Here is a 115363-nt window from a genome sequence, read left to right on the forward strand (position 1 = left end):
GGGGGGGGGGGGGGGGGCATAAAGTAGGATTTCCCTCTATAATTTATGTGTGAAAAGTCAGCACTGTAACGTATTGGGAGCATTAAAGTCAATAAAAAGCATGGCTTTCCGTTTTACTTTTTTAACAGGTGTATTTAGAACTGATATTTTTAGAGAATATATTCTTTATTTCTTTTCATAGTTCTTTGTTTCTCCTAACTCCCGTCTAGTTTCTCCTTCCGTGTCCACGTTGTTGGTTACCCTAAACAAAACTTATTTATTCTATGGACAGGCAAAGAGTTATTGGGAATGCCAAACTGTCAAAAGACTGCTGTCGAGTCCTGCCTTCATCCCGTTTCACCGTGATCATGGCGACCGAGTCCAAGGATGAAATGACACGCTCACTTTTGAATCGCTGATATACAGCAGCATCACAGAGTAGCCCAAATGGCAGCATTGTAGCGGACTCTGGTACTGCTCTAGAATTTCGCATACATATTGTGTACGGTAGTCGACCAAACGCTTATAATCAAACATAGAACGCTTTAATCCAAGTGCTTCAACAATATTAGCCAAGATAACGATATCCTTGTCACATAGATGTAGGGGCTTCATCTTCACCCCACATGCAAAATGGAACTACTGTTTGGCCTGATTTCATCGGATTAAAGGACAATCCGTTGGTATTACTCACTGTGTTTATTGGTAGGTCTCTTACTGCTGGTTAGCAGCACAAGGTCATCGGCGCATAAAAAGAGCACACGTTCGTCAATAATCATTAATGAGGCTAACAAACAGTCCTGCAGAAATAGTCTGTACACAACATTTAGCATCCCTAAATCGGAACTATTGCGAGAGACAAACGGCCAGGTATTTGTCGTAGGTTGTCTTGACTACAGGTTTAATGCTTCACTCTTTTCTGAATTTCTACATACGATGTACACTCGAAGTCATCGACGATATATCTAGTGTATGGTCCGTTTTTCTATGGAAGCCGAACTTCTTTTCACTAGCTACGTTTTAATTTTCTTATAAAGACAATTTCCAATAAAATATTTCCATCCGTGTTCCTGCGACGTCCATCACAGTATCAATGGTATATTACTTTTCATCTCGCCACGTTCTACAACAGCTTCACAGTGTTTAAAGTTCCCATTTAATTACTAGCTTCAGTATCGTACCACTACTAGCCAGCGTTTTTCTTTATGATTTTGTACGGGAACTTCTCTCACTATATTCCAAGTAAACTCCATATTTTTCGAGAAAGCTTTTAAATTAAAAATACTTATTTAGTTCACTCAATGCACTCAAATTGTAAGCGGGAACAAACGTTTGGATTCACCCTGTGTATTCATTTATCTTATCTCGACTTCTAACACTTTGGCTCTGTTGTATAGGTTAAAATACGTGTGAGTATCTCGGAATCATTTTTATGCCTTGGCGCGGCGTCCGGCGTCCGTCCGTCCGTCCGTCCGTCCGTCCGGCGTCCGGCGTCAATATTTTACTTTAAACGACTTCTTCTTAATAACCGAAAGGCCTAGGGTGTCGATATTTGGCCAGAAGCAAACTGTGATGAAGGGCTACAAAGTTTGTTCAAATTAGTGACCTTCACCCATTTTCAAGGTCACAGGGGTCAAATATGTTAAAAACTTTAAACATCTTCTTGTTGATAACCAAACTTCCCAGGGAGATAATATTTGGCCAGTAGCATGCTTGGTTGAAGGGATACCAAGTTTGTTCAAATGAATGACCTTCAATTATATTCAAGGTCACAGGGGTCAATTGTCTTAAAAAACCTTTAAACAACTTCTTCTGAATAACCGAAATGCCCATGGTTATTATATTTGTCCAGTAGCATGCTGGGGTAAGGGGCTGCCAAGTTTGTTCGAATGTATGACCTTCCCTTATATTCAAGGTCACAGGGGTCAAAAATGTTAAATACTTTAAACAACTTCTTCTGAATAACCGAAATGCCCATGGTTATTATATTTGGCCAGTAGCATGCTGAGATGAAGGGCTACAAAGTTTGTTCAAATTAATGACCTTCACCCATTTTCAAGGTCACAGGGGTCAAATATGGTAAAAACTTTAAACAACTTCTTCTGAATAACCAAAATGCCCAGGGTGATGATATTTGGCCCGTAGCATGCTGAGATGAAGGGCTACAAAGTTTGTTCAAATTAATGACCTTCATCCATTTTCAAGGTCACAGGGGTCAAATATGTGAAAACCATTAAATAACTTCTTCTGAATAGCCAAAATGCACAGGGTGATGATATTTGGCCAGTAGCATGCTGAGATGAAGGGCTACAAAGTTTGTTCAAATGAATGACCTTCAACCATATTCAAGGTCACAGGGGTCAATTGTCTTAAAAAACCTTTAAACAACTTCTTCTGAATAACCAAAATGCCCAGGGTGATGATATTTGGCCAGTAGCATGCTGAGATGAAGGGCTACAAAGTTTGTTCAAATGAATGACCTTCACCCGTATTCAAGGTCACAGGGGTCAAATATGTTTAAAACTTCAAACAACTTCTTCTGAATAACCAAAATGCCCAGGGTGATGATATTTGGCCCGTAGCATGCTGAGATGAAGGGCTACAAAGTTTGTTCAAATAAATGACCTTCAATTATATTCAAGGTCACAGGGGTCAATTGTCTTAAAAAAACTTTAAACAACTTCTTCTGAATAACCGAAATGCCCATGGTTATTATATTTGGCCAGTAGCATGCTGGGGTAAGGGGCTGTCAAGTTTGTTCGAATGTATGACCTTCACTTATATTCAAGGTCACAGGGGTCAAATTTGTTTAAAATCTTTAAACGACCTCTTCTGAATAACCATGGGTCCCAGGATGTTGATACTTTGCAAGTTGCATACTGAGATGAAAGGCTATACAATTTGTTCAACATAATGACTTTGTTCGACTTTCAAAGTAACAAGGGTGAAATGTTTTAAAATCTTTTAACAGGTTCTTTTGAATGACTTTAATCAAAAATACTGATATTTTGCCTGTAGCTTTATTTTAGATCACTTTTAAGGTTGCAAGTGTGAGAATTTAACCAGGTGAGCGATGCAGGCCCATTGGGCCTCTTGTTTTAAATAACAAGAGACATTATAAGGTAAACGAATATTTGTCATCTCCTGTGGCCAAAAACAAATAATCGCCAAGAGGTGTGTGAAAAGAGATTTATATAATAAAACAAGTAGGCAATCGTAAAAGCCATACACATAACTATCAAATCTTATAATTTGTTTTCTCGACACATTCTGTCACACTTAATAAGGATTCCTAACCAAAGAAACTGGAAAGCCAGAGAAACACTGGATCCTTAGACTTCTGAAAAATAACAAAAATGAGTAAATATAATTTTTGATAAATGAAATTGCCATAAATAATTTTCAAATATCTAAGTATAGAAATGGCGTTATGCATTGTAATACACTCATTTACTTTGTTACTTTTGATGTTTTAATAAGGAAAACATTATTCATTTATCAGAAATACATTAAGCTCACCTCGGATATCTGCTTTGAACAGTTCGGCGGAGGTGTAAAAACAGATGGATCTGAGATGCCTTCCTTAATGTCCAGCACGTCGGCACCCCCCGCTCCAGCACCGTCACTGCCTGGCCAGTTGTTAACGATGGCTAGATAGAGCGGCATACAGTGCGCACCGTCTGTCAAGGTCAAGGTTATTTTAGCAAACGCCTGCAAGGGTCAAGGTTACTGAAGATGTTATATATCAGGAAAGGTCAAAACTTGAGATTTTGGTTTTCTGAAAAGTGACACCCAGAACAAAAAGCGTCAATGCAGAGATATGCTCTGTCGAATGTGCCTTATTTTCTTATTATCATAACTACAGATGATGAAGATATCAATGATTTTCGAATATAAACAGTATTACATCTGTATAGTAGCTGTCCAGCGAGTTCTGGTCCTCGTACTAAAGGATTGCATACGAAAGAGAACAGACAATATAGATAGAATTTTAAGAAGAAAGGCAGACACAGTTTCAATTAAGGGAATTGCTTTAAACACTTGTCTTTATTACATAAAAACACGATAACTTAACCACCAGTTATAAACCGGTTGTAGCATTGTACAAATATTTTTAAAATTCAGACCATGTACAAAAAATTGCCAAAATAATTGAAATTTTATTAATACGAGAAAAAACACAAATTTCCCGATTAATCGTATTAAATGAAGAAAGCACTAACATATTAAGTAAAGAAAGACATATTTGCCTGTTGTTGGTTTACCTTGGTATGTCGTTGTGTAGATACTGGAGAAGAATGAGCCAGGAAGAACCTCTATATTGGTTACTGGGGTTGCTCCTACGATACGCCCCATCGGAAAGTTGTCGTTTTTAAGGAAATCTAAAACGAAAATAGATCATCAAATTAAGTATAAATTAACGTTAGTAAATAACAGGAACGTACTGACTTCGCTTTTGATGGTCATTTAGTAAATTTATATCTTCTGTAGGTAAACAGGGATTTATATATATATATATATATTAAACCTACGTCGTTAAGATATCATATTTGAAGCATAATCGCGAAAGTAAAGTGATTGAAGTATGGGATATTTCTGTGAAAGTTTTCATCACATTATTTGTGGTTTATCATGACAGGACTATACTATAGCTGAATATGAAAAATACCTGAGGCACAATATACGGTCATATTGTCAGTCAACTGGGACCTCTCACATGTTCCATTTTCGTAAACCAGATACTGAAATTTCTAGGAAAGTAGACAAAAAACACGTGTATATGTACTACATACTATGTACAAAATAAGGATACAACCCTTCAACATATTATATTCTGTATTTGTGCTTGAGTAATATCCATAGCATTACAAATCACAGCTGCTTTGTTTTAAATAATACACAGAGCTGCCTGCTTACCGTTTTGTAATTGGTGATGAGGCTACCTCGCGATCGTTCTGGGGGAGACTGTACAGACCTTGTGTACCTGTCGAAGCCTATATATGTCAGACCATTGTCCTGGTCATATGACACGTGGACTGTCCCGTTTGTTATATATAAATCTGTCTTGTCAGAACCAGGTATCCCTGAGCTATTTTGCTTATCCACTGCACCAATGCCAAAGTAAACCAAACCCTCCCATTTGTTAAGCATGCAGCACTTCGGTTCGGACGATGCAGGAGAGATGATTGTTAACAGGAATACCAACACAGCCACAAACCTAGTCATTTTGATGAGTGTAATGAAGCTACTTGTATCTATACACATCTATGTAGCCACATACTTAGGTAATACTTATTCAAATACTGCAGTAACAACCCGCTCACTGATAGTGTCTGTGTGTGTGCGCTACGATAAGATAAAAAGGTCACTTCGATATTTACTGTACATAGCGTATAAAATCGATGTGAATCGGTCCGATTTTCTAGGGAAGCAATAATTTGTTTAGTATCTTGTACAAACACTTGATGTAGCTCCATACCAAAAAGACTGCAGCTCACTGTTTATCAAGAGACGTTTTATCTCTGAATTCCCGATGCATATTATTGATTAGATTGCCAAATCCGGTTTTCTCGTAGAAGTATTATTTTCTAGTTTCTGGTATAAAAAACTGAACGTAGCTCCATAGCTCCACTATTTATAAATCAACATTTTACTCAGATTTTTCACAAATATCAGTTGTGAACTGCAAATTGTTAGAATAGGAAAGAAAGTAGCCAAAAGCATCCATTCATAGACCGTCTAACAGAAGGATCGTTTTAAGGCTAATGGCGGATAAGCATTTTTAAAGTGATATCTGCCGTGGCATGATTTCTACTCAGCAATGTGCTTCCCTTTGCAAGAAAAGAGTTGGTAGCGTGGCACTTATAATCTTGTTCGACCAGCAATAACTCAAAATTTTATGAATTTCAACAACGTTTTGCAATTTATTAAAACAATGGTTTGTTCTAATACAGGTGACACTCTGGTAACATTTCTTTACTGGAAGGTCACTAAACCTCACGCAGTTTCATTACTTCTTGTTTTTACGAAATAGGATTTTATATAGATTAATAACATTTTCACCGACAGAACATGCTTGACTTATCATATAGAATGCTACTTGATCTTGAGAAGTGCTGCACTAAAGTAGGTACCAACGGTTTTGCAGGCAATGGTTTGCATAAATATCTAGCTAGATGATGGTCCAGGATGACGGATACGGGTATCACTGCAATGTTGACAATCTAATGTTATAGTTTTATCAACTTAAAGCCATACAAGATATAGGAGGAATACGATGTTATGGTTATTTTGTTCATTCATTCGTCTGTTTGCTTCGTTTCACAACATTAATTTCTGACCCTTCAACATGATCTGCTGAAATGTGATAAAAGTTCGTACCATGACTAGATGGCGTGTCGCATAACAATAAATGTTTCAGTTCACAACACAAGATTAAACGAAAAATCAAATTAAAAAAATGGGGACGACGATTGAGAACTTAAAGCTGTTTTTTTATTAAACAGACTTGAGAGTCCTAAGAACCACGAATCATCCTCTTTCTGAAAAACGAGAAACAGAAAAACATGTGTTAGTATATGTTATCAATACATTTCTGGTATTCAGTGTAAAATATGGAAAACTATACCACTGTTACAGGAAATAGATTATTTGAATGCCTATGACGCTAAATGGTCGATAGAAATGCGGAGTGAGCAAGCAACAATTTTAATAATTCGATGCAGAAGGATAAGTCGAGCAAAGTAAACAATTCCTATAAAGAAAAGTTGTGTTACAGATAGAGCAACTGGGAAAACACCCCCTGACATTTGTTCTGGGCAGTAAGATGGAGGCGTAAACACACCCCTGACATTTGTTCTGGGCAGTAAGATGGAGGCGTAAACACACCCCTGACATTTGTTCTGGGCAGTAAGATGGAGGTGTAAACACACCCCTGACATTTGTTCTGGGCAGTGAGATGGAGGCGTAAACACCCCCCTGACATTTGTTCTGGGCAGTGAGATGGAGGCGTAAACACCCCCCTGACATTTGTTCTGGTCATTAATATGGAGGCGTAAACACACCCCTGACATTTGTTCTGGGCAGTAAGATGGAGGCGTAAATACAGAAGGGTCTCTGATCCCTTCTTCTAGGTCCAGGAAATCAGCACCGGCCGCTATTCCCAGCCCTGGAGCCCTCAGTAGGCCCCATGCAAATAACGGCATACAGTTGGAAGCGTCTGAAACAGAAATCAAATAAATGGATTTCCGAAACATCAATGCTGTAATGCACAACAAAGAAACAAGACAATATAATTACCAGCATATGTGTCATTCATGTCCTGTATGTTAGTTAGTTATAAGATATTTAGCTTCTAGCCCAATACATGAGAAGTGAATATCATGAGTTTTACGTTTTAATTGGACAAATTTCAAAAGTGAAAACGAATCTAGCCTATGGTATACAAAACGGAGGTTCTACTATAAGATTATGTACAACCTTGGTATATTGTAGAGTAGATTGTTTCCTCGAGAATGTCTACATTCGTCACCGCCATCGATCCCCCGATACGTCCTCGCGGATGACCTCCGCTGTCGTGAAATTCTGTTAAATGTTAAGAAAATAAAAGGATGTCGTACATCACTTATAATGTTTTTATCAACTTAACGATAACACAAAACACGCCTCCCAGCGTTCTCTCGATCACTGCGTGATCTTTATATATTTGCTATTATGAAGCTGAATTTTAACATTTAATAAAAAGACAATATTGCTCTAATATGTCATCATCGTTTCCCAAATACCACGTAAAGTGACATGAGAAGTGTAAAACATAAATATTGTAAAAGGCTCGTACAGAAATGACAGAGTCAAGGCACACGTTCGCATTCAGTCATACTAACTGCTTTATATCTATGCTACTTTGTTAAATATTTTACCTGCTATTCATTCAGAATGTTTTTGTGTTATTATTCTACATGCTAGTAATCTTATGTACTTAACAATTTTGTCATACTTATTATTTAGTTACGGTAGTTTATGCGTTTATTGTTGTTATCACATTATGGAAATAATATTATTTAGGATCAACTCATTGAAAGCCTAACAGGATTAAAGACATTACGACTCCTTCTTCTCGTGTATGTCCTAATATATGAAATTCGAAACTAAGTCTGAATGCAAAGAAATTCGATATGAATACCTGATGAGTAAACACAAAAAAATGTCTCTCAAAATCTACATTTTGAAAATTTGCAGCAACGACTTAATAAGCTGACAAGGCTTTGAACAATTTGGTGCCTATGTAATTAGTTACCTGATGCACAATACGTTGTCATGTTTGTTGTTGAAAGTGAACCTTTCTCACATGTCCGATTCTTGGTGGATATCGTATACTTGACACCCTGTAAGCATAATTGGTATACACTGTACATATAAACCCTCTTTATTCTCTTTTTCAAAATCCAATTCAGTAAATCCGCATTATATCATTTAACATATACTTCTGAAAATCATTTCATGATATTATGGCTAGATTTAGCCACTTACTGACAAGATATATAAAATTTTATGAATTGGAATTAACATTAGAATAGTGTAACCACCAGCTAACTCCTTGTATTACCGTTTTGAAGTGAGAAATGAAGACAGCACTTGTTCGAGAAACCGGCGACGATGCTGACCTTTGGTAAATCTCAAAGCTGACAAACGTCTTGGCGTTGACCAGGTCGTAAGATACTCGGGCAGTTCCATTACTAAACAACAAGTCATTGCCAGCCGATCCGAACCCAAAGAACAACACGCCCTCCCACTGGTCGTACATACAGCATCTTGGCGTGGGAGACGCTGGGGTGAGTACGAAGAATGAAGACAATAAAAAGTATAGCAGCATAGCCATACTATAAACGTTAGCGGCACTGAGATATTTAGATTACTCGTGTTTATACAGGTACATTGTTAATTTACTTACCACGATAAACACTGGGTAGTCGGGGCTGATAAACACAATGATCGTATCAACTAGCGATATGGACTGTCTCTATACCATATTTTACAACCGCCTTTTTAATATTTCGAAACCACAGAGACATGTTAGTTATGAATTACAAGGAAATGCCATTACCTTGGTCTCATCATTAATGATTCAAGTTATATGATATTGGATAATGTAACCTTAGAGACTTTCAATATCTTCTTTTCTTAAGTTGTTCATATGTAACACATAAGCTCTTACATCACGTTTTCTGTATTAATATTTTAACATATTAGTGTTAAAATTAATACAACATATTTTAATTATTTACACATATCGTGCTAATGCTTATAAAAAATATTCATTTTTATCTAATTTTAATTACGCTACTCGCATCATGTTTGTTTAAACAAAAAATCACCATGACCCTAAATGACCATAGTTGTCGATGGGCCGTTAAACAAAAACAAACAAATCGACCATTTCTGCAAATTAAGGACTAATATGGATAATAAGGAAGTACATATTTGATAAGTCGCTGCAAACAAATAAAATAATTACTTTTACTACACAATACGGACATTTCGCAAATTAAAGACACACAAGTGGTACTAAGGGTCAAAAGTCTAAAGTGTTCCCAATTAAGGTAGGAAATAGCAGAAGAAGAAACGATGCTAATGAAATCCTTCATAACGTTTCAACTTAACGACACGTTCGGTTCGAGAGATTGTCTACATCAGTTATGGTTAGCCAATGCTCACGTCATGACTTTTACACTCCTATTTGTCATATCATTATACACATAAATGATTACAGTGTAGCTGGTACTTACAAGCTTCCTGATTTATTTTGTCCAAGGTCAAAAATGTCATGAATTTGAAAATTCTTATAGATCTTATACGTCTCAAGAACTATGCTTGCACATGGTAAAATCTGGAGAAGTTAAAGAGGATATCCTTTCCAAATGAGATTAATCCATTAGGTATCTGGTACATATATTTCACTATATAAGCTTAGAATACATTCACGAAAAGAATGGAGGCATACAAGCTAGCATTAGCATTGTCTGTAATTATTGCTAAGCAGACTGTCTACGAAAATAGCTGAACTATCAGAGACCATGATAAATACTGGATCACAAGGCCCATGTAAAGAGTCCATATACTCTACATCCTAACCACCATACTAACCGCAATTAAGTGGACTATAGATATATAGTGTGATAATGTTTTTTCACGTGAAGCAATTAATGTAGAACTTAACGAAACTGTAATTATCCATCTTTGTGAAAATTGCCTCTAATCTTGTTGCTCTATCAAGTCCGCCGTTCTTAGTTCCATCCAATTAGGGTTGTAGTGCTAATGTGGGTTTATGACGATGAGTTAATGTAATGTTGATTTCGAACTCAAAGGTATTCTGATCAATCACAATTTCTTTAAAATGTTTCTTCTATATCGAGACATTTGAAATTTCCACTCTGTTTCCTGCCATATCTCATATGAAAATGGCAAAATAAGGTGCCTAGTTTAGAAAAATATATGCAAACACATATTAGAAAGGGAAGTAACTTGTAAAGTCAGAAGATAACTCTGCAGTAATACAACCTACTTTTTTATTTAGTCAGAAATGCATCCGTTTGATTATAAAATCTTCAAAATACGCTTATGCACATGTGACGATGTGTTTTTTATGTTATACATGTAATTGTGCACGTAAAAGTTGGAGATATTAAATCAATTATTACTAAAATAAAACATCGCATACAAAACAACAGAAAACATAAACGCACTAATGTAAGAAGGACAACTCTCACCACCTACTAGGAATCTGGTTTGTATAGCAAGCAATGTGTCCTTGTTTATGAGTATTTCATAAGCCTGCTACCTAAAGTTGTTGTTGATAATTTTGATTTGTTATTTTGATTATCATCATTATTTTATTTATTTTCACTTTTTTAAATCATGGTTTATCTTTAGTTTTTCCGATGGCAGTTTTTCAAATATGGTAATGTTGACGAGAATCAGCTTAAACCCATCTTTACATATATTTCGGGATTTAGTCAACTACTCGGTTTTCTAGGTCTTTCACAATATCAGCAATTTGCAAAAAGAAAGTTTAATATATCGTCGATACTGTTAAAGGTATAACCTGGCATGAAGTATGTTTTGGTGTTGTATTGTGTCACAATAAAATATACAAAATACATCTTCCACACCGGCAAGTAAGTTAATACATATTCGACATCTGAGGGAACTTAACTTTTAAACAGTGGCTTTATGAATGACTTTATTGTGTCATTTATCAAATGCGTTGTTGTCATGGTGATACTGTTTTCATTAAATAAATATATTAGCAAAACATTAAATAAAATTCATCTTAAATAGTTCAATATCCGCCTACTGAATGTGTTGTCGTAGTGATGTCCTTAATATGTGTATGCAGCATTTATGCAATAGGTGTATGTGCCACGTCGTGAAACGCACACATGAAGTGTTATGTGTTGCAGGGATTTCAGTTGGATAGACAAGTGTTGTAAAATCTTCATTCATTAACTCGAATATTGTGATCCTATTTTCTCTCTATTTCATAGAAATACGATGTGATGCAGACGACCTTAGTGTGCAGTCATTGTCCTAGGGTGACGTGCACTGACTCCACTGACACATCATCCAGGAAATGAGATCGCAGTGACGTTAATGTACAATGGAAGGGTCCATGTGCAAGACTTGCGTACATTAAGATGAGACACAGTTTCATAATCGAGAACTCAAAACTCAAACTCTCCCTCAGGAAAGTCTTTTCTTGCCTCCATTATTGCTTTCCTGTGGAACATAATGAAAATAGCCTTTCCCTCAAGTTAGGAAACGTCCGTGAATGTTTATGAAGATGTTCACAAAGCGTTACGTGCTTAAGTACGTACGTTTCCTTGCTAATATATGCTACATGTTGACATGACGTGTTCATGTATACAACACGTCATACATCATCTCGATTCGGGAGATAGTACAGTATGTACAGGTAACGTGCTGGATAGGTATAATGGCACATGTGTCGTGTTGTAAGAGTTAAGAGTCAGACGAACCTGAGTGAGCTGTGTGTAGAAAACAAGATATGCGGGAACATTTAAGACACGGTGTCATGTAGTATATACGGAAGTAAAATGGCTGAATAAGTCCCACTTACAATGTAACTGATATGTCAACGAAATTCTGTTTATCTCAAAAGGTTAAAAATAAAAATAATAAAAAAATTATCTAACACCAACTTAGCTTCAGATAGCTTAGTTAAAGATAATTTCCTACACCCTCTCTGTCACCATGCTACATGATCTATACAGCATCATATCTATTAGTTTATTTGTTCGTTAAACACTGTAATACAAGATCAATATTGATGAATTGTTATTTATATCTATTTTTATAGTTTAGTTGAAAATATATATTGCCTGAAATAAAATATCTAACTCCACACCTTACCGATACCCTATGTTTGCATTAAAAAAGTAACCACCAAATTTATTATATCAACCTTATTTTTATTGTTTCTGTTCGACATCCTACAATAAAAACAAATGACAAACATTGAAATTTAACATCACCTGACCAAACCAATTCTCAGTCAATCGATCAAGTATTCCCCTATACAGTAATTACACGTCGCTGACTGTTATATCAATTCATTTTGTCAGTATAACTGCGCATCGCTCACTGCGATATAACAAATTCATTTTGCGATACTTTAATTACACATGGCTCACTACAAAACAGAAATTTGCATACACTTTCAATTGCATATCACTCACAGCGATATAGTTAAACCAGAATATTTAACATACACGTACAACAAATAATTTTATATTTGATATTGAGAAGGATTGGCAGATGAAACCTTTCTGTTTGCCAGGAGTATGTCTCGGTATAGGGTATATGTGCACTTTTGGTGTCGGTACTTAGCCTTAAACACCTGATTTGATATCATCAAAAAATATCTTGCTACTAACACACTCCGTCAGTGGGTACTATGTAAAACAAAAACAATACAAATAGAAGTAAGGAAGCAACTTTTTAAACCCAAGTTAATCGATATAGAAGTTAACATAATACAGCACGATATGGCCATGTCGTCAATAAAGGTTTCATCAATGGTACTAGTATAAAATAGAACGATATTAATCAAGCACCTGTAACGCCTATCACGAGAATATATGAAAATTGTACTTAATTTCAAGCATCATTAAATCAAAAGACAACCTGCGTATATATCTTCACGTTTTTGTTCGTTTGATCATTATGGGAAGCTACCGGATTCAATGACGCTTGAACACAACCTCTGTGTTGAGGAATGAACGTTACCTTGTGAGTCAGCGATCTATTTAACCTTCTTCTCTGTAAAGGCAGTGTTCCCAAGGTTGTCAAGGACGGAATTTTTATTAGAACAAATTATACAATATTCATGCCGCCTCGCCAAGTTGAATCACTACTGCTGTTTTTCCACAAAGTTTGAACATTCATGGATGGTTATCTTGTTTAAAAGATATCTTCCTCCGTTATTTTTTGATATGATAGCATGTTAGTATTAGCCATGGAAATACAGTATTATATTATGCTGCATAATGTTATTTGGACAAAAATTACATTCTAAATATGCATTATTTTATTACTTTACCGTACTTAATGAAAAAGATCAAAATATCAAATTGTCATGCAATAGCACGAATTGTATTAATGAACGCGATATTTTGTTGTAGCAGGTAGCCTGAATCAATAGCCTGTTGTTCGGCAGTATGTATAGCAGTAGGTTTAGGGAGTAATCTACCTGGTGTCAAAGGTCAGACTGACTTTAACATATCATTTACGTGACATTTTCCCACTCCAGAACGTTCTTCACTGTCATCCACTACACCGCCTTAGTGTACTACGTTATAATATGTGAAACAATACCGTCTACATTATAACATATGTATTGCTGAACAAGTGTTTTATGAATAAAGTGTGGGACAATATTAATGAATCTTTCACTGCCTATGAATATTCGTGAATTACATTAAAACAGCCAACAGCTTGTACATTAGACAGTAGTATAATGTGTAGTATATGATGACACGTACACTGTAACAGTACAGTATTATAATTTATCACATAATGTACTGTGTTATCCAGTGAATAAACCCATGTCATATTTTTTTGCGTATTAACCCATTTAATATGACCTATCAGCTCTGTGATTGGTTGTAAGTTTCAATTGTTTCAATTGTTACGTCACGCCTAGGACAAGTACATGACGTCACAGACCTACGCATTGGGGTCAAAATGGCGGCTTTTTTAAATTTCAAGGTTGCCTGAAAATTGTCGTTTAATACGAATAAATGTCACAAATCTTGATTATGTGATAAAAAGGATCTTACACTCGTCTTCATTTCATATGCAGTTTATGAAACTCGTCACGAATTTTTCATTTTAGCTCGCCAGAGGCTCGCTAAATTGAAAAATTCTTAGACTCGTTTCATAAATCTCATATGAAATGGGAACACATGTAAGATCCTATATGTATGAACTACAAGGATTGTGTTTGGTTCAATTACCCTGATAAAATGAAGGACCACACTAAAACGTAGCCTAACAGTGGTATATGCTATGACAAAACATGATACTGTGGTGTGCGAGGTTATTTTGTATTGTTTCATGTATTTCCTTTGCCATTAGTGTCTCCTCAGTTCCTGTTGTTGCCTTTCCTTTTATTTTTGTCTCTCCTCAGTTCCTGTTGTTGCATTTCCTGTTATTTTTGTCTCTCCTCAGTTCCTGTTGTTGCCTTTCCTTTTATTATTGTCTCTCCTCAGTTCCTGTTGTTGCCTTTCCTTATGTTTTTCTGTCTCCTCAGTTCCTGGTGTTGCCTTTCCTTTTATTTTTGAGTCTCCTCAGTTCCGGTTGTTGCCTTTCCTTTTATTTTTGTGTCTCCTCAGTTCCTGTTGTTGTCTTTTGTTTTTGTGTCTCCTAAGTTCCTGTTGTTGTCTTTTGTTTTTGTGTCTTCTCAGTTCCTGTTGTTGTCTTTCATTTTGTTTTTGTGTCTCTTCATTTCCTGTTGTTGCCTTTTGTTTTTGTGTCTCCTCAGTTCCTGTTTGTTTTTGTGTCTCCTCAGTTCCTTTTGTTGCCTTTCCTTATGTTTTTGTGTCTCCTCAGTTCCTGTTTTTGTATATTGTTTTTGTGTCTCCTCAGTTCCTGTTGTTGTCTTTTGTTTTTGTCTCTCCTCAGTTCCTGTTGGTGGCCTTCCTTATGTTTTTGTGTCTCCTCAGTTCCTGTGGTTGCCTTTTGTTTTTGTTCCCCTCAGTTCCTGTTGTTGTCTTTCCTTATGTTTTTGTGTCTCCTCAGTTCCTGTTGTTGCCTTTACTTATGTTTTTGTGTTTCTTCATTTCCTGTTCTTGCCTTTTGTTTTTGTGTCTCCTCTGTTCCTGTTGTTGCCTTTTGTTTTTGTCTCTCCTCAGTTCCTGTTGTTGCCTTTCCTTTTATTTTTGTGTCTCTTCTGTTCCTGTTGTTGCCTTTCCTTTTGTTTTTGTGTCTCCTCAGTTCCTGTTGTTGCCTTTCCTTATGTTTTTGTGTCTCCTCAGTTCCTGTTGTTGCCCCATTTGTTTTTGTGTCTCCTCAGTTCCTGTTGTTGCCTTTCCTTTTGTTTTTGTGTCTCCTCAGTTCCTGTTGTTGTCTTTCCTTATGTTTTTGTGACTCCTCAGTTCCTGTTGTTGCCTTTTGTTTTTGTGTCTCCTCAGTTCCTGTTGTTGCCTTTCCTTATGTTTTTGTGTCTCCTCAGTTCCTGTTGTTGCCCCATTTGTTTTTGTGTCTCCTCAGTTCCTGTTGTTGCCTTTCCTTTTGTTTTTGTGTCTCCTCAGTTCCTGTTGTTGTCTTTCCTTATGTTTTTGTGACTCCTCAGTTCCTGTTGTTGCATTTTGTTTTTGTGTCTCCTCAGTTCCTGTTGTTGCCTTTCCTTTTATTTTTGTGTCTCCTCAGATCCTTTTGTTGCCTTTCCTTTTATTTTTGTGTCTCCTCAGTTCCTGTCGTTGCCTTTCCTTATGTTTTTGTGTCTCCTCAGTTCCTGCTGTTGCCTTTCCTTTTGGTTTTTTTGTCTCATCATTTCCTGATGTTGTCGTTTTGTATTGACACAAAGTATTAACACTTTTTGACACTTTATTTTATATTTCTCTTTTTTGTTTGATAATTTTATGTAAAGCAGTATGTCAAAACTCAATCAAACCTTATTATTTTACAATAATCATGAAATAGCTTTTACGAACTATTATCTCATTAATCATTTTTGTTGGCACGGAAAGTAACGCGCAGGGTTCTCAGTGTGATAGGAAACTGGAATACCAGGAGTAAACCAACGTGTTACTCCATACATTTTCACATATGTAATCTTGCGTATTATGCAATTTCCTATATGAAAAATAGTGAAAGATACATGGCACAAAACCAAAATCAATGGTTATTTAAAGACACCAAGAACAGATAGGACACCTAAAAAATCGAAAACCTTGCAAATTACCTTCCACAAAGACACGTACGCATAACTAAACGTTTCGAAAGAGAAGCGTTTTTGGTACCTCGTTTGGCACCCGTCATGATGTCTCGTGTCAAATCAAGTAAAGCACGCCGGTGGGCATTGATACAGTATATTGTGAATAAGTGTGTAGGACGGTCATTATTTCCTGTCATGCCAATGTGTATATTCCTTTAATTGATATGCCATTAACATCAGTAGTATCCTACACCGTATACCTCCCTACTTCAGATAAAAAAAAGGATCCAAAACTTTTTCTACGGTTCTTTGTACCATTACTTTAGGATTGCATTCGTATTGTGAGACTGCATACTCCAAAATTCAAATTAATGGGATTGTGAAATTTTGATAACTCAGAAGATCTTTTGAGCAATCTTTAGCAATATCTACTCAAAACGTTATTGTTTTTTATATCGTAACACTGCACTTTTCCTCTCTTAAACTTTCATGCCTCGTTCCCAGCTAAATGAACGCCTTCGTTCTCGATAATATGAGCTTTCGTTATGAAGAAAATGTATAAATGTTTATGGTTGTAGCCTCTTTTGAGCATTTCGTTAATCAGAACGAAGGCGAAGATGACATTTAATGATTATAATATCGTGAGAATTAGGAACTTTCTGTTGAAGATATCTTTGTTGAGGTTGATGGCACAATTTTCCAGGAGAGTGCGGGCATATCACTGTGGGAACAAATTAGTCTTTTATCCGAGTTTATATTATCATATGTTTTTCATTATGAGGCTAAATATTTAGAAACTTGGTCCTCCAATTTCAGTTTCAGATTCACCGACAATATGATGTTTTTAAATTACAGAAAATTATTGACGCTGCACGTCGATTGTATTTACCCTCCTAAACTTGAAATGAAGGACACCGCAGACTTTTCTGCATTTGCCGTTTTCCTCGGTCTTTAATTATGATCTGACAACAGGGACGACTTAATACTAAGCCGTCAGATAAGCATGATGAATTCGATTTTACGATCCGGATGTTTACCTTTCTTGATAGTAACATCTCTGCTTCCCCATCCGGTGTAAACATGTCACAGTTTAATCAGTATATAAGAGCTTGCTTCCACTTTTTTTGATTTTTGTTTTTGTCGACTGACGGACAAACTTACAAATCATATTTCGAGAGATGCTGGTTGATAAAGATAAAACGTTTTACGGTCGCCATCATGCTATCAATTTAAATATTCCATTTCCTTGCCGGGTATGAAGTTCATAATGCAGTGTGTTTAGTTGCTTTATTGTTATTACCCTGGATGTCGTTTTGCTGCGAAGACAAATCTTTTATTTAACCTAGATGTACATTGCGGGTGTAGTCGGCGTTGCAGAAGACTCGTCTAGAACATCTGGTCTCGAAGATTTACATGTTTATGTCTCCTTTATTTTAACTAATCTTAGTTATACCGACTATGAGATTGAATTATGGTTTTATTGACACTTGATTAATCTCTTCTTCTTTGATACAGTTAAAGATAAAGCTGTATGTCATCAGAGTTTGGAAGCTGTAAGTATTGTCCATATGTAAAATCTAAAATGTTTTTTCTTTAAAGTCCAAGAGCACTTTTTGTAGCATAAGACTATTTCAGAAACATTTTCTATGATTTATGATTCATTATCAATAGAAATTAACAATAATCCTAAATTTATTTCAAATTGACATCACACTCTATTTGATTTTTTTGTGACTATTTGGATATTGCTCTCACTGAAACTGAAAAGGTTAATAATGTCTAGAAGTAATGTGTCCAATTAATTTGCATACATCCCACTCCTTATTTTCTCGAGACCCATCGTCACCAATATCAGTGAAAGATTTTCCATATATTTTCTTGTTTGGTTTCGGCTTTTATAAAAACAATCTTCAACTTTACCACAGTAAGATATATTCCTTTATGTTTAAAGTAAATAATATCTGAATGAGTGATATAGATATTTGCTTCACCTGAGCATTTCTGTGTTTGATATAATGTCGGTTTTAAACTTGTCAAATTTTAGATAAGATATACTACCATCGACAAATCATGTTAAGTGCGTTCATTGATCTCCTTTCAACTCCACATTCCAATTGATGGTGATGTCACGAAGGGAGTGAGAAAACCTACCTTCCCCAGCATCAGGTCACCTAGCTTACCAGATGTTTAGCAATATTGTTCGTCTTTAATTGGGGGAAATGATTCACGTGATAGAGTATACCGTTTATCGCAGTGGTATTTGATTTTGTTATAAAGGATGTGTTCTTAACCTCTCTATAAAAAAGTTTAATCATGCAGATGTTTTGTTATTTCAAAGGTAAACATGTTTACATGAACCGAGAAGGATGACACCCATTATCATCAGTATCAATCCCTCGTTAAAGATAAAGGACTGTATACAGATCAGATGATCATGGTCGTGATCGGGCGGTTATCGGCGGTTATCGGCGATCCTATGTTATCGCCAAGGTTAGTATGATAACACCTGGAATAAAGTTAGAGTGCTGTAAGACTAACTGTAATGGTGTTATTGACCTACAAAATCGAACGAGGCGTTTAGATATTTCATATTTGATCAGGTGATTGTAAGCCATTGTTACGCCTGTTATGGGTCTTTTTAAAATATAAAGCGTGTTGTTATTTCAAAAAGTTTTCGATTTTGTGTATTCGTCTTTAAATATGGATCTCTTTTCAGTATTTCAAACATTTTAATCATGTATTTTTCTTCTAATACGAATACAAAAAAAAAAAAAAATCAAACACGAGATCAAGGGTTTTTATCATTCTGGCCCTTATCTTCTGAATATATATTTCACGCATGGTCTTTATTGACAGTGAAGAAATTCGTTGACCAAGGAAAACAATAATGTTGTATGTCTTCCTAAAAAATCGGTATGGAACCCATCTTTAACTGAAACACCAGAAATAAATGGCCATAAAGTCTTCGGTAACATATTAAGACCAGTAAAAGGACATGGAAAGACAATATGTGATCAACAAGGTTGACAATAAAAACCGTATCTACTTTACAAACCTAATCTCACTGATGGGATGATAGGTTGGAGCCCGGATAAGATACCAAAGCACATTATCTTGCACAGTTCGTTCTAGATTCAACCAGTTATACTATCTTATAGTGGAGTATGAAAATGAACGAATGTTTTAAACCAAGCTATAAGTGTTACTAAATAATTATCAGAAGAAGGACATTTCTATTATGAAAACTTTCGTAACCTTTTTTAGGTAATGATTTTTTTTATGAAAAAATTTCTCCGAAAACAAGTTCAAAATAAATAATATTTCCAGTATTAAGTTCAGGTTATTATACCTGTCTATTGCAAGACTCCCAAGATTTATTCGTGGGAAATATGTATTTATTCTTATTAATTTTTATATATAACTATGTGTGTTGTCTAAGTGTGCAACTGAAGCTATCCCCTCTGGTACCTCTTTATTGGCTTGTAGCTGAGATACCTGTGTGACATTCACTTGTGACCGTTTACATCCCCGCAGGTGTATATTAACCTTGGATGACCACTCCGTACGCACTAAAACCTCACCTCTGTCATTGATAACCGACTTGTATCATAGTCAACTGACCAAATTTCATATATAACATATTTAAAAATATCTTTTAACATATTGCGAAACATATTTTTAAAATGGCTTGCTTAACAACATATACAATTGATGACTTAGTATAAACAGATTACATTGAATTCGCCTGTTGTTGCTGTGTGTGACAAGTGTATAGAGTAGCTGAACACGTGAAACCGACATGTCGGCTGTAATGTAAAGCATAAATTTATTACAAGTCTATATATAGCCAAAGACAGGTATTGTATTTAAGGTCTGACTTGTAAATCTTTAAAAGGATGTAATATACCTTCCCAGTGTCCTATACTTGACTGTATCAGACAGAATCACTTTGAATATGCTCACTGAATACGTTTTAAGAGAGAGAGAGAGAAAAAGAACATATAAAAGTACAATGTATTTTAAGAAATGATAATATATGATTTATTTTGAATATTATCTACAAACCTATCGTAGTGGTGTATGGTATGTTTGGGATCAGTATCTTGAAACACTTGTTGACCTACATATACCTCCATTGCTCAATGACTTGTCAACCAATGTCATTATATGCACCTAACATTTGATGCAGCTTAAATACAACATGTAAGCTACGTAATCGTTTGCGGATATACACGAGCTTAGTCATAAATCAAATAGTGTACGGCATGTATGGCCGATATGGAAACTAATGTAGTCAACTTCTTAGTAATATACGGTAACTTCTAACGAAAAACCCTGTATTATAAGTCATACTTAAAGAGTTTGTAATATATTAACATGTGTTTAATATTTTTTCTTATTTGAATATTACACCGAACCTGTATAGAACAACTCATAGTGGAATTTAAGTACTGCACGACATTCAACGGAATCAATAGCATTTCTACCTGGTCAGTTAGCAAGCTTATCTTCATTTCTTCCGAAAATGCAAATTGCATACATTTGTTTTTACGTATTTTCATTAAAACATTGGTAACAATAGGTAATTGCTTTCTTAGTTTAACAAGCTGGAAAGTGTTCGTTGATTGAACTGGATTGATAAATCACATTTTATTTTTTGTTCAGTAGTGTGCTGTACTACATTAGCATTTGATAGTGTATCGTTTTCTACAGGTATTCGTTGATTATCCGTTCAATCGACGTGCGAGTCATTGAAGTATTCAATAACTTTGTTATACAGTTTTCTTCCTCGTCTTAACTTTAAAATATTAGCAATCAACCCTTAAAAATGGCATCCGTCTGTTTACCTTGTAATATATATTTACATTGTAATATAATATTTACAGTGTATATTGTAATATATAAGGAGAACAACAATGGAGAATGGAATGCAAGGTGGAAGAAGAAAGGTCTTTAGGAATATGGAATAAGGAGAAAAAACCGTGGTTAGAAGAATATGCAGAACACTACGGCAATGAAATATTAATGCCCGTGTGCAAATCGATTACGACTCCGATGAGATCTAGCATTAGCCCTTACACGCCCGCGTCGCAAACTAGAGAAAATGCGCCAGCTAGAGATACTGGACGTAAATTACAACCTACGACATCATACGCTGAAAGTGTTAAAACACCTGTCTACTCTGTGAAGAAGTCAACAACAGCAACTAAACACTACAGCGTCACTCGTCCGAAACTTCATAGAGTCGCGAAAGAAAAAGCTTACAGCAGGCAAGACGACATTTCAGGAACACATGGAATCTATCGGAAATCGGCGACGACATATATAGGCCAAAGTGTAAACAACCATTTTGTTTAGGACATTGTCCAACTGTAAACAAAGGCGGAGGAACAAAAAGAAGGAGCTACGACACCCAAGAGACAAATTAAAACAAATATGGTAGAGGGAGCTAGTTCTCCCTAAGGTAATTAATTTATCTAAAAGAAAATTAACAAAAGATGAAATTGATTTGCTATCGAAGGGTCTAAAATTTTGTCCAACACCAGATAAAAATGATAATGAAGAACTCCAGGGGGACATTCCAAAATTCTGCAGGAGACTTCGTCTATGCCATAAGTTTTGTGACGAAGACGGTGAAAGCAAACCGTTGGAAACAACGGCGTTAGTCCATAACAATTCGCAATGGAACCCACCAAGAAGTTCGGACAAACATTTAGAAGACGTCATTGATAGTTTAAAAAAAGATTCCTTTACATAATGATAATCATAAACAAGTAAAAAGTAATCTGTCTTACAGACAGAAATGTGCTTTGGATTCTTTAAGAAATGATACCTCTATCATTATCAAAGAGGCTGATAAAGGCAATGCAGTAGTGGTCATGAATAGAGATTTCTATGTCACGTGATACTTACAGTTGAATTTGTCAGTCTCACAATCCATCTCTATAGTATCTTGCATATGAATGACTATCCAACATATTTGAAACATTCATCAGTTGTAATGTACGCTGACGACACATCACAGGGTGTAAAGGGTGATGCAGTTGATGATGTCGAAGAAAAGTTAATAGTTGACCTTGAATTAGCAAGTGAGTGGATGACCAATAATAAAATGAGTCTAAATCTAACAAAAACCCAATGCATGCTTATTGGCTCATCACAAAAATTATCAAAACACAGACAGATGAGTGTCAAAGTGGGTGATATAATTATTGAAACTGTACACAATGCCAAACTGCTGGGAGTTTTTATTGACAGCTGTTTATCATGGAATGTACATATTGAATATGTATGTAAGAAAATTGGAGTGTTAAAACGAATCAGAAAATTCATATTCCTAGAAATATCCAAAATGGTGTATACGACTACCGTTTTACCTCATTTTATGTACTGTTCTTCAGTATGGAGCAATCCTACAAATGTGTTCCTTAAGGAAAGAATATATAAACTTTAAAAGAGAGCAGCAATAGTAATTCTAAATATAAGAGAAATTCGTACACCAACTTCGTTACTTTTAAAAGCTTTAAACTGGATGCCTATTCAAGATTTTTATACTTTTAGAAAATGTGTTCTAACTTATAAAATCCTTAACGACCAGGCTCCAGGATTTTTCAAACAAAATTTATTTACCTATGTTACCCAGATTTCCACAAGAACCACAAGACCTTCTGCAATGAACCAGCTCTATATCCCCAAGTGTATAACAAGTTTTTACAAAAATTCCTTTAGATACACTTGTACTATTGTATGGAATACTTTGGAAGAAACCATACGAACCACAACAAATGTTCTGGCTTTTAAAAAGGCATATCTGGCCAATTATTTTAAAAATATTAGATCATGAATACCATGTGTTACCGGCGGACCAAGTAGGTATGGGATTCCCAATCACTGGGAAACCGAGTACTATATGGTATATACTATATGTATATTTTAAAGTACAATATTTGAAATTATCCCTATGGTTCTGTTTATTATAATTTCCTGAGATAATCCTTATATTACCCTGTGATAGATAAATATATGTATGTATTGACTTGTAATATGCTGTGATATTTTCTAATGTTCTAAATGCAAATCTGTGATATTTAGTGATACAATATAATAGGTTGTCTTAATAATGTATTGTACTATTTAACTACTTTTTCTATTTTATTGTATGTCATATGTCTCTGTATGCGTGATGTGCTGTTGTTTTATGTATGTATATATAATGTGTTTTACAGGGCCATATTGTAAACTAGATGAAAATCTAGATATGTTACCCTGTCCAAATAAAAGAATGTATTATTATTATTATATCAATTCATCCATATTCATTAAATAGTAGGAGATTGTGCGGGTAGGTCAGCTGGGGAATATTCATCCTATTGAACAGAACTAACATGTCTAGCAAGTGGGGGATATAAATTACACGAATTTGCTTATAGTATGTATATGTTGTTCCAATTCTGATCAAACCCTATATTCGTAAGTATTTTGTGCAGTAACATCATTGTTTTTTTTATAGGATATACGTTTACAAAATGTTCTCTTCTTAAGAGCAGTGGAACGCAAAGAGCACCCAAAACCCTTTACCAATATAGGCCTACATGTTAATTAGTAAGGTGTTTGCTCTGTGTCACTTATATTGTGACAGTGTCCATGTAACAGGTGCATTATCCTATAGTGTTTAAATGCATGACATTATTAAATCAAATTTATATCGTCTTGCTTTTTCGTCAATGAACCCATTGCAATATTTGGTATCTTGATATTTCTCTCTATACTTCTAACTACCTTTTATACCTTACTTTTAGCTTTGATGTTGAGCGTTCGCCCTGTCCCCAGGCCTGGATATGCTAAAGTCCTTAAAATTGGTAGTTGTTTTTCCCTGCCTAACAAATTGTCAATTGATGTATAACTACAATTATATATATCATAAATTATGTCATTTTTCTTAATGCGTTACTGTAACTATTCTTTTATTGAAGAAACCGTATCGTTTGACATTCCTTTTGTAACAATCCGCAAGTTGATATTATTTCACATGAAAATCCTTATCCAACTTTTGTGATGATTTTATTGTTGTATTTTTTTCATAGCTGCAGATATTGACCATGGAAAAATTAGGGTTCTCTTATCATGTGTGAGAAAACCCGACTGTACTAGTGTGTATCCATAGTAATGTATGACCTGTATACAAGATAATGTTATTTTGATTTGCGTATCAGATAGATACAATAGCATGACCTTGACCTATTCAGTATTTTGACATAACCTTAGATTACCATTCCCTTTATTTGTAAACTATTTATAAACCTATGTACTAGTAGATGGTATAACGCGATATATAACATCAGATAGTCATATGTTTCCAACATCATTATTTTTGATTGGATGTTCCTATCGGGATAACATCGTACTATTTTCATCCAAGATATCGTATGTTAATTCACAACTTGAAATCACGTGAAGTTTGTTTTATACAAAGTAACCAAGCCTTGTCATATTTGACATTCGACCCTTGAACCCTTTAAATAGTATTGTATTAGGGAGAGAGAGAGAGAAGACAGAATAATAATCACTGACTTATAGGATAAATGATATAAAAAAAATAAGCATACTGGTCCCGCTGTTTGTGTGTTAACATCCATGCCCCACCCTGTACAGTAACCTCCCCTTAATAACCAGGTGGCTCATCTTGTTAGAGCAACAGTTATAACACCTGGGCACGTGTTCATGAAACCATTCCCATGCTCAAGCCCTAATTTCTTGACTAACCGTGATGAAGATATATAATGCTTTACGTTTTGACAATAATTAGGAAGACTTCTGGAGAGGCTTGAAGCAGACCTTCGTTCTTAGGGTTTACATCTCAGTGTTTACCATGTCATTTGATTTAAGTGAGCTACATGAAAGTTGGTTTGAGTAAAAAAAATCAAACAAAATCGTAATTTGGCAATGATTGGAAAACAATGAACATTGCAAAACCTTAAAACCGAACGTTGTTTTCGATGTTTATATTTCACTTTTTGATCGTTTGACATGATTTTAGTGAGGTAGAATAAAAGCGGATCTCGCACGGTTTGTAATTCCTTCATTGTTAATGTGTGCTTCTATTTATATGTCCTGTTTGCACTGTATCGTACACTAATGAGCTGTAAAGCTCAAAGTAAAAAGAACTTGAACTAGAACTTGTTTTCTTTTTTGTTTATCCAGGGATGTGTATATGTCCACTACACATCCCTGGTTTATCGTTATAAGTTTTTTTCCCAATCTGATTAAAATCATATCCTACATTCGCTACGTATAACGTGATACGTAGAGAATATAGGATACGATTTTAATCAGATATTTTTTTCCATAAAACTCACGCAGTGTACGGTATTGATAAAAGAAATAGTCCAGTAATTAATTGAGCCTATTGCACGAAAAAAAATGCACAATTTCTCTAATGAAATAAATAAAGAGAATATATATATATATATATATTTTTTGACAGAATTTCAGACTCCCTTGCGACTATCATGACGGAGAGGGGGATTTTTTAGGTCCTGTATTGGATTCCAAGTTTTGTCGTTGTAAAGTTAAGTACTTAAAAGTTGCATCTATAACGAAAATTAGTGATTTATGTTAAGTTATATCGGAAAGAAATAAAGTTTATACGAAAAGTTTTATTTCACAACCGTGAACATTTTGTAATGTAACTGAAATCAATTATTATTTTGAAATACGTTCTACGAAACGGATGGATGAAGGAGTTGTGAAACCCCCGTTCACATTATTAATTATAAACGGCCTACAGTATATCTTCTGGTTCTAGATAACACTGAATTATCGGCCCTGCATATTATATTGCGAAATCGACATCCCCTTTCTGGCCTCTTTGACGTCATATCATTATTACGCATGCGTAGAGTCCTAATTACTTTGGCTGCCAGAAGATCCGCTGTTAGGTCGTGAGAAGCTCCGGTTGACAAAATGAAGAGTTTACTAGCTGCTGCGTTTGCGATTATCACACTGTACTTTATATTTGACAGTGGTAAGTATATTTTTCTGTTGAAGTGTGTGTATTATTTCTTTTCTGATAATATTTCAATGACATTTCACCGGCGCCATGTTGCATGTGTTCAGTAGGCTTTAGCAGTAAGCGCATCGTTTCGCACTGTTTCGTGTGGCATTTCGCGAAATATCTGTGCGTTCTTGTGATTAAATACGATTGTTTTCGTTTTAATTCGATGGTTGTAGATATTTGATCAAATAGTTCATGTATTGGTCGTCTGAACATTGTGCAAATGTAAAAAGTTTAGCGTTGGTACATATCTATCCTTTTGACCTTGATGACGCTACCTGGGCTTGGAGGCCGCTTAGGCACACTGGTCTTACCCATTCACTATATTTACCTGTGTGTTCAAGTTAAAAAGTTCAGATCTTTGACTAGTCCTTTAAAACCTCGAAATTTGTCATCGCTTATATTTGTTATAAGTAATAGCTTATCAGGTCCTTTACTTACTTCTCTATGTCATCAATTTAAAGCAACCTTCCAAATCAGATAGTTAAGTGTATTTTACCTGTGGTTACAGGTATATGGTTCGGTGTGCACTGTATACGTGTTTAACAGGTCCAGTACACTCTGTCGATTGAGCTATTTTCACCTATAAAATAAAGCTGTATTGAGCTATATTTTCTCAGATTTCAATTTTCATTAAATTAAAGCAAAGTGATTTTAAGTCGCATAAAACTATAAAGATTATGGTAATGTTGACTACAAAAAAGCATACATTTAGATGTTTATTTTCATTTTTTATCAATGTTAAATTTTCGGTTTTTTACATCATTATTTTTAAAAAAAGAATACATATCTAATACCTATTTCAGATAGGTCAATGGAGCTATTATAGGTCTTTACAGCATTATAGCTCAATCGGCAGAGTGCACTGGACCTGTTTAATGAAGTTCACATATTTTTTTTTGCTTTTGCTTTTTGTCTTTCATGTGTTAATTGAAGTCCAGCTGATAAGTCTTGGTATTATCAGGTAACATGTATCCAATCTTTTGCCATAAAAAGTACGGAAAAGGGTAAAACGGATCTGTTAAACAGTAAGGCAAGTAGTGTTATGTAATATGATATAAGCAGTCAGCTTTCCAAACAACACTACATGGAAAAAACCCTGGAGTGGTGACTTTATTGTCCTCTAAATCAGCTGTATGTGCCTGAACCAACCTAAGTCTACAGTACTACAATGCCTTCATGTGCAGATATCCCCAGGCACTGTCTGTCATTGGTGTCTTTCCCATAAATTAAATCCCAGACCACAAAGTGACATTTGAGGCATGCCAAGGTAGACAACAGAACAGAAAATGGGTCTCAATGAGCAAGTTATTTTATACAATTCACTTGTTAAATCCAAACAAAAATATATATCATTTTATCCTAGAGTGATACAGTTTGTATGAACAGATATTTCAATCATCCTTATGGAAAATACAATGTATTCAATCTCTTTATCTTAACACACATTTCATATGAATCTGTCTGTCGGGCAAATAAGAAAAAATCAGGGTAGGCACAAAAATACAGGGTTTCAGAAACACCAGATTTTTTTATTTGTCCTCATTATGTTTTTCATCACAATTTTTTCCCTTTCATTTTATACAAGAATACTTGTATTGAAAAAATATACTTAAAAACTATGAGAGTAAGATGCAAATCTTATAAAAAAAATAAGTTCCTATTTACCTCATGACAACTTTAATTTTGCCTCTTCTTAGTACTAAGAGAAACTACTGTTATTATTAAAAACACTGGAAGGTGCTTTATTTTAAATTTGTTTCCAAATCTTTGCTGTAAATTGATTACCTTACAGTTTTCTTGATCAATAATGATTGATACCGTTTGTAAAGCTTTTGATATTTTATTGAATTTAAATCATTTAAAAAAACTTGTGATTGATAAAACCCATATTTTTTAATTCTGATATCAGGAACACACTTAAATCGAGTAAAAAGGAATTAGTTGTTCATTCGTTTCAACGCTGAAAAATTAGCAGAAATCGCGGTTTATAGTGTATATTTTTTACAAGGAAATGATTTTTGGAACAGGTCAGGCAACATCTGGATTCATATAACATTGAATGAATGTTGAGCGTTTAATACTTTATTTATAATTAGTATGCACTTTTTGTTTCTTGTCTTAGTTGATATTTTAACTGCAATATGTTAATAAATTTGCCAAAGAAATGAGAGGTTGATTGAAATCGAACTTGGTGTATTTGGACTAGATGTTTATACTGTTATATTTCAGGATCAGTTTTAAACTTATGATGGTCATTTAACAGTACCAGTAACTGATAGAAAGCGTTTTCTGATTGTGATAATGACTTTCTTTGGTAGTCAGATTTTTATTTTAAAAGCTTACTGATGAAATTTATTACTAAACTAATATACCGTAATAAGGAACAGCAACTGCTTCAAGTGTCTACAAGTTGAAAATACATCGACTTTATTCAAGTTCATTGTTTAATTATTACAGTTGTAAATTGATGATTTAACATCTATGTTTATGACAATTAAAGTTATCGATGGAAACAATATTTACGTTGTTAACAAAAAAAAACCTCATATCGTCCTAACATTGTTTGTGAAAGGCCGAGTTTGAATCTTTCTGTCAATGACAAGTTTACAGTACTGATCTTATATTTTTGGACAACCAAACTAATCTTTTTAGTGCACTGAAGACATACAGTGTGTACTTAATGGCTAGTTTGGAAGGAAGTTAAAACAGGGCCTATCCACATTTATATTTGTCGCACATTTCTATACATTGTTGTGCATGAAATTGGTTCATTGTTTTGGGAAACTGCAGTCATTGTTAATTTTTCAATATTAACTGTAACTGTCAGACTTTAGGAAGATATTGTTCAGGTCAAAAAAATACTTGTTTATCGGCTATCCAATATCCTAAAAACAAATAGGTGTTTGCAGGTAGGCATTTTATTTTATTTTGGAAGATGTTTTTACTATGCTTATATAGAGCGGGAGTCTTTACTTTAACGGTGCATATCACTAAATCCTAATGCAATATACAAATTAGGGCAGGAACAAAAATCTAGTGTAAGTAGGTGTAGCTGAAACACAAGATTTGTTTTACTTGGCCAAGTGTGATGGTTGACTGATAAAAAGTCCACACCTCGTAACAAAATAAAAACATCACAAAAAAGTGCAAACTGGGGTTAATATAATCAAATAATTTAACACATTTAAATAAAAAATCATGATCATTAATATTATCATCATTATCACTGCATATTACACTTGAAGAAATACCTTAACAGAGAATTTTTTGACATGTATCTATGATTAACCAGATTGCATTGGGATACAAGCATTTTTTTGCACACCCATATTTCTTAGACTTTCTATTTTTGAATATGTTATGTATCGCGACCAAATACTGCGAGACCTATCCTGCATTCAATAGCATATTTGTACACCTCTAGCCACTGTCTACGATTCTAGCATCATGAAAATTAACAATTGTTAGTTTATGTAGAAATAATTGTTACAATGACATGGATAATATAAAACAGGATATTTTGATATTTGTTATTATGATTTTTTGGATCCACTATATTATATTTTTTTTCTTTTTCTTTATTTTCAGGTAGCGCGATTAAGTGCTATGAATGCAACTCCTTCTTTCAATCAGATTGTGCAGATTGGTTTGACAACAAAACACACAACTTAGTTGATTGCGGAGATGAAGTCAAAATGTGCCGAAAAATTGTACAGGAAGGTATGTTCAACTAATGCATATAAACTGTATTCATATCCTTCAGCTACATAAATTCATCCTGTTTCGTATAAAAGTGTTGAATTTTGTAATAATTAGGATCCCGTTTAAGTAAATATCCATTGTCAATTTAAATAAAAGTTTTTATAACATTCAATTTTGAATGTAAGTGAGGAGGAAATGAATTCTAACATTAATGACATTTTTTTTGGCAGGAAATAACATATTGTTGCCTTAAAAGCTTCGGCTAACAAAAATGTGCATTTCCTTATTTTTTGCTTGAAAAAGATTTAGAGAAGGTGATATTTGTTTCTTCTAAATATTTCAAAATATTTCACTTTACAAATGGGGATTTAAACTTGGGAGGGGAAGAGAAAAGTTTAAATAAAAGTGTCGCATTGGTCATTTACCAGTGTCTGTTGCACTTATTGTGTCAAATAATGATTCTTGTTGAAATACACATTTTCTATGCTTAATGTTTTCTAATTTCATACAAGTAGTTGTTTGTATTGTCAGAAACACTTTTATAATTGATTTTCATGTTTCTTGCAGTTTACTACAACGATGACTGGGATGTGAGGTACATAAGGCAATGTGCCGCGAGTGGAGAAGTTGGAGATAATGAAGGCCGTAGTTGCAAGGACAGGACAGGCACATATCGTGTCAAAGTCCGATACTGTCACTGTAACAACCAAGAGGGATGTAACGGTGCCAGCAACATCAAAGTTCCTGCCCTTCTTCTTGCCGTGCCACTTCTCACATCAATAGGACTGTTCTTTTCAAAATATTTATGAAATTAAAAATAACTTAGAACTCTTTTTAAACAAATTATCTCAGGGTTTTCACTTAGAAATTCAAAAGACCAGAGATTTAACTGGCAGCTGTAACTGAATTGCTTTTATGTGAGATTCTGTTATCAAGCTGTCAGTTAATGCAGAGAGTGAAAACAGGAGACCAACCACATTTGCATTTTGGGATTCAGAATACTTTGATTAGGACCATAAAAAAACCAAACACAATTCTCTGGCATTTCATCTTTGGGCCAAAACGTGATCATGAAGACATGAGTTCAAGATTTGAAAACCCTGATCTGTTTTGTGGGATAATGGTAATTTTATCTTCTTTGACAGTATATGAAAAGATTCTTTTAAAATACTTTCCTTTCTGTATTGGATTCACTCATTTTGCTTTAGAATAAGATATATATTTGAGCCCTTGCTCAACCAAAAGCTTTAGTTGATGACTCAAAATAAAGCAATAATGTCATTACGGAATAAGGAATCTGAAATGTAAATAAATGTACTTTTTATCTGCAGCTTTTTATTATGGTTGGGGAGAGCAGATTATCATTTTGTTCTGTCCCAATAAATTTATTGTAAATAACTCAAATGGATAATAGCTAGAGCTGTTAATTAGTCTGGATTTTTTTCTTCTGGTTTATATTTTTGTACCATTGATTTTTAATGATAACTGAATTTCCTGTCTGTTGTTAGGGAATTGTTATTAATTTTTTCCTTCAAAAATTATGATTATGTGTATATGCAGTTCTTGATCACCTACGCATACAATTAATCATAAATTATACCTGCATTTTTCTTCTTAGAACTTTTCACAGGTTCGTATTTCAATAAAACAGAATATAGCTAAAATGATATTAAACTGACTAAATCAAGATTCTTTTTGTTCAAAAATTGGCCTGTTTTTTTTTCATTCTATTTTGTTAAAACTGTACATAATATAGGTTCCTATACAGATATTTGTAGACAAATGTTGAAATCTTGAGAGGTGATATAGGAGAACAATATAAACATTTTAACATTATTAATATTACAAAATGCAAATATGTTGTTAACGACTAGCGTCAGATTATTTTAAATTGTTTTAGGATTGGATGAATGCGACTAGTTTAAATATTTGTACTTCACATTGACCTTTTTGTACAATAGATATTGTAAACAGTACCATAAGTTTGTGTTATTTTTAAAATTAAGTAGGAATAATGAAGAAGAACTGTATGGAATTTTTTACTCTTAAGAAAAGCTAATAAACAGCAAAATTTAGCAAAGCCTTGAAAGCTACCAGTATTCCATGTTTAGTGGTATGCCTGTTATCAAAGCTATGTGAAACTGGAAAAAATCTTATAAACTGATGAGAAGAATGTGATATGAATGATTATAGACTTGAATGATATGCACTTAATTGAACTATATATAAAGTTGCAAGGATGAAGGAAGGTAAATTGAACATGTTATGAAGCTGTGAGCAATTTTCCTGTTCGTCTTTTGTGTAGTAATGTGCAAATACTAATTGCTTATTAGTGTACAGTTTTTCCATTCTTTCACAAAAAAACGTTTTTTTATATTGAAAGCATAATATGTATCCTGAAAAATCTTCACTTGATTAATGTGCCATTAGAAATTTTAGCATAGAAATTTATGATGTTGATATTGCCAACAAATTTTATACTTTTAGCATAACCTGAACTGCATCCAAATATAAGATTTAATATCAATAAATTCAGTAATACAGATTAAATTTTGTTGAATAGATATAGAAGTTTCAGCTTCCTTTTGGTTTTATTGTAAAGATTTGTATCACAAATTTCATGTGTTTGGTGTCAGTGGTGCATTTTTTTCCCCTGTACCCTAAGATTTTTCTCCAGTATTCGTCTACTTTGAAAAAGGAATGATTCAGGACATTGTTTGGAAATTTTTACATAAAAGCGTCTTTTTCCAAACAATAGCAGTCATGTTTGACTGGTTTTATTTTTGTTTTTTTGTAAATTGTTTGTGTCATATTTTTTAAAAGAAGAGTATTGATTGTGATCACATGTCATTATTTCCTGAGTGATGTGTTGGGCCGATTTTTTTTTTAAATAGATCTATATTCGGTATGTTTATCTATTCAGAATGAATTGAAGGAGATTGTTACTTTAGATTGTTCATTTGATAGATACATAACACTTTTAAATTGTTGTTTTTTGGAATGCATGATGACTTTTTAGTTGCCGTATAAGGTAACTGTAGTAACACTGGTCACAAGTGCCTAGGGCACTTCGTTGTGTTGATGCAAAATGATTCGTATTAGCTGTGTAGTAGGTTGTGCATACCTTTGTGAGCTTTTAAATTCTCATTGAATGAAATATGTCTAAAGCTGAGAACTCTTTTGTAAGTAATTCAACAACCCTTTATTAGATATAGTCTTTAGCAAAGTACTTCAATAATTACTAAGGTTATGGTTATTCTGGTGTTAAAGATGCGAGACCAGCTTTAGAGATGACACAAAATTAAAAGTGATTAGAACCAATATATTAAACAGTATCATTGATTCTTATTTCATTAAAAAAGGCATTTATATATTAACAATGGAAGTGAATAGTAGAACATAACTTTTTTATTATCTTTGTTGGCATTGTCATAGATAACCATGTGCAATATCATTGTGTGTCATCTTGTATTAAACACGCATACTCAAATTATATCTCAGCACACTAATAACCTAAAATGCTACTGTATACAATGAATTTATACCTCCACCGTTTTAATTCCACGGTCCTCTGATAATGGCTTCTGTAGAAAAGCAAATAAGGTAGCCATCTCTATTTCATATCCAACCCTTGGCCCAAAAATCTGTTTCTTTTGAAACATCTTTTACAAGTTCATAATTATAAATAGAAACATTATCAATTAAGTGTTAATGTACCTTAATAATCAAAGTAGACCAAATTTCTTGAGATGCAATTGTATACATATCAATATCATTCATCAGTATACATGTGTGACATACAAAACTAATATTAATTTCAAAAACTACTTATTTGCTTTTCTGACAAGTCTTCTTGGAGGAGCTAAATTTTTAAAGTGAAATTGCACATTGTAAGGCCGGTTTTATCTGAGCGAGTGTCGTAGAATGTGTGCGAGCAGTGTCCTTACATTCCCGTGTAACTGTTAGGATGTGATCAGGATCTTTTGTGTTAATAAATGATACCATTTCAGTTTATTTGTTTAGTCTCTTTGTGAATTCATAGACAAGTGAATATCCAGAATATCTCACAAATTGCTTTACTATAAAGACGTATTGTTGTGGTCACATGGTCATTATGAATGTGTAAAGTCCAATACACTATATGCCTGGTCTTGGGAGCTAAATATTTCTTTGTAAATTACAGTCTTAATCTAATGAAACGATCCCATTTACAAAAATGTCACAACATGTGTACTATTTCGGTACACCTGTGAAGACATTTTGACTTTGGTTTGTATGTGTTCAGGACAATTTGACTTGTTTATCTGATTAATATTACTGACTGCTGAAAATAATTTAACTGACTATTGAAATTAATTTGTCTAGTACATACTAAGAAATTGACGACATGTACCTGGTTTGCTATATGTATACACTGAACATTTTGAACCAAATACGACATGAGGATACGCTGATGATAATTATGTATTGAATTTACAAAATGCAAGCAGTTAACAATAATATTGTGTTGGAAGGACAGAGGTGAAGATGATATCCTCATTTATTGACCGTTCAAAGCACACATCATCCCTTGGAACAAGAACCATTATTATAACAAAGTGTTGTGTTATGCCAATTAACATGTTTCCTTGGTGTACAGATAACACTAGTATATCACATTCGTGTATAACTGCAGATAATGCTTTAATTATAAACTACGTCTGCGGGGATGTTGCATTCTATAACTATTTAAAAGCCTAATAGTGTCATCTCCATAACATGCATGCAGTTGCTATTTAGTTCGCAAATTCAAGGGCAGATACTGTCTTTCAGTGTGAACGTGGGGAAACTTCCATTAGATGCAGTATGTGTGTTGGCATACTGATGTCTGTTAACCATCCCTGGTTATGTCAAAGTCAGGCAGGTTCCCATGAGTGAATAGTTAAAACAGACCCTATCTAAAATAATACTTCATTTTTTTTTTCAAAACCCCAAAAAGCGGAGTTTTATTCCTATAACTTGTTCTGCATATCAACAAAAAATCATTATTTGTGACACCTACCCTGTGTCCCCATATAAAAGGATTCAAATACATGAAATCGTATTGAAATACATGTAGCTTCTTCCCCTTATACCCCATGACCTTAATGTATGGTGCTATAGCGACAAGCACTGTGCACGCTCGCTGATGTACAGACTGTGACGTAAAGCACTGCACGCTCGCTGATGTACAACCTGTGACGTACATTCATTCTGATGTCTGAACATGTAGTACACATGCCGTGAGGCTGTAGTGCACGACCGACTCCTTCAGCAGCTGTTCCAAATCTTACTGTCATCTTGTTCATCACAACAAGGAGCCAGATGTGCGTTTGTCTATGCTTTCACATTTACCATTACAATCAAGTCTACAGGCTGGTATCTTATTTTTCACCGTCCCAAATGGTTGTTGCAAATTTGCGGTAACATGTTTTTAGGCGCACGTTATAATCCTCAGATGAACCGTGACTTGTATGACAATTAATAACTGAGTGATATTTTGGACACCATATTCAGAAACCTGTTTATAGTATTGCACTATTTCGTATTTGATTTTTAAAACGCCTCTGATATATCCGAACTGAACTCGTAACTTTACAAAAATCTCGTCTTTTTAGTGGAATTTGCTTCTTTTACCAAGTAAATCTTGTCGTAAGGACGTTGACTATACTATATTATCACCAAGGAAACAATTTCATGATTTTGCCATATATGACCTGCTGAAATTATGGTAGGAATTCATTATTCTAAAAAATGCATTAGACATGTCTGAAAAATCGTCTGTATCAGAATCAAGGAGAAAAAGAAATCAATTTTGGACAAGTGCTCTATATTTATAATAAACCCGAACAGATTAAAGTGTTAATTAGATTAGGTGTATGTCAATGTTATCGGAATTCTAATAGATAGTTGGTACACATTTATATTACTACTGAATGACGATACATCTTACATATCGGTCAAATCGGTACACCAGTGGGTTCGCCTAACAAAGGTTTAAATAACTATCAAAAACAATGCCCTATTAATGTCCGGCTCTTTAAAAGGCATTTAAATCATAGATTGTCTTTGATATATCTGAAAGGCTCCCAATGGGGTTAATTTAACGGACATTTATGAATGCATGAATTCAGAGACGTACATTTGTATATATATATGTCTGTGATTAATTGTAATGTAATCACCACAGGATTACCATGGATGGCGACGATTTATTTGAAACGTTACTTGTACTCAAGTATCATTATGGGACGTGTTTCTTATGTTTAATTAAGTCTAGTAGCAGAGCTAGATAATTCAATATACATATATAACAGTATAAATTCTATATATACACGATAAGATATTATATTTAGCTGGTTTAGTTACATGTTCTCGTAAACAGGATACAAAATTATAGGTATACCATGTTATACTGAAGTTTACTTGTTATAAGTATTGTTATGTCAAGTAAAGTAAATGAATTCCGATCTAGAACAGTATGCAGTTTCTGGTATAGCCTAGTATAATTATCCATTGATATATACTGGTATAGTCTAGTATAATTATCCATCGATATTTATATACTGGTATAGACTAGTATAATTATCCATTGATATATATTGGTATAGCCTAGTATAATTATCCATTGATATATACTGGTATAGTCTAGTATAATTATCCATCGATATTTATATACTGGTATAGCCTAGTATAATTATCCATTGATATATATTGGTATAGCCTAGTATAATTATCCATTGATATTTATATACTGGTATAGCCTAGTATAATTATCCATTGATATATACTGGTATAGCATAGTATAATTATACATTGATGTATACTGGTATAGCCTAGTATAATTATAAATTGATATATACTGGTATAGCATAGTATAATTATACATTGATATATACTGCTATAGCCTAGTATAATTATCCATTGATATATACTGGTATAGCCTAAAATTATTATCCATTGATATATACTGGTATAGGCTAGTATAAATATCCATTGATATATACTGGTATAATTATCCATTGATATATACTTGTATAGCCTAGTATAATTATCCATCGATATATACTGGTATAGCCTAATATAATTATCCATTGATATATACTGGTTTAGCCTAGTATAATCATCCATTGGTATATACTCGTCAAATCCTTATACCATGGAGGGAGACTCGTAAATGTTCATAATGTATTATTTCATCGTATAATGCCGCAAACGAACGGGGCACTAGTTATCACAACAATACCAAGGTCCCCTCTCCAAAATACATTATCCGAAGAGCGGCAAATACGGGTCGATCACGATATGCAGATTTAAAGCATCAGTGATTGAAAGTAGATTCCTACTTCAAAATGGGATGAATCCTCACAAGAATTTCCATATGAATGAAGAATTCCCATCAAGATTCACTCTTAAGAGGTCAAAATTTAAGGACTTACATTTATACCTTAACTTCGTATGTTAAATATTCAGTTTCCTTTCTCCAAAAATAGAAATGATGCACCCATCACGTAATTAGCATGAATTCATAGATCGATGAAATAAAGGCAGTAAAAAAAATAATTTCCATTGTTTCTACCTTTAAAACGATTATTTAAGAGAGATGTTAAACTGGTTTTTACTTACTACCTAATATTTACCAATTGAATCAAACCGGTTTTCATTTTATTTTATTACTACGGTCTAATCTAATTCCGTGATATTACGTAATACTTAAATTACAACTCTGATTATGATATAAAGTTTTATAAATAAAGTAAACGCCTTTGGTTAAAATAAATTATACAAATTGATTCACTGTAACACATATGATCATGGAGTCATTGTAAATAGTTTTAAGTTTTCTGCAAACAAGTTTCCTTGAAAATTTAAGTTAAAAAAACACCAACTGGTTAAAAGTATGCATAAAAGATATACTGCTATTAATTGGTATTCAACACATAATAACAAAAATATAGCAAAAAGTGTATGATTCCGCGACCTCATCAAAGTCGCTAGCAATATTCATATTTACCGCTCAACCGAAGGTATAGAGGAAACCGCGCCCTTCAACAGGTGAGTTAACATAGTATGCAAATGAGCACTCGAAGCGCCACCTGTAACACAAAGACACACAGACGCCATGATGGCCAGACTCAAGATGACCTGGCTTCTGATATGCGGCCTTATGTACCTATTTGATACAGGTAATTGTCAAAATTTAATGTAAAATCTTAAACGACTTTGTTCAAATGCAGGCACGTGCATTTATGTATATCGTACACCCCTATTTTGATCGATCCAAGTAAATTATTACACCTGAGGGAAGGTGTCATTGCCAAAGAATGTTTACAAAAGGTGGCCTTCACTTCCGGATAACCAATTCAGTTGTATGTGAAAACATTACTGTTATTTCCCTGAAAACTGTTTCGTAAGGACAAAAAAAAAATGCCAAGCTTACATATGAAACTGTCGTACTCAATTAATTTACACCTGTAGGCTGTACCGACTGTTTACAACACCTGTATATTTTGGATTATTATCTCCCTTTAATACCTGGCACAAATAAGTAAATAATATCAGTAATAGTTTTGGACCCCGAAATATGTGTCTATTCTTTTCGATGCTGAACTATCTTTAATCATTTGACTTTTGGTTGGAAGATAAGTAAACTTATATTGCTCAAATCTGCTTTATTTTACCATTCAATTGTCCCTAGCTTAAATTTTAAATTATGATATCTTGCAACTGCATGCTGTTAAAAAGACCATGTGGTTTAAATATTATTTCATATACAAGAATTATGTCGCATGATAACAAAATTGATATCAAGCCTAAAGTAATAGATAAGTTTTTGATAGATACAATTTCAAAATGGACTCAAAATCATGTTATCTCAGCTAAAGTTATATCTATTTTTTTAAACACAATAACTTATCTGTCTTGGGTCAGGTGCTGCCTTTTTCTCTGTTGCAAAGAACTCCCTGCTAATTATTGACACTGTTATACCGAAATATAGTGATCTAGAGACAAGGTGGATTCATTGTTGACCAATTGTCATTATCAAATATATAACGTGGGAGTGATACCGGCATTATTAATTGGTGTAATTGTAGTAGATAGCAATGTCATTTGAGCAGTTTTTCTAATTTAATTCCTGTTTACATTAAATTAATATAGAGTAAATGCTAGTATTTGAAATGAAGTATTAAATAAATGCAATCTGAAAAATCTGACTATTTGAATATTACTGGAGGATGTAATGGTTTTGGGGTAACAAATATGTTCTACATTAGACAGGTTAACTGCTTGTCACTGTGTTATAATTGTCATTGTTATGTTTTGACAGGTTTAGTTCAAACTGTGTGTCAGTTTGTTTTGTTTGGACAGGTTTCTGTATGTGTTTCTCGACAGGTTTAATTATGTGTCACTTTTTTCTTTAGAATAGACAGGTTAACTGTAACTGTTCTCTTCAGACAGGTTAAACTAACTGTTCCCTTCAGACAGGTTTAACTAACTGTTCTCTTTAAACAGGTTTAACTCTCTGTTCCCTTTAGACAGGTTTAACTCTCTGTTCCCTTTAGCCAGGTTTAACTCTCTATTCCCTTTAGACAGTTTTAACTCCCTATTCCCTTAAGACAGTTTTAACTCTTTGTTCCCTTTAGACAGGTTTAACTCACTTTTCCCTTTGGACAGGTTCAACTGTCTGTTCCCTTTAGACAATTTTAAATCTCTGTTCACTTTAGACGGGTTTAACTCTAAGTTCCCTTTAGACAGGTTTAACTCTCTGTTCCTTTTAGACAGGTTCAACTCTGTTGACTTTAGACAGGTGTAACTCTCTGTTTTCTTTAGACAGGTTTAACACTATTCTCTTTTGACAGGTCAAACTCTGTTCCCTTTAGACAGGTTTACCTCTGCCTTAGACAGGTTCAACTATCTGTTGCATTAAGACAGGTTCAACTTGCAGATGTTCCTTCAAACAAGTAAATGTGTTCTGTTTTTACAGGTTTTATTGTATACATGAGTTCTGTTTAGCAAGGTTTAATTAAATGTAAGAAAATGCAAGTGTCCTTAAAGACAATATTAATGTAGTAACACATATATACTTAAACCTTTCTTTTAGGAACACCTGTATTTTCACTTGTCTAAAGAAAACGTTTAATTAACCTGTCTAGTAAAACAAAACACACCAATGGAGTATGCATAGTTAGCACACCAATGGAACATGCATAGTTAGCACACCAATGGAACATGCATAGTTAACACACCAATGGAACATGCATAGTTAACACACCAATAAAACATGCATAGTTAACACACTAATGGAACTTGCATAGTTAACACACCAATGGAACATGCATAGTTAAAACACCAATGGAACATGCATAGTTAACACACCAATGGAACATGCATAGTTAGCCTGTCTTAACAGAACAGACCTTGTGAACTTTGTGTGTTTCAATGGTGTCTTCTGTTTTAAAAAGTGTAGCTATTTTGATTTGTGGATAATTGTTCAAGTATGGTAGACTTTAAATAAAATCCATTCCTTAGATCAAATGTGTTTAATTTGGGCTTGATTTGTTGTTGTCCAGGTGAGGCCATTCAGTGCTATCAATGTGACAGTAACGAGGATTCCTCCTGCCCTACTGGACACTTCTTTGACACAGAGGTTAATGCACCTATTGACTGCAACAGTTTTGAAGCAAAAACTCCTGGGCAGTTTTGTATGAAAATAACACAAGAAAGTCCTGGATGTAAGTCACACAAACTTGTTATGTACACTCCAATGTTTTTATATAAAATAATTTTCAGAGAAGATACAAAAGATACTATAAGTAGTACATGTATGATAATCTGTGTTGTGATAATAATAAATTATGCAAACCATCTTGGCTCTCAGTTGCCTGAAGGAATCACTTAATCCTTTTGTATGAAACTTGATTCTGATCATGATCAGTAAACAGTTTTTTTTTTACGACATTTCTCTAAACAAACACTCTCATGTCCAAAACCCTGGATCTGTGTTAAGTTGTATTTGTGTTTTTGTTCTGACAGGGGGCGGCTGGAAAAAAATCACAAGACGCTGTGGATCCAGGACTGATTCTGGTGAGTTAGTTACGTTTTCAATGATCAAATGTTACTTATGCAATTATAATTTATTTTGTTATGTAAAATGGAAATATTTTTTTCAGTTTCCTTTAAATCAATGATTTAAGATAAAGTATTAGTAATTTCATGTATTCTTCACAAAATAATTGCTTTCAAATCTAATTACCTCCTGAGTATGGATTAGGATGGTGGACTTGAAACCCACTAAATTGGCCTGCTACAAATCAGTTTGATACAAATCATACACATTTCTGAGCTAACGAAAGTTAACTAAACTGTATGCACAATACAATAGTTTAAAAGATGTCTTATACTTGTGTTGCAGGTGTGGCATGGGGGTGCAGATGGTCCTGGGACCAAGTGGGTGTGTTCAAGGAGATCTGCTACTGCGAGTATGATTCTTGTAATGGAGCCACACGGTCTAGTCTTCAACTATTTCTAGGCATGGGAATCGCCGTCCTTGCATACATCACTAAACTAATACTGTGATGATCATTTTCCTCATTATCTCATCATCATACCATTTATACAGAAATTTAATATGCGGGGGAAAAAAGAAAAAAAAATACATACTGGTACATTGTACATGTATAAGGAAAAGTTTATGATATGAAACTGTAATGATGTGGAATTCAATATGTGTAAAAAGAAGATTTTAGGAAGATACATGCTTTGAGTATATTTACGAAATAACCATGTACTGAAATAAAGTCAAACAATAATTCTGGTTATACCTTATAATTTAATTCAATAAGTAAGGCAACCCTTTTTAATTGAGAGTTTGTGATATTTTTTCATTTCTGATAAAAACTTAATACTTTTTCACAAAACACAACATTGCCCATTACCAGTGATTTCTTCGCCAAGCAACTTCAACCAATCAGAAGTTAGAATTACAAATGCTGCGCCAAACATTGCGGTATACGATGTCATCACTTTTCGTGTTGTCTGTGTTTTAGGGTATAAGAATATAACCTGAAAAAATTACCATTGGGAGAATAGCCAAAATGAAAATATAACCATCATGCGATTATTTGCCTATAATCAGAAATTGGAGAGAATCTCTGAGAAAAGTGTAAATTTGTATGATGTCAAATGAAATGCATCTTTCTAATTTTTGAAGGTTTCCTTTTTAATTTGACAATTAATGTTTGGAATAAATGTAACTTCTTATTTTATGATGCATGATTACAACTGTACAAACGGTTCAATCTGCCATAAGGTATCACTGCATTAAGACATGTGCTTATTTCATTACAAATTCTCCTGTGAAAATATAAGTCATTGTGTGGAATTCTAATTGGTAATTATAACCTCATCCATATTGAAGTTTAGTCTTCATTTTGTGTTCTAGTTGAGATGATGCAATACAGACTGTATAGTGATACCAAACATGTTTAATTATACCCACATCACAATCTAATTATAGTTTCATCTTAGAACAGTGTGCGTAGGATACAAATTTATTTTTATAGGGAAAGAAAATATCAAAAAATTCATGAAGATAAAATATTTCCTATTTTTTTTTAAAGGATCCGGACACAAGTTTCTTCTCTGTGGATCGAAATCCTAATTTAGAATTTCTCTCCCAAGTATGAATAACATGGTGCAATTACACGGCTGTCAGAAGTCTTGAGCCAAGACCATTTATAGTACTTTGATTGGTTTAACATCTGGTCGTTCTAGTTTAGGATTTGATGCACAGATTTGGGACATATGTCACTTCTGTGGTGCAGACAGGTGCCATGGTCACTTTTGTCTATGCAAGATTGTATATGCCTAGTTAGATACCATAATGGGAAGGTTTATTCACTCACAGCTTTCCATTCTATATAGCACATTCCAAACGATTATAACACACAGATTCAATGCAATTCCACAATTGATATCTTATGCATTTTCTTAACTTGAACGAAATGTTGAAGTCTTTGCTTAGTAATTAAATATTTTCATTGCAATGATAATATATAATGTCATAATGTTACATTTGTATCTGCTATTTCCCTTATTATACAAAAATTTTGCAACATGCGAAATATTAATTGAAACTCAAGGTAAGTAATGTATGTATTTTTTAAAAACAAGGTTGCAGTAGATAGCATTGATAATAACCATTGTTAGTATAGAATGTTTTTTGCAAAATAAAATATGTGATACTTTTTTTCTTTTCAATGTTATTAAATATTCAAATGGCTTAGTAACATTGTCCATTTAATGTTACTCTGATTGGTTGACACTAAAAGTTCAGTCTAAATATATAAAAAAAAAAATTATGGGAATCCCTGTTTTTTGCATTACCTGGGTAGTTAAATAGAATTTGGTGCTGGGAATGTATTGCGTCCTACATTGAGAAGACATTATTTTACCTAAATGTTTTTCAAATGATGGGATTTGTCACAGATTAGGATGAATTTGTCTAGAAACGTGTTCAAATTAGAAGAACAGGTCATTAGATAAGTAGGAAATAATGCAGTAATGATTGAACATTGTATGTCGAGGACCTCCAGATGTCAACAAGGTGAATTCCTCATAATACCTAGGTCCATCTCGTTTTTATAATATAATATATGTGACTCGTCCATGTAATGTTTTGTTAATTGAATGTCAAGCCATGTTGGCTGTTTTGTGTGTCAAATACATGTAGTTAAATATTTTGGTTGCTTTATCGATATGAAAAGCACCACCATATCAAAACATATCAGACATGTATTATATTTTAGAGTACTTTTTATTAGTTTTACATGTAAATAATGATTTTTTAGACTTGTATATTTCATTGTAGATAATTTTATAATTGATGTACACATACATAACATTCCACGATGTATCCTAGATTAAGGTAATGAGTGTAAATAATTTGTAATCCAGACATTGATCAAATGCTATGTAACTTGCCTTTTGATCAGATATCTTCAAACTTATAAGCAAAATGAAACACACATTTGAACCTCGCTAATTCAAGCCTCACTAAGCTTAAAACCTTCTGATGCTTTTTCTTTATTAAATTCTTTTTCCATGACAGCAGTAATAGATGTCCACATCACATGAAAAAAAAAGGATTTCCATTCCCAAATTTTGTTTAGTAATCATCATATGCCTTTTGCAAAGCTGTTGGTCAAATTTTCATACAAAATTCAATAGACCACACATTTGATAATGATAAGGTATGTGGACATACAGTAGAATCCTTTGTAGGCAAATGCATGCCCTGTTGGGGGCCATCTACAAAGTGTGCATATTAAAAAAAAATGCAGAAACAGGCCAGTCTGATATGGAAATTCACATTTCATTTATTTGGATTCGTTAGATTTAAACTCTTCCCTGAGTAACCAACAAATTAACGAGGTTTGTAATGTGGTCATTTTGGATATTTTATTTGGGACTGATACATTTGTAAATTGAAAAAATAAACAACAAAAAACTGTCAAAAAAAGCTGTGAAATTTTAAGTTAAGTTGATTGTTCTTTATTATCTTAATAAATTTATTACATTTTTTTTTTAGCAATTTTAATTTTCTTTTGGTTATTTTTTATTAATTGTTTAAGCGGACAAATAGCTTAAAAATAAAGCAGCTAGAATAAGCCTGATACAATTTTGTGCTTGTATGCTTTTTTATACATATAAATATTTAAGGTATAAAGTGCTAGAAACTAGAACTTGTGCTTTTTTTGAAAGGCAGAACCCACATAATGCATAGCTCTACTTTTGATTTGTACATGGAATTTAAAAAAATTAAAAAAATAAATTACAGTTTAAAATGACCATAATACAATTCTATATGTACTTATATCAAGTGAGACCACAGAACTCAGTGTAATTAAAACATATCAAGTCTTCTTTTTTTCTCTCCAAATAACATTTTATTACATTCCTCAAATTTTTATCTATACATGTTTTGGTGGAATTGTGATTTCCCACTTGGTTGTGATCCTTTCCAAATTGAAACTATTTTCAAGTCTAATTGTTTTATGGTTGAATTTATAACAAGCAAATGTGCATTCCTTACATTCAAAGGTTGTTTGTTTAAATAGCATGTAAATAAGAAAAATATTGATGATTGAATTCAGTTGTATATAATGTAAATGATTTGTAGAGCGATTCCATTTGTAAATTTACATGCAATCAGCAGCCATCCAATTTTCATATTTTGTAAGTAATAAAAAAAAATGATAATTGATATATTTTGTTAGTTATTATATTGAATTAGCTGAAGTAATTGTCAGTCAAATGAAGTGTTTTATGAGCACTGTATAATAAATATGTACTATCCCGAAGTTACGCTGTGAACTTGCTTTACAGGGAGAATCCTTGTATAGCTTATTTGACATATTTCATTGATGCTTGACCTTTGACACTTAATTTATACTCCCTTTTTCCGTATTGTAAACACTAGTACTCCCATTAAAAAATAACCAACAACAGACTTTTCACTGTTATGATAGCTATATATATATTCCGTCTTTGCATATTGCAGAGTTATCTTCTCTTATGAGCAGGTAGTGATTAATTGTTGTCGTTGGTTTGTGTGAGAAAAATACGTTTTCTCAAAAATTGATGACGTTACTCTCACAAACCAATGACGTAACAATCAATACCTGCTCACAAGAGAAGATAACTCTGCAATACGAAAAGACGGAATAGATGGACCATTGACAACAGTAAAGGTGTGGAGTCCAAGTGTACTGATGCAGCCATAGGTGTGTTAATATGACAGCACTATACATTATATGACTGGCATTCACATTTTGGTGGTTAATTTCAATGTGAACTATGGAACATATTTATAGACTTTGGAGATCCAACTTCTTATGAATACTAAGAAGGTATATAAAACAATTAGACAGATGTAAACCTGGTAATCATTATCATGTGTAAATTTTCGAATCAGCAAATGGTGATTTAAACAAGAATAGTGTCCTTAGTTCTTTGATAAAGTATGTGTTCCAACAAATTCTATTATTACAAATATTAATGTCACTATTGTAAAATATTTGTTTAAGACCTTTCAAAAGAAATATATCATAAAACTCATGTGTTGCCATGTATTTGAAAGTACTAAAAGTTGTTTGAAAATAGAAATCAAAAATATATCAAGAAAACTGCAGAGGTCAAACTAGGAACCTTTACATTACAAATCCTACACTTAACCAATCTTGCCACACATGAATTATACAAGCACAGCATCAAAATGAGTGTCCAAATTATTGGCCATGCACAAAGCATGTATAATGAATGATACAGGAGAAGTTACTCTATGCCAGAAAAACACCTTTACATCACTTCAGTCAAAAACTCGGAGTGGACCTCTTCTTCAAGGTTAAAGCTGATACATTAAGTTTATCTTCAGCAACCAAGGTAAACTTTTGGTCAAGATTGAGTCTTGATACTACAGTAAGTACCAAATACATCTCGAGGTGAACGGGCAGAAGTTCATAATCTCTAGTTTGTCTATTATCCTTGAACACCTTTCAGTGTCTAACAAACAAGAGTAAAACAAAATCTAAATTTGATCACTGTTGTTATATAATTCTATTAATTTAAATCAATATCTGCATAAAAAGCTGTAAACACGTAGGATTTCCGAAAAAGGGTTTATGGAAGGATTAATGCAATATATCATGTGTGATATAAATATTATACAACCTGGGGGTGGTGAGGTATGTATATTAAAACTTGCACTAAAATTCATTTACACTATATACAATGTTCGTCTTCAATGCAATGTCTATAATCTTACATTGGGGCGATAGTAGTGCAGCTTAGGATAAGGTTGTATAAGGATAATTTGGTCTTTAACGCCTTTATTTAACAAAGTTTAATCACAGCTGTTCTGTAGTCTCTAAAAAAGGTGAATATATTTTGATGAAATGTTTTCATTAATAGTCACCTGACCTATTCCCACCCACAATCTGCACACTATGTTGGACCTGTCCCCATCTTATGTGTGTTGGACCTGTCCGTTGCTGCTTTGTTGGACCTGTCCCCATCTTCTGTGATGGACCTGTCCCAATTACTGTGTATTGGACCTGTCTCCATTAACTCTGTGTTGGACCTGTTCTATCTAAAGTGTGTTGGACTAGTCCCCATTAACTGAGTGTTGGACCTGTCCCTATCGACTTTGTGTTGGACCTGTCCCCATCGGCTGTGTAGGACCAGTCCCCATCCACTGTGTGTTGGACCTGTCCCCATCCACTGTGTGCTGGACCCGTCCCCATCCACTGTGTGTTGGACCTGTCCCCATCCACTGTGTTGGACCTGTCCCTGACCACTGTATGGTGGACCTGTCTCCAATGACTATGTGTTGGACCAGTCCCGACCACTGTGTTGGACCTGTCCCCGACCACTGTGTGTTGGACCTGTCTCCATTGACTATTTGTTGGACCTGTCCCTGACCATTGTGTTGGACCAGTCCCTGACCACTGTGTGTTTGACCTGTCCCTGACTACTGTGTGTTGGACCTGCTACTCTAACAAGGCTGACTGGTTAAGGTGTATGACAATCTACAATCACTAGCCCTCCAACACTAAGCCACAGGGCCAGTGCCTATATGTGGCAGTCGCCAGGTACTGGCTTTAAGTCAGTGTTTTTCTCCAGGTATTCCAGTCTTCTGCCATCACCAAAACCGGGCTTGTCATTAAAGCTGTCAGGATGTGAAGCACAAACCAACCATACTGGGTTACTCCAGGTGAAATAAAATAGAAGATATGCCCAGGGCAATCTATTCGGATGGACGGAATGCAGATGGATCCAAGAACAGAAGGAAGAATTGACATATTGAAAGTGAACTTATAGTTCCCACCAGGAACCAGTTGGGGACTAGTGTTGTCAGGTGAGAGTAAACATGAATTAAAAACAGTCTATGAGTTATAGTTAAAGGATCCCTGTTCCTCTGCAGGCTAACTACTGAGAGTTCCACTGTATTTTATATAATCTATATACAATTTTCTCCTATTAGTTTTATTTCAAAAACAACAAACAATGTACTGTTGTTGGCCAGGTAGCTCAGTTGGTAAGTGCACCAGTATAATGACTGGAGGTCAAGGTCTGGGACAGTTGTGCACATTTGTCTCCTTTACAAGAGGCCCAGAGGGCCTGTATCGCTCACCTGCATACCAAAGCAATCATGGCAAAATATTCTCCAAATGAGATCAAGGGAATATACCAGACCCCGAGGACAATCCTTGTAGCATATCTTTTTTAGATTCTTCATGCCCAGCAATTTTATGTATGGTTATGGGGATCTCAACTGTTTCCAAGCTTTGACTCAGAAACTAGGTCCCTAGGGTTGTGGCAAGACCCCAGGATCAATTCTAATATCGTGACTGCACTTGTCTCTTTTTGCCCAGCATTTGTATATATAGTTTTGGGGTGGGGATCTCGACAATTTCAATGTTATGACCCAGGGGTTAAGTCTGCAAGGGTGGGGCAGACCCTGGGGTCAATTCTAATATCATGACTGCATTCGTCTTTTTATGCCCAACAATTGTATATATAGTTTTGTGGTGGGGATCTTAACCATTTCAAAGTTATAACCCAGGGGTTAAGTCTCCAAGGGTGGGGCAGTCCCCAAGGCCATCCTGGAAGCATATGTGCAATCATCTCTTTATACTCAGCAATTGTATATACCGTTATAGGGTGGCGCTCTCAACTGTTTCCAAGCTGTGACTAACAAACTATGTCCCTAGGGGTTTGGTCAGACCCCAGGGTCTATTCTGATATCATGACTGCATTCGTCTTTTTATGCCCAGCATTTGTATATATAGTTTTGGGGTGGGGATCTCAACAGTTTTAAAGTTATGTCCCAGGGACTATATTTCCAAGGGTGGGACCAGACCCTATAGCCATCCTGGAAGCAAATGTGCATCCTTCTCTTTATACTCAGCAATTGTATACCATGGTTATATTCTGGGGATCTCAACCAGTTCCAAGTAATACACTTTTTTTGGCCCCACCCCTTAGCCCGGGGGGTCAGCCCGACCATTTGTACAATTTTGAATCCCTGCCTCCCATGAATGCTTCCGACCAAATATGATCAATATCCATGGCATAGTTCTACAGAAGAAGTCGTTTATAGCAATATAGCCAAATTGCCCCTTTTTTGGCCCCGCCATTTGTATAATTTTGAATCCCCACCACCTAGGGATGCTTCCAGTCAAATATGGTTGATATCTACCTCTTAGTTACAGAGAAGAAATCACTTATAGCAATATTGCAAAATTGACCCCTTTTTGCCCCGCCTCTCAGCCCCCTGGGGGGTCAGCTCCATCATTTGAACAATTTTGAATCCCCGACACCTAGGGATGCTTCCACTTAAATATGGTTGATATCGACTTCTTAGTTCCAGAGAAGAAGACGCTTAAAGCAATATAGCCAAATTGACCCCTTTTGGCCCCACCATTTGTACAATTTTGAATCCCCACCACCTAGGGATGCTTCCAGTCAAATTTATTGAATTCCAATCAGTGGTTAGGAAGAAGTCGTTTAAAGAAATTGTTGACATACGGAGTAAAGTATCTTGCTCAAGGATACAACACATTGCCGTGCCGTGGCGCGAACCCGCAACCGTTCGGTCAGGAGCCCGGCGTCCTACCACTGGACTACCATGCCTCCTACTTGGACTACTGCTGTTTATTTGGTTCTCAAGGTCCAGCCATGGTACTTTCATTGATAAGATTACCGCTCAAAGATGTAAGCTTAAAGGAATCATACCATACCAGTCAGAACATTTGTACAGACAAACTACATACATACACAAAACAAACACACAGTGTAAAGTTTAGACATGTACTGTATTTAAAAGAGGAATACTGTTGTTGTATTTCACAATCTGGACAATCAATGTTTACTCCCATCGCTGTATCACATGACCTTTACACATCTCTCTCACTTTCTTGTATCACACTCTCACTTACCTTAGGTATTACACATACAGTTTGTCAATACATTTACACTGACAAACTATATATGCATACACAAAATAAACTCACTTTTAACACAATACCCCACCCACACACAAACACAGTGTACAGATATTACAACTGTCCATCATGTTATTTACAATCTGACATAAGATCAGGTGAAACATTCACAAAGATGCAGAAAGAGAGAGGGAGACAACCAGAATATTGAATGAAAGTTAAAGGTTAAATACTTCCACAGGAACTAGATATAATAGTTCTGACACACGACAATTACACGGTAAACAGTTATCAGACATGTATCGTTATGGTCACAGAACAGGAATTTTATTTCTATCAATATGGCAAGATTTGGATCACTTTGTTTGCAATTCAAGCTTATTTTCATTAGAGGTTGGATCTCATAAATTGACAGAAACTCAAATTCCTGTGATCTAAGTTATACATGTACATACTTGCACCACGTATATAACCAAGCTAGCACGACACTAAAACCATGTATCCTGATCAACAATAACATATATTACTATTGTGTCTAGTCCCTGTGAGTTAACCAATACAATGAATATCAAGCATTGAGGCTACAATCACAAAAGGAAGAATGTTTACCCTAGAAAAATAAATTAAAAAAAACCTTGCTTTAACCAGCAACATCCTCCAATTGTATAAACCACCATAAATATAACACACCAGTTTCATTGTGTTCCTAAGGTTTCAGACTGATAAACATTTTAATCAACACAGAGTATATAGTTATAAGAGAGGAGGCAAGCCTTAGTTACATGATGAGTATTGAGTAGCTGTGTACATCTATCAAACCATGCATATATTCATGGATTTGTACCATTACATTTGACTCACACTGTACCCCTTTAAAAAGTGAGAATGTGATTGTAGTGATTGAGTAACAAGTGACTTATGACATCATGATGTATGAGGCATCAATACAGCATTGTATGCATACAGTAAGATTGTATGATAAAACATTGTAAGCAGGTACACTGAATGTAGTAACATTGTATGCTGGAACACTGTATTTAGTAACATTATATGCTGGAACACTGAATGTAGTGACATTGTATGCAAGAACTGTATGTAGTAACATTATATGCAAGAACACTGAATGTGGTAACATTATATGCTAAAACATTGTATGTAGCAACATAGTATGCAGGAACACTGAATGTAGTAACACTGTATGTAATAACATTGTATGCTTACACATTGTATGTAGTTAGATTGTATACAAGAAAACTGTATGTAGTAACAGTTGCACTGCATCGTTATAAAATAGAATAGCACAGAAATTGATGTTAAGAACTGAAAAGATTTTATAGCCGAGTATATGGCCTATGGGGTTACAATCCTATGTATCCAGAAAAATGTTACAATATGTTTCTACATAAAATATTACTTTGTTTGCAAGATCTTTAGATGCTTTAGTGACTGTTTTTCATGAAAAAAAGGAGAATTGAAACATTTTCCAGTTAATGATAAATGAGTATAACTTACTATTTACTAAACATCCATGTTTTATACATTTATAACAACATTCCTGTCAATAACATCCAACTCCTAACTAGGTGTTTTGTAAGTACATGACAAACATTGTAAAATACTTAAATTTTGAAAATTAATTGAGCTGTACCATACCAAAGACCCACATAAATAGTAAAGGACTGAACTGGACATCAAAACCATGCAACAAATTTTGATTCATTAATGGCGAGCAAATTTAAGCTCGCATAATCAGAGCATCAACATTATTTTATTCTTACATAATGCAAGTTTAAAAGTTGATTCGAAAATTTATTGAGGTTCTTCTAGAACTCATGATACTTTGGTATAGCGCCTCTATCTAAGACACAATATTCTGTATACCATTAATATTTCTTTCTCTCACTATTCCTGTTAATATGGTATATCAGTTAAAACATCATACCAGTCTTACAAAGTTAAACCTTGTTTTACTGCCACCATTTGGTCGAAAATCTATACAAATAAATAGAAAACAATGAAAAACACTTATTATAAACACATGATTCTCCAATAATACAATTTGATTTGTGATTTGGATAAATAAAATCACATTTTAAAAAGTTGTATGCAGTTTCAGGTAAATATGAAACATCATGAGTTTTACATATATTTAGAATTCGAACTTACTAACACAGATACATTTCGAATACAGATACATGTCTGAATACAGATACATGTCTGATTACAGATACACGTCTGAAAACAGATACATGTCTGAATGCAGATACATGTCTGAATGCAGACACATGTCTGAATACAGACACATGTCTGAATGCCCTTGTTTTTAACTTTCAAGTATATTTATCATTTCATGAAGTATCCATTTTATTTATTTCATAATCCATACAACCATCCACTCTGATGTTAATAAAAGATATGACTCTTAGGCTCTTAAGACTAGATTGCACATTGTATAATCTCGTACATGACCCGTTCAAGCTGTACACACACCAGTCTACACACCAGCTGTCTACACCTTTTTGTGTTTATTAAAGCATACTGGCAGCATACTTATGTATTCTGATAAAATAATTCATGTTTTGTTTGCAGCATTGTAATCGGATTTGATTTTAATATTCCAGTACTAGAATAGCATTTATGAATTACCAAAGGGGAGATAATCTAATAATTTATGTGTTGACAGGGGAGAAAATCATTTATGGGGAGGACAAAATATGTCTCATACATGTAACAATAGTTTTAAACAGTTAAGCATTAAGTAATTTTCAAATAAATTGCAAGGAACAAAAGCTTACAATTGCTCTTACACAAGAGTATGTATCTTATATACAGGTGCTGGACACACATACAAATATGCATAATGTGTAGATAGCTGTACTATATAATTTCTGTAATACTTAATGTTTATACGTGTATATATAAATATTATATACACACATGTATATGCATAATACGATTTTGTGTGTCCAGCACCTGATTTTAGATTAACAAGTCCCAACAACACACATGCATGCCTTATATGTTAAAAACATAAACATAGAGTACTGACAGAAAGCACATATAGTGTCCTTGATCTTGGTTAATGGTATATTACAAATCGTGCTGCACACTTACAAACATGACTGACATACACAAAAGCCATTGACCTTATCCATAATCCCATTTCACACCTTAAAACCAATGAGGACCTTTTTGTTTTTGCTAAATTAATAAATTGATCAAATGATTTTTTTTCAAATTAAAGCAATACAGAAAAATTTAAATACTTATCCTACAGGCTCAAACATCTGGTTGACTTACACACAATCTTAATTAACTGTCACACTATTCTCAAACCAGAAACAATGTCTTTAATGTCTTACTTACTTACTATTACATGTATTAGGTAATACACATCAACTGATTGTTTCCAACAGGAGATACAGAGGTAAATGAAATTACTCTGTCCTTAAAGTTTGAAACTTGGACCGACACCTCTGACTTATGTAAATATGGGTGTTTATAATGATGAATTAATGTGATATGTAAGGTCTTTTCCCACATTATGAAATTATGAAAAAAAAGCAAAGTATCTTGTGTTTAATTTATTAAAGAATCACATTGTGTTTCCCTAGCTAGCCTTCATATTCACTACCTCTCAATACACACATGGTCTGGTATAGGACACACTGAAACTCTCACAAACGAATAATTTATAGTTCTACACAAACTTGATTATAAAAAGTCTAGTTTAAGAATTATTTCTCTCTCCATTAAACAGTTGGAAACTGATAATGTCTAGAATTTTAACTATCCAAAAAGTTGACTGTATCTTATACAGCACACATGCAATAAGACATAAACTTGAATTGTCTTCTACACTTTGTACATGAATGGATATGATCTGTGTAACTAAAAGTTTCCAGAACTTGTTCCCCTCAATAAATATTTACGAAAATTGTGCTATATCTCAAGAACTTAGACTTAATTTAACTTAATTTAACATGCACAAAGCATGTATGACGATGTATATATATATTCCCTGTAAATCTTGATACTGGCAGTTTTCAAGGGAGACGATTACCATGCTGACAGCTGGTGCTATTAGCTACACCAGGGATTGACATCACATAGGACTAGTCAGGAAGCTCTCAGCAGTACTCTGTTCTCCACAGGGGTCATCGCTCAGACATTTACATTCAATATCTAAATATCAAACATATGTCCACAGTTATCAAGATGTTCACATTCAACATCAATGCTATGTCTGAGGGTATTCAGACATTCACATTTAATAGGAAAAATGTCAGCAGATTAGACATTCACATGGATATTTGATCAGATCACACCTACGACTGCAGATATTCAAACGTTCGCATTCAATGCCTAAATATCAAATCCATGTCTATCTATCAAGTCAATCTACATTCTGTTATTCCTATATTCTATGGTGAGCTCCATGACTTGTGTGAAACACCCTCACAAACTTCCTCTTGTCCACTAGGGGGCGTTACAACATGCACCTGCATTCGTCCATAAACTATATTTAAGTGTGGCAGTGACTATGATCCCCGTCGTAAAATCCTGTAGAGCACAAATCCCACGCTGGCAAGTACAGCCACACCGATCCCTACACGTAGATACCCATTCTCCTCCTTCATCACAACACCCTTCATATGACTGTAAATATACAAGGCAAAAACACATCAACATTGGAAATCTAACAGTGTAAATACACAAGGCAAAAACACATCAACATTGGAAATCTAACAGTACATAGCATTTACAATTATCTTCAAACTCAATTCTGTTTATAGAAATAGTAACCTAAAGATCATGTACGCTAAAGTATCAAACCATCATACAATGTAGTATGTCAAATGATGGTAATGTTTGTTTACCAAATATGGGAGTTTATCAAAGTAGGATGAATTATTTCATGTCATTGGCCTTTTGGGCTTGAAATTGAATGTGGTACTAAGTATATGAAGTATATCAACAAGCTTAAAAATTATAGATCACCATATTACAGAGACTACATGTAGTTTTCATTTCAGGAGACATTACACATATATCTGTATAAGGAGGTCACAAGCACAGACAAGTAGGTCTGGTCAATCAGTTTACTGAACAGTGTATCATCCTAAGACTGTTTCCATCCATGCAGCAAGATACATCTAGATGTAAGCAAATCAAGGTGCACATTACATTCAATTATTTGTCTTCATTTGAACTTGGGAATATGACCACTGTAAAAGCAGACCTGTAGTATAACATGGTATTAGTATATGTGGTGTGGAAATGTACACAATGGCAGTGCTTCTGCTAAACCTATTTCAGAATGTGTCTAATTATTCGTGTTTGTAATTCTATGGTGTCAGATTAAGCAAACATTAAGTTTACAAACTATTTCCACAGCACAAAATGTCCACCAAAAAAGGAACTAAAAGCACCAATAAACTGTAGTTTTATTCAGAACAGACATGATTTCTGATTACAAAAGTTTACATAGAAAGGTATAGCAAGGGATTACGCTGAAGTTCTGATTTATCCTGTTTAGACAGGTTTCACAGCTTCACTTTACTCATTCTGGTGCAGTAGTTATAATGTTGGTGATCAACAGAAAGTGTCAAATATAGGTAGGTAAGTGCATTACTTTAAAAATCAAAAGTTAACTACAGACCTGTTACAGGTAAAGCCTTATAAATGGCCACAGACTCACAACTAATGACCTAGCAGTGCGCACAATCAAACACTTAACTGCACATTATGAATGAATCCAAAACTAAAGTACAGTAAAAGAATGCAGTTTTAAATTGTAATATTTTGTGGGTTTTTTGCATAATAGATCATTTTCTTTAGATAAAATGTATTATCATGGACTTAGATACTAATTCTGTGGTATTATGCAGAAAGAAATTGGAAAAAATAACAGCTGATCAAAACTGGAAAAAAGAGTCATGCTAGGTTCTAACACTGCAATATTAAAAGCATGCATCACATATATTGTAAACAAAAGTTGATTTACTCCTGGATTAAAACATGTACATAACAGTAAATGAAAAGTTTCAGTATTCTAGATTACAACCCTATATATGAACATACCTTTACTGGAAAAGGCTGCACCACAATAAGGATATTTCGACGGGACATATTCTTTCTTATCTATTGTTAATTCTTTAAAGTTATTGCTTATGGCCTCTACTCCCTGCCCTTTCTAATCACAGACAAGTATATGTTCTTGTTTAACCAGCTCTATATCAAGTCTCATATCCTTCATAATAACACATTGATGGAAAATATCAATCTATACATTTTCTATAAAGAAATTTCACATTTTAAATTACTGATAATAAACACAAATTTATCAAAATTTTCAAACATTTTACAAAAATAAATGATTTTTTTAAATGTTTAATACATTAGTATACCAATGAAGCTTCCTGACCCTGATGCTGTACTTTAAGGAGGGAAGTTATTACAACATGATAATCACCATTCTTAATTAGTATACAACTCCACCCTTGTGATAAAGAATAGAGATACAGTGAATATGTGAACATGTTTGAAATGGAAGATACATTATCCTCCGATTTCTCAATGTCCCAGCGTAAAATCAAAATTTGAGTAGTATTGCTATGACTTACATCAACGTTCTACATCTACAATGTTAAGAATAAAGTTATAAATAAACAAAAGGGAATTTCTAATGAGTTAAGTGACTGGATGCATGGTCTGGGCTATCTTGTTTTAGTATACAGTGTTCTCTGTAGATGTCAAGTGACAAACTGAACAGTCAAATAACAAGATACTCAGTTTTTAAAAGCTTCTGGGTCTTTTTTTAGAAACAAAGTAATTTAGAAATTAATTATTGTATAATATTACTTCCCTTTGAAGATAATTTTTATAACAAACTCAGGATTTAAAATTCGCTTCAAAATCGCTATTCTTATGAATCACCTTGGAGAACCGTAAAAGTTGAAGTTTTCATAGTGTGGAAATACTCACGATTTCCATGTTGAGTGAATTAACACAAAAATATCCACACAGTAATATATAAATATGTTTTAAAACCATTGCCAATATGAAAATGTCCACACCGTGCACATGATCAGTTTAAAGAGTCATAAAAGGAATATTTCAAAAACCAAGAATTTCCCCTTTTACAGTCAATTGGACTTGTTTTATAAATGCATGCTTTATAGTCACTTGTTTCTCAGAGAGAACACAGCAGTGTAACCTGGGTTAATATTTACCGAGTACATATGTATACATATATAGAAATCTGATTTCCTATCCCATAGATACAACAGACACAACACCTGGTGGTTACATGGAGGGCAGTAAGACAGAACAAGCAGGCATGCTACATAAAATAGGTACAATATAAACACAAAGAACGATAGGGGACCTGAATTTCTCCTCCAGCCACAGTGGGTTCTGCCGCACCAACAACATGTGTACCAGGCGCTTCAAATTGCTGAAAATAATCAAGGGGCGAGTCAAAGTACACTAAACTACTAAAGTTAAGGAATTATATATATCAGGCAATACATGAACTTCCGTGATAGCAATCTTATAACCCAAACTTATTGAAACTTTTATTTCAATAATATGTTGGTGTACAAAATAACACAACTTCACCAAAAACAACTCCTTTTTAGTAGTTTAGTAACATACTCACAAACTACAAAGGCCAGAGTTAGACCTATTAAAGAATCCTTTTAGAGCAAAAGTTTGTCGGGAAAACTGGTACCTATTGTAACCTACAAACAACTTAAACTTCAGTCATAGTCCAGGAGTTAACAGGAAATCAGACAACTGGCCAATACTATGAACCTACAAACTACTTTACTCTCAGCCATAGTCCAGAAGCTAACAGGAAATTGGACAACTGGCCAATACTATGAACCTACAAACTACTTTACTCTCAGCCATAGTCCAGAAGCTCACAGGAAATCGGACAACTGGACACTACTGTTAACCTACAAACTATATAATATACCCTCTGTCATAGTTCAGAGGTTAACAGGAAATCGAATAAACTATATACCTTCAAACTATATACCGGTAATATACCCTCAGTCGTAGTTCAGAGGTTAACAGGAAATCAAATAAACTATATACCTACAAACTATATACCGGTAATATACCCTCAGTCGTAGTTCAGAGGTAAACAGGAAAATGAATAACTGGCCAGTACTATATACCTACAAACTATATACCGGTAATATACCCTCAGCCGTAGTCTAGAAGCTAACAGGAAATCGGACAACTGGCCAAGACTATATACCTACAAACTATATAATATACCCGCAGCCATAGTCCAGGAGTTATGAGGAAATCGGACAACTGGCCAATGCTATTTACCTACAAACTACTTTTCTCTCAGCCGTAGTCCAGATGTTCATTGGAAATCGGACAACTGGCCAATGCTATTTACCTACAAACTACTTTTCTCTCAGCCATAGTTGAGAAGCTTATAATTACAGGAAATCGGAGAACTGGCCAATAATATTAACCTATAAACTACTTTACTCTCAGCCGTAGTCCAGAAGTTAACAGGAAATCGGAGAACCGATAACCTCTTCTAACTACAGAGTATACTACCAGCTGTAGAGAAACACTCACATAACATGGGTTTCTAACATATATTGGTCTGATAATAATACAAGACTAATAGACTGACAGACTGGTGTCACAAAATAAAAAGGTCACACTATGAATGTAACCCAGAGTAAAAAGTATGTCATCAAATACAAAACTAGCTTTAAAATTCAGATATAGTGTGATTGTAGTGAAATTTGAATGAGGATGCATAAGGAAGTGCTTTGTGACGGATGATTAATATGGAATTGCTTCAATAAGTACTCAATACCTCCAAAAGGTTAACAAATTGTTCATCAACAATTAATAAGACTATAAATTCAAGACCTGGGTATAATATCATATTTCAAAATATCTTGAGGAAAATTGGTCAGGCCTAAAAAGGTCTTTAAACATAAATAAAACACACACAAAAAAGATAAATATTCATCAATTTAAAACATCAAAAGCCATTTTTCTAAGGAGTAATAAGGATTGAAATATATTGGCTTTTTGCATGAAGCAACGAAACGATGAAAAATAAACATGACAAATTATGAAAAAGGAATGAATGAAAATGAGAGTAAAACACAACATGGTAACCTTCTGGTATCAAATCGTATCCAGACATAACATACATCACCACATGTTACAAAGTTATATATAACAGCACATGTTACAAAGTTATATATAACAGCACATGTTACAAAGTTATATATAACAGCACATGTTCATTGATCACATTCCAAATTAATGGTCCAGTTGAACCAGTGTTCATTCACAAATTAGGCTGAAACCTACTGATCTGGTGAGGATTTTGGCAAAGCTAGCTTGTTTCTTGTTAGAATTTCCACTTCAAGTACAAAATAAATTGGGTATGCCACTTTAAAATAGAAAATAATAATTGTTGAACAGTGCAAGGAACACAGTTGTCTGTGGTGTGACTGCAGTGTTATCAAAGGATAGGAGTTGAGCCAGGAATAGTAAGACAGATACATACGGGTAGGCAGCCATGGTGGCTAGCTTTATGTACACCTCCCGGTTCACTTTGTCAATGGCAGAGAAGCTCTGAGGTGGTGGGAGCTTGAACTTGCTACAGAACTGGGCAGGTGTGAGTTCATAGTCCTGGCGCACAGCCTGGTATTCTGTCTTAGCCGCGACCACCAGGGTAGGAATTCGGCTGTCCAGGAAGTGTTTCTACAAGTCAACATAAGGTCTTCAAATAGTCATTACTTACCAGATTTTAAAGATTTGATTAATCAAATCTATAACATCAGTTTTCATAACAACACGTCATCAATGAAGATGAATTTTGAGTAGACAGATTATTTGGACAGTAGGTAGAATTTTAACTGTATTAAGCAGGACTGCTATGTCTGGAAAATAATGTTTCAAATAAGTATTTTTGATTAATGAAAGCAAAAAATATTGAATGAAATCAGATGCATCTAACAACATTAAATTTTATATTAAATCTGTTTTAGGTTAATCCGTTCAAAACTGAGTATAAGTTATAACGGAGATTTTAGATTCTAAACTGATCCCATTCTGTACTTACCAGGTACATTCTAGCACAGAAGTCAAAGCTGCGGGGGTTGGTGGAATCATATACTAAACAAGCCACATCACAATTCATCTCAGTAGGGTTCAACATGTCACATACCGACACGTCCACCTCATGTAGCTATAAAACATATACAAACATTATCAACAATGAAGGATGATTTTATGAAAAAACATTTTAAAGTTCGACCTCTCTAAGCAAAATTCTATTTTTCTATTTATTTGAATATCAGATATGTAAATCACAGTCTTCCTTACAATTTCACAAATATCCCAAAAAACCTGCTTTCTCATGTAGCACAATACTTTTAAGAAATTCTTAAACACGTATCGCTTTTGTTCCTCTGTATGATTTCTCCTTCCACACAAGTACCCACCTACTGTTGGCCATCATCACAGTGACACTCTAGACTAGCATGTGTTAGTAACATTAACATGTATGGTAGATAGTCAGTAATTCAATATAGAAATCATTATGTTCAAACTCAGTAAAAGACCCATCATAACTAGCGACTGTTGGGGTGACTTCATAAACATGTTTTACACAGACTCGTCCTGCTATTGAAGTACATATTCTTCACTGGTATGTATTGCACTTACATTTACACTAACAAAAAGGAATGGATAAGGTAAGTATTTCAAAACCTACCGAGTGCATTAGCTGCATATTAAACGAAACATCCACTAGTAAATTAAAATGAATTATTTCAGATATTCTATTAGATATTTTAAGTCTAAAATATTAAAATTATTAAAAATGTTTAAAAAAAAAGGTACATTTGAGCCTATTTATATCAGTTTCTGATCTTACCGTTAGATGGTACTTACCAGTAAATATTTTTCTTGTCCGTAAACTTGAACTGTATTAATTGTAAAACTGGACAAATGTTCCTTATTCAGTGTCGCTATATACCTCAGATTTCTACCTAGATGTCCTTGTAAGAAAGTACTCTGAAATAAAATAGAGGCAAAAATAGATATATTTATGACAAACATCTTAAACATTTCATGTTGTGTAAACAAGTCTTAACATTACTGTTTGGTGAATATTTCAAATGTAACAAGAAAATTCTGCAGCATTAAACATATCTGATATCAAAGTTTGTAAAATGTCAGCTCAAATATCTTTTATTCCTTGTACAGAAAACTTCCAAAGAAATAATAGCTTTCTTATTATATAAATTGATACCTGTTTTTGGTGCTTGGAATAAATTAAACTGGAGTGTAACAACTGTAAAAGCCTTCAGTAAGATGTTAGACGTGTAGCTTACCTTGCCAACACCTTTCGTTCCCAGGACATAACACCTGAACACATTTCTGCTGGTTTGCTTTTTGTCTAGGTCTATTTTTTTGTCTCTAGTTACTGTGGGGAAAAAAAGAAAGGAAATGCACAATTTTTCGTGAAAATCCTTGAAAGGGAATGGTTATGGGATATTATAATAATTATATGTACATGTACTTAAATTTAACAGCAATATCATATTTGTAATTGGCTGAACCACAGTTGCAAAAAAAAAAAAAATGGACTTTTTATTGAGTCCCTTTTGCACAAGGATGCCCCAGACTAAATTAGGATAAAATCCCTTAATCCTTATGGTAGAAGAAGGATTATAAAGGTTTTACTTCTATTTCCTCTATTGGGCCCCGCCCCTCAGGTCCCAAGGGAGGCGCCCACTGTTTATACAAAATTGGTTCCCCTTTACCCAAGGATGCTCCACACCAAATATGGAACAAATCCTTTCATTCCTACAGAAGAAGAAGGATATTAAAAAATTTGCTTTATTTTCCCTTTTGGGCCCAGCCCCCAGGGGGACCAGCCCCACTGTTTATACAAAATTGGTTCCCCTTTACCCAAGGATGTTCCACACTATTATGGAACAAATCCTTTCATTCCTACAGAAGAAGAAGGATTTTAAAGAATAAGTTGCTATGTTTCCCCTATTGGGCCCTGCCCCTCAATTCCCTGGGGGGCCAGACCCACTGTTTATACAAAATTGGTTCCCCTTTACCCAAGGATGTTCCACACCATTATGTAACAAATCCTTTCATTTCTACAGAAGAAGAAGGATTTTAAAGAATAAGTTGCTATGTTTCCCCTATTGGGCCCTGCCCCTCAGGTCCCTGGCGGGCCAGACCCAAGGTTTATACAAAATTGGTTCCCCTTCAACCAAGGATGCTATGGTCCTTCGGACCAGGTGAGCTAAATATTGAACAGTATGACCAATAATGAACACCTACATCAATAATATTTATCTTTATCTTTGATCTTTCTGGTCAAGATGAACACCACAACTAACCTGTTATTGCAGAGAGTTGACTTTCCTGATGATAATGGTAACCTAAGTATGCTAAATTCTCCACTGTCCTCGGCACGTCTAGTAGTGTTGTTAATCTGAAATAAAAATGAAAAAAAGTTCATATTTTACATAAAAAATACGACTGCAGTAATTTAAGTACAAGAGGGAAGCAACAGATGCACATTTTTTTTCCAGACACTAGTCCAGGGCTAGTTGACACTCATAATATAATAGGTTAAAAAAAATCGGTCTTGTGAATCTAAAAACAATTGACTGCTCCTGAGAATCAAATCTGGCTACTCAAAACAAATATGGTGGACATGCTTATGTCAAATCAAAGAGATTGATGCTGCAAAAAAAGGGGGCTATTTTGATGGTTAGTATTGATTTTCAAAGTTATGTTGTAAATTGGGCCAAAGTATGCCTGTATGTTAAAAAGGCCAAGCTGAAAATCTGGCAGCTGTGGGATGCGGCTAGTGGAAGCACAACATTTCTAGGATGGAGAAATATGACAAGGGAATCTCAATCATGCCAGGGAAACACATTTTCTTTTCTGTTCTAATTGCATAGAATGGAATCAGCAAATATGTAATCAGCTACTGATTTGCCAAAAAACCCCAATCAAACCAGCTTAAACTGGGACTTGTATGTGATATCTGTCGGAGAAAACAGGTTTACAGATTACCCCAGGCTAGGAATAAAGACATGTAAACAGTGGCACCTTTCCTATAGTGTTCTTTATAAGATTACACTGAGTGTGCCAGCAAGAGATTCACACGGAGCAATACCGAGAGAATAAGCATGGGTGGAACAATACAGACCCAACACACACCTCACACCATCCATTAACACGCATTGACTTAAAAAAGGATCAGTTTTAAAATCAATAATGCTTATATCCACTGCTGACACTTACGCCCACTGAGCAAGGTAGCCCTGCAGTGTGATCCAGCTGTTGTGGTTTGTGCACACAGTGTTGTTGACGTCGGATCCCCATGGCATTACAGGACATGTACTAAAGAGATTCTGGAGCTCCGTGGGAGATAGGCAACCGTCTCGATCCTTCAATCAATACAGATTACATACTTAATACATGTAGCAACTGTAAATGGAGTTAACAATTCTTTAACACACAAACCTGAATTACATGTAATTAATCAACATCTTCCTGGGCAATTCAAGAAATAAAAAGCATGTCATTAAAATAAAACGAAACTGTTTACTATTAAACAGTCCTCTCACATACATATACAGCTATTTAGCAAAGATGGGTCCTACTTACATCATCATACTTATCAAATATCATCTTGAGGAACTGTATTCCTTGTGTGGACAGTTCTGTTGTAGAGCCCAAGGAAGTTTGTACCCTGAAACACAACAGCATGTAACTGTCAAATACATAAAAAAAAAATGAAGCTTCAACCACAGGCAAATCATGGTTACACTACCTGTTTTTTTGGTTTTTTCTTTTGCAGATGAATAAGTTATTTGCATATTTGCATAAGTTTTTAATTTGAAAATATTTTGATTCTCAATAAGCAGTACACGAATGGCAATTTACATGAAAACTATAGCTACAAATATCTGTTAGACATGAATGCTCTTAAATTAATTTTTTTCACTACTTGAACAGCTTTACATAACAGTCATTAAGTTTCATGTTGGAAGACGGTTTCCTTTGATGCTTAGGAGTTTACAAAAATTGTAAAACTTATTGAAGTATCACGTAAACATTAGACGGAGTGTGGCATGTTTTACCTTGGTGAGAGGAAGTCTTTAGAGAGCAAGACACCATCATCATAGCCAAACGACCTGAGGACAGTCCACGTGGTCTCGTGACGGCCTCGCTGTATAAACAGTGTGTGGAGGAACAGGAACCCTGACAAACAAGAAAATATAGTCAGACATTAAAATAGTAACCCTTGGTTTATTTGCCACCTTGTTTCAGTGAAAATTTAGTGAAGAAACAGGTAATAACAACCAAAATCTACTTCAAGATGAACTCGTCTTGACCAAAATAAGCTGTCTACCTTTGAGTGTGATCCCGTTGTTTATGATACCGTCTGTGATATTTCTCTTCACTATTGACTTGACATCCTCCAAGGCTTGAGGTTGTAGAGGAGCATTGAAACATTTCCTCTGTAATGATACAGCAATACACTTACCACTGCATCTCACTAGTACATAGGCCATACAGGGAAATCATTTACCATGTAGTCGAAATTCTAAACCTTACAGGTCATACAGGGAAATCATTTACCATGTAGTCAACATTCTAAACCTTATAGGTCATACAGGGATACCATTTACCATGTAGTCAAAATTCAAACCTTATAGGTCATACAGGGAAATCATTGACCATGTAGTTAACATTCTAAACCTTATAGGTCATACAGGGAAATCATTGACCATGTAGTTAACATTCTAAACCTTATAGGTCATACAGGGAAATCATTAACCATGTAGTAAACATTCTAAACCTTATAGGTCATACAGGGAAATCATTTACCATGTAGTCAAAATTCAAACCTTATAGGTCATACAGGGAAATCATTGACCATGTAGTTAACATTCTTAACCTTATAGGTCATACAGGGAAATCATTGACCATGTAGTCAACATTCTAAACCTTATAGGTCATACAGGGGTATCATTGACCATGTAGTCAACATTCTAAACCTTACAGGTCATACAGGGATATCATTGACCATGTAGTCAACATTCTAAACCTTATAGGTCATACAGGGGAAATCATTTACCATGTAGTCAACATTCTAAACCTTAAGGATATCATGATGAAGTCTTTAGGTACTTTCAATTTTAACTTGAACTACAAGACATGTGTTCTATAACTTATAGCATCATGACAAGTGGGTGTTACAGACATGTGTTCTCCAGTCAAACCTGATAATAATGGCTCTCTACCCCGTCATTTCTCAATAAGATAATCTGTAATAAAGTGCAAGGACTCACTTGGAATAAATGTACTTCATCGTCCTTGAGTATTGAGTCGTTGTCAAGGTCACATATCTGAAGTAAAACAACACATATATACACAAAATATATTATATGTCAACAATTATTTAACCTCAAATGACAAATCAATATTAACAACATTTCATTACTTTTATGCAACAGAGTTTTCCCAATAATTACCTTGATATATAAGACTAAACTTTATGTTAATATATTTGTGCATGTCTGTATCATACCTTAAAAATTCTTGTAAGGGCTTTTTTGCATTGTGGCGTCAGCTGTAACAAAAATAATGTGATCATGAAAGCTTTTTGCTTTTAAACAGAATCTAAAAACTAACATATTCTTATTCCTTCCAGCAAAACCGTGTTTGTAAATGATAGCTGCTGTCAGCATAGCAGTGTCAAATAATTTCAGCATTTTCCTATAATAACGCAATAATTGTTAAAACTATGACACACATTGAAATATAATGCAGATAATAATACATCTGAATCCAATATTTAACTCACATGCTACATACCATATTTTACCGCCAATAAGCCCCCCCCCCCTTTCCTCCTGAGAAAAAAGATGGGCCAAAAGTTCGGAGGGGGCTTAATTGCAAGCAACCCCCCTGTTCACAAATGTCCGCCATCTTGGATATATACCACTGTTTTGATCTATGACCACACTAAATAGCATGTATTTATCTAGTTGTTCATGTTGTAAAAATAACAACTAACAGACAGAATACTTTATAACAGTCACCAAAAGTTGATTAGTTGATGGCACTGTTTGTTTTCTTAACTTATTTTCTATCATCAATATGTCTCGATAATTCAGTTTTATCAAACACCATTTTTATATTTTTTTTATTAATTAGTCAATNTCGATAATTCAATTTTATCAAACACCATTTTTATATTTTTTTTATTAATTAGTCAAACAGTACTCTTTAAGACAAAATACCAACATTCAGAGGCGTAAAAAAAATAATAGCATGACAACCAGGCTCTCTGGTGTTTGACTAGTGCCATTTCATGATTTGAATATATACCGTACTATGAAGAAATTTGAGTATACAAGGCTGAATTAACACAAAACCATTGTCTTAATCATACAAAAACAAAACAACAACTTATCTGTATGCAGGCTGCAAGCATTATGAGCAAGAGACAGGGTAGGTAAAAATGTGTAAAATATAACATTGGTTTAGATGGGTAAGACTGTAAATAACATGAAGTGCTGTACCTCCTTTTCCTCCGGGTTATAAACAGCTGCGGTGGGATGGAGCACTGCCTTTTGTGCATAGTAAAACATCTCACTTATGTTCTTTAGTGTTCTTGCTGAGCACTGTTAAAGAAAAAGATATACAAATGGTTCACTTTTTCATAGTTATTTGGTTTGTTCAGAATGATTAAAAGAAAAAAAAGAGATTAAATTTCACAATACAAATGAGATATTACATCAAGTATTTTATAGCTAAACATTCTAGTCTTCGAATTTGAATAAGTTTTATTGCAATGTTTCAACATTTATTCCAATATTCCAACATCAATGATTTCATCAGATCCCCTTTCTTACCTCTACACAAGTCTCCACTTCTGCAAAATCGTTCATGATAGGCATCATCGTCTGTAACAGTAAACGTCACTTTGTAACACTATAAAATCACATTAAAAAAAGTCTGAATCAACCATTCATTAAATATGAAACCTATTACATGTATCAAAACAATAGGAAAACCTCAAGCATTTTACCAAAGATTTTTTTTATTCTCAATTTTCACAAAGTGTACTTTTTGAAATTTTGTCACACCAGCAAGTAACTTTTCATTCTATAATACACATCCTACTGTGTTTACTTTGATTTAAAATTATCTTGTACAGACCTCCATTGTACTGAAGTCCAGCATGTCTGTCTTGTTTCCCACCAAGATGACTGGTGTCCGATGGTCCTGCCCCAAACAATTACGTAGGTATGGCAACCAAAATGTGGTGATCTGTCAATAATTATTTCTCAAAATATATCATGGATAAAACAGACAATTTCTTTTTATTAAATTTACAAATTCATACTTTTCTCAGTTATCCTGTAACTGACAAACAGACAACAAAATTCTTCAAAAATAACCAGCAGCCAACCAATAAAGCACACATTGACAATATTTTTCAAATAATGAAATTGTTTTGCGTGAAAAGTAATGGCTGAACATAATTATCAGACAGTTCAATAGATACAGGTTTTATAGTGTAAGTAAGTGATAAATTATAATATTTTAGCTGTGAAGTTTGAGCTTACCCGCTCTATGGAATCTTCATCATCCACAGAATATACAATACACACAACATTGGCCTGCAATACAAAATCATTCAGTATATAACACCTCTTTCCACACAACAGTATTAATTGTGTAATAAACTGAATATTTATCACTAATGGAAGGGATGCAGAAGGTTTTTTTCAGTAATACATGTAGTATAACTGTACTGAAAGTAAGCTGTTTAACACTTGAAGGTTCCTTCTTCCCATAGGACATGCCTAAGGCGTGGGACAACAGAACAATCTTTTGTTTACTCTTAGACTATGTATTTAAATCAAATCAAGAATATTTTTATTATTTTGTAAAAAAAACTTAACATATCAAAATTATTTCTTAAAAATTCAGCAGATTGCGTACCGGTACTACCTGGGTAATATATACTCTTACCCAGTTTCATAAAACATAATACTTCCTTTTAAATGCAAGCTGGAAACCATCTGGATTCCGCCTTGGGCGTGGGACAACAGAACAATACATAGTATGTGGTGTCTGCAGGCAACACAATGTTCACCCTGATAGATATCCTACTACACTCTTATTTCAACTATTGCACATTAATGATTATACTTGTAGTAGACTTGCAATTGTAGTACTTAGCACTACACATATGTAGTACACAACATGGGTTTTATGCCTCACTTCATCTGAATGTTTTCCCAACCTTTTGGTATTAGCTTCTCTATAAAGTAAAACATGATTTTCTTCTTTAACCTGTTTGTGATTGTAACGTCTTAACAAGTGACATCAATTTCAGAACTGACAAGTCTTCACAAGTTGTTTATTGATCAAATTCTAATCCCATCATCGGCTCTTTACTAAACCTACACCACTATGTATTATCTGATATACCACAGGCTCGTACCTTAGCAAGCTCCTCTTGAAGTCTATCTTCATCCTGTTCTTGTGCTGTAAATACAGATCAGTAAGATATAGTTTTGTTGTTATGTTATTATATCTGGTAAGTATATCAGCACAGATACCTTTGTTGATGTGTTTTATCTTCATTTGATCACCCCCCCCCCCCCAAAAAAAAAGTAAAATCCCTATATTTCATGTTTATAATATTAAATGTGTATAGACTGAGTTTAATTTTGTTAACATCAGACTACTTGACATAATATTAATTAGTGAGTCACACTTATAACCTCACCTGGTAGTACATGTAACTATACTAGTTGTTCATGATTTGTTATCAATTTATTCTGCTAAAATCTTATCATAATATTACAGTAATCAATTTGATTTTTCATAATTAAATTTACCTCCTTCTCATATGATTCCAAATATGAAATAAGCTTTTATGAAGACAAATGCTTGTTTACAAGATAAATATGTTTTTCTTTTTAAACATTTAAAGGTTGTTATTTTTGTTTGTTAAATATGGTAAAATTAATAAACAGTTATACACTTTTTTTTTAAGTACCAACTAAAATGGAATTGGCAATAAACAACATGGTAGACAGTAGTTCTATAATACATTAAAGGGTTCATAAATGATGCATGAAATTTGATCAACTTACAACTGTAGTCAACAATATGTGTGGGTACTTTCTCTGGGGTAACATCAGCAGGTATTGTTATCTCTTCTGCTTTTGATGGAACCTATGGAGATAAAAACACACACAATATTTTAAACTACAAACACAAGAAGCATTGCAGCTGACAAATTAAAGTACATGAAGTACATGATAACAGGAAACTGCTACATTTAACCCTTGTCGGGGAAAACATCAAACAAGAGTCATTGACTCCTCACCAGTACTTCTATCAATTTTCACTTGTGATATTTGGACAAGTTCCAGAGAGCTGTCTGAATTACATATATGGTATTCTTGGCTGTTGTACATTCCTGTTTATGTCAATTAAAACACAATGGAATTGTTACTATGTGGTGAAAAGAGCTTTTAGACAAATGTGCATGTCCTGTGTCTCAAATTAACTACATTATAGCCACTATTATTAATGTCAAACACTTACCTCTTCTGGAAATTCTTCACTAACCAGGGACAATATCAAAGATGTTTTCCCGACACCAGCTGTAATCATAAAATATACCGGTATTTAAAGTGGTTTTGATAAAAGTCTTTATTTTGTCTTATGCTTCTTAACATTGTATCTATTACTTTTCATTAAAATTTATGCAACGTAGTTTATTTCTGTAGAACCAGGTAGGCTTTACTAAATAGGCAAGTTAAAATTGCTATCAATAATATTAGTGAGAAAAATAATGGACATAAGGCCAAGCAAAAATACACTCATAAGGTCCATCTAAGTTTTAGATTGCATACCTAAATTGAGTAATTAGTTGTTTTCTCTCTCGTTAATTTGGAAGGGGTCCTTTTGTCTCATTTTTGGAAGAAAATAAACCAATTGGTAAGGAAATTTTCAGGAGTAAGCTTCAAATTTCGGGAATCAGGCATAAATATTAACTAAATATAGTTCGATTTGGAACGAGGCCCATTATTTGCTCCAAAAAGTCCCCCCCAAAAAAACCTGCTAACCATAAGCTCATTGTACTTTTGTCAGCCCCGCTAAGTTGGGGCTAATCATATACTTGTAATTTATTCCAAATATTTCCATCAAATCTACCTTTGTATTCCACTACAAATTCCACAAGTATTGTTTTAAGCCTCAAGGATACACTATAATGTTCATGGTTTGAGTTTTATTTCAGATGAAGACAGCATTTTGTATTTTGGTTTCAACATCTACATTTACACATGTATGATATACAGGATTTTAAAATATTTTTGCAGCAGATACTCTCCTCATGATGACATGTAACTGATTATTGACAGAAAAATACAAAGGATAAATGGGTATAAAAAAAGACNATCGGAGGGATAACAACTAACCCTAACAGACATCACTCTCTTTTTTCTGCCACCGCTTGGGATCGAACTGAAATTCTTGGGAGAGCGAATGGTCTGACCTTATGCTTGATTGCACAAAGTAGTACAATGACTGTGTGCATTAGCGATCACAGCTGCTGAGGCGCCCCATGGCCCTCCATGTGGCGACAATGAATTATTGAACCTGATTTGAAATGGTGCTTTGGATGAACATATTTAAAAGGACACAATGGTTTTAAAGTGACAGATTTGGATAACAAAACAATCAGGATAAATCCTCTTCTGGCTATCCTCTTCTGGCTTTGTTTAAGAGTAGCCCGAGTTTCCTCTGGCCCCGACACCAGACTTAAACATTTTGACAGATAGATGTCTGTTGTGGGACCAGAGTGCACTACTATATGAAAATGTGGAATTCTCTTTGACACCGTTTGGTATTGGCGAGTGCACAAGACTATAATCAACAAAAAGATGTGGTGCGGAAATCATCTAAACGAGAGTAATAGTCTCTGTTTCGGTCCAGATCAGTACGGTTTGTTGATTAGTCACAAAGCATATTTTTGTTGTCAACACCTCAAAACTCTCTGATACCAAACGGTGTCGGAGAATTCCATGTTTTCATATAATAGTGCACTCTGGCCCCACAACATACATGTATCTATCTGTCAAAATGTCTAAGTCTGGTGTCAGGACCAGAAGAAACTCGGGCTAGTTTGAGAGGTAATTTCCTTTTAGCACTTTTGGTAGGCTGGGCAGCTACTGTGTTGATTCCTGATGGATGTGGTACTTAATTAAAACACACGAGATCACATGTTCAATCAATGTTTGGAAAATAGGGTGGATATAGCCTATACTGTACATTTTTTTTATCTCTTGTGGTTCTAGTCCATTGGGATGACACTATATGTGTCAAAACAAAACAAAAGGTGTTCTGACATTGCAAATGTCTAATACACATATACTGCTAGTGTATGTTAAGGTGTGCTGTGACCCATATCAGTATAGCATATATATATGTATATTAGACATTTGTAACAAACCCCTGTGCTCAGACCGTCAAGTGCTGGACTATTTCGTTCATATTAGTATTTAATAACATATGATGATATCTTTGTTACGGGACGATATAGTATAATAATAAACGATATAGAAATATAACTTATAACTATACCATACTACTATATCGTCCCGTTACAAAGATATCATCATCAACAAGTGCACAAGAAATAACATTTTCCTCTAGTCTCTACTGTATCTGTATATAACTTATACTGACAATTGAAACAAACGAAAACTTACGATCTCCAACAAGGAGAATCCTGACGTCCCTCTTGCTGCTCATACTGCAGTATATAATCTTGGATGCACGAGACAGTGCCTTGTAAACTTTTCTGAATTTATGTAATGTTTACTCTCTCATGATGATGAAAGCACGCCAAGAAAGGTCAAACTCGCGCTACATCACATGTGGATTATTTCACATTATTAACGGCAAACAATGTCTTGAATGCACTATCTACAGCATAATATGCCAATAAATTTAAACAATATCCGTATGCTTCAACTTGGTACTTATTCGAAGAGTATTTTATGAATGAAGTGCAACTGCATGGTCGTTAAAAGACACCAAATGTCGCCATTTTTGGTTCACAATACGGAGGTTTTCGAGGTTTATCGGAGATACATGTCTCAAAATAGAAACTTTCCGATTGATAAAAGCTTCCTATTTGCGCGCGCACTTGCGGAAATACGGCTAGCGTCTGCAGCAACGAGACGCAGGTGTGATATGTGGCAGATTGAATGGTAAGTACTTTATAGTATTTAAAACATTTGGATTTAACACTCTGCGAAAGCGATAAAGACGATCATCATGTGTTATCAGTTACACTCGACCTAGCCCACAACACCATGCCGGCCGGCCATGAACTGTCACTTGAAATTGAGCTGAATGTAGGCCGCTGAATGTACATGGATCAATCAATGATACATTGTAGAGCTCACATCCATGCGTCACATAATATTGAAACACTCGGTTACAAATCAATAGTATTATGGGTAGTTTAAGTGTTTACCAATTAATTCTGACTTGATTAGTTATAAATCATGCCTTAAATCAATATACCCATTCTACGAGTAAATGATCAGTCCAAATCAAAGGACTCATAAAATTGTGTTTGTATATACCGGTATTGATGAAAAAATACCCACCACCCTAGTTACCTCTTTAGTTATTTTCTCTTTGTCATAGTTCTATAGATATAAGAAAAACTTCTGAGAAGGAGACAAGCGGTGCAATAATTTTTAATAGGAGAATCACAACCTTTTTGGCCCCTTTAATTTAATTACCTGTTAATCGTTGATGATTATTGTAGTTTATGCACAGATGAAATTATGAAAACTCGGTAATCATTGGACACTGACCTGATTGGTAAGGTGTCTGCTAGATCCACGGTTATGTAAAAAAATGAATTCTTATTGTGAGAGTCATTTTTTTTGCCGCACAAAGTAAGAAGATTTGTACTAGCTAGGTTCCTGTGTTATCTAAGTGATCAGTATTTTAATTTGTATTTATACTTATGGAAAAAAAGTAATGCAACTTTGGTTTTGGCTCATACCTTAATATTTGTTTACAAATTTCAAAATATCAAACATTTCATTTAAATTTGGTAGTGATTGCGCTGGGCACTCATAAGCCTAGGGTGCTGGCTCCTTTGTGCAAAACCCAAATACAAAACCTTGCTGTACATTTTTAAGAACATTGTCAAAATTCAAGCATCTTGGGCATACCCACCTATGAAGCAGTTCAACTTGTAAATCATTCCTCTAGCCAAACATCATTACTCTTATCCATCAATGAAATCTAACCTTCCTGCAAGACAATATTAATGCCAGCTATAGGCCACACATTGGGACATTTGCGCAAGAGTGTGTCATGCTTTTCCAGCCCCCAAAAAATGTACTACTTCTTGATTGGCTACCATACAGTCCAGATTTGTGGTATTAGTTGGACAGGCAGGTTAAAAACAAGCCAATACCCCCAAAAACCGTCACTCAGCTCAGAGAGCTGATGCAGGCACCTCTGGAGTAATGGAATAACATCACACATCAGTTCAAAGAATCAAATATTCATTATCAGAATCAACTGTGACTGCAAGTTCTATTAACATGTTCAAGAGCAACTTTAACTCAGACTGGAAGGATAAGGACAAAAAGTTCCTTGTACCAAGGGAGATTATCTCGTGTCCAAGTTGGCGGTCTGCCAGAATCGTTGATCTTTTCATGAAAAAACTTGAAATTGCTTACACTTATGTATTCTGCGCACCCCCAACTTTGGGCATTGTATATGTGTACCCAGTCAGCTAGACTTTTTATACAATACAACCATCATTAGTTGCATGCACAGTAAAGACTGATTTTGAATAAGACCAACAAGAGCATAAACTCACCACCTGGCCAACATGATCACTTGAGGTTAATAAAGGTAAATACAAAAATAGTAGGGTACAGGCAGTGATCTCAGCGTGTAGAGGACACATGTGGTATTTAATAGATACTGGAATATGGGGGATAGGTTTCGTTAAATGGTGCTACATTTTTTCTGTTAAATTATTTAGAAGGGAACCAGTTATCTGTTAAACTTAATTCAAATGAAATATCTTCAATACTTGCAAAATTTACCACAAAAAATTGCTTCACAGGCTTTTTTTCAGTCGGGTATTATTGTTTTTAGTAAAGGACTTAAATACTAAAAGATCAAGTAGTACATGTACCTTTGTCTCACAGCAGGATGTTTTTCACAGTTTTGGGAATTTTCAGAAATTATAAAAAAAAAATCTAACCACATCAAGTAATAAAAAGTAATTATGAAATTTTTTAGGACATTTTTGAAGCAAAATAACCCAGCACTTTTTATTGAGAATGTGGGACAGGGGATTTGACACAAAATATATGCTCTCACTCTTTCCCCCCAAGAAAGGGTGAAAATGCTTGAATACTTCATTTTATAAGCTTGAAGGTTTGAAGATTATGTTTGTGTTTTGCCTTGAATGTTGAATTGATACAACATTATTTGTCATATTGCCATGTCCTACAGAGTTATAGCCCTTTCCATGCAATCAACCAGTTCCAGTGTGCATGACATGTGGCTGTGTTTATTTGATGATTTCAAATGTTAGAAAAAGTAACATTTCTGTTTCTGTTTTCTTTGATGGGGTTGAATAATTTGATCCATAAATTATAAACCTGACATGTCAGTCTCCTATAAAGTATTCAACATGCAGTATGTCAAATGATTAGCATATTGATACACTTGGATCCAATCGAATCGTTCATATTTTTCTAAAAAGTATTAGTATCAAAGAGAGCATTAGACAGTCTTTTCTGGCAAAAAGAGTTGCATGATTATAACAAAATTCATGGTTGAAGCTAGACTTTATTTGACTCCATGCATAAAGTGAATAACCAATGCCTAACCCTAAAATTTCCACCCCATACCTAATTCCTGATATTTCCACATATAGATCAACAAATTGGAAAAATTCAATAAAAGGAAAAGTGACTTTTTTTATAATGAACTTGAAGTTGAAAAGAACAAAAATAGATGACTTCACCGTGGGGCGATTATAGTACCATAACAGTGAAATAAACTGCGGTTCATGGGCTTCATATTACTAACTATTACTACTGGTTATTTAATAACTTTACATTCCATTAGAACAGTTATATATAATTAATAGTTCGCTCCGGGATTGGTTATATGCAGTCAGTTTTGGGCCTGGTTTATATGCATATCTGTATGTTGTATTTAATTGCAGATTCTTTTCTGTTTTTGAAATATTTTGATGTTGTTAACAAGAACTGTAGGTAAACTTTGCACTTCCTGATACAAGATACTTAATGAATTTGTACATACAATGTCATATTTGTCACAACATAATGGTAGACCCATAGACAATCACTATAGAATCACTGTAGGTCTACTGGAGTTATTTACTTATAGACCAAGTAAAATGTTCTTTGTTATGGTCTGGTCTGTGAAACTTTTCTGTAAGTCTATTAGAAATCTATATCAAATAGACCTTATATCTATGTTGCCCCAATTCTAAATTTTTAGACTGTGCATATTGATCGAGTTTCATAACCTGACTATAAGCATTACATTCTCAAACATGACATGCAGAGTAAGATGGCTGTTTTATATAAGACAGATACGTGGCTTTACATGTCTCTGAATTAGACCATGTAAATTCACAGAATTCAAGTTTATTTATTCATTCGTTTAGCTTGTCATATAATTTATATTTTGCAAATGGCATTCAAAAAAGACATTTTGATGGTTAATTTTATATAAAAAAAAATATCATTAAAAGTATATGTCAAATCTGATCAAAGTCTAAAAGTGGCACATGTGAAAAATCAGAGTTCAAATGGGGTACATTTAAGGCATGTGGAAGAAATCTATAAGTCCTAATGGAGAACATTAAAAAAATCAAAGTCCAAATGGGGCATATTTGAGGCACATTGATAAAATTAGAGTCCAAATGGGGCACATTTGAGGCATGTGGAAGAGACCTAAGTCCAAATGGGGCACATTTGAGGCACATTTTTAAAATTAGAGTCCAAATGGGGCACATTTGAGGCACATTGATAAAATTAGAGTCCAAACGGGGCACATTTGAGGTATACTTAAAAAATACCCCAGAAGTAGAGGTACATTTTAGGCACCTTTTAGGCATGAAATAGGCATGCCACACTGTACCTTTTTTTAGCATGGGCATGTATAAGTGATTAAATGCATTGAATATCTGTCTGGACATATTTGTACCGTATTAAGGAATGTATAAGCACCAAGTGGTTTTCTTGGTTTATTGGATACCTGAGAACGGTCAGGGACTTATCCCTCTCTGATTTCACCGTGTATAAATGTAAGACCATACAAGTTTAGTGTCCCTGGCCGGATTAACCCTGTTTTTATATCAAAATAAGCAAAAGATCGAAGAGACTTCAATTTGTTTACAGACTAATTTCACAAAATGATATTTCTGTCGGTAATCAAATTTATCACTTACTGGGTGCCTTTCTTTTCAAAAGGTTTAAGTGCTGTCACTGAAGATTATAGTTGATTGTGGTAATAAAGAGCTAGCCTGTTTGTAAAAATTCACAAGTTGAAGATATTTTCATGTGATGTCTGTGATGTCATGTCACCAGGAAACCAGTCTATTGTACATCTTTATTAAAGTATTTTAAAGAAAAACATATATTTCTTCTTGATACATGCAATAGGGATTGACAAAAATATGGAAGGCTCTCTATAAAATTGTAACACTTGATTTGTATCACAACACATTTCTGAAATTTTTATTCACCACATGTGATGTTTTTTATATGTCCATCAACGATGGGTTGCATTGTGTTATCTTACGTGTCCTTCATCTGTTTCTTTAAAATGACTTCTTCTTAACCATTGATTGGAATTTAACCAAAAAAGAGGATATTTGGCTAGATTGCTTAAAATAACTTCTTCTCTAGAACCATTTGATAGAAATTAACTATATTTGTCTGAAGCATTCTTAGGAGGTGGGGATAAAAAAGAAGTACAAATATGGAGGGGCAGAGTATTTAAGAAGCACTATTTGACCATATTACTTTAAGTGGCCTGTTCTCTGGAACTGAGAAATGGATATAGACCGTAACTGATCCATTAATTGGTACCTTTTACCTTATTGAGAATATTTTGCAATGAGTGCTTAAATATCCAGGTGAGCAATACTGGGCCTCGATCTGGTTGACAGAAGTTTGTTGGGAGATTTGGGACCATGAATTACAAATTATTAATTATGAATACTTAATTTGTCAGGTTTATTTTAAAATCAGTATTTAAAAAAAAAAAAAAATGCACAATAAAAAACACAGATGTTAAAATTGTTTTGAGTGTCCATCCATCTCTCTGTATTTAGTAACAGCTCTTTAGTGTTGTGTACAAACAATTCTATCAACTGATAGATGTATTGATTTATGACCAGTGCATATTTCTAGATCAACTGATCATAGGATTAGATACATTGATACAATGTACAATGAACATTTCTAGACCAAGTTACTTATCAAGGTCAGAGAATGAAGTGTCAAGTATTTATATTATCAGTTGACAATAATACAATTCACAATATTGGTCTGTCATTTGTATCAATTTCTTATACATAGAAATGGAAGCTTCCCTCTTGACTCGATCCTGCCCTTTAATTTTTTTAAAGAAATCATATATTTTAGCAACATTACTGCATAACAAGTATAAACTTACATTATCACTCTTTTTGGTCATTATGGAAGAGCACAGAGTGTTTGAATGTGAAAGAAAAAAGCTGCCCCCTTTGTTACTGTGGTTACCTTGTCTAATGAATGGTAGATCAATTTGGAAAATTTCATTTATTTTCAACTTTCCTCTAAACAGACGTTAAAATCAAGAAATGTTGCGATTGTCCACAATATTAATAATGTGTATACCGTTAGTTAAATGCATAATTGATTTGTACTGGTCAGAAGGCAAAATGTCATGTTTGTCCCATATATTCCAGATAGGAAATACCACAAAACATTTATATTAAAAACATGTGTTCACTGGTACTGGTTTGTACAAATTGTTGTGTACATACTTGGTATTGAAAGATTGATGGGTGTCTAAGACCAGATTAGTGGTAGGTATACACGATTCAGCTTACAGGTTCATACCTGTGCAGTACGATTTAGGTCTGTGACCACGGGACCGTCTACCGGTATAAACACAGACTTAAATTTATCCTCAACACAATCTGAAGGTATTAACGGGTCACTTCAAAATAGCGCTCCCTTTAAATAAATGCAAATGCTCACCTGTAGAATTGTTAAAGTTCAATTGGCTTCAACAATTTGTTAGAACAGGATCTATTCTATATACGTGGTGGTTAAAAAACACCGCTCTCACAGATTTATATAGGTACAGGAACACGGTCTCCTGATAAAGGTTAAACAGAGAAGGTAAGTTATTCTTTAATTTCCCTGTCATTCCTTTCTAATTACAACATCACTTTAATTGATAGACCTGAACAAGTCCACATTAATCCCACACATGTGACCTTGCTTAGGCTACACTAATGATAATTATCAAACTTTGAACACAATCATTGTTTATTGTTTGCCAATGAGAAGGGTATGTGTTTGTGTTACGTGTTTGTTAAAGGGCCTGTGTATATTACAGTACAGTATTTTGTATGCTCTCTGTACATTTACAGTGTCATAGTCTCTGTTTTAATTTGAAAACTTTTCTTTTTAGAGAATTTATTGTTAAACCATTTTTAACTTGCAGTTAATGGAATTATTTTCTTTGGTATGATTAATTGTGTTAAAGTGATATTTTATCAATTAATTATTACATAACATGACACATATATATATACAGTGTATATAAATTTATTTTAACTTTTCATTTAGAAACTCCAAACTCTTCATTACAGTAAAATGTGTAGAGTAAGTGAAGTTTTAGTGTAAAAATAAGTACCGACTTCCTGGATATACCTGTAGATCTGTTACAAAACACTGTCAATGCTATAACAGTATGGTATTTGTTGAGGCATATCAGATCCATTGAAACATTCTTACTCATTTTATATATATTAAATTTTAGTGTTTTTTTTTAGTGTTTTATTGTCAATAACGTTTGAATTATTGCTGAAGCACAAATATAAATCACATTTCATATCTAAGTATATATCATTAATTTGTCATTCATATGTGGGTAACACTATAAAATCAATATCACAGGTTGTGAAAAGTCAATGATTTTTGGATGGAATTCATAAACTAAAATGACATTTACCTCTAAATAAGTTGAAATGACTTTTGATATCTCCATTTTTATAGCACTGTCAATATTAAGGCTGGCACTTTTATAGCAATTTATATGGTGTCTTCAGCTACCATTGACCATATCATACAGAGATAAAACAGATTTTATCATGCACTCAAATTTGGAGGTTTCTAGACCTTAAAAGTGATGTGCTACAGCCAGTTATAAGGTGACACCATTGTACCAATACCATGATCTGTTACTAGCACTCCACCAGAGTCTGGTACATAGTGTGCTATGTATCAATATGATTACTATATAATGGTTGGATGGCACAGTGGATAGCCTAGGCACACTCGCCTATCAACAAGGTGGCTGGGGTTTGATTCCCCGATCAGATGCAGAAATGTATGGTACATGTCACCTGCCCAACCAATTGGGTTTTCTCGGGTACTCTCCTTTCTTCCTACATTAAGACCCCCCTGCTCACTAACAACAGGGCCAACAAGAGTGATATCAATATAATTTGAAAGAATTTGTTTCATAATTGTTGTAAAATAATTACAAGATATATTTTATATAATATGATGATCATGACCCGTCACTTACAGTCTTACACACTCAAAATGTCTGATACAATAAACATACATAAGGTCTACATGGTGTGTCTACATGGTGTGTCTACATGGTGCACCATGTACTGATATGGGGACCTGTTGTTTACATTCAAACTGTCTGATATATACATACATGGTCTACATGGTGCACAACATACCAATATAGTGACCTGTTACTCTAGTACTGTCTGGTACATACCATACATGATGAACCATGTACCAATACTGTGTGGTACATACATACATGGTGAACCATGTATCACTACTGTCTGGTACATACATACATGGTGAACCATGTATCACTACTGTGTGGTACATACATACATGGTGAACCACGTACCAATACTGTCTGGTACATACCATACATGATGAACCATGTACCAATACTGTGTGGTACATACAGAAATGGTGAACCACGTACCAATACTGTCTGGTACATACCATACATGATGAACCATGTACCTATACTGTGTGGTACATACATACATGGTGAACAATGTATCAATACTGTCTGGTACATACCATACATGGTGAACCATGTATCACTACTGTGTGGTACATACATACATGGTGAACCACGTACCAATACTGTCTGGTACATACAATACATGATGAACCATGTACCAGTACTGTGTGGTACATACATACATGGTGAACCACGTACCAATACTGTCTGGTACATACATACATGGTTCACCATGTATGTTTGTACCAGACAGTAGTGATAAATGGTTCACCATGTATGTATGTCCCAGACAATAGTGATACATGGTTCACCACGTATGTATGTACCAGACAGTATCGATACATGGTTCACGATCTATGTACCACATGTATTTATGTACCACACAGTAGTGATACAAGGTTCACCATGTATGTATGTACCTCACAGTATTGGTACATGGTTCATCATGTATTGTATGTACCAGCCAGTATTGGTACGTGGTTCACCATTTCTGTATGTACCACACAGTATTGGAACATGGTTCACCATGTATGTAGGTACCAGACAGTATTGATACATGGTTCACGACGTATGTACCAGACAGTATTGATACGTCTTTCACCATCTATGTATGTACCACACAGTAGTGATACAAGGTTCACCATGTATGTATGTACCTCACAGTATTGGTACATGGTTCCTCATGTATGGTATGTACCAGACAGTATTGGTACGTGGTTCACCGTGTATGTATGTACCACACAGTACTGGTACATGGTTCATCATGTATGGTATGTACCACATAGCATTGGTACATGGTTCACCATGTATGGTATGTACCACATAGTATTGGTACATGGTTCACCAGGTATGTATGTACCAGACAGTAGTGGTACGTGGTTCACCACGTATGTATGTACCAGACAGTAGGGATACCTGGTTCACCATGTATGTATCACACAGTAGTGGTACGTGGTTCACCATGTATGTATGTATCACTACTGTCTGGGACATACATACATAGTGAACCATGTATCAATACTGTGTGGTACATAGATCGTGAACCATGGATCAATACTGTCTGGTACATACATACATAGTGAACCATGTACCAATACTCTGTGGTACATACAAACATCGTGAACCATGTACATGGTGAACCATGTACCACTACTGTGTGGTACATACATACATACATACATGGTGAACCAAGTATCAATACTGTCTGGTACATACATTGGGAACCATGTATCAATACTGTGGGGTACATAGATCGTGAACCATGTATCGATACTGTCTGGTACATACATACGTGGTGAACCACGTACCACTACTGTCTGGTACATACATCGTGAACCATGTGTCAATACTGTCTGGTACATACATACGTGGTGAACCACGTACCACTACTGTGTGATACATACATGGTGAACCAGGTACCAATACTGTCTGGTACATACACATACATACATGGTGAACCACGTACCAATACTGTGTGGTACATATCATACATAGTGAACCATGTACCACTACTGTGTGGTAAATACATACATGGTGAACCAAGTATCAATACTGTCTGGTACATACATTGGGAACCATGTATCAATACTGTGGGGTACATAGATCGTGAACCATGGATCAATACTGTCTGGTACATACAATACATACATAGTGAACCATGTATAACTACTGTCTGGTACATAGATACATAGTGAACCATGTACCAATACTCTGTGGTACATACCATACATGGTGAACCATGTACCACTACTGTGTGGTACATACATACATGGTGAACCAAGTATCAATACTGTCTGGTACATACATTGTGAACCATGTATCAATACTGTGTGGTACATAGATCGTGAACCATGTATCAATACTGTCTGGTACATACATACATAGTGAACCATGTATAACTACTGTCTGGTACATAGATACATGGTTCACCATGTATCAATACTGTCTGGTACATACATACATAGTGAACCATGTACCAATACTCTGTGGTACATACAAACATCGTGAACCATGTATCACTACTGTGTGGTATATACATACATGGTGAACCACGTACCACTACTGTCTGGTACATACATACATGGTGAACCATGTATCACTATTGTCTGGTACATACATACATGGTGAACCTTGTATCACTACTGTGTGGTACATACATACATGGTGAACCACGTACCACTACTGTGTGGTACATACATACATGGTGAACCATGTATCAATACTGTGTGGTACATACATACATGGTGAACCATGTATCACTACTGTCTGGTACATACATACATGGTGAACCATGTACCACTACTGTGTGGTACATACATACATGGTGAACCATGTATCAATACTGTGTGGTACATACATCGTGAACCATGTATCAATACTGTGTGGTACATACATGGTGAACCATGTATCAATACTGTCTGGTACATACATACATGGTGAACCATGTATCACTACTGTCTGGTACATACATACATGGTGAACCATGTATCACTACTGTCTGGTACATACATACATGGTGAACCATGTATCACTACTGTCTGGTACATACATACATGGTGAACCATGTATCACTACTGTCTGGTACATACATACATGGTGAACCATGTATCACTACTGTCTGGTACATACATACATGGTGAACCATGTATCACTACTGTCTGGTACATACATACATGGTGAACCATGTATCACTACTGTCTGGTACATACATACATGGTGAACCATGTATCACTACTGTCTGGTACATACATACATGGTGAACCATGTATCACTACTGTCTGGTACATACATACATGGTGAACCATGTATCACTACTGTCTGGTACATACATACATGGTGAACCATGTATCACTACTGTCTGGTACATACATACATGGTGAACCATGTATCACTACTGTCTGGTACATACATACATGGTGAACCATGTATCACTACTGTCTGGTACATACATACATGGTGAACCATGTATCACTACTGTCTGGTACATACATACATGGTGAACCATGTATCACTACTGTCTGGTACATACATACATGGTGAACCATGTATCACTACTGTCTGGTACATACATACATGGTGAACCATGTATCACTACTGTCTGGTACATACATACATGGTGAACCATGTATCACTACTGTCTGGTACATACATACATGGTGAACCATGTATCACTACTGTCTGGTACATACATACATGGTGAACCATGTATCACTACTGTCTGGTACATACATACATGGTGAACCATGTATCACTACTGTCTGGTACATACATACATGGTGAACCATGTATCACTACTGTCTGGTACATACATACATGGTGAACCATGTATCACTACTGTCTGGTACATACATACATGGTGAACCATGTATCACTACTGTCTGGTACATACATACATGGTGAACCATGTATCACTACTGTCTGGTACATACATACATGGTGAACCATGTATCACTACTGTCTGGTACATACATACATGGTGAACCATGTATCACTACTGTCTGGTACATACATACATGGTGAACCATGTATCACTACTGTCTGGTACATACATACATGGTGAACCATGTATCACTACTGTCTGGTACATACATACATGGTGAACCATGTATCACTACTGTCTGGTACATACATACATGGTGAACCATGTATCACTACTGTCTGGTACATACATACATGGTGAACCATGTATCACTACTGTCTGGTACATACATACATGGTGAACCATGTATCACTACTGTCTGGTACATACATACATGGTGAACCATGTATCACTACTGTCTGGTACATACATACATGGTGAACCATGTATCACTACTGTCTGGTACATACATACATGGTGAACCATGTATCACTACTGTCTGGTACATACATACATGGTGAACCATGTATCACTACTGTGTGGTACATACATACATGGTGAACCATGTACCACTACTGTGTGGTACATACATACATGGTGAACCATGTATCAATACTGTGTGGTACATACATCATGAACCATGTATCAATACTGTCTGGTACATACATACATGGTGAACCATGTATCACTACTGTCTGATACATACATACATGGTGAACCATGTATCAATACTGTCTGGTACATACATACATGGTGAACCATGTACCACTACTGTATAGTTCATACATACATAGTGAACCATGTACCAATACTGTGTCAGTGTGTGGTACATAAACACATGATGAACCATGTATCACTACTGGCTGTTATTTACCATACATGGTGAACCATGTACCAATACTGTGTGGTACATACCATACATGGTTCACCATGTATGACATGGTTCACCATGTATGAATTGTATGTACCACACAGTAGTGATACCTGGTTCACCATGCACTACTGTCTGATACATACATACATGGTGAACAATGTATCACTACTGCCTGGTACAAACCATACATAGTGAACCATGTACCAATACTGTCTGGTACATACAATAAATACATAGTGAACCATGTACCAAAACTGCCTGGTACATACATACATGGTTCAACATGTACCAATACTGTGTGGTACAAACATACATGGTCAACCATGTATCACTACTGTCTGGTACATACATACATGGTGAACCAGGTATCACTACTGTCTGGTTCATACATACATGGTGAACCATGTATCAATACTGTCTGGTACATACATACATGGTGAACCAGGTATCACTACTGTCTGGTTCATACATACATGGTGAACCATGTATCACTACTGTCTGGTACATACCTACATTTAGGTTCATCATGTATGAATATGGTTAGGTTGACCTCAAACTGTCTAGTTCCAGTACATGGTACACCATGTATTATATATACTGTGTAACTAATATGATGACCTGTTTCTTACATGGATAAAGGTGAAGCTGACATTGTTGATAAGAACCACCAACAAGCTTTCATTTGTTAATAGATTGTTTAGTACTGACAGGGACATGATTGAGATTATACACATACAAAATATTCATGACTGTTGTAAAAAATATGATAGTAAACTATCAACTTCTCATTTTAAAAGTGGTTATCTCAGCATCAGAAATAATTTTTTCAGGATAGCTCATTGATGGTGCTTAATGTCAGCTTTTAGCAGAAGTATGTCAAATTTGTCAGCAATATGGATTTGGGGCAAATTAAAAGTAAATGTATTTAGTGCGTGAAAAAAATATAATATTACACTGATAATATTTTTAATGATAATGGAAGATTAAAATACATTGATAACAATAAAAGTTTTTACCACATGTCCGAGCGTGTAACAGGAATAACTGGACACATAATGAACTGCTTAGTTCTCCTTCATGGTAGATAATTGTTTAACCATAGTCAATCAGAAAAGAATTATAGAGAAGTATATGGTTGGTTAGTCGTCTTTTGTAATGTCTTGTTTACAAACAACAAGGAGGCAATACAGGTGTTTATTTCTGTTTAATTGAGTGACCGATGGATACGTCCTTCAAGGTTCCAATTACTAGGAATTTTCTATTAAATTTAATCAGTGTAAGTTGTAGAATTTCTTCAAAATTTTCTTGTGTGTGCTTGTTGATTATCTAAATGTCTTGACTGGGGCGATTGTATACACACCTGTGATAGTGATATACACACCCTGTACACACCTGTATAACTCTGATACACCTATAAAGACAATTTTATACTTTATGTACCAGGTCTGTAAACCCATTCCAACAATTCACCGACCAGGTAAGTCAAATTTAGCTTTAAATGTTTCCAATTTTCAGTCAATATGCTGTTACTGTTGTAAAATATAAAATTCAAAACTACTGTTGAGTGGTCGTTCACCTATATATGCTAAGTAATTGATCAATTTTGTGTCAATTTGTATATATACAATACATATTAAAGCTGTCAAAATATATAGCCTCTAGGTAACCACATTAGTTATATGACCGCTTGTAATTACAAAGTTAATGTACTTTAATGTATTTGATATTTCCAACTGGTACCATTGGTTTGGAGGGATAAAAAAAGAACTGTTGAGTTGTGTACAGTGTTAGATGAGTCATACACAGTAGCCTGTGTGATTACAGCAAGGTTATTTAAGATTTATAATGAAAGGTTCTTTGACCAATTTGATAGGGACTCTTGACAAGTGGCCCAAATTTTGGACTGGGGAACATTTAACCAGTGGCCTGACTTTTGGCCTATGTACACTGGGGAACTCTTGACCTGTAGCTAGCCTAACTGTAGGCTGTAGGACTGTAGTAGGCCTGTAGCGCTGGGGAACTTTTAACCAGTGGCCTGTACTCTGGGGAACTCTTGACCTGTAGCTAGCCTAACTGTAGGCTGTAGTAGGCCTGTAGCGCTGGGGAACTTTTAACCAGTGGCCTGAGGGCTACTCTGGGGAACTCTTGACCTGTAGCTAGCCTTACTGTAGGCTGTAGGACTGTAGTAGGCCTGTAGCGCTGGGGAACATTTAACCAGTGGCCTGACTTTTGGCCTGTACACTGGGAAACTCTTGACCTGTAGCTAGCCTAACTCCGTTCTCAGCTGACTGTAGGCTGTAGGACTGTATAAGGACTCACTCATTGATCCCTTCATATTTTTTGGCTATCAAATTTAAGTTAAACAAACCTTTGTTTGACCTGTTATTAGTTGCTAACAAAAGGAATGTCACAGTTGGTTTGAGTTGAGTGGTCTAGCTATCATGTTGTAGGCATTGTACTACAGTCTGAGTGGGTTCATGTAAATATTGATTCGTAATCAAAGAATTGAAATAATAAAAGTACGAAACATGTTTACATCCTTGTTACTTGAAGTGATTCAAAAGAAAAACATGCTTGAAAACATACCATCTCAATTCTGGCATCAAATCGAAAGTCCAATTTCTGACCAGTATTCAGTAAACAAGTGGAAGACATATTGTAAGTTACGTTATCAGGTTTGTATGATCTGCAGTATGCTTCATACAGAATGAAACAGTGTGGTGGAAAGTTCACTGTAATTTAAATGTGTATAATCATGATAGTAGTATCTGTACTAAGGCATACACTTAACCGAAGTTGTCCGATCACCTATACAATAACTACAGAGAAACCATTAGTGCACTAATAATCAGTTTACACATCCAGAAGTGTCACTTACAAGCTGGCTAATGGGCTGATCAAAATTCAGATGTACAGATTTGCAGGGATTAAACTACGTAGTATATTCGTGCTTTGCATAACATTTATACAGCATTTGCAGGAAATCCTTATGTGTTTGCATTTTGACTTACATAACTATTGCAGATCGGAATTTTTCAATTGATCACTTTACTATAATGCTATCCTTGATCAGTCACCAAGTCAGAAGGAATCTTGTGTTTGCTACGCCCCGATATTGACGTTTATATAACACAGCAATGATTGAGCTCTCAGTCTTGTTTACATACAAATATCTTTATTTGGGCAGATATAACACATATAGGTGTTTATTTGAGATAAGCTTGATGTATTGCCAACAGAACCATATGTTGATTTTGACCAATACCTCTTGCATATTGGGTTCAAGTTTTTTTGTAAATTAAGGAGAATCCAAATTATTGTGGAAGATATACCTGTAGACTTTTGACTATATGCATGTTCACACAGCACATAACTTCTATGCAACCAAAGTATTTTGTGTCTAAAATGTTTAGTACATTATCTATTTGTCCAACTACTATTATTTATAAAAATATTGTGTGCTAAAACAAGGTGTGACTCATTGACTTTCACTATTAATTAATATCCATCTTGGTTGTGTCTTTTAAAGGAGAGAGTTTTCACTGATTATTATATTATCTATTAACTTATACAAATTTATAAGAATGCTGAGACTTTCTCATCATATACATAGTGTCTTTTGTCTGCAACAAATTGGGAACCATTATGTATTGTACCAAACAAAACATGGAACAGATCCGATATTTGATTCACATGACAATAGCTGAATTACAAATTTACATAAAAAAAAAAATGTATTTATTGATTTCTAGTTCATGCTTAGGTCCATTCTAAAATTCAATATTTTCATATTTAGAAAGTCCTTGTTTCAATTTTAGTAAAGCATTTTCTTAAATTAGTGAAAAAGGTATCAGTCACAGTTTGATGTTCTCCATTTTTTCTGTCCATTTTGATGAATTTATACTGTCAACATCTACCTGTAATAAAAAACCTAATTTGTAAAGGCACTTTTGTTTGTGTGGTAACATGACACTTGATCTCACATAATGTACAGTTTAAATGCTCATTTACATACAAATGTATTGTAAATTTTCCATTTAATTTCATAGTTAAATGGAGGAGTATAGAGGTTTGATTATCACAAACCACAGAGTCAAGTCAATCATGTTCTGTGTGTATAACAGTCACAGAGCCAATCATGTTCTGTCACAGGGCCAGTCATGTTCTGAGTAACTTGAATTGTCCACTACAGTCACAGAGCCAGCCGCAGTCACAGAGCCAATCATGTTCAATGTGTGTCTTGGCCTCTACAGTCACAGAGCCAACTGTGTTCTGTGTGACTTGGCCTCTACAGTCACAGATCAAGAGCCAAATGTGTTCAATGTGACTCGGCTTCTACAGTCACAGAGCCAACTGTGTTCTGTGTGATTTGGCCTCTACAGTCACAGAGCCAGTCATGTTCTGTGTGTGTCTTGGCCTCTACAGTTACAGAGTCAACTGTGTTCTGTGTGACTTTGCCTCTACTGTCACAGATCAAAAGCCAACTGGGTTCTGTGTGACTCGGCTTCTACAGTCACAGAGCCAACTGTGTTCTGTGTGATTTGGCCTCTACAGTCACAGAGCCAACTGTAATCTGTGTGACTTTGCCTCTACAGTCACAGATCAAGAGCCAACTGGGTTCTGTGTGACTCTGCTTCTACAGTCACAGAGCCAACTGTGTTCTGTGTGATTTGGCCTCTACAGTCACAGAGCCAATCATGTTCTGTGTGTGGCTTGGCCTCTACAGTCAGAGAGCCAATCATGTTCTGTGTGTGGCTTGGCCTCTACAGTCAGAGAGCCAATCATGTTCTGTGTGTGACTTGTCCTCTACAGTCACAGAGCCAATCATCGGTTCTGTGTGTGACTTGTTCTCTACAGTCACAGAGCCAATCATGTTCTGTGTGTGACTTGGCCTCTACAGTCACAGAGCCAATCATGTTATGTGTGTGGCTTGGCCTCTACAGTCACAGAGCCAATCATGTCCTGTGTGTGACTTGTCCTCTACATTCACAGAGCCATCTGTGTTCTGTGTGTGACTTGTCCTCTACAGTCACAGAGCCAATCATGTACTGGGTGTGACTTGTCCTCTACAGTCACAGAGCTAATCATGTTCTGTGTGTTACTTGTCCTCTACAGTCACAGAGCCAATTATGTACTGTGTGTGACTTGTCCTCTACAGACACAGAGCCAATCATGTTCTGTGTGTGACTTGGCCTCTACAGTCACAGAGCCATCTGTGTTCTGTGTGTGACTTGACCTCTACAGTCACAGAGCCAATCATGTTCTGTGTGTGACTTGGCCTCTACAGTCACAGAGCCAATCATTTCCTGTGTGTGACTTGTCCTCTACAGTCACAGAGCCATGTTTAAATGTGTTCTGTGTGTGACTTGACCTCTACAGTCACAGAGCCATGTTTAAATGTGTTCTGTGTGTGGCTTGTCCTCTACAGTAACAGCCAGACATATTGTTCAGCATGAACACTTGTCCTCAATTGGGAAATCCAATTAATACTTCTCAATCTGATTTTATATAAGTTTATACAGTGGAATCCACTTATTATGATATCGGTTATTATGATAAACTGCGTGCTTATTATAATTTTTTCCCCATGTACCGATATTTTCCTTAACTAAGCAAACAAATTGTTTATTATGATATGGTCAAAAGTGGGACCCCCTTTTTATAATATATTGTTTTCTGCTATATATGGATTTTTATAAGATAAAAACTCAGGTAAGTTTTATTAAGGAAATACTGAGGAATATTATAAACATACAAAATTTAACAGTGTTTGAAAAATGGGTATACCGTATTCTCTGTAAATGTTTCCCCTTCTCCCTGCTCTATTGTTGATTGCTCGCCAATAATAGGTGCCAACCTACGTTTTATGTGATAGAACTGGTGATGAATGACGGTTTCTCTCCAATCTGTGCATGTATGATAGAGCTGCCATGGGCAAAAAAGAGGTGTAAACAAACTCTGTCTTATAAACCGTTCCACATGTAATGAGGATGTTCTGATGCTGCAGTGAGGAAAATTGTGACATGATGTAATTTTTTCATTGTATGAAAACATTATGTTGGCTCTCTTTCATTTAAGGATATAAAACAATTGATATTATTTTTCTGATATTAAATGAGATATGAGATTCATTAATGAACTTGGTAAAACTGATAACTTTAATACTGCGGCAGATATCAAAGTGATATTTGCCAAATTGTGATAATATCACTTTTGGTATTGATCAATCAAAACAGCACTTTATATTCACTTCATTCAAAGCTGGAGTTCAATTTTCTATTCAAATGCAGATGAAGCGACGGTATATAATTTATGTAAGCAAATCATCTCACAAAATAATAGTAAAATACATCAGAATTGTGCTGAATAGCCAATTCAAAATGGCACACAGCCTTGTTGTTAAGCTTGACATCATTAGAATACTGTATAAGGCACCAAAGATTTTGCTATGAAATCCCCAATTGCAGTAATATTTTTCGTCATTGTAGGTAGTTTTAAAATGTAATAAATAAACAATTTAATGGTTTCCCCATTGATTACCATTTTGTATTTTCCATTTTTTGTGACAGAATATACCCATACTTTCATTCAAACTTTGAACTTGTGAAGAATATTGTTATTCTGCCATACTTATGAAATATATGGTATTCAACTGGAAACCATTAGATATTCTCTATCAATCTCATGCAGTTAAACATGGTTTATTACGGTCACAAGAGATTCTTCGTGGTCTATAAAAAATAAAAATAAATCAATAATTCATTCAGTATCACTGTGATCAAAGACGTCTGCCCTATTATAGCTCTTACGACCAACATATCAGTCACGAAGGTAAAATGTAACCATCATGCAGGTCAGTGGTGTCCAGCCTCCCTCTGGGAATCGCTGAGGTGATCACTGGAGTCTCAGATCCCACATAAATTACTGACAATAACTGAACAATATCATAGATTCAGGCATTGGTCCCAAATCTAATCAGGAAAATAGCTGTTAGTTGATCAATTATTTATATCTTGAATGGTAGACCTTAATGATTAGTTAAAAGGAAAATGGATTGAGCTCATTGTTGATAATATGTACATCTGTAGAGAATTACAATAGATTTCTGAATGTCTTTGTATTTACATGGCTGCTTAATGGTTTTGAAATGCATGCAATGGAAATAATTCACTGTTGTTCAGTTAAATATCACAAAAGCAGCATTCACATTAGAAAAACCTCATTATGCTTAATGACTTGACTTCCTTTTGCAAATGCTCCATTTAAATTGGAGGCAATGGCTTGTGCCATTATTAATCACCTGAATGTACCTACTGTATGAATACATAATACACCTTAACTTTTAATTTGCAGATGGATGAATTCTGTCTTATCTGACATCCTGAATTAATTTTTCACTTTCTTCTTTTCATACAATGTGTGTATCAGCGGAGAGCTAAGCAACCCTGACATGACTGTGTAGCAGCAGAAGGGCGTGATTGAGACCCGACACTGATATTGACGTATGGACATGTGAGGCTGGCTCACACTCGTTTATTTCCGACAAGGAAATAGAGGACCTAGGACACTTGGGACACATCGGAACAGGAGCATCTAGACGATATATCAGAGGACATTAAGCGCTGAGGATACCACAGACAACATGTCACGTAGGAGACTGGAGGCAGCTATATTGGCCGGGCAACAGATCGAGCAAGGTCTGTGAAAAGTTCATCGAACCATTATATATCATATACAGTCTGGTTGTTAACAGATGTCTTCAATTGCCAACTTGAAACTTGAAAAGCCATTGACTATGCTGATAGTCTTCTGTTTTCTCTTTTGATGTTGGCAACTTTTATAACCGTTTCTGTTCAGTAACAATAGATATGAGGATTATAATGTAGTTTTAGTTGTTCACTTTTACACATTGAGATAAAAAAGTGATATAGTATAATGTGTAAACAGGTAGAGGGTATGTAACATAGCTGTAACAAGAGGAGGTTATACATAGCTGTAACAGGAGGAGGTTATATATAGCTGTAACAGGAGGAGGTTATATATAGCTGTAACAGGAGGAGGTTATACATAGCTGTAACAGGAGGAGGTTATATATAGCTGTAACAGGAGGAGGTTATATATAGCTGTAACAGGAGGAGGTTATATATAGCTGTAACAGGAGGAGGTTATATATAGCTGTAACAGGAGGAGGTTATATATAGCTGTAACAGGAGGAGGTTATATATAGCTGTAACAGGAGGAGGTTATATATAGCTGTAACAGGAGGAGGTTATATATAGCTGTAACAGGAGGAGGTTATATATAGCTGTAACAGGAGGAGGTTATATATAGCTGTAACAGGAGGAGGTTATATATAGCTGTAACAGGAGGAGGTTATATATAGCTGTAACAGGAGGAGGTTATATATAGCTGTAACAGGAGGAGGTTATATATAGCTGTAACAGGAGGAGGTTATATATAGCTGTAACAGGAGGAGGTTATATATAGCTGTAACAGGAGGAGGTTATATATAGCTGTAACAGGAGGAGGTTATATATAGCTGTAACAGGAGGAGGTTATATATAGCTGTAACAGGAGGAGGTTATATATAGCTGTAACAGGAGGAGGTTATATATAGCTGTAACAGGAGGAGGTTATATATAGCTGTAACAGGAGGAGGTTATATATAGCTGTAACAGGAGGAGGTTATATATAGCTGTAACAGGAGGAGGTTATATATAGCTGTAACAGGAGGAGGTTATATATAGCTGTAACAGGAGGAGGTTATATATAGCTGTAACAGGAGGAGGTTATATATAGCTGTAACAGGAGGAGGTTATATATAGCTGTAACAGGAGGAGGTTATATATAGCTGTAACAGCTAGAGGTTATATATAGCTGTAACAGGAGGAGGTTATACATAGCTGTAACAGGAGGAGGTTATATATAGCTGTAACAGCTAGGTCAAGGGTTAATATAGCAGAAACAGGTAAGAACTATACATAGCTGTAAACAAACAGGTAGAGATTTTACATAGCTGTAAACAGGTAGAGATTTTACATAGCTGTAAACAGGTAGAGATTATGCATAGCTGTAATCAGGTAGAGATTATACATAGCTGTAATCAGGGAGAGATTATACATAGCTGTAATCAGGTAGAGATTATACATAGCTGTAATCAGGAATCAGGTAGAGATTATACATAGCTGTAATCAGGTAGAGATTAAATATATAAATATATGGCTGTAGCAGGTTGATAGTTACAAGTAACTCTTAAAGGTAGATATAATACAATTTACAGAGAAACAAAAGAAAAAGGAGGTAATATTATAACCATGGTGATAATTTAGGATTAAACTAATGTTAACACAAAGAACACGTCATTATATGAAGTCCTGAAAACAAACAAGATCAAATGAGTTTGTAATTTTTAATTGAAGTGACAGGTGTTTATATACTCGTGTAGGTATTTACCTGTTTGGGGAACCATTATTGACACTTCAGGGTAATGCAAGTTTCGATTGGTTAAGAGTATATATGTACCATGTCAATATTGGAGTGTCTACCTTGGTATTTGAATTTGAGCTCTTCCTGCTGAGATTTACATCATATTAACTGTTCCTGTATTGACTTTATCAAGTGGCAAATTTGAATACTGTCCTTGACATGTAGGCAGTGCTGTTGAAAAGAGTGAAGAATACATTTGTTTCCTGTTCTGTGATATACATGTATTCTGAACATGAAATGGAAAAAAGCATTTGCTTTGTGAACAAATTTTATTTACATTGATTTTCAATGAGCCTAAAGGCCTATCCAATTTGTAACCTGAGCATGTTTGAAAAGATTTAATTGTGATTTAAATCATCAGGACAATATTACATAGCATTAAATACAAGTACCAAAATATTCAGCTTGTTTACTGGAATATGGGAACTGGCTTTAAAAGACATTTAAATTAACCTTGATACGACTAAGTAAAGGGTGTTTTTAACTCGTAAACAGTTTTTGGACCAAAAAAGAAATACCATGGTAATTTCTTTTTAAAAAATATTTGTTTTGCTCATTTAATGTTTGAAGTGCAGTCATTTAAAAATTTGAAATAAAAATAAAAAGATAACAGACAGAGTGTGAAATTTCTCATTGGTTGTTGCAATTATAACTTTTACCAATGGTTTGGTACGAAAATAAGATGTTGTCTCAGAAATAATCAATGTATGACTATAATATATGGAATATGTAACCAGGGTGAGAAAATATTTGGAAAATCACTTACAAAAGCACCAAATATACAAACACATGTTGATTATATCTATTCTACCGCATAAATATGTAATTTAACTTACATTGAGCTGTGTATTTTCTTCAGTATATATGACTGAGATGTGGCCAAGATTAGCCTTTATTTAAATTGCACATGCATACTGCATTTGTCACAGTTATGCATCAATTTATTTTCATGAACTTGGGAGCTGCATGTTCATGACTCGACTCCAGATTGATTGATAGGAGGGTCTTTTGCGTCTTACTTGAATAAACTTGCAGTCAGATGCATTAATCACAATAAATTGTAAAAGTTCTAGAATCAATTTTCGTGTGCATTTTGATCTGTGTTTTCTTAATATAAAACCATTAATTTTAACAATTGCTTGATATTCATTTTCTCAGGTTATGTATCTTTTAAGCGAAATTCAAAATTGTGTGTGTATGACACACTGTTGAATGTCCGATTCTTGTTGAAGACTATCATAGATCTTTTAACATGCTGAAGTTTATTTTGAAAGCTGTTCTGATACTTGATATATAATTGGGTTCCAAAATTGTCAAGTTTTTCCATGGCATGATCACAAAATGGCCTTGTGTATAGCAGTATGGGTATTTAAGTGTGTCCAGTTTTCCTGTACCTGGGTATGTGGTTTCAGCTTTTAAGTCTGGTATCGTGCCACAGAGAAGACATTGACCTCGGAATATTTCTATGTATTTATGTGTCACCATTGTACTGGCGTCATGTCCTGTATGTTTTCTCTAGTACTTTGAACTACTACTTAGTAGATCTAACTGAATCATTTAATCGAGTGAAATTCGAAATGTTTTCTTACAAAAGTCTCTGTTCCAGACACACACAATTTTGTTAAATAAACAAGGAGCACTGCACTGTTGTCCTAGCCTGTATTTAGCGTATTGACAACAGACCATGTCCAGGAGTTGATATATACTTTCAATAATAGCTTTTGTTACCAGCGTACAGCAATATCACTTTCCTTTAACAGTTTTCCAGACAGTATTGCACTCATTTATGGATCTCGTCCTCGTCATTAATACCAGCATGACTGCCTTAACTTTTATTTCCAGGTAATTGCAGTTGATGATGGATACCATGATTGAAAACATAATTACAACACAATTGGCACTATCAGTCTTTGCTGCATGGTTGTTTCCTGTGACAGCTTTGTTGTTTGGTTTCCAGATAACTGGACATGAAAGTTCCAGCCAACATCCATTCCTGTGGTGCATTTCACTATGCCTTGTGTAATGATGAACTATTGATACCTTACAATATATTTTCAATGAATGCATAAATGCCAGACATGTACATATCACTTACCTCCCAGATATAGCTAGTATGGGAATGGTAGCTAGACCATCCACTGGAGAACTAAGACAGCTTTTACTTTTTATCTCTTTTACAATTAAGGTAGTTGAGGTCACCAGCCATGACGTTTTTGCCTTTGTACAACATCTAGGTCAGACTTTTATGTTTTATAGGCTCATAACTCTAACTACTAAAAATCCATCATACTTCAAACTTGATATAATGGATACATGTTGAGGAGTTGTAACACCAATATGTCATATGTACAAGTCACTGTAACCTAAATTCTTTGCTTCACTGACAGGGTTAGTTATTCTGCACACGGCTCAATTTCTTTTGATAGAATTTTGCTTTTTAATCCCCCACTGGCTCCCAGGGGGACTATAGGTCTGCACTCTGCCCATCTTTCTGTAAACACAACATTATTCACACTGCTTCTCCTAAGAACTGCACCAATTAGAGTATTGGTACTTGGTACAAAGAATCTTACATGAAGGAGATGTGAAGTATATAGATAGGAGGTACTCCCCCATTTAATGGAGTAATGCCTTTTATTTAAACAATGTTGTTCACACTACTCCTCCCGTAGTAACACACTGATTTGAATGATTTATGATACAAGTTATACTTACATTAAACGGCTAAGAATAATGTATATGGGTTAGAGTTATCTCCCCATTTAATGGAGTTATGCCTCTTCGTTCAAAAAAATGGTTCGCACTACTCCTTCCAAAGTACTGCATTGATTTAGAAGATACTAAATAATGATACTTAGTACACATAACACTAACACTGATGGATGTGAATAAAGTATAAATAGTAGGTTAACCTCCCCATTTAATGGAGTTATGCCCCTTTGTATTGAACATTATTCACACTACTGCTCCCAAAGTACTGCCCAATTTGAATGATACCTGGTATGCACTTGCATCAAAGCAGATGCAAATTTAGTATGTAAAAAAGAGTTATCTCCCCTATAATTATGCAGTTATTCACGTATGCTTAAAAGCATCATGCAAAGAGCTATTCCTACAGTTGTCTGTGCAGACTGGGTTAATAGTCTGACAGCAGTTCTAATTTAGTGCTCCTGGCCATAGTCAAGCATATTAAATGAGCTGCTGTGATGAGATTGGCTGATCGATTTTAGATTTCAGATTTTTTTAAGGAATTATCATGAATCTTGCTTGGTATACTTTCTACCAAAGCAGATACTTAAGTTTGTTGCTCAGCAAAGTTGATGGGTATTTCATGGGGCTGCTTTGATCAGATTGGCTGTTGGTTTCCAGATGATGTCTTTTGAAGGAATTATCAGATTGCAATAAAACTTGCCAGTAGTGATTGCTCTGCAAAGCCTCATGTTTGAATGTATACATCACACAAGATTGATAGATTTCCTTTATCTTTGCACATGCAAGGTATTGAACATACAACATATTGAATTATTTTATTTATTTTTTACTATCTTTTGTTTGCACTTGGTATTGAATTTATCTGATTTATGTCTCTGTAAACTCTACTGGTATTTCAACATGAGGTAAAAAAGCAAACAAATCTATCTCCAACTCAGCTGCTATTCTATAAACTAGCAAAATGATGTCAACACATTCGTTTGTCTACCAGTAAACAGAGAATGATTTCTGTGACATAGTCTTGTTGCTGTGCATAATGAACCCTTATCTGTTATAACTACAGTTGTACACCAGGGCCCAGTTGTTCAAAAGGTGGGTAGCTTAATCACTATTTAACGACATTTTTCAACCTTTCATAAATCCGTTAAAAAACCCGGTAAAATCTCACAATTTTGAATGTGAATTCACTCTACTAAACATTTGATATTTGGAAAGTTGTAACTAATTCAATGGTTGCTTTTTAAAGTTACACAAAAATTGAATGCGCTAAACACTTTTTGAACAACTGGGCTCAGGATGGTAAATAGTTAATGAAGGAACCTATAACAGATGTGTCTCATACTCAAGACAGATCCTAGACAGGAACTCCAGTCTTAGAAACACCATAATAATATAGGTTAATTGAATAAAGATTTTTTATTAAATAAAAAAAGAACAGAAGGAGAAGAAGCAACCACAAATTACACTGCTCACACAATACAATTGGTGTTAGATTGGAAATAGGGTTTACAGTCGGCAGTATTGATACGCTGCTGATGTATGTCAAAGGATGGTAATACAGACTGGTAACGCACAGTACTAAATAATGTAATTAGTCTGAGGTACTGTAAAGTACTGCCAGAGAACCATCGCTACCATGGTGTGTTAATTAGTGATGTAGGACCAGACGAGGTGTTAGTGGTATCACAAAATGGATGTGCAGAGTTGTTTGAAAGGTAAGGATATGGTAGTTTCACAGAACTTTTGACTACTTAAGAAATTACACCTTTGGCATATGTTTTTGGACCAGACAGCACTGTACAATATAGGTAACATAGGTAGCTCAATAGACAGAGGATCCCGAGCACTGTACCACTGTACAATATAGGTAACATAGGTAGCTCGATAGACAGAGGATCCTGAGCACTGTACCACTGTACAATATAGGTAACATAGGTAGCTCAATAGACAGAGGATCCTGAGCACTGTACCACTGTACAATATAGGTAACATAGGTAGCTCAATAGACAGAGGATCCTGAGCACTGTACCACTGTACAATATAGGTAACATAGGTAGCTCAATAGACAGAGGATCCTGAGCACTGTACCACTGTACAATATAGGTAACATAGGTAGCTCAATAGACAGAGGATCCTGAGCACTGTACCACTGTACAATATAGGTAACATAGGTAGCTCAATAGACAGAGGATCCTGAGCACTGTACCACTGTACAATATAGGTAACATAGGTAGCTCAATAGACAGAGGATCCTGAGCACTGTACCACTGTACAATATAGGTAACATAGGTAGCTCAATAGACAGACGATCCTGAGCACTGTACCACTGTACAATATAGGTAACATAGGTAGCTCAATAGACAGACGATCCTGAGCACTGTACCACTGTACAATATAGGTAACATAGGTAGCTCAATAGACAGACGATCCTGAGCACTGTACCACTGTACAATATAGGTAACATAGGTAGCTCAATAGACAGACGATCCTGAGCACTGTACCACTGTACAATATAGGTAACATAGGTAGCTCAATAGACAGACGATCCTGAGCACTGTACCACTGTACAATATAGGTAACATAGGTAGCTCAATAGACAGACGATCCTGAGCACTGTACCACTGTACAATATAGGTAACATAGGTAGCTCAATAGACAGACGATCCTGAGCACTGTACCACTGTACAATATAGGTAACATAGGTAGCTCAATAGACAGACGATCCTGAGCACTGTACCACTGTACAATATAGGTAACATAGGTAGCTCAATAGACAGACGATCCTGAGCACTGTACCACTGTACAATATAGGTAACATAGGTAGCTCAATAGACAGACGATACTGAGCACTGTACCACTGTACAACATAGGTATCATAGGTAGCTCAATAGACAGAGGATCCTGAGCACTGTACCACTGTACAATATAGGTAACATAGGTAGCTCGATAGACAGAGGATCCTGAGCACTGTACCACTGTACAATATAGGTAGCATAGGTAGCTCGATAGACAGAGGATCCTGAGCAAAAAGTGTACCACTGTACTACAGAGTGAAGGGGATTAGTTTGTTAGATCACATTGTATTATATAATCCTAAATGTTCCCTCATGGCAAACAATATTAAATGGGGATGTAAAATGTTGGTCCAGTGTACCTAGCATAGACAAAATGTCTCATGTTATCACAAAGACAAGAATCGAGCCCGCTGATGAAATCTGTCCCTCCTACAGCTCTGAATCCTCCAGGCTAACATAACTTAATCAAATTACTTGAAATTATAAGTAGAAAGCATAAATGTAGATGTTGGAAGACATTTGCTTATGTTTTCTTTTCTTTTCAGGAAAATCATGGCCACAACAATATACAGGTATGCAGATCATCAAGGAGGTATATTTTGACATTGATTCCCTAGGCCCTGTCTACAGTTTACAGTACTCATATGATGGGGAGTCCCTTGCCGTTGGATTTGGCAACGGTGCAATCCGTGTAAGTTATCACCCATTCATGTTATGAAATCAGAGAAGAATTACAAATTGTACTTGTAAATGTCCATATTATGAATAAATTGACATATCACAATACCAGTAATGAAATATTTTGATCAGGAATAATATATTTATAAAATAATAAAATGTAACCAGTGCTGTAGCCAAGTGCACGTCGTATGGGTGTTTTTAATTCAAATATTGTAAAAAGAAAGAAAAGGAAAAAACAATGATTGTATAATATATTGATTTTACAGTGATAGTTTTTCTAGGCACATTAAGATAACATCTAAAATGTTTACAATTACATAACCTGGCCAGATCTGCCAACACCCTGTTTAACCTTTCTTACCTCTTACTTAATAATAGCCTCTCCCTTCCTTTGTGGCATTGATGGACCTAGTGTAGAAATGAGGGAGGTCTAAACCATAATAGAATGATTGATTAGCTACACTTCACCAATATTGATTGTACATTTATTTGATTATTCTGAGGCGTGCAATATATCATTTTTAAAAGCCAGGTTTGTTAATCAGTGCTGCTATTGATATTTAAATTTACATCAAGGTAATAAATATTTACACACAAAAAAACTTGGCTTTATTAGTTTCTGATAAAATCCGTTTAACGTTTGTATGATCACAGTTAATATTGACTGTGATAGATGACACATTGAATTTATTTTTTACAGTTATACGAGTCCAGGACTGGCGAGTTTATTAAAGAACTGAGGAAGCCACGGTATGGAGGCCTACAGATCATGTGCCTGCGTTTCCATACCAAAGTCCATCACATTCTCCTGGCAAGTACTGCAGACGGCAAGGTGTTTGAATGTAACACCAAAGACGACAGCATCGCTGAAGTGATCTCAGGTCAGTCCTACTGGTCACTAGCCTTCCTGGTCAATCTCACAGATCACCAAGCCGGTATCTCTCATTGGTCAGCTTCACTGGTGACTGCCCTTCCTGGTCAATCTCACAGGTCACCTACTCAGTATATCTCATTGGTCAGTCTCACAGGTCACTTACCCGGTATCTCTCATTGGTCAGCTTCACTGGTCACTTGCCTCAATGGTCAGTCTCACAGGTCACTTACCCTGTATCTCTCATTAGTCAGCTTCACTGGTCACTTGCCTCAATGGTCTGTCTTACTAAGATGCCTTGTACATGTATATCTATATAAAATACTTACCAGATATATTGCCATAGAAATGTTTCTTATAGGCCTATCAAAAATTTGTCAAATATTTTGGTATGGAAATTAAGCATAAATTTGTTCATTTTTTTGGTTTTACCAAAACAACTTGCTTAAATGTCATGTGACTTTATGGAAACTTGATGAGCATGTAACAAGCACAATGATTCAATCAAAGTTGACTGGATTCAGAAGAAACTTGCTCAATAATTAAATTATACCAAGACAAAGGCTGAGTTTGAAGTTGAGCAAAATCTGTGCTTAATCAATTAACATACTGTGCTGTGATTGGCCGAAGGTTTTCGCTCAGTAATTTGATGAAATATGATTTTGATGAAACTAAGTCAATATTTACACTATTAACAAAATCTGCCAGTAATTGATAAGCGCTCAGATATATACATGGTATGTTGATTTAATGATCTAGGATGATTCGAGGCAGAGGGAGGCAATACCAATTTTTTTATTATTTGAATTATGGGTAAAGAGAAGCAATTCCTTTTCTATACAATTATGGATTTTCCAAAGGTAGATGACTTAAAGGATATATAGCATATATTCCTTCAGCTTAAATGGGTAAAGTGTTTTGTCCTTTCACCACATCCTAGAAATACTTTAACTTTACTGAAGAATTATAGTACAAATGTGGTTTGTTCTTGTCACATTTGTCATATTTTAACATGAGAATGCAACAAAAGGATTTTTAGCATATTAGTTTGAGATATGCGTTTAGCAGATCAATAAGTATGCAGTTGTCTTATTAAGTCATCTGCTAAATATTCACTTGAACTGTAAACTGCCCAATGAAATCGATTTGTAAAACAAACAACACTGTCCAATGAAATCTATTTGTAAAACAAACAACACTGTCCAATGAAATCTATTTGCAAAAAATAAAAATAAATAAAAAATAAAAAATTTGTATATAACAACTATACATGTAGGAAATATAAGGTCAATTTTAAATTACCATGGAGAAATGGCTGCTATTTCATCATGAAAATGTGCTTATGCATGTTTAAAAAAAATTCTTTTGTTTTAAAATTCATTTTCATTGTTTTATTTACAGAAAAGGGAAATGAGATCAACTGTCTTGATTTTGATATCGATGGTTTAAGTTTTGCCACAGGAGGAAAGGATTTAGCCATACGTATCTATGATGCAAAAACGTACAAGGTGTTTATATACTTTATTCATGAAGATAATAAAATTAAAATTATTAAAACAAATGTAATGTCAGGACTCCTAACTTGGTAAGTGTTATACCTAATAAAGGCTATACTACACACAGGATTGACCAGGATCAGCAGTTTTAACAGAGGCTCGTGTAAATAAACCATGAGGTTTGATTTCTTCTTTAACTGTGAAGAATATTTTGTTACAATTCAGATTCCATACTACACAAAAGTCTTGACTGTCATATGCTTATCTCTGTTTCAGATACTTAATACTTATAAGGGTTTCAGCATTAAAGAAAACCATAGTGAAATAGATTCAGCAGGGTGTTCCATGAGGGTGTTTGCACTGAAGTACCACCCAGAGATTGAGAACATATTTGTTACTGGAGGCTGGGACAGCCACCTTAAGGTATTGTTTGGTTTGTAATTCCCCCACCCAGAAACGTTGGGGTGAAAGTTTGGGGGAAGGAGCTCACATTGTCACATTGTCTATGTTCATAAGTCATCTCTCTAATACTGTCTTAATTTGGGGTCAGATTTTCTTTAAACCTCATACAGTGATTAAAATGGTAGCTTGAATTGATTTGCACTTCCTCAAGGTCGAGGTCACTGATACTATAAATAAATAAAATCTTAGGACAGTGACTTTATCTCTCCAGTACCTTTGTTAAATGCTGTGGATTTCGTAAAAATCCTCATTTGTGGTAAAGTATCAAGATAGCTTGAACAAGTTCCTCAAACAAGTCAAAAATCAACATTACTATGAAGAGAAAATCTTCCTGTAGAGATGTCATCTCCCAAACACCTTCATTTGTGACCAGCTTTGATTTCCCTGTAACTTCAAATAGAGGTTAAATACCAAAATATTTCATGTTTCAACATATTAAACTATACATTTAATGATGTTGGTAGTGTGGACAGAATAAATCAATTTTTGGACAAAACAGTAAAACATTACATGACATAAATCAACATCAAACTAAATAAAATTCTGTGATCAGTAATGTAACAATATAATGTGATTACTTTAGGACCTCCTATATATGTTGCTTGATTTGTGAGAAGATAATCACATTTTTTTCAGAATTAACAAAAAAAACACCTATGCATTATACATATCCAGATTTGGGATGATCGATGCGTAGACGGACAAGCAGTGGTACGGACAATACATGGACCACATATCTGTGGAGACAGCCTGGATATTAAGGTATAAATAATATACCAGACAAGAAAAAACGTTTTCCTATGTTTAAAAAATCGTGTATTACTGATTCTTAAGATTGGAGATATCTAGAAATATTACTGTACACCAGGAAACTCTCATCAAGTCTGACTTTTGTCTAGGTACACCAGTAAACTCCATATTCCCCCAGTGATAACTTCACATGTTCCATTTGATTACTATTTATATATGTTGTTTTCTAACATTTGCTGTGGTGATAAATTTACCCTCAAATGGTGATGAAAATTTCCTGATATACAGTGTGCTGATCCACCTTGATGTCTTTACACAAGTTAGTCTCGAACACAACACTAGGACATCTGCCGCCATTTGATTCCTTCAATCACAACTGAATTACAATACAGTGCTGATCAGCTTATGAGTAATTTATGTACTAACAAAAAAGGAAAATGTTACAAATATCCAGAATGGATTTATTTCCCCTTAGACAGTATATGAGATGTACTTAGCTCCGAGTCAGTCGTTGATCATAGTATTACGTAGTACCTAAGAGTGAGAGATACATGTAGATTGTAAGATGACTTGTTTCTTTTTACAGGGTTATGAGATATTGACAGGTTCTTGGAGAAAGAAAGATGCTCTACAGATATGGGACTATTCTTCAGGCAAGGTTAAGACAGAGGTGAACTTTGAACTTGGCGGTTGTGATGGGTCCTACCTGTACTGTGGCCAATTCTGTGACAATGATGTCATCATGGCAGCCGGTAGTGGCACCAAAAGTTGTGAGGCAATCAACAGGAACACAGGAAAGGTAATCAACAGAATCTTTGAGACAATAATGCTGTGCTAGCAGTGCACCTTCTGTCCATCAGTTCTGGTCAAGGAACCAGATACATATTTGTGTACTGAACACTCGTATAAAGTTTCTTACAATTAAAAAAAAATAAAAAATGATATGTTAAAGGGTGTGTGAATGGGAAAAGTGTTGACAAGTGGGATAAAACGTTTAGTAGGGGGATAAAACGTCTAGTAGGGGGATAAAGTGTCTAGTAGGGGAATAAAACGTCTAGTAGGGGGATAAAACGTCTAGTAGGGGGATAAAGTGTCTAGTAGGGGAATAAAGTGTCTAGTAGGGGGATAAAGTGTCTAGTAGGGGAATAAAACGTCTAGTAGGGGGATAAAACGTTTAGTAGGGGGATAAAACGTCTAGTAGGGGGATAAAGTATCTAGTAGGGGGATAAAACGTCTAGGAGGGGGATAAAGTGTCTAGTAGGGGGATAAACGTCTAGTAGGGGGATAAAACGTTTAGTAGGGGGATAAAACATCTAGTAGGGGGATAAAACATCTAGTAGGGGGATAAAGTGTCTAGTAGGGGGATAAACGTCTAGTAGGGGGATAAAGTGTCTAGTAGGGGGATAAAACGTCTAGTGGGAGGATTAAACGTCTAGTAGGGGGATAAAACGTCTAGTAGGGGGATTAAACGTCTAGTAGGGGGATAAAGTGTCTAGGAGGGGGATAAAAGGACTAGGAGGGGGATAAAAGGACTAGGAGTGGGATAAAGTGTCTAGGAGTGGGAAAAGTGTCTAGGAGGGGGATAAAAGGACTAGGATTGGGATAAAGTGTCTATGAGTGGGATAAAGTGTCTATGAGTGGGATAAAGGGTCTAGGAGTGGGATAAAGGGTCTAGGAGTGGGATAAAGTGTCTATGAGTGGGATATAGGGTCTAGGAAGGGTGTTAAAGGGACTAGGAGGAGGATACATGTCTATGATGGGGATAACTTGTCTAGGAGTGGGATAAAGTGTCAAGGAGTGGGATAAAAGGTCTAGGAGTGGGAAAGGTGTCTATGATGGGGATAACGTTTCTAGGAGGGGGATAAAAGGACTAGGAGGAGGATAACTTGTCTAGGAGTGGGATAAAGTGTCTAGGATTGGGATAAAAGGTCTAGGAGTGGGAAAGGTGTCTATGATGGGGATAACGTTTCTAGGTGGGGGATAAAAGGACTAGGAGTGGAATAAAGTATCTAGGCGGGAGATAAAAGGACCAGGAGTGTGATAAAGTGTCTTGGAGTGGGATCAAGTGTCTAGGAGTGGGATAAAGCGACGAGGAGTGGGATAAAGGGTGAATGAGTGGGATAAGAGTCTATAAGTGTTGATAAAGTGTCAAGGAGTGGTATAAAGGGACTAGGTGGGGGATAAAGTGTCTAGGAGTGGGATAAAGGGACTCTGAGGGGGATGAAGTGTCTAGGAGTGGGATAAAGGGTCTAGGAGTGAGATAAAGTGTCTAGGAGTGAGATAAAGGGACAAGGCACGGGATAAAGGATGTAGGAGTGGGATAAAGGGTGTAGGAGTGGGATAAGAGTAGAAGTGTTGATAAAGTGTCTAGGAGTGGGATGAAGGGAGGGGGATAGGGGGGGGGGATAAATGGTCTAGGAGTGGGATAAAGTGTCTAGGAGTGGGATAAAGGGACTCGGAGTGAGATAAAGAGTCTAGGAGTGGGATAAAGGGACAAGGCAAGGTATAAAGGATGTAGGAATGGGATAAGAGTCTAGAAGGGTTGATAAAGTGTCTAGGAGTTGGATGAAGGGACTAGGTGGAGGATAAATGGTCAAGGAGTGGGATAAAGTGTCTAGAGGGGGATAAAGGGTCTAGGAGTGAGATAAAGTGTCTAGGAGTGTGATAAAGGGACAAGGCACGGGATAAAGGATGTAGGAGTGGGATAAGGTCTAGGAGGGGGATAAAATGTCTGGGAGGGAGATTAAGTGTCAAGGAGGGGGATAAAAGGTCTAGGAGGGAGATAAAGTGTCAAGGAGGGGGATAAAAGGTCTAGGAGTGGGGTAAAGTGTCTACGTGGGGAATAAAAGGTCTAGGAGTGGGATAAAGGGTCTAGGAAGGGGAGGAAGGGACTAAATGGGTGATAAAAGGTCTGGGAGGGATATAAAGGGACAAGGAATGGGAGTAACGGTGTAGGGGTGGGATAAGTGTCTAGGAGGAGTATAAAGTGTTTAGGAGCTAGATAAACTAACAAGGAGTGGGATAAAAGGACAAGGAGGGGATAAAGGGTCTAGGAGTGGGATAAGTGTCTATGAGAGGGATAACGTGTCTACGAGTTGGATAACATGTCTAGGAGTGGGATAAAGGTACTAGGAGTGGGATTAAGGGTCTAGGAGTTGGATAAAGGGTCTAGGAGTTGGATAAAGGGTCTAGGAGTTGGTTAAAGGATGAAGAGGTTTGATAAGGTCTAGGAGTAGGATAAAGGGTCTAGGAGTGTGATAAGGTCTAACAGTGGAATAAAGGGTCTATGGGTGGGGTAAAGTGTCTAGGAGTGGGATAAGGTCTAGGAGTGGGATAAAGGAACTAGGAGTGGGATAAAGGGTCTAGAAGGGGGATTAAGGTTCTTGGAGGAGGGGTTAAGGGTCTAGGAGTGGATTAAAGGGTTTTGGAGTGGGGTCAAGGGTATAGCAGTGGGATAAAGGGCAATGGCATCTCATAAAGGGTCTAGGAATAGCATAAAAGGGTCTTTGTGTGAGACAAAGGGTCCAACGGTGTCATCAAGGTCTGAGGATTAGATAAAATGGTCCCTGGGTGTGACATTCTCACTTTGTCTAGAAGTGTTGATAAAGTGTCTAGCAGTGTGGTAAAGACTCCTGTAATGAAAAATGTAGGGATGTGTTCAGGTGTAAAGGAATAGGAGTTTCAGTGGATTTGATATAAAGGGAAATTAGGGTTTGATTAAGGGTCTTGGGATGTGATAAAAGATTAGGAATTAAAGGGTCACAAGTGTTAACATTGTTATCCAGAAGTGTTTCAACAAAACGAGAATCTTGTTATATCATATTGCTGATAAACAAAAACACTGCATTTATTACTAGATATGAGACAAGTTCCAAAGGGTTAGACTTTGTATGATACTGTGATAGGTATTGTATGATACTGTGATAGGTATTGCATGCTACTGTGATAGGTATTGTATGATACTGTGATAGGTATGGTATGATACTGCGATAGGTATTGTATGATACTGTGATAGGTATTGCATGCTACTGTGATAGGTATTGTATGATACTGTGATAGGCATTGTATGATACTGTGATAGGTATTGCATGCTACTGTGATAGGTATTGTATGATACTGTGATAGGGATTGCATGCTACTGTGATAGGTATTGTATGATACTGTGATAGGTATGGTATGATACTGTGATAGGTATTGTATTATACTGTGATAGGTATTGTATGATACTGTGATAGGTATTGTATGATCCTGTGATAGGTATTTTTATGATACTGTGATAGGTTTTTGTATGATACTGTGATAGGTATGGTATGATACTGTGATAGGTATTTTTATGATACTGTAATAGGTATTTGTATGATACTGTGATATGTATTGTATGATACTGTGATAGGTATTGTATGATACTGTGATAGGTAGTGTATGATACTGTGATAGGTATGGTATGATACTGTGATAAGTATTTGTATGATACTGTGATAGGTATGGTATGATACTGTTATAGGTATTTGTTTGATACTGTGATAGGTATTTGTTTGATACTGTGATAGGTATTGTATGATACTGTGATAGGTATTGTATGATACTGTGATAGGTATTGTATGATACTGTGATATGTATTGTATGATACTGTGATAGGTATTTGTATGATACTGTGATAGGTATTGTATGATACTGTGTTAGGTATGGTATGATACTGTGATAGGTATGGTATGGTACTGTGATAGATATTGTATGATACTGTGATAGGTATTTGTATGATACTGTGAAAGGTATTGTATGATACAGTGATAGGTATTGTATGATACTGTGATAGGTATGGTATGAGACTGTGATAGGTATTGTATGATACTGTGATAGGTATTGTATGATACTGTGTTAGGTATGGTATGATACTGTGATAGGTATTTGTATGATACTGTGATAGGTATTGCCAGTTTGGTTATTGGTTTGTTTCTATTTAACAGATGGTTGGTGAGGTGAAGTTTGATAAGGCAGTGATCGCCATGGACACGGTGGCTGGGGGTCGCTTGTTTGCCTGTGGAGGAGAGGACAAAAAATTTGTATTAGGTGCACTGTCAGACTAACATATATCATGGCTGATACAGTTACATACCACATATTATTGACAAGTGTGAAGGGAGAGAATACATGGAGACTTAAATAGAATCATTCAAGTTTCTGCGATATACATGTATGAGGGTTTCAGGAAAATACACTACTGAAAATATTTTTGAATCAACTGCAACAGGGTATTTTCCTGGATTTATTCAGTAAACAAGATATGTTGTGATAGGTATTGCTTGTGATTTAAATGTATTTTTGCAAGATACTTGTATGAACAGAAGACTAAACTTTGTGATTTAAGTTAATTTACACCATAGCATTACAGATTTATTCATGTTTATGATGTTATGGTGATGAAATTCCGTCCTATTAAGCCATGCACCACCACTATCTGTTGAGAAATGTCCTTTTGTATTCTTGCCTTCACTGGAAGGGAAGACCCCTCTGTATAAAGTGTGGGATATTTTTGTACCTACATGTATATAGTTTAAGTATTCCTTTGAGTATGCCTTGTTACACCGAGTTAACTGTTTCTATAGTCCATTTATCATGGTTCATTTCCTCATTCAAAAACTCATTAAACTGTGAAAATTTAGTTCGTTAAAAGAACATGGTATTGACATATTTTCGTAACAAAATCATGTCCTAATATTTCATGTTTCCTGGACTTGCGTTTTATTTTCTGTCATCCCTATAGAAATTGCAATCCCTCATTGGGAGCCACCACAGATATTACATTTACAACACTTTGTTGTCAACCAGCAACAGACATCAGTCACATGGCTACACAGTGACTACAGTTAAAAAGAAAACAAATTCATTTCAACATGCCAAAATCCATCCTCTTTGATAGAGCCTGAAAAATAGAAAGTAGATGCCCGTCTGAGAAATATGAAAACAACAAAAAATTGGCTTATCTTTTGCTTGTTTATAGATTTTAAGCTATAACTAGATACATGTGCTGTGAGGAGTTTATATTGGAAAAAACTAAAGCTAAACATTTAAAAATAAAAAAATAAAATCACTGATAAAGAAACTTTGTTGGCAATATCAACGGAGCACTTATCACTGTATTGGTAATTTCAACTTGCAGTTGCTGATCGAAAATAGTACCTTTCAAGTGCAATTTATGGTTATAAAGAAATTGAAGTCGGTGGAAGGGAGGTAACTGTATTACAGAGACCCTTCCGAAATTTGTCATTTCTGCTAAGTTCAGCATTCATAAGAAAGTTATGTCAGTAATCTACTGTGATAATACCAGACAACGTGTCAAAGATCTGATTTAGATTATTAAAAAATACCTGTAATGAATAAATATGCTTTGTAAGTGTTTGTGTTTGTTTATTATTATCATTACAGTGTAAATAAAAATACATTTTCCCCTACCCCTACCAGCATTACACAATTATTGCCCTTGGTATTTCACAACACTAATCATGTTTCACCAGGAAAAAAAGCCCAAGCGTTTGTCTTTACCAGTTATATAAGCTATGAAAATTGGGGAAAACAGGTCAATGTTATCTTAATAAAAAAATAGCAATTTATTTGGAAATGGAGCAGTTTAGTTGTGATTCAAAAATATACCAAATGATTTGGTAAGAAGTTTAAATACCATGTAAAATAAGACGTTTTGTTTTATGATATGAGATTTTCTATTTATGACTCGCCAATGTGAACGCACTAAATACTGTGAATTATTTGAGTTATCTCCCGTTGCCTAGGTCTCGCGACAACGGTAGCTCGCAAAATAAGTGTTCAGTGAGTGTTTGTGTTCAAAACACACTTCAACATTTATTATTCATACCAAACCGACGAATCTTATTCCGAAAAGTAGCTATTTTAAAATGACTTATAATTTATTTCCCGGTAATTATGTGGTTAAATATTTGGGTTTTATTCATTTTTTTTACACTAAACAGACCAATCAACAGGATTAGTGTGAAAAAGGCTGTGTTATTTTGATAGCCCTGACGTTTTCTTATTTTGACAGCAGCAATAGAGTAATTTATCAGTTTTGTTGGCGGGAAATGGACCATATGTTCACTGAAGACCGTGCATTTAAGGAAAACGCAATAAAGAAAATATTCTTAGTTTCTTAATAAACAACGATTTTTATTATCTCATTGTATGTGTGTTGCTTTTTAAAATATATTATTTTTGCCATACGAAATGACTATCAAAGACTTTTGTCTAATCAGGGAGAACTACTAAGTATTACTCGCTCAGAATTAAGTGTGCAATATTTCATTCTGGGTTCGATATTTTCTGTCGTGATAACGAGTAACTGCCCTTTAGACATTTTCTCTAAATCTTACAGCATGAATTTGGCTATTTTTCTATACTAACAACTTTTTCGTGAGTAAATGTAAAAGAAAGTATTAATTTCAAAACCTACAATTCTCCCCTCTCTGAAAAATATGCTGCAAGCTGGAATTAGGATTTCATCGCCATTTTGATTTTGGCGAGATAAAAATAGGACTCGCCCATTTTAAAGTGTTCTGGTTTACGGCTTATTGGGTGTTATAATAAATTATATTTTGTGTTGCGGTTAACAGACTAATGTGTTATAATAAGCGTTATGTGCTGTGGTTTGCTTTGTTGTATACTGTGTATAATGATTTGCCTTAATTATTGAATCGTGGCTTGCGACATGCTTTGTGTGATTATGTGATACGTATTTTTAGCGTAAATTTTCTGTTATTATTTGCCGACCAGAGCTTTATTTTCCCGATTCCAACCGATGCAAGCAAACGACCAGGCCCTAACGACACATTAAGGCTGTGAACAATCTGGACTAGTTCTTGTACCATAATATCTTCAATCGCCTGAGAAAATCTTATACTTTGAAGAAAACATGTTATTCCTGATTGCTTTAGGGGAATCAGACACACTGGTCGTGATAAAGGGCTATTTCAACAACTGACCAGCTTGCTAACTGACCAACACGTCAATTTGTAAATATGCACAGGGGTTTAGATCATCACGTTAACGTAATTGAATGTAGAATATCGTGGATCACGCTATCGTCGTTATGTTTGGTGAGAATAGACTCACGATATTCCATGTGTAGGACACATTCATCACTCTCGTTACACAAAGAATTTGATTTAATTTAATGGATATTTAATAACACGCAAATTAGATTTGCATTGCTTTATCAGTTTCGAATGATTAATATCAACTAAACTGCTTTTTAAACAAAACTAGTATCATATAAGTTTAACGTTGTAATGAATATCGATTATGATACAGACAGGTCGTCCTTCATCCAGACTAATCCCCCCTAGACAAGCTGGTACGCTGGTGTGGTACGTTAACTTCTCCCCGGAATACCACTTCAACATCAAGTAACAAAACAGGAAACACACTGACAATATCACCGACATGATAACTGTGTGGTCAAAAATCAAAACGGTCATTACTGCACCACCAAAACAACAAAGAAACTTGACACAAACAGGTCAACACGAAGCAAACACACAACGACCCTAATCAGCTATTACCATACCACAAAGACTGTACAGGTTTGTGTATGTGTTAATCAATTATAGGCAACGACGACAATATTTGATAACCGATCGCAAAATTAAATGCGTTATGCACATCTACATATGCTTACTAATGCTAAAGTGAAGTTTCATAAATACTTGGCCTGAAGTTTATGCGAAAAAAAATTCCGGAAACCATTTGGCAGAAGTCAATAAGTCCCCCACCTCGTTTTAGGGACTTCGTTACCACACACCAGCGCATACAGAGGCTGATCGTCTTAGGACGTGTCAAAATGTGGCGTGGTCCAAATGATTTCTTATTTATTTATTTTGTTTAGAAATGAGATATTCTTTGAAATTCACGAATGTAAAGAGGACAATTGATAGACTTATCTTAAAAAGTCTCCAGGGGATTACAACTATGGACAACCGTCGCCAATCTACCAAAAAATAACGTATATCAAGCCAACCTTAAGTCAAATACCCAACATAGGAGTTGAATTGCTATATACCAGTAAAACTATATAAATATCCCATTCTTAGACAACAATTACCGTACCATCAACACTATGTGATAACTACATTCCTAGACAAGTATTACAATACCAGAAAAACTATATGGGAAGTACACCCCTATAAAACTATAGCTGTACGTCAAAACAACATCAGAATAACATCCCTAGATAACAATTACTACAAAAACCATGTAAACACCGCATCCATACATTGTCATTAACTTACCACCAAAACCGTGTAAGACTCACATCTCTAAACAAACATACACGTACCACCAAAACCGTGTAATAATCACATCTCTAAACAAACATACACGTACCACGAAAACGTGTGAGACTCGCATCTCTAAACAAACATACACGTACCACCAAAACGTGTGAGACTCGCATCTCTAAACAAACATACACGTACCACCACAACCGTGTAAGACTCGCATCTCTAAACAAACATACACGTACCACCAAAACCGAGTAATAATCACATCTCTAAACAATATGAACGTACCACCAAAACCGTGTAAGACTCGCATCTCTAAACAAACATACACGCAACACCAAAACCGTGTAATAATCATATCTCTAAACAAACATAAACGCACCACCAAAACCGTGTAATTATCACATCTCTAAACAAACATACACGTACCACCAAAACGTGTGAGACTCGCATCTCTAAACAAACATACACGTACCACCAAAACCGAGTAATAATCACATCTCTAAACAAACATTAACGTACCACCAAAACCGTGTAAGACTCGCATCTCTAAACAAACATACACGTACCACCAAAACGTGTGAGACTCGCATCTCTGAACAAACATACACGTACCACCAAAACGTGTGAGACTCGCATCTCTGAACAAACATACACGTACCACCAAAACCGAGTGATAATTACATCTCTAAACAAATATGAACGTACCACCAAAACCGTGTAATTATCACATCTCTAAACAAACATACACGTACCAACAAAACCGTGTGAGACTCACATCTCTAAACAAACATACACGTACCACCAACACCGTGTAGTAATCACATCTCTAAACAAACATGAACGTACCACCAACACCGTGTAATAATCACATCTCTAAACAAACATTAACGTACCACCAAAACCGCGTAATAATCACATCTCTAAACAAAGATACACGTACCACCAAAACCGTGTAATAATCACATCTCTAAATAACCATTAACGTATCTCTTAACAACCTTAAACGTACCACCAAAAGCATTTGAAAATCTTAATCCTACACTAGCACCTTCCCTTTGTCAACCATTATCATTCCACCGAAGGTATTTCACGATGGGTAGATATAGGTACATTTATACCGCAAAAAAAGGACGTTCGTCTATTAACCACGTGTTGTCATTGAGGTTGTGGGTTTTTTCAAACTAAGCCTGACAGTGGACGTTTTGTCAGAGATCATATTGTAAATGTTTTTTCTTACTTACAACTTACCGTGATAGCGGGTTTTGTCGCTAACTAGACAAATGATTATTACTCAATTTGTCCGGACCTCCTCATTCAAGCTTGAACATGTAACCTACATGGTCTTGGCGTGATAGCACAGCGCACGCTTTGCCAGTTACTGGTCATATTTGTTAATTCTTTGACGGAGACAAGTACTACTGTTTGTTACCTCATAATGCATATTCTGGTTGGTCTGGAATCAGCATACTTTATTGGCTTAGTAGCGTGACTTACTTTAAACTCAGTGCGACAATATTGAAGTAAAACTATTTATATCGTGGAGTAATTCATTGCGAAGACAGATCGCGAATATACATGAGTATGACAATTATTGAGCCATAATTTTGAACAAGGGATACATATTCGTTTTAAGTTTTCGTTGCGAACGCTCATTGCGAGTAAATTGTTTAAAGTACCAGAGCGAAAATATATATTTGTAACAATGAAGCGGGCTTCGGTGTGTTCGTCATATCGTCGTGCCGTCGCTATACACGACGTATATGACAGATTATAACACACCGATGTCGTGCTGTCGCTATACACGACGTATATGACAGATTATAACACACCGATGTCGTGCTGTCGCTATACACGACGTATATGACAGATTATAACACACCGATGTCGTGCTGTCGCTATACACGACGTATA

General features: G+C 35.1%; 6 protein-coding genes across 9 annotated transcripts; 3 read left to right on the plus strand and 3 right to left on the minus strand.

The window, feature by feature from the left end:
• Positions 1-3154: 3154 nt before the first annotated feature.
• LOC110464252 lies at positions 3155-5517 on the minus strand. Its single transcript, XM_021519358.1, has 5 exons — positions 4897-5517; positions 4649-4730; positions 4245-4361; positions 3499-3659; positions 3155-3319 (listed from the first exon to the last, which is right to left on the minus strand). Exons 1-5 carry the CDS (start codon positions 5242-5244, stop codon positions 3272-3274), a joined length of 756 nt encoding a protein of 251 aa, XP_021375033.1. The 5' UTR covers positions 5245-5517; the 3' UTR covers positions 3155-3271.
• A 389-nt stretch (positions 5518-5906) lies between these two features.
• Positions 5907-8853, minus strand: LOC110464254. Its single transcript, XM_021519364.1, has 5 exons — positions 8585-8853; positions 8276-8363; positions 7459-7563; positions 7044-7198; positions 5907-6521 (listed from the first exon to the last, which is right to left on the minus strand). Exons 1-5 carry the CDS (start codon positions 8849-8851, stop codon positions 6432-6434), a joined length of 705 nt encoding a protein of 234 aa, XP_021375039.1. The 5' UTR covers positions 8852-8853; the 3' UTR covers positions 5907-6431.
• A 17465-nt stretch (positions 8854-26318) lies between these two features.
• LOC110464231 lies at positions 26319-34204 on the plus strand. Its single transcript, XM_021519333.1, has 3 exons — positions 26319-26459; positions 30081-30212; positions 30762-34204. Exons 1-3 carry the CDS (start codon positions 26399-26401, stop codon positions 31001-31003), a joined length of 435 nt encoding a protein of 144 aa, XP_021375008.1. The 5' UTR covers positions 26319-26398; the 3' UTR covers positions 31004-34204.
• Positions 34205-38311: 4107 nt separating this feature from the next.
• On the plus strand, positions 38312-45477 carry LOC110464232. The gene is made up of 4 exons (XM_021519334.1): positions 38312-38398; positions 40784-40945; positions 41247-41297; positions 41626-45477. Exons 1-4 carry the CDS (start codon positions 38335-38337, stop codon positions 41787-41789), a joined length of 441 nt encoding a protein of 146 aa, XP_021375009.1. The 5' UTR covers positions 38312-38334; the 3' UTR covers positions 41790-45477.
• A 4593-nt stretch (positions 45478-50070) lies between these two features.
• On the minus strand, positions 50071-72460 carry LOC110464234 (mitochondrial Rho GTPase 1-A-like). 2 transcript variants are annotated; one of them, XM_021519335.1, is made up of 21 exons: positions 72073-72460; positions 69902-69960; positions 69445-69526; positions 68787-68830; positions 67903-67956; positions 67493-67603; positions 67186-67236; positions 66853-66954; positions 65856-65897; positions 65617-65673; positions 64674-64782; positions 64402-64522; positions 63926-64010; positions 63560-63705; positions 62644-62738; positions 61618-61709; positions 61175-61297; positions 60342-60467; positions 59784-59980; positions 57609-57677; positions 50071-54877 (listed from the first exon to the last, which is right to left on the minus strand). In XM_021519335.1, exons 1-21 carry the CDS (start codon positions 72113-72115, stop codon positions 54760-54762), a joined length of 1926 nt encoding a protein of 641 aa, XP_021375010.1. In that variant the 5' UTR covers positions 72116-72460; the 3' UTR covers positions 50071-54759. The 2 variants fall into 2 exon arrangements, with proteins under 2 accessions (XP_021375010.1, XP_021375011.1); XM_021519336.1 differs by lacking the exon at positions 57609-57677 and having other exon boundaries at positions 72073-72428.
• Positions 72461-72503: 43 nt separating this feature from the next.
• Positions 72504-110557, plus strand: LOC110464237 (WD repeat-containing protein slp1-like). Of its 3 annotated transcripts, XM_021519344.1 has the most exons (10): positions 78640-78786; positions 86353-86386; positions 92338-92606; positions 100448-100593; positions 101284-101464; positions 102856-102962; positions 103227-103373; positions 104088-104174; positions 104749-104961; positions 109130-110557. In XM_021519344.1, the coding sequence occupies exons 3-10, from the start codon at positions 92552-92554 to the stop codon at positions 109247-109249; spliced, it is 1056 nt and encodes a 351-aa protein (XP_021375019.1). In that variant the 5' UTR covers positions 78640-78786; positions 86353-86386; positions 92338-92551; the 3' UTR covers positions 109250-110557. The 3 variants fall into 3 exon arrangements, with proteins under 3 accessions (XP_021375018.1, XP_021375019.1, XP_021375017.1); XM_021519343.1 differs by lacking the exons at positions 78640-78786; positions 86353-86386 and adding an exon at positions 72504-72576; XM_021519342.1 differs by lacking the exon at positions 86353-86386.
• Positions 110558-115363: the final 4806 nt, after the last annotated feature.

The sequence above is a fragment of the Mizuhopecten yessoensis genome, unplaced genomic scaffold (assembly GCF_002113885.1).
Source record: "Mizuhopecten yessoensis strain PY_sf001 unplaced genomic scaffold, ASM211388v2 scaffold10975, whole genome shotgun sequence".
NCBI classification, from domain to species: domain Eukaryota; kingdom Metazoa; phylum Mollusca; class Bivalvia; order Pectinida; family Pectinidae; genus Mizuhopecten; species Mizuhopecten yessoensis.

Bases quoted from the DNA above. Each gene is read 5' to 3' on its own strand.
- LOC110464252 (XM_021519358.1), bottom strand. From the start codon at position 5,244: ATGTGTATAGATACAAGTAGCTTCATTACACTCATCAAAATGACTAGG. The intron at 4,731-4,896 runs GTAAGCAGGCAG...CTACTTTCCTAG, and splicing joins TCATCACCAATTACAAAACG to AAATTTCAGTATCTGGTTTA. The intron at 3,320-3,498 runs GTGAGCTTAATG...GTTATTTTTCAG, and splicing joins GTTCAAAGCAGATATCCGAG to AAGTCTAAGGATCCAGTGTT.
- LOC110464254 (XM_021519364.1), bottom strand. From the start codon at position 8,851: ATGCTGCTATACTTTTTATTGTCTTCATTCTTCGTACTCACCCCAGCG. The intron at 7,199-7,458 runs GTTGTACATAAT...TTTCTGTTTCAG, and splicing joins CTACTCTACAATATACCAAG to ACGCTTCCAACTGTATGCCG. The intron at 6,522-7,043 runs GTGTGTTTACGC...CTCGTTTTTCAG, and splicing joins GCCCAGAACAAATGTCAGGG to AAAGAGGATGATTCGTGGTT.
- LOC110464231 (XM_021519333.1), top strand. From the start codon at position 26,399: ATGAAGAGTTTACTAGCTGCTGCGTTTGCGATTATCACACTGTACTTT. The intron at 26,460-30,080 runs GTAAGTATATTT...CTTTATTTTCAG, and splicing joins GTACTTTATATTTGACAGTG to GTAGCGCGATTAAGTGCTAT. The intron at 30,213-30,761 runs GTATGTTCAACT...TGTTTCTTGCAG, and splicing joins CCGAAAAATTGTACAGGAAG to TTTACTACAACGATGACTGG.
- LOC110464232 (XM_021519334.1), top strand. From the start codon at position 38,335: ATGATGGCCAGACTCAAGATGACCTGGCTTCTGATATGCGGCCTTATG. The intron at 38,399-40,783 runs GTAATTGTCAAA...GTTGTTGTCCAG, and splicing joins TATGTACCTATTTGATACAG to GTGAGGCCATTCAGTGCTAT. The intron at 40,946-41,246 runs GTAAGTCACACA...TTGTTCTGACAG, and splicing joins AACACAAGAAAGTCCTGGAT to GGGGCGGCTGGAAAAAAATC.
- LOC110464234 (XM_021519335.1), bottom strand. From the start codon at position 72,115: ATGAGCAGCAAGAGGGACGTCAGGATTCTCCTTGTTGGAGATC. The intron at 65,898-66,852 runs GTACAGCACTTC...TTTTTGTTACAG, and splicing joins ATAACCCGGAGGAAAAGGAG to CTGACGCCACAATGCAAAAA. The intron at 65,674-65,855 runs GTATGATACAGA...GTTTTACTTCAG, and splicing joins CCCTTACAAGAATTTTTAAG to ATATGTGACCTTGACAACGA.
- LOC110464237 (XM_021519343.1), top strand. From the start codon at position 92,552: ATGTCACGTAGGAGACTGGAGGCAGCTATATTGGCCGGGCAACAGATC. The intron at 100,594-101,283 runs GTAAGTTATCAC...TATTTTTTACAG, and splicing joins TTGGCAACGGTGCAATCCGT to TTATACGAGTCCAGGACTGG. The intron at 104,962-109,129 runs GTAATCAACAGA...TCTATTTAACAG, and splicing joins TCAACAGGAACACAGGAAAG to ATGGTTGGTGAGGTGAAGTT.